At 40.7% G+C, this 144,179-nt stretch overlaps 1 protein-coding gene and 1 non-coding gene across 2 annotated transcripts; both read right to left on the reverse strand.

Annotated features, from left to right (window-relative positions):
- Window positions 1-10,170: 10,170 nt before the first annotated feature.
- LOC117253921 (uncharacterized) lies at window positions 10,171-110,957 on the reverse strand. The gene is made up of 5 exons (XR_004501440.2): window positions 110,573-110,957; window positions 64,282-64,580; window positions 27,048-27,120; window positions 13,388-13,473; window positions 10,171-10,375 (listed from the first exon to the last, which is right to left on the reverse strand). It is a non-coding gene; the product is annotated as an uncharacterized LOC117253921 (transcript).
- Window positions 58,633-60,937, reverse strand: sox2 (SRY-box transcription factor 2). Its single transcript, XM_078168997.1, has one exon. It carries the CDS (start codon window positions 60,510-60,512, stop codon window positions 59,544-59,546), a length of 969 nt encoding a protein of 322 aa, XP_078025123.1. The 5' UTR covers window positions 60,513-60,937; the 3' UTR covers window positions 58,633-59,543.
- Window positions 110,958-144,179: the final 33,222 nt, after the last annotated feature.

Below are 144,179 nucleotides of genomic sequence, written 5' to 3' on the forward strand. Positions count from 1 at the left end.
CTTCAACATATATCTTTAATGTGTGCATGTGGTCACTATTACTACACTTCTTGCCGTGCACATAAATTATAGTTTTTAAGGTGCATTCCAAGTTTGATTTCTCTATCTGTTTCACTGTTGCTCCTCTCCTTTTTCACTTCTTACCTTTCCTTTTGATACAAAAACAGATTTTCCCTATACTTTATGTCCTCAAGAATCCAAACGTTACTGGAACAAAGCACGATTGACAGTGTATTTGGTCCGTGCAGTTTAGCAAATGCTTAAAGGTGATGTAAAAAATAAAGGGGGATTTAGTGGCGTTTCATGGTGAGGATGGAAGAGTTCAACCAGCTGAAACCTCTCCCGTTTAGAGTTGCTTTACTGTTCATTGTTTAGGAGGTGTTTTTACTGGGAGCCGAATTAGCCACAGAGTTTTCTTCTTCTTGAAAACAAATGGAGCGATGATTAAAATCAGCAAAAACACAGAATAAAGCAATTTCAAGTACAAGTCAGTGTTTCTCCAAAGCTGTTTAGGATGACGGAGACAGGCAGCAGTGATGTAAACTGGTAAAAACACTGAATAAAGTAGTTTCACATTATAAATAAGCATTTTTCTGATGCTGCTTGTTGCAGATCGGATTCTAATTACAGTGCCCAACATGAAAACATGAATGGCCATATCTGCCATGTGCCAGTGTTGGTTTGTCTGTTCTGGGTTACAATAGAAACATGGCGGTGAACAAGGTGATGTCCATAAATGAGGACCTGCTCCCTGTGTAGACATAAATGCCTTTTGCTAAGGTAAGACAAGGTAACAATGATTTTTATTTTCAAGTGAACATACACTAAAGAAAATATATTTACTATATCCTATTCCATTTTGGCTAATATACCCCCTAAATCCTACATACTGGACCTTTAAGTGAGAGGACAAAGCACAAATGAGGCATATCATACACTGAAATTTCTTAAAAACCATTAAAGAAATGATAAAAATCAGTTCAAACAGAAGTGTCTGATTGAAAATGGTATCAGTGCTTTGCAGATTTAAGGATAAAACATGTGTTTCCTGTTGTGATGAGGAGGAAAGTGTCTCCCCTGCTGTTGTCTCTCGCCCTGAGACTGCATTGTGTTTCCTGTTTGTGACAATCAACGCCATCAACTCCAGTCATCGCCTGCACTTCATTAGGACTCTGTTCTAGATGAAGATGAAATGGCATGACACAGTTTGATATGAAATGAAGAGGAATTGCTTTATTTTACCTTTAAGACTGTAACAGAAGGACTGACATGAGGTTATTCAGAGGCGATGGGAAGAGATGGAACAAATGATGAAAAGGAGGGAAATGGGGTGAGATAGGATGAGATAGAAGGAGATTAAGAGATGAGAACAAATCAGATTGAAAGTGAGGAAATAAGTTCAAGGGAGAAGATGATACAACACATAGGCAATATTTAAAACATAACTGGGTCATATTTCTAACAATAAACAGTGCTGTTTACAACACACACCAGTCTTTCACTGCACAACATATGAAATGTGTTGTTTGATTTACGTTTAGGAATTATTATTTTCTGTTTCTGTGTCAAAATACATTGGTTAGTTTATTTGGATTACATTATAACAAACAAAAAAACTTTACCTTTACTACTTTACTATAATATTTTCCATTGCTTGAAAATGTATTTTTCTGTTGATTTCCTGTGACATTTTTATTGTAATATCACAGGCTTGACAAAGACAATAATGTTTTACTACTTGTATTCATGTTTGTACAACAAGAGTTAAAATAAAAAAAGATGTGTGACATCATTGTCTGCAGACACAGTCGTGTGATTTGGAGAACCGGAGGCGAGTGTGTGGCACCAATTCACTCTCTGGCTGTTGGGCTATTCAGCCTCTTTCAAAGGAGAAACTGATGACTTACACACACTCTCACACATTTATCAGCCAAGTGAGTAGGCACATTTGTCTGTTTTTATGTATGCGTGTCTGAGAGAGAGGGAGAGCCGGGGGAAGCCTATAGAGGAAATCTGGCATTTATTTGTATTTTATTGAAGCATTGTAGACACAGAAAAGTAAAGCCATTATGATTACTTGTCATGTCACATCATGTTTGAAGTTATTTCGGAAGTTACAACAAAGCCTAGAAGCCAAATATCGACTCTTAACATATTCTGCATGCATACAACAAACCCCAGGCCACATGATATGGTTGAATTATTAGTATCTTATAGTACAGTGAGACCAGCATACATAATACAGAGGTCTCGAGGATCTTGAATCGCTTAATGAACACCTGTAATCAGTGGTGCAATGGAGGGTATATGTGGGTATACAGGGTATACCAAGCTGTCCATTTACGGCATAGCCACCTACCAGCCAAAAAGCTGTACAACGTCTTCATTGTAGTACACCCATCTCATGAACTACCATGACACCACTGACAGGGATTCCCTGAACATACGAAAATGAAATCTTGGTGGGGTCTTAAAAATGAATTATTTTCTATTTACAGTGGTGGATTAGGTATTTGAATCCTTTACTTATGTAAAAGTAGCGATACATGACAGGCCTTTTTTGTCCAACATATAAAGTTCTTACATCAGCTCTTACATCTCTAAAGAAACTAACATTATATAGTTTTTGGAGATCTGCTAGTTGGCTGTTAGTCTGCAGATGGCCTCACAGTATACTTAACCAGGAAGCTTTGTGGAAATGTGTAGAAAGTGATGACCTAGCTGTTTTATCACAATTTGATGGAACCACGATGTGCAGTCATAGCTTGCGTTTGAATATTTTACATACTGTCATACAGCAGTAACTGAGTGTTGAAACAAGCAGACACATATATGACATTGCCATATGATGTTTATAATATATTTGAAGTGAACTCTTAAGACGTAAATTAGGAATTTAATTATTAAAGATACCTGGGCTCAATGCAGAGCTTCAGTGTCTTGCTTCGTCTCTCCAGAGAACAGAAAAGAGAAGAGATTGTTTCTCTGTATTACTAGTACTTTTTACACATATGTTGTGTTATAGGGCCGCTACAAAGTCCTTTATTTATGCCTCCTTCGCATTTTTACACAGCGCCTAACGACGACGGCATCTTGCTGCTCCAGTGTGTGATTATAGACTGCATTGCAGCATCCCGCAATCAAAAGACATGATGGGTGTCAGAAGTTACAACAGCATAACACCATCTCTATCATATGGCAGCTGATCTCGTCCTCTGCTCGGAGGGTAAGAAGCTCCCAAATCTCATTGTTTTCCCAATTTGTGGACATTTATGGCTGCTGTTCTTCGTTCTTGACTAAGCTGCTAACTGCTAACAGCTACTTTTTCAAAACTCCTGTGGTGGGTTGCACGCATAACACGTCTTCAGAACGTCTTCAAAACGTCACATCCATGCCGCCCATGATCCCATCCTGTCCAGCTTTCCTGTTTAATACAGACACAGTATTGGTGCTGTTACTTCCTCCTGTGGCGAGACCACTATGAACCCCCATTCCACGATCGTACAGAACGGTGAGGCGGCATAGTTGTGCGATATTCTAACCCTAAACAGGTAGTGTAAAAGGGGCTACTGTCACCTGTCCGTTTGTCTGTCAGTTTGTCTTTCTCCTACAAATCTAACAGATAATTAGCAGAAGTCTCCTTCAAGGGTGAAAATCGAATTTTTAGTTTTATGCTTTGGCAGCTAGACAGAGAGCGGAGTGAGGAGTGAGAAAGACGGATGCCTCCTCACTGACCTTGTAGCTAAACTGTAATAATGTTGAGCCATTTCTCTTTCTCGTTCTGCTCTGTGTGTGTGTGTGTGTGTGTGTGTGTATGTATGAGAGAGAGAGAGAGAGAGTGAGGTGAGATGAAGAGAGTATTCCAGAGGGCTTAAGGGCATTTCACAATGTTAAAGGGGTAGGTTTTCAATTACAGTGTGTGTGTGTGTGTGTGTGTGTGTGTGTGTGTGTGCGCGCACACACACACACACACACACATACGCCACCTACACCTCTCTGCCACTACAGCAGCTGCCTTGCATGCAGTAACATTCACTTTTTATGACACCATAACTGACAGGATAATTTACTGCACGATTTATTTTGTCTTGTGACATGAACATGAGAGTGTTGAGACGTCAGTGTGATTACAGTAAATACAGGAGATCACTTAGAAGCCTCTGATGCCTTCTAGACTTTGTTTTACATTCTATGTCACCAGGTCAGATATGTCTTAAAATCTGATGCCTGAAATGCTTAAAATGATTTATTCTCATGTTTACCTGACAAGGGTCTCTTGTGTCTGCATGTGTCCTGATGGTTATCTCTCAGGAGCCATGCTGACATGTTGTTACAGTGCTGCAAAAGCTCTAAGCGAGGAGGAGCAGAGGGGGATAGTCAGGGATACGTAGTGTTTGACATGTGAGACTGTAGTTAGCATACTGTATCCTGTCAGCAGCCAACATATATAAATACATATAACATGTGTTTATCTGCAGAGACCCTACCCTCAGCCTCTATTTTCTTATTTTCTTCTGCTGTGGTTGCGACATTTATTGGCTGCAACCTTTGGGCAGTGGTGTGTTGCCCCCAGAAATTACAGCACGCAAGTGAGGTCTGGGCTTTATAAAGAGGTAGTGACTAGGTGCCAGACTATAAGCAGCACACACATTTCTATGGATGGTATCTCTTTAGATCTCCCTTTACCTTAACCTTTAATTAATTTGAAATAAATTAATCCCAAGTATGCGTGTATTTGTATTGCCATTAATGAGCTTACCTTTGATGCTGTCTATCACCTCTTCCTCTTTTTTGCTGTGGAGTTGTCACCTGAGGTTATGCATGAATCTGCTTCATCTGTTTGTATTTTGTGCAGCCATGACTCTCGTATGCTCATTTGCCCACCTGTCCTAGCGCTGCGTCGAGGCATTCATTCCTCTTCTCTTACCCAGGGTGGTATCTGCGCCTCTATGTCTATCAGAAAATAGTTTTAATCTCTTGAATCTTACAGCATAGTTGAATAGACATTCTGGGAAATAGACATATTTGTCTTCTTGATGAAATTTAGATCAGTGAAAATTATAAATAATAAAATAAAAAATAATAAATACAGGGAGATATCCTAAACACCCACCTGTTGCCACACTCAATCATCAACAACATCCTCTTTTTCTCCTCTATTTTTGTAAGCTGACACCATTTCCCTCAGTGGAAATGAAGCTTTTATTTACTTTCATTTCACAGATAAGAAACAATAAATTGTCAAGACAATAAACCCCCAAGAAACTGGCATTATTTATCCTTCAGGAGGGATTTATCCAGGTTTCATATGAGCAGAAGAAATCTCTGCCTGTCGCTAGGCTAATTTACGCAATGTAAAATGCCATAGGCTTGTGCTAATAATGTTAGTATGTTGTGTTTGTTTGGAAAACGTGTGAAGTATGACAGTTGTTCTGTCTGTGAACCTTGTGAGTAATAATGAACCCAAATTATGTGCCGTTACCTTTGTTAAATGTTGCTGTTGTCCCTGGAAGAGGAAAAGTTTGCTAACTGCTAGGCTAATGTGTTACCTTCTTCAGCTTTGTGGTTCCTAACGGTAGTATGGAACCGCTGGTTTCTAATTCTTATTCACATTTTGCGTTAGCTTGGCTCATTGGGTGCTGGTAACTAGCAGTCCAGGCTAATCCCACACACAGAGGAGGAGTAAAGACGGAGTATTTTAACACAAGAGCCGGTGTTCTGACACTGACACTTTTCCGTGCCATCACAGGACAACTACAAGGCTACGTCACACACACTACCGATAAGGCCACCTTCTTAAAGGGGATGCTCCGGCAGGTAACAAATGTAAAATGCCAAAGGCTTGTGCTAATAACGTTAGCATGTTATATTTGTTTGGAAAATGTGTTTTGTACAAGACAGTTGTTTTGTTAGTGAACCTTGTGAGTTGTAATGGAGCCAAATTATACCCTTCCCTTTGTTAAATGTTGCTGTTGTCCCTGGATTTATATGAGAAAAAGAAAAAAATCGCTAGCTGCTAGGCTAATTTATACAATGTAAAATGCCATAGGCTTGTGCTAATAACGTTAGCGTGTTGTATTGGTGGGGAAAATGTATCCAGATAAAAGCAAGTGCTTTGTCTGTGAATACTGCGAGTTATAGTGAAGCTGTTTTGTGTATCTGTGTTTGAAATTCTCTCGATTAAGCCATGTTTAATGTGTGTTTTGGGTGTGTTTGAATCAATTAAACTTTACAGCACTTCACAGAAACCTGCAGAGTGACACAGACACACCACCACTCAAGTATAAACGCTCACAACAGCATAGGTGACGTGCGTAGGCTATGGCATGGGGTCTGCAGCACAAGAATTTAAATAGCAGTACATCCTCGTATCCAGACTAATTAAACTGAAACTGAAAGCCAATATACCTGTTTAACTGATGAATCATTTAAGCAACTGTATTCATTGAAACAACATAATGTGACTGACATATTGACTTATTGAAAATTAATGAAAAATATTGGAGTTATAGTTTGTTTACTGCAGTCTTACATTTTGTTTTTGAATGTTTCTTCACAACGAAGGTCTCATTTTCTTCTTCTGCTTCTTTATTCCCAGCAGACTTAACACTGCAACAGTGTATACTGTCATCCACACATAGTTAAACAGAGAACGTCCATTAACTTTGTGTTGAACACCTAACTGTTGCCTCAGTACATCCAGACACCTCTCTTTTAATGTTATCTTTTATGGCCATCCCTCATATATGTGTACAAACCCACATACACATGAGTGAGTAGAGTTTAAGTGTCTGTCATCACCCTGTGTAACCTGATTAATCTCTGTGTGTATTTCAAGTCATGAAAATAACACAGAACATACACAGACACTGTAAGATATCCATCATGAGAACACTTGCTGTCCTGTTTGAAGCTTTTAATATCAACATGAAAATTAAATTAAAGCGTTATTAATAATATAACATTTTATTATTATGATAACATTTCACAGTTACCAGGTCAGTCTCTGCAACAGGTGATCATGCTGCTGAATTTATCAATGTTCAAATGATTAATTATCATCATCAGCAGAGATATGTATCAATGAAGACTTTTGGACAAAAGTAGGACTGTGAGATCTTGGTTTTACTAAAATTATTATTTCTGTACTCGTGCTTTCATAATGATAATAATGTAAGCCTAAACACAACACTTTTTTTCTTGCTATTTCCTATCATGCTAAAGTACAGATTTTTGGTTTGTTTCACCAATGTTGTCTGAATGTGTTGTGTGTCTAATGAAAAAAGTCAGGTAATCCCTGTAATCCATATCAAATTCTTTTCTTAACAAAAGCACAACTTAAATAAGTTGAATTTATTTGTTTAAACAGTGATGCTCTTAAATTTGAAAGAAAAAGATGAAGATTCTGCAACAAAAGTTTCAGTTTCTTAATTTTAAGTTAGTTTTTTTTTTTTTTAAGATCACAGTGAAAATGTGAGCCATTGTCACTTGTGTGTGTGTGTCTATGCTCCTCACTTCACCGTGCTTACTGATTAATCTGTCCATCAATATCAGCTCATCTCCGCCCTGCAAACAGAGATATCAGTGATGGATCACCCTGATTTGTATCAATAGACAAGACCTAATCAATAAGGTTAAACACACTAATGTGGTCCTAGAGTGTGGGCAAACAAGTGTGTGTGTGTGTGTGTGTGTGTGTGGATGGGTGGAGGAAAAAGGCAAGCTGGGGGGTTTGACTCTGATGTAACAGAGTCAGTTTCATCACCTGAGGCATTGGGGATGAGGAGGAGAAGACGAGAAGAGACAGAAGGGAAGCGACATGAAGAGTCTAAAATGACTCTCTCTCTCTCTCTCACACACACACACACACACACACACACACACACACACAGATAGAGACATTAGGTGTCACCTTCCACCAGTAGCCTGTATGACTGTGAGTTATGACCACAGCTATGCGATCATTTACACTCACTGCTGCAGATAGCCAGGGGCTACCGTTCTCTGTGTTCATGTGTGTGTCTGTGTGCAGAGATTTTGTTTGTCAATACACAACACTTGCTCGAGTATGGTCTGTCTGAAGGACACAGCTGAAGATAAACCCAAACTGGAATTTTTATTTAATTTATTCACATCTCAGAAGACACATGTAATAACTCCAACAAGACTTTAACTGCAGGCATTAAACCTTAATTACATTTTACATAAACAGGTTACATAAAATGACAAGGTGCTTTAGTTTTACTGTCCAGCGCATTAGTAGATACACATTCAGCTTCAAATGTAGACAGAAAGAAACATGTCACAGCTTTTCAGAAAGACTCATGGGAAACTTTGTGTAAGAAAAAGGCTAATGTGCTAATGTTTTTTGTTTGTTTGTTTGCTTGCTTGTTTGTGCCACTTGGGGGCAGTCTAAAAAGACTTTAACAGAAAATCAACGTATCACATATTAAGCTGAGATAGAGAATGTGTTAGCAAACGGTTGCTGATGTGCACATCCAACAGTTACAGAGCAACATGATCACTCATATGGAGCCGTGTTTGTGTCCACCTGATGAATCCAAGTCCACTAGTGAGTCTCTTTTAGCTCTGCTTTTGGTCTCTACCAACTCTTGATGGAAATACAGTATGTGTCTCTTTAGCTGCTAAATGCCCCACTATGTTCACCAGATACAGTCATTAACCATACGGTCCATAAAGCTGAGGGGAGCTGCAGATTCAGGTTATAAATCTCTGTAGGATCATATCAATAAGCAAATCTTTTAAAATTGTCATCTAATACATTGTTATGGGAAAAAAAAAATTGATTATAACTGCTCTGATGTTCGAATGTGCACATTTGATATAAATACTCGGAACATAAATATCACAATAAACTAATAGTTTTGGAAAAGTTTGGTCTAAAATAAAAAAGTTTTGCTTCTGTTCCTTCACCTTAATTGAACTTGTAGATTGCCGTTTTTGTTTTGTTTTTTGACAGAAATGCCATGCTAGCCATGTAAAACTGACTGTCATAACACACAAAAGATACATTTAGAAGATAATGTGTGACTTCTCGAAACTTCTTTTAAAAGCAGAGCAAACCTTAGTGTTCTCCTGACCATGAGTGTGAGGAACTCAGGTTCTTAGTCAAGAAGTTCTCAGGTTAGGGCTCCAATAGCATCAGGCTACATCCACACAAATATGATTTCATTTCAAAATAGCGTTTTAAAATGAAAATGATCTCTGTACCCATGAGCATTTTAGCACCATTTTAGAAATAATTTCTGTCCATACTCACACGCCTGAAAACAAGTATCACATGACCATTCACGTACACTGGGCATGTGCATTCCAGAGGAAACAGGAAGCAAGTTGTTGGTTGATTGATTAGTTACAGAAAATACTATAGAGTAAAAGTTCTTTGCGTCATCCAACCAAGAGGTGGAACTGTTGCTGAAAGTAACACATTGGTATAAGGCAGAAAACAGATTTGTTGCAAAGCAATTACGGCGTCATTTTTGAGCAGTACCAGGAGCATTTTTGATCACCGGAGGAAGCCATTGCAATGGGAAAGAAGAACCCACACAAAAAGAATGAAATCACAAAAGGTATGTAGGCCTTGCTATAATGTTTTAGTCTGACAAATTGTGACCGATAAGACACAATCAGGAAGTGAATATGGGTGTCTGCATCAGTGTTTTTAAAAGTCTCTGTTTCTGCCTGTCCACACTAAAATTTTCAAACTAAAATAGGGTCAGAAGCATTTTCAAGTCTCAGTTTTTGGGGTTTGGAAACACCATAACAGTGTGGATGGATGCTAGGTGAAACTGTAGCAAAAGTTTTAAAACAAAACTATATTAGTGTGGATGTAGTTTCAGACTTTTACTTTAGGATGATTCCTTCAGGTGTTAAAGGGACATACCCGTTGTTATTACCAATCCTTCGCCAAAAATGTACAGTGACACTGCAGGTTTCTAATGTAAATTTTTCATTGTGTTTATGATAAAATGAAGACAAAACACACGAAAGCTGACATTGCACAGTGTCAAAATCCATACAAGTTTAATCCATGTCATACAACATAATGTAAAAGTGAAAACACAGGAAATATAGCACGGAAAATCCCCCAAAACAACAGGCAAAGAAGGTTTTCATGTGTAGTCTTTCAAGTTTTTTCTCTGCCTGAACATTTTTTTTCCCAAATCCTCAGAGAGCCGTGTGTCCTGTCCGGCTGAAGAATTCGTTTCAGTTCAGGTCAGGTCATTCCGGTTCAGATCAGTTCAGCTTGATTCAATTTAATTCAGTTTGCTTCACCTGGAAACTGCTCACACCACTGACAGCAAGCTCTCATTTACTCTCCATCTCTTGTACTCCTACTGGCTTGATGTTCCACCTACAGGGAGACAGAGACGCAGCCTTAGTGTGTGTGCTGTTGAGAAAAAGACACACGACTCAGGTGTGTGTGGATTTAATACCTCTAGTGCAATCACACTGTTGTAATATGAAAACCTCCAGGATGTCTACTTTGAGGAATAACAGGGTGGTGTTTCTTTAAAAAAGCAAACTGTGAAAAAAACATACATTTGTGGAAAATATCAAATGTGTTTTGTTTACGTCATGAGAACATAGTGAATTCTTCATTTAACCAGTGACTAAAAACATTATAAAATGATGTACATACAGCAAAAGGATGAGGTGTGTGTCAACTCAACTCAACTCAACTCTCTCTCTCTCCCTCTCCCTCTCTCTCTCTCTCTCTCTCACACACACACACACACACACACACATACAAAATTCAATCATGTCTCTGCTGCTGCCTGGGGGAAACACAGTGTGGAAGCCTCACTATAGTGGAAAATCACCTTTTCCATGTTATTTTACACAGCAGCACCTTCACTACACACGCACACACACAGAGGGTCAGCCTGCATTTACACCAGGAACCAAGAGATCTGATTTTTTTTTTTTTTTAACTCTTTGTGGTGCAGATCTCACACCGTCATGGCTGTCTCAGCCAGAAGAGTCAGTGAGGAATGTGATTTTTATACAACCGTGAAGAAACATCTGTGCCTCAAAGAGCTAATGTGATCTTGTGACAATAGCAGGTTTGGTGCTGCGAGCTTTCTAAGTAAGGTTTGTATCACATGATGCTGGACTTGACTGCCAACAGGCTATATAGCAAAAAAAATATATAGTATTATATATAGTATTGATAACTGCTAAAAAAAAAATCTCTATAGTCATTAACTTTATTTTAAAGGGTGTGACATCAGCCTTATTAATATACAAGTACCCTAAGTGTAACTCATAATTTTTTGTTATTTATATATTATATAGTAATGAATGTATTATTGATCTTCCCAAAACCAATTTCTGTTCTTTTGAGTGGAGATAAACTTTATAAGCACACTAGGGACCATATGAGCCAAATCAAATTACAAGTAGATGAGGGTAATTTTACAGGAGGCAGTCAAAATAATATAAATGCCCCACTTGCAAATGAGGCTGTGAGCTGCACTTTATTGGAGGTGCACAGCAGACTACAGGGCAGGTTGATTTTTTTTTTTTGAAATATTATGACTTTATTCTCATTAAACTACGATTCTAAGAGAGAACACAAAATTCTAAGAGAACACAGATATGTGGGAAATATTTTGAATGCACAAAAAGTTTTCAACATAAGCATCAAAATCATGTGAGCAAATCAAGTTCAGGGGTTTACAGATTAATTTAATTAATTAATGTGTCATGGATGTGAATGGGTGCCACATGCACATTTAAAAGGGTTACTTTCAGAAACAAACAAAAGAAAAATCTAAATCAGTTCTATAGGTGTGCTGACTCGGGGATAGCGTTAAATTAAAAAAAGTTGATCTACACTAGTATAAATATTTTAAAGCAATTCAGAATGCTTTACTGAGAGCTTTACTGTATTGTATTACATTATGTTTATATATTTTGAATTGTCACCTGTTACCTGAAATTTGTGTTTTCCTTTACATAAATGAAGACCTTCCCATCATAAATTGGTGCATAAAAAAATCACCAGAATGCAGGAAATTAAATGTACAATGCTTAAAATTTCTGAAAATTTCTCCTAAAACTGTGTCTCCCATGATGTTAAAATGAAGCCTATGCCCTTGGTGCAATCAAACAAGATATATGTTGTAGGCAGCTTTTGTAACCTTTGGATAAAGCCAGACAAACTGTTTCCCCATATTCCCAGTCTTTATGCTAAGCTAACCTAAGCTAACCAGCTGCTATCTACATATCTGCCATACAGACAAGAAAGTGGAGTATCAATCTTATCTAACTTTTAGCAAGAAAGAACATAGTTTGACACAAGTATCACAAAGGCAGGTCATATGAACATAATCCCACTTTAGGTTTCAAAGCAACTTGACTCAAAGAGATCCAAAGAGGCCAAATTATTTGCATCCAAAGTTGCAGAGCATTGGTCAAAATCATTGAATATGTCCGTGGGAACAGCCTGCTGGTGCAAAGAAACCAAAGTCATTAGTTAAACAGTAATCAACATGGACCCAAAGCACATACAGCTCATGTTGCAGCAGAGTGTTTTTTCCATTAAATGTTTTAATTAATTTGTCTACCCTTCATTCTGTCTACCAGAAACACAGTGTGTTATTGCTCCAAAGGAAGAGTTCACTGCTGGACAAAAATCACATAACTAAATGAGGAGATAAGCAGCACTGAGTGGGGATCTGTGGTGTTCGGCTAATGCTACAACCATTTGCGAGGCCTGTGGTGTGATTCAGAGTGTCAAAGAGGAGGGAAATAACATGTTGAGCATCTCGTCAAATCGCTCCGGCTTTAAACGGCCTCTCTCCAGAGTGTGTTTAGGAAATTAAAGGCCAGGGATTTTTTTTTTCATAATTGTCTGTTTTATCATTTTATTACAGCTAGCTTTCCTCTGATGGGCTCCCTTTATGATTTATCAAATACAATTATTGCGTGACTTATTTCAGGAGCCTCTCCATTGCTGAGGACCGTTAATGTGTGTGTGTGAGAAAGACAGTGTGTGTGTGTGTGTGTGTGTGTGTGTGTGTGTGTGTGTGTGTGTGTGTCAGCTCTGGTGTATTTAAATAGCATTAAGTAATTGGAAAAACAGGAAAAGAGACTGGAAAAGCTAAATTGTCTTTGTGGATTTATACCCCCCATCCCTCCTCTTTGGCTTTCCCTCTGTTGCTCTTTCTAAATATTCCACAAGCTTCTATTTCAAATGTAAAATAGGATAAATAATAAAAACCTACTGTTTTAACTGAAACAGAGAAACTAATATAAAATAGTTTCATGTTTTTTTGCTGCTAAGATATTTGTTCTGTCAGATAGGGAGAGACAGAGAGAAGGAAAGAAGCAGAGAAAGAGAGAGAGGTTAATTCCATACCTTCCACTCGCTGTTAATGAAGTGTAGGTTGCGTCCCGGTCAGTGTAGCTAATTGAACACTGAAGATTACAGCAGCCGCTGCTCCTCTGTGAAAGGAAGGCCGTGTTCATTAGTTGCAGCCATATAATATTCGTTCTCTGTCGAAATATGTAGATAGTAATCTATGCAAAGAGCCTCTAAAGCTCTGAACATGTACTGTGGTAGCAATAACTCATCGCTTGAAAAATGACCGGTGTTGGGCTGCAGTCCCTCCTGTGTTCATCGTATCTTTGCCTTCCTGCTTGGATATGCGTTTATCGAATAGTTTTACATATAGTGAGCTTAGTGTGTTGGCACAACTGTGACACTACCCCAGCAATGTTCGAGGACTGATCTGTATAAATACTCAGACTCTTGCATTCAAAATCTTATTGAAGTAAAAGTACATAAAGTATATACATTAAGTACCAAAAGTAATGGTACTGGTCATGCAGAAATGGCCCCTTTCAGAATAATATTATCATTAGATTGTGATGCATTAATGTGTACATTACTTTAATGTTGCAGCTGCTGATTGTGTAGTTTACTGTAAACACTTTATATACTGTTGAGTTACTTAATCCATAATAATAATAATACATCATAATTTACAAGTTGATTTGTATTTTTGTATTTATAATCAAAATCTGCAAAGTAGCTGATGTTGTCAAATAACTGTAGTGGAGTGTGTAGCTGAATAAAATGGAAATATTAGCATATTACAGGTCCCTGAAAACTGTACTTAAGTACAGTACTTGATTAAATGTACTTAATTACAGTCCACCAATGCCCCGGGTAGCTATCATGCTCCTTAAAAAAAAAAAAAAAAAAAATACAATAAAAAAGTTAAGAATACACCCCTTGTTTGTGTTCAGAAGTTGTTCTAATATTATATCAGTTTACTTATTTATGTGAAGATTATTGCTAAATGTCTGTTTAAATAATTTGATACACACTTAGTGGAAGAAATAACTGGTTTTAGAAAAGGTTAATGTCAATGTCTCGCAAAGCTTTCTACTTATTCTATGTACCATATATCATAGAAGAGTGACTGTGGAGAATGTACAGATGAAGGTGTCTACAAAGATAAGCAGTTATGTAAGCTTTCTGCATCTCTGTGAATGGGTATGAATATATATGTATGTGTACACATGTAAGTACTTGGGTATCTAAGCGCAAGGATTGGCGTCTTGTAATGTAGATTTACAAGTAAAACAACTTCCTCTAATGAATGCCATAAATAACAACGAATGACCCTGGACCCATGCTTGGGACTCTTGGTGGAAATGCTCATTGTATGGTCATAAGTGGATCCATATCTTGAAAAGGACACAAATTGATTCAATGGACAATCACATTGAAGGTGCAGAGATGGACTGGAGTGAAACAACTCCTGGACTCGGCCCCTTTCCCTTTACCAATGATACAAGAGTGACTCACTGACCTGACCTGCTGTTTTTGATTTCTTTTTTATGACTGTCTGTGCACTTTTCTGTTCTACTCTGTTCTTTGTCTTTTTTTCCTGTACTGTACATCATTTATAAATATATAAAAATAAAGTTTAAAAAAAAAAAAAAGAAGAAGAGTGACTGTGGAATAAAAATTATTCCTACTGTCGCAGTCTGCCCTACTCTATGACTCCAAGTACACCGGGTGAGTATTTTAATGAATACAGTGAGACATTATGAATCACAGGGTCTGTTTTCAGTGAAATGTTCTGCCAATTTTAAGGAAATAAGTGTGCAAGACAAGATTATGTAATTAAAAGAAGCACCAGTAACCCCAGTAAATTGTGGCGTTGTATTGCTACCTCTTGGCGTTTCCTGTTATTTTTATTCATTTAATTTCGTCTTCACACCATGTGACATTCATGTCTGCTGCTTCTGTAATTTTTTCTTTTAATGTGGTTTTGCGGTGAAGTAATGTAATAATGTCTGGGGGCAATATGCTGAAGTTTTTCACACAATAAGAGGTTGTTTCTCTGAATAAACTGCATCTATCTCCCTTAACTGCATCTTGCCTCTGTTTTTTTTTTTTTTTACTCAGCTCTAACTTAGCTATGGATGCAAAGTTTTTAATAGGCCTATACACATTTTTTCATGTACTTCCGAACAGGTGGATGGGAGCCTGGATGGGACAGTGAACAAGCAGCCGTGACGCTGAGTTTCCTGATGCTGCAGTCGCTGCAAATAGAACTCAGTAGAAACCCAGCATGTCTTTATCAGGACTAAAACAAAACCCCTCTCTGCTTCTGTCACTTTTCTAACCCCACCGAACCCTCTCCTCTCCCCTCCTACCCTCCTTCCCTTTCGGGTTGCCCGTCCAGCTCAGTGGGACCCTCTCTCTCCCTCTCCCTGTTTCTCGCTGTCTCTCTACCTCTCTCGCCCCCTCCCTCAGGGCAGAAGTAAACCACGCCTTGAGGCCCTGCTCCCATTGTGTGTCCTCTGCTACTTCTGTTTGGGGCCTTTGTGTGCCGCTAATCAGCCGTGGGGCCATGCTCAGCCCCGAGTGTGTGTCTATGAGTGTGTGTGTGTGTGTGTCTGTGTCCCTTGCCCTCATTACGTAGCCACACTGGGAGGCCAGCATGGGAAGTTTCTGCTGCACTATACACCTCCCTCCATCCCTCCATTCCCCCTTCTCTCTTTCCCTCCCTCTAGCTGTCCATCACTCCCTTCCTCCCCCTGTATCATCTCGCCACCCCAAGACTTAAAGCTACACTGGCCATGGTTTTTTATAAAGCTACACCTGTGTAGCCTAAGTCAAGCATCTGTCTTCTGTTACAAACTTGTCCTAATCCGATATATTTATTATTAGTATTATTTAGTATCAGAATGGTCGCTGGCTTGACATACTAAAAGTTTCACACGTGAATTGATAGTCGAAAAGTATTCTAAATAACCTACGTCATCACACAGTGAGAAGATAATTGGCTCACAGGATTTCTGGTATTAACATTCTCAAAAGCAAAAGTTGCTTCTTGTTGACATTAACTGGTTAAATATGAGCAGTTAATTACGTCACTTGAAATATCACAACAGATGCAGAATAATTATAAACTGTCTGTACTTTATATACTGTACTATACTGTGTAGAATGTAAAAAAAAACCAAAGCAAAACATTTTAGCCTACACTTGTGACAAACCTTGAATACAAACCACATAGCCACTACATTTTCTGTATCTATTACAATCTATATTACAGTCTGTAAACACCATGACAACTAAGCAGACTATCTGCTGATGAAGGCCACTGAATGTTGCTGAAAGCTCAGGAACATTGCCAGTTTCTGAAATCAACTATTTTTTTCCATGGTCAAAAATGATGAACCTTCAAACTCAACTTTTTATGTTCAGTAATTAGTGTAGACTCTTTGATATGACATTTCATAAAAAATGTAAATTGACAGGTTATATCAATGACAGTATGAATAGTATTTGACATTTTAATTGCGGCACACAAATAAAATAATCTGTGAGTATAGAATAAATAAGTATAGAGCTAAATAAGTGATGATGGCAAAATGTGAGCTTCTCCCCTCAGGACAGAGATTACTAAAGACTGAGTCTAGCAGGTTGAGAAACTCTTGCTATCAAGTTTTTACATGCTTTGGATGAGTCAACTGATGATGAGTAGTTTTCCATGTAATTTGCGGATGATGATATTATGCTGGCAATGAAGTGAGTTATTTTAGGTGAGCTTGTGTGATGGGTTTTAATTCATATGCTTTTTCAAGTCTGTGTGTGTTCTGTGTTTCACCTGGCTGCAAGAAAAGTTTATGATTGGGGACAATAAAGTGGAGATAAAAATGTTTCCCTCCTCTTGATATACAGTATACCAGGCTCAGTATCAACACAAAGTCAAAGGGAACAAGATCGCGGTACATGACACACTGTTTGTTTGGCAGGTGATTGTACAGTAACTAGAGCTTATTGTACAATAATGGAAAGTGTGAGAAAAGTGAAGGATTATCTCAATGAAAGTGAATTTTGTCAGTTTCATTGTTACTTAAATATGTGAATAAGCTGGACTACATGAACTGGCCGTTGCTCTCTATTGCGCCCCTCTGTCACCAGCTGGGTGCCCCCTCACCCTCCTGTTCCCCTCCTCCTCCACTTCACCTCCTTCTCATCTGTCCATCCCTTCTTTTCACTCTCTCTCTCCCCAGTTTCCCTCCTCCTTCTCACATCCATGATGTATCACCTGTCCGTGTGTGTGTGTGTGAATGTGTGTGTGTGTGTGTGTGTGTCTTAGTGCCCGATGGGGTTTTAGCCACTGGAGCTCTTTGACTTGAGGACAAGCGTTGTCTGTTCATCGCTCATCTAAACACACACACATACACACACAACCCCTCTCTCTCTTCAGTCAACAGCTACACTCCTATCTCAAATTTCAGTGTGGGACCGAGAACTTCTCTCTCCCTGTCAGTCTCGCCTCCCTCATTACTTCCTTCAAATGAGTTATCACACAGGTTGGTCATGACCCATATTTGTCATACAGCACATAATGAGGTTGTTGCTATAGCCTATTTTACACTGCCTGTTCAAGGTCGAAATTTTGCTCTGTTATTCCACCTCACCGTTCTTTATATAAGGTAGAATCGCAGAATGGGGTGACAGAGTTCTCTCGCCTTTAAGTCAGCAGTGGAGGTGGTACTATGAGCAGCACAGGTGTGATGTTTTGACAACATGTTACTTGTGTGACCCACCGTCAGGAGATTTAAAAAGCAGCTGATAGCAGTTAGCAGCTAACGCATGAAGATCAGTGGCCAAAAATGTCCAGAAATTTGGAAAACAATGAGGGCCGGGAGCTCGTTACCCTCCAAGCAGAGGACAAGATCAGCCGCCATATAATGTTGATGGTAAATGATAATTATTGCCTCATTATTTTTTAGAATGTGCTGCTCGACGCATATGTTACATGTCACACTTGAGGCTGATGCTGTTGTGTTGAACATCATGCCCATCATGCCTCTTTGGCTTCTGGGGTGCCGGCAAGCTGTCTAAAATCACACACTGGGGCGGCATGATGACACTGTTGTCTGGTTCAGTGTAAAAATACAAAGACAACTAAATGGAGGAACTTTGTCAAGGCCCTATAGTGTCCGTGTAAAAAGGGCTTATGTTTATTACCATTTCTACCGAGAGTGAGAGAATCAGGCTTTGTGTCTACTGTGATGTATGACATTATAGCAGATCATGTCAAGTCACAGGCAGTTCTATTGACTAGGAATTCCCTGTCAAATTACTAGTCCAGTTAGGTCATTAGGACAGTGCAAGTGGAGGAACAGCATCACTTTCTTGCGGTAAGATTTACTGCTGAAGTTCCTTTGATCAAGGCATCTAACCATCATCTGTCCAGGTGGTGCTTCAGAGGTCAACAAATGCCCAAGTTCAGCCCCACATGCTCTGCGAATCACACTTATTTCAGCTGCTTGAATCTGTGAACTCACAGTTTTGGTCACTTCCCCAAATTCATTAGCACTGTAGCACGGATGAAACAGTAAATCAAGAGCTTCTCCACCAGGCTCAGCTCACTCCTCAACTTAACAATCCAGTGCAACTCCTGTGTAACTGCATATATTGCACTAATCCACCTGTTGATCTCCATCTTTCCCTCAGTCGTTACCAAAGACCCAGAGATTCTTGAACTCATTCACTTGTTAGCAACGTGCTCCCCATCCTGAAGGGGGAATAACACATCATGCTTCCAGCAGAGATTGTGGCCTAAGAATCTCTTCCCAACTGGTTCACACGGATGACCCCAACAGAACTACATCATCTGCAAAATGCAGAGATACAACAGAATCAACAACAAATACCAGATGTAGTGAAGCCCTCCTACCTGGAGCATACTTTATTGACCATGAAAGGTCTGAATGACTTTTCAGGGCCTTGAGAAGACACCCTGAGGGACAACTGCATACCCTCTCCAAGGCCCAAAAGCAAATGTAAACTAGTAGGGCAACAGCACTGCAGGGACTTCCCTGGGGGACCAAGAGCCTTTTGAGGAACTTACAAATATTACCTGTGTTACAACCAGAGGAAGTAGGAACAAAAGTTTGTTCCTCTTCAAAAGTTCAAAGTGGCAGAAAAAGGTTTAATTTGCGCTGCTTGTTTTAAGTCTGAGTTTTGACAACTGGTCAGTTGTTCCAGCACCCTTGCTTAGCTTTACCAACAAGACAGAACAGTGTGATTACCAAAAAACTGCAGCAATGACTGGAACAAAATTCAAGTTCTACAAAACAAAAACAAGTTTAAACCAAATGCTTAAAATGGAAAGCCAAAATGGAGTTAAGACAAAGCAACAATAACTACCTACCTACTGCTGTGAAGGATTTCCATTGGACAAAGGTGACAAAACTGCTATGACCTGAAAACATCTATTAAACCTCTTGAGTTCGGTGCAGGGAGGGCAATACGGGAACTTTGTGTGTGGGTAAAAATAGATGATAATTAGCGGTGACTCAAGGCTTCCCTGACCATAATCCCCTGAACAATCTGCATTCATACAGGTGTTCACTAAAACCAATTACCAACAGAAGAGGAAGAGCAGAGGATACTAAATTATTATTATTAGTATCAAATAACAGTTAAACCTCTTATTTTTCCTTTTCCATTTATTAAATAATACAGTTTTCCTTTTACTGCCTTCAGTGAGCTGGATGGGTCAAAATGAATATATTCGCAGTACATCTACACTTCAATCAGACATTGAGTTTATAGTTTATAGTTTTTCTTAATTAACAACTGCTTTATATTTTGCAGAGTAAGGTATACAGCATGACCAACATGCAGCTTATGCCTAGTAATACATAACACGGTGGACTTGCTGCTCTTACATGTTTACAGAACAGAAACAGAACAGAATTATATTTCAAAGGCTGCATATTAATGTCCGGACAGCTCTTAGAGATGGTAAATGAGCTTTGGTTCAGTTCACGGCTAATTACCCCTCTAAGACTGTCTCTGCTATGTCTTTTGTATTTGTATGTGTATCGGTTTCAATATGTAAGTCCAGATATTGTGTACAGTAGATCCAGTATGTGTCACTATGGTATTGTGTACCTCATCCTCTGATCCTCTGTATGGTTAGCAGACCACAGAGCTCTGAAGGGGCTTTTGCAGCTTATTCAAATCAGCCCAGTCTTCTATGAGAGCTTCTATTAGTTTAGCTTATACTGGCTTGTAAGTGAGACTAGACAAAGGTAGAATGCTTATATTGATTCAGCTGATATGTGATTTTGCTGCCACTGGCGACAGCTAGTTAGTCCTAATGATTTTGGGGACCATGCTGAACTCAGGCTGTTCTCGTGCACTGCTCCTACATTTTCCTACGAAAAGTAATGCACCATAGTTTTTACATATCCCACTAAATGATGAGCCAGTAATTCTTGCATAACCTACATATTTTGGAAGGCTGCGATCCCTGACTGACGTCCTGACTGGAGTGAAGAAGGAAACAGTCCCATGTGGCCTAGTTAGGAGGCAGGCTGGGGAGGTGGACAGGTCACAAAACACAGGACTTTGATCTGGGACATTCCCTGGGAGACTGTCATTTGGAACTGTGTGAGTCATTTTAAGGTACGTCCACACAATCCTCAATAACTTTACTTTCCTAAACCTAAAGACACCCATCCATGCTTCTTTTCCTAAACCTAACTTAATTTGCCTGAACCTGACCTCCATTACTTTAAGTTTATCATCCTAACTTTATGGTAAGGATGTAATGTCATTCATGGGGTGATAATTTGTAAAATATTATATGAAGTGTTGTGTGTGCATTTTCGAAGGATATCACATGAACCTTTGAAAGAGGATACATTACCAAACCTTCAGCTAAATTCCAAAAACAGCTTATTGATCACATTCATGCTCCCCAGAGGATAAACTCTCCCCCTTTTGAAAACCTCATAGGTTTTCCTCTTTCAACACCCTTAAGCTAAAATATTTTGCCTCTTGCACACAAGATATTTCATGTCCTAATTTGCAGGTTGTCATTAACTTATTCTGTATCCAAGCAACCCACACACCTCCACAAATGGAACATGCACGCTGCCACTGTTTTGTTGTTGCCATGTCTATTAAGATTTCATATAAAAATTTAGTCCCCTGAAAAACAAGAACATAATGTACAGGTATATTTCTCTTTTGGTGCCCAAGGGAACAGTTTTTTTTAATGACCTTGTTGCCTTCTCTACAGTGCCAGCATTCAGACTAATTATTTATTTTTTAACCACACTATGAGGAAGGCCAACACTTTGGTGTCAGGCCGCCACCGGGGCCTTGATTGCTTTTTAGCCATGTTGGGTTCTAAACATTCAAAAATAGCATTCAATGTTTGTCATAAAAGCACATGATGCATATCAAACAACCCTGGAGAAGACACATCAAACAGAGAAAAGAGATTCCTGCTTGGAATTTATGATTTTGAGGGCCGATCTTGCATATTTTAGTGCTGCCACAATTTCCATGAACCTGTCAACCTGTCTTGTTACTTTCAGACCTGTTACTGTAAAGTGATGTCGTAGGGGCCATTGTAAAAGCCTCTGCTATAACTGAGCTGTAAATCCACAATATTCAAATCATGTTTTTTTTCAAAGATCAAAGTGTGGAATCATCATCGGAATCTGACTTTGGTATTTTTATAATTATTCAGGATATTAATGGTACTTTGTTTTTTAAACGAGTCTGGCATTACAAGTCAAGTCACTGGTAAACACTTCCTCATGTTACACACTTTTCAATGGAGTTACGATGAAGGTGGTGGAGCAGGAGTAAGGTGCAGGAGACACACTGAAGTGAGCAAAAAGAGTAAAAGAGACTCTTGCTTCATTCCCCCCCAAACTTGTAATGGAGGTTTGATTAGCAAGCATGTAATGTACTTTACCCCCACGGATGGAGACAGAGGGGGAGGAGGGTGAAAGGAGGCGAGGGATGGAGGGAGAGGTATAGCAGGAAGGAGGAGTGTATATAGGCTGCCCTCTCAGCAGGTCTCCTCATCTCCCCTCCTCCCTTCACCTCCTCCACTTTATCCCTCAACTCCCTCAGACCAGGACATAAGTTTCCCCCCTACTTGAAAACCTACTCACCTCCTCTGCCTACACACACACACACACACACTAAAGCCTAACGCCATCTCTCCACCACCTCCTTCCCCCCTATAGCTGCACCATGCTGTGTAAGCGGTGGGTGTGGGTGGGGTAGGATGGGGTTGGAGGTCAGAAGCAGGAAGAGTTTTTTTTTTTTTTTTTGGTTGCCCGCCCCCGTTAACAAGCTGCACGTCTGCATGCAGGAAGTTGTTTGTGCACAGACACAATGCAAGTTTATTTGAATCCAGCAGGGAAAAGTCAGCTGTGTTGTCACTCAGCTGGTTTTAGGGTTAAAGGCTAAAGAAAATGTCGAGGTAGCATCCATCAGTGCGTTGCTTCTACTGGCAGAAAAGATCAGGAACTAACAGTCATCAGAAAGAAAAAAAAAGCCCTTTTAAATGCACATAATTAAACTTCCATCCATGAGCCCCTGACAGTTAGCTCTTAAATGTTTTTCTTTTTCTTGCATTGTTATCTAAAAGCCTATTTCTTTTAATTTTTGCAGGGTGGGGTCGTTTTAATTGTTAATAGCAATTCACACCAGTAATGCCTCCACAGATTTTTTAAATGTACAACACTAAAAATCAAGTTTCCTTTCTGAGAAAAAGGTTTGAATCCTAGACTTGTGTTTATTTAGAGGAATATACCATTTTTGGCCATTCTAGATTGTGTTTTTTAACTCTTGAACAACTTTTTACACTCCATCATTTTGTTACAGGGCATCCTAACTTTAATGTCCTATTGTACTTTGAATTATGGAGGCAAGACACAATGAAAATGCACAAAAAATTGTTGTCAAAATTAGTCACCAGTGGATTCTTTCCTCTAAGACAAAAGAAAAAAGATACAACACTATCAACATTCACTTTACTTTGGAAAGACCACTGATAAGTCACTGAATTTGAAGGACTCATTAAAAAAACTTTATATGAACAATACAATTTCTCCTCATCCCTCTGTGCCTCCCACCACGCCAGATCAGTGTTTCTCTTTCCCCCTCCGCCTCACTGTGCTGTCGGCTCGGGGTGTGAGCAGAACAACGTTAATGTGTGGAGACACCTGACAAGCCTGCTGGCCTTTAGGGCTCAGCCTAATCACTCTGGACCCGAACCCATCGGGAATTAAACCTGCAAAACCAAACAGTCACTGTGGGAGCTGGCTGGCATTTGCTGCAGCTACTCGAATGGCTGCTGAGGGACAGGACGCTGCACGCTGCATGTTGGTGAAAATGTGGTGTTTAAAGAGAAGAAAAATTCAAGTCAAGTCAGCAGATTTATATGCAAACATGCAGTGTGAACAATGTGGTGGGATACATACATTTTTTCTAAGAAATTTCAAAGTTTTTGTGACAAATTGGAGCAATGGACAACCTGTAAATATGGAAATTTGTGCATGATTTACTTGTTCATGTCACTCACTCTGCCATATGTAAATAAGAAAAGACCAATTTATTTGCATGCTGCATGCATTGCTTATTACTTAGAAGTTTTATTGAAACAGAAAATATCAGAGGGAACTCCTACATCTTCTACTATTGCTACATCTGTCAGTAATTCTATACAGGTTTTTGACTGTGACGGTAAATCTGGCAGCAGTGAGGTCTCAGAATTGAATCCTGCACACATGCAAAAACATATTCATGTGCTATTGTATTAAAAAATGTCCAAAAATTATAATTCTGTATGACCAGGCAGAGTCTGATAAATGTGGGCTTACTCCAACATAAAGGAGGCTTGACAGCGAGAGGCCAAGAGTCAGTCTGAAGATGTCGCTGTAATGTGTTTGAACTGGCATTAAAGCTCTTTTGCCACCATCCGGAGTACAGTAGTGCGTTAACTTTAAAATTAATGGGGATTTTCCAGCGTTTAAAGTACAGTAGCTTGTTAACTCCGGTATCTGTTAAGCCACGCAGGGCCCCTCTCCACTCCCTCTCTCTCTCCAGATGCCCTCATTAATTTTAGATTGGCTCTAAATGAGTCTCCTTCATCGTGGCCGAGGTTTTCTAAATTAGATTCATTTATATTTAAATTGTGAAACAGGCGTGGTTAATGAGAGAATCATTATTTTTGGGGTTATTTCAGATGGGCTGATAGTTGGGCAGCTCAGTGCTGTGTGAAGTGAAGCCACCAGAGGAGGCACACATGATGTGAGAAGCAGCAGCATTTGGGCTTTTCATTCTCTGACTAACAGTGAAAAAAAAATCACCTTTTCACAGGATTTCAAAATAAAAGCATTGGTGGAAAAAGATCAATTGCCAGTAGCAGCACAAGCACTGTGTAAATCAGCAAAACAAGAACAAATGAGGGATTGATGATGGCTTAGTTTTGCATGTGTGAGAAACAAACAAATGAAATTAGAGATGGGGAGAGAGGGGAGTTTTTTTGCCGCTTTCGTCCAATTAATGTACTCTACATTTGTTTCCATCTGTCTAGAAAGTTGGTATGTTTTCTGCATCTTATGGTGGTAGGGAGAATATGCAAAGTGGGATACACCTGTCATACATACACCACATTGTTTGTTTCCTTTGCTAACACCTAATTTAACACTCTTAAAACTAATGTGTCGTTTTCAACACATCTGTGTAGTTTTCAGCACCACATGTGCCAAAAACGCATTACAAGACACACATGTTGACTTAACAGGTGCCTCTATCGACACACGCGGCCCTGACAAAGCAGCAGGACGCCTCTTGACCTAAACTGCTAAAATTGGAGTGTTGAAAATGTCACATCTGAGGAAAAGAGGACGTGAGGTGGAACAACAGAGCCCCCCCCCCCCGTCCCCATGAACCTATCCATCCTTCTCATAAAAAACACAAATCACACAGCGCTTTACAGCTGTACGTCTCCTTACAAGGCGTCCTATGGCAACCCCCAGCTTCTCCCCGCCAGGAATTTGACTGTTAGGAATCTAAGTGCCAGGCGTTTAAAACAAGAGGAATGCTATTGTTCTGGTCACAGCTGCACTAGCACTGGCCGGGCTACTGCTGCCACTGTGTGAGTGAGAGTGGGTAGGAGAGGGGAGGTGAAGGAAGGAGGGTGGGAGGAGGCCAAGGTGTGAAAAAGGCAACTTTACGTGTTTCCAGTGCTCTGCGGTCTCATGACAAAGCAGCACATAGTTGACAGCAAGTTGACACATTCCTCAGGCCTGGATGGTTGCACACTTCCTCTCTCTCTAAGTCTGTCTCCCTCCAGCATCATATATCCCACTTTAAGTCTGTCTCTCTTTATATTCTAAATCAGATAAATGTACACAACACTAGAATTGCAGAAAACACTATTTATAAAGAGAAAAAGCTGAGGATTAAATGTGGGTATGTTCATGGTAAATGTACTGTAGAGTGGGATGAACCTCGTTAAGTAAAATATATTTTAAAGCTTCTTAAAATACAGAACACATTTTAGTCTGTAACGGTGAATGACAAAAGAAGAATCAGCACCAGATAGTTTTGCTTGTTCAAAATATGTCATTTTTTGGGACATTGTGAGTGTTTGTTGTCGACCAAATAAGACTGTCCTATAACAGATTTGATCACATCACACCTGTTTTTGCATCTCGGCATTAGCTTGTGGTCAGTTTCACAATTGATTTCAAACATTAATTTCCTGTCTATAAATCTCAGTACCCCTCTTATCTGCTTGTCAAATGTGAAACTATTGTACACCTTAGGTCACTGAGCAATTGGCCTTCTGGTTGTTCCAAGGGTTAAATCAAATGTTGGTGAAGTCACTTTCGTTAGTTTAATGGACCTATCTGCTAAAATTGCATTAAAGGGGCTCTTTCATTACAAGCAAAATCAAAATACATTTTTTTTCCCCACACATTTGGTTTGTTTGTAATTTAACCTGTGTCTGAGTGTAAAAAACAAAAGTCTTGACCTTGGAATCAGTACTTTTACAATAAATGACATATCACAGTCTTCTTCAGTGGAGTTTGTTCAGTTGTCGTGGAGAAAGCTCAGTCATTTTGTTCACACTACTTACAGTACTTGCATAGGTCACATGATGAGAACTGGGCTTCAATGTATTTCCATGACAACTGTGGAAACATTTGCATATATATATATATATATATATATATATATATATATATATATATATATATATATATACACACACACACACATATACATATGTATACATACATATGTATATGTGTGTGTATACATATGTATATGTGTGTGTGTATATATATATATGTATACATACATACATACATACATACACACACACACATATATATGTGAACCAGGAGAGGAAGCAGAAGCAACAGTAGTGAGGTGGCAGGGCTCCCCCCCCCTCTCTCTCTCTGTCTCTCCCTCACTCTTTCTTTCTAGTAATTACCATCCAGCTGCTCAGAGGAACAATGCTTGGCTCTCTTCCAGACGGCTGACTTCATACACTCTGTGCCACGCTCAATTTGGAGCGCAGCGGAAGCTGGGCATGACTGGCACCCTCCAGGGCATTGCTGTGTCTCTCTATGGGACTCACTATGTGTATGTGTGTGTGTGTGTCTGTGTGTGTGTATGCGTGGGTGTGTTCCCCTGAACCTACCAGTTCCCAATTGCCATCCGGTTCACGCATTGTCCCGGTCTCTTGATCGTGTCTTCACTCTCCTGTTAGGTCACTGGAGAAGCAAAACAAATTGAAAAAAAGAATTAAAAGTGATGATCAGTGACAGTGTACAGAGTAGAACAGCGGAGTGTTGCAGGTTGTCATTAGGGAAATCTTCATGTTATTTGCAGTGTTTAGGTAAAGATCAGGGTCACAGCAGCCTGTGTAGTGATGGCCAAACAGAAAATTAAGATTGACACCTATAGAAAACCAGACTTCTTTGACAGGTGATCCAGCACTTCACGAAAACACTACAAAAATATTAATTGAATGTATTTAATGAAATAATTGTGACTGAATTCATAAGAGGTGGATTTCTCTCAGCCTTGGTTAAAATCGCAGAGACTAAAAGTTCACAGTGAATCCTTGCACACCTACAACATTCCACACTGCTTCCTGATACAAAGTTGTGTTACCAGGCAACAAGTACCGTTCAGCCTAGTAACTTGCTGACTTTCTTCCCCGACTGCACTGCAGTAAAGTTTAGTTGCAGAAAGTCAAAGCTGACTCTCTGGTGTTAAACTGAAGTGAAGCTCTGGCTAAAATTAATGTGGCAGCAAATCTACTAACAGCCATCTGAATATGAAGAACTCCCTCATTATATGGGTCGAAAGTGCGCGCGTGTGCGCACGCACACACACACACACACACACACACACACACACACACACACACTCCAAACTTGGCTGAATAGGGTGCAGCACGACTCGGCTCTTCCTCCTGCAGTACAATGAAGACCTGTTTGGGTCCAGTATGCCCAGTTACCCCAATCCCACTGCCCAAAAAAGCAACACAAACACACACATACACATACACACCATCAGTCCCAGTCTGTCTCTTACTGTTTTGGACAGAAGGGCATTTAAAGAGCAGAGACAAACAGCAACAGTTGCTAATTGTTGTGTAACAGTTTGACGAGGAGATAGCAGCATTAAAACAGAAGTCTTACAGTTCTTTGAGACAGTCACACCATCCTGCTGACATGGTACGATCTCACATGGCACTGTTTCAAAGAAACTATAAATCAGATTGCCAACTCTCCTGTTAGATTCCCACAACAAACTCTTCCAATGTGACCAAGCAACCCAAAAGTCACCCAAGTTGCAAGTTTTCTGTCTTGTAAATCTCTCAGGGAGACTGACTCCTTTTTTTATTTAACACTGAAGTCTATTACATAGAAATTAACATACCTATTGTAGGGAATTAAAACATTACAATTGCACCCTCATTGATCAACCCTGTCACTAGACAAAGCCTTGACTTTTGATAATTCTACAAAACCACACATGTTGCATTTAGCTGTGAAAGTTTTTGAATGTTCGTTAAGTGTGTTTCCATCCACCTGAGCATTTCTAATTTGCACATTAAAAAGTGGAGTAGGAACAGCAACAACTCGAAAGAAAAGTCAAAATTCCACTAAAAGTTTTCAGCTTTGCCTGAGGAGGAAAAAGTTAATGTTTCAATAAAGGCAAAATGTGAAAAGGTGTAATGGAAACTGTAATGGAGACCTGGCAAATAAATCATGACGTACATGAAGCATGTGAATTATTTGCAACTGAAGCTTTGGAGAAAGAGATTAAATAAGGATAGCAAAAAAAGCAGCAGACCAAAACATGAGATCCATGTGGCCTGTAACGTTCCACCAAGTAATACATGAGAAAAAAACCCCAACAACATCATATTTCCATCATGTTTTCTGCCATATAAGGATTGACTGTCGCTCTTTTAATTATGTTATCTTCTTACACCCTCTTCCTCTGCAGTGGTTTAATGGCACCCAAATCCAGTATTAGGGCTCATTTATACTCCCCTTATGTACCATTGCAAACATCGTAAACGTCATGCTCGCATACCTCCATGCGTCCTTTATGATAGCACTGATTATGCCAATAGATGGCACTAGAGGGCAGAGTCAAAGGTTTCAGTTTTGGCTTTTCAGTTAAGGCAGTTTTGTAGACGGGGATGGTCTGTGATGCCATTAAAAATATCGCGACATGTGGATGGAGAATTCTTTTCACTATATTTCTGAGTTGTTCTGTTCTGCCATTTTTTAAATGTCTTTGTCGTCTCCTACGGTTGTATCTCGCTTGAACTATGCTACACTTCCTCAACAATCTGTGGTGGTACTGCTCCATTTCATCCATATCTGTGAGCTTTGAGAAAACATGCACAAATACAGACGAAATTATCACAGAGTATGGACACAGGGTCTGTCCATGTCTGTATACATATAATGTTGAGTATAAATGAGCCCTCAGTGCCACTAGTGTCAAACTCCTGATAATCATATATCAGTGGTGGACATTAATTTGCAATTTATTTTGCTGATTATCTGGAAATTCTGTTAAAATTTGCGCTACATTTTGACAGAAACATGACTTGAATTACTTTTATAATATGTGTGCATTGCATTGACAGTATTGTTATCATTATAACTTGGGTACATTTTTGTAAAGACCATAGTTATGGTAAACATGATATAGTAATTTATTTTTAAAAAATGCTGGTCTCTCATGTTAAAGTAAGAAACAGTCTTTGTTTTTATCTCTAGATAATGGTACACTACTTTATACTTTGGCAAAAAATGTTGGCATTGTAAGTAAATTAAGCGCTGCAGAGTGTTTAACTTGAACGTGATATCTTTGGAGACTTAGCTAGTTTCGTTGTATAGTTCATGGTTTGTGTATGGCAGGTCAAACAAAAAAAATGCATTAAAAATGTATAGCTATACTGTACGATGTCCAGTGAGGGTTAGGGGTTGAATTCCCATGTAACCTAATGGGTACAGTAAGGTAGTTTTACTGCCAAGCCACTCAGCTACAACACACAACGGGTATGGTTACATAGCTACTTCAACCTAACAGTGATGGCAGCGAGGAGAATGGTAATAGAAAACCTGTAGGGAACAGTGCTGCCAGTGTAAACAAATCAAATATTGATATTTCCAAAGTGGAGGTGCAGATATTTTGCGATTGTTTTCAGCACTCTAGTCCGCCATATCAGTTTGAGCTGACATCCTGGGCCCTTCAGATAAGCATTTCCATCAAACCGCCTGAGCTATGTTATCTAAACACGTTATCATATCTATATTAACGTCTGCTTCAGTACAGTCACAGTATATTCATATGAACTCCACCGCGAATACAATAACAGTAATGTCATTCCCCATTTGCAAGGCATGCGGCTGAAGCTGTCGCACAGTGGCAGAGGGCCAGCCCAAAGCAAACAGAGGTGTGTTTCTGATTTGACTGCTCACCCACTGCTGTTACAGAGTTAATACAGAGACACAGTGCAGTGTACAAGCCATGGCTGTCTTTTTAAAGTCTGTAGATACTGACTGAATATCTAAACGTCTTGAGGGCCAGTTTTACTTTTCTATAACAGTAAAAACACTTGGTTTGAAGTATTTAACAGTTGGTTCTGCTATCGTCAAAGGTACTTAATAGTTAGTTACTTTACTTCCCCAAAAATAATCTCAGTTGGTTTCACTTGCCAAAATATACTTTGAGCGGGTTTTACTTTACCTCACTTTACATTTGGTTATGTTTCCTAAAGCTATAAACTGTGTTTTGTTTTATTTTACTTTTACTTTCCTATATGTACTTCAGAGTTGATTTTAGTTCCCTAAAAGTTAGTTAAATTTGATTTTACTTTATTAGATGCAAATTACAATTTGCCTAAATGTAATTTACACGTAGTTTTAGTTTGCTGCAGGTGCTTTACAGTTGTTTTTACTTTCTGAAATGTAACTTACAGTTAGTCTTAGTTCCCTAAAACCACTTCATACTTTCTTTCCTACATTTAATTTACAGTTTGTTTTAGCTACCAACAAGTACTTTATGGTTGGTTGTACTTTCCTAGATGTAATTTACAGTTAGTTTTAGTTCCCTAAAGGTGCTTTCTAGTTGTTTTTACTTTCCTGAATATAATTTAAAGTTTGTTTTAGTGACCAAAAGTACGTAACAGTTGTTTTTACTGTCCTACATGTACTTTACAGTTTTAGTTCCCTCAAGGTACTAAATAGTTGTTTTTACTTTCCTAAGGCGTAATTTACAGTTAGTTTTAGTTCCCTAAAACCACTTTTAGTTGGTTTTATTTCCTAAATATAATTTACAGTTTATTTTAGGCCTCTAAAGGTGCTTAATGGTTGTTTTAACTTTACTAAATGTACTTTACAGTTACTTTATTTCCCTAAAAATACTTTATAGTTAGTTTTACTTTCCTAAATATAATTTACAGTTTGTTTTTACCAAAAGTACTTTAAGGTTGGTTTTACTCTCCTGAAAAGCACTTTACAGTTGGTTTACTTTCCTAAATGGAATATTATGTATAAACAAAACAAGTCTGATGTATCCCAGTGTAAATGAACATGAGGAAGGACTTACTGCACTTACTATGCATATAGTATATATGTATGAGTAAATGACATCTATGCCCAACTTAGCACGTGTATGCATACGGTATAAGTGAGCTTGAGTTCACGCCGCCTGTTTTACAAGGAGGTATGTATATATGTAAGTATGGATGCATGTATGCATATCTGTGTGTTTACTGACCTTATGAACGCAACTGCATGTGTGCTCATTTCTGCGTAGCTGTGTGTGTGAGCTTGTGTTAACATGGGTGTGTGCGTGCATGTTAACGGCAGCGGGCCCCCAGGCAGGGCCCCCCACAGTGTCCAGGGGGATTGTGGGTAGTTGGGAGAGGGTTTGGATTCTGGCTTTGTTTGTCTCTGTGTGCTGACATCACTGTGCTGATGGCACCAAATCCCCCGTTCTACTGCACACAGCACTTTCTATACAAAACACCAACACACACATACACAGACACACACTAACACATGGTGCAAGTAATGCCAACTTGGCCAAAAAAAAAAAAAAAGCTCTTTCTCTTTTTAACACACATGCAAACATCCATGTACGCAGATATGGATGCACCACACTCACACACACCTAACACAGGATGCAGTGTGATTATCATATTTGTTGCTATATTTGGTCTCCTGTAGGAGACCAAATATAGCAACAAATATGGTCTCCTGTAGGAACTCCAAATGACAAATGTGCTCTTTTAAAAACACATTCAACATTATCTTCCACCTGTTGATAAAGTTTTATGACCCCCGCGACGCCTTGGCTTATCAACGGCAACAACAGATACTTAATAAATCACTAAATAAGATGTCATTGCAGTTTTGAAATTAGTTGCGAAAATCCCACTCCTATGTACTGTGGGCTCTGATGTTTAACGCTGATAATACATTATAACTGATGGTTCAGAGTTGCAACAAATACAGTAACATCTACATGTTAAACATGAAATAATTCAACATATTAAGTCAGAATATAGTTACATGTTTTTTTTTGCAAGTATTTCACTGCATCTTCAGTATTTTCATACATGTCAGCCATCGAATTGATAGCTGTCTCTCTCTCTCTCACACACACACACACACACACACACACAATCTATTTGCTCATAAGCTCAGCTATCTGACTCTGTCTTTACATAGCCTGGTTAAACATTAACTGGGAGCCTTTCTCTCCCTCCAGTGCTGTCTTTGGTATGTATGGGGCAGGAGGAGTTGGGTAATCGGATTGATGACACTTCCTCTCAAGCCTGAAGGAAATGGGCAGCCATTTTTCTTTATTAGTGCATTGTTTATTGGTTGCATTTGTTTGTTATGAGCAGCAAAAGTCCTCTTCCACCATTTAAGTGTTTATACGCACATACAGCATACGCACTCAATGTTAATGAATCGAGTCATGATATCTCAATGATCGTTGTGTGGAAATTGTATTTTTTTGATACAAGGTGTCAGTGTCTTGCTCAAGGACACTTCAGCTGGGCAATTGCTTGGTGACACCATTTCAACCTGCATCCTTTAGTTGAATTGCAGTCTCTAAAACCACTCAGCCTGCCTGATGCCCTGGTATGGTTTTGTGGTTTGTAGGGCATACAGTGACTTAATATGGTCATACAGACACACAGAAATCCTGAGCAACACACACAAAGAAACAGAGGTACACACAAAAGGCATGGCAACATGCACACACACATACACAAACACACAACCCACTGCTCCTAAGGACCCAGGAAAGCAGTTGGGATGGACCCAGCACTCAGAGCCACTCAAAGCCAATCAAAGCTGATGATAGCTCAGACATGTACACCATCCATCCACTGCCTCTCTCACTCGCTCACACACAGAGGGGCACACAGAGGAAAAGAATGTCTTCAGGTGATCGCCATCATCGTTACTACATCACTCACTCAAGGAGGGGAAAAGAAAAAAGACAGATGGAGCATCCAGACAGAAAAGGGTGGTATAAGACCTGCACTGAGCTCTGTAGGATTTGAACATACTATTGGTGGAGGTCAATATTTGAAGTGTGGATGAGGTGAAAGAATAATGCAGGGGAAAACATACACCTATTGTAAAGAGATTCTGGCTTGCAGGTGAAAAATATTATGTTGAAAATGTTGATTCAAAGAATTCAAAGTGTAAACACTGCATCAGGATTACACTTCTGAATGTCTTTGATTTTTTTTGCTGATGTGCAAGAGGATGCCAAATTTAAAATCAACTGAAACAAGCAACACTTTTCACAGTTTTATATTATAACGGTGAAAATATATAACAAAGCAGCTTTAATTCAGTTTTTGATTGATATTGTTTGTGGTGAACTGTATCCAAAATCTCTCTGTGAAATTGGTGTTCATTCTCATTTTGAATGTTGTCACTATTCTGTATGAACACATAAAGTCTGCTCAAATATACAGTGTATTTATTTTCATATTCTTCATTTTACACATTACTGCCTATACACGACAGTGGTCGACAAGGGCAAATGTGCTGCAACGGCCCTAAACACTTCCATTAGGAGAAACATGCTGCAGTTTCAGAAATGATGCCAATTCAAAAAAACATGAAAATCCAAAACACATACAACAACGTTAATGTGCTACAAATAAAAAAATGTACTGCAGAATATCTAAACATATACAGTAACAGCAAACAAGCTGCAAATACAGATATAATGCAAAATCAAAAACACATAAACCCATACAATAAATCTAACAGAAAACCATGGCATAATCAGTCAACTCAACAGATGTTCTCCTGGCCTCTGGGGGCAGCAATGAGTGGAACAGCTTGATCTTCAACCCGAGAGAGAGACCAGGCAAGAAAGTGTGTTTGCATTAAAAGTTTGAAGAAAATTGAAGTAAAGGGGCGACATAAAAAGTATGTGTTCTTTTTTACCTTATGTCATTTACAATGTTATATAAGAGCACCAGATTTATATAGCTAGCACTCTCGTGTGTGCCAAAAATCAAGCTGTTCTACTTAGCGCTGCCCCTAGAGGCCTGGAGAAGTCCCAGTGTGTTGACTGGAAATGCAGTGTTCGTATTTGTTTTCAGTGTTTGTGTGCTTTTAGTCTCTATACACAGACTCTACATTCAGTGAATGCAGAGTCTGTAGGCAAACCCCGGAGATCCTGCCTCCGGAAGAAGAGCGGAAGAACCCTGGTTTCCGGTTGTAGGCTGTTTGTAGTCTGCATGATATTGACCAATCACGTTTGAGCCGGCTGCAGTTGTTGCCAGGTTAAACAGTCCGTGCGGTGAACTAACGAGGCGGAACATAATTGCCGTCACTGCAAACTCTGAATCCATCGCAATGGTTCAGCATATTTACTTTTATATAAACAAAAGTTGGAAATGGAAATTCACCTCCTCCGCCCAAATCAAACCGGAATGCCAAAAAATCGGGGGTCTGTCCCCAGAGGCTGTATCGCCGTCTGCCGGAAGTCAGACGCCGAATACAGCCGATGGGTTCCGAGAATGGTGTGCTTTTGACTTTGCATTTCTGCATTTACAGAATGTTTTCAAGAACATCAAAAAATGTTGATTTCTTTTAGCACTCAACTGTTCTCTGCACTTTTGTGTTTCATCTGACACCATGCTCTGAATGATTCTGAGGCACAATGACGAACCAGTTTAGTTAAATGAGTGATATTATCAGTGTCATTAATCATCTTGACTCTAATTATCACACTCCTAAACTTAAGGAGCTGTTTTGGCTCTCCAAATAATTTCACTGTATAATTCTTAAGGAAAAATTAGTGTTTTTAAGGCCTGATGATTCAAGGTCTGTGGTTACAAGAGTGAAAACATTTGTTTATTAGAAATCACACTGTGTGTCAGGTGTCATGTAAGATAGTGTTTCAAGTTGTTTAGAATCAGAGTGCGACTGTGTCAATGTGAAATATGACTTCAGTGAAAAAGTAATTACAGTAATATCTTTGATGGTGGTATTTAGCAACAAATGGATCCAAAAGAATGGGAAGAGTATTTGTGCAACAAGGTAGAATAGTAAGGATACAAAAAAAAAAGTCTACCGACATAATACTCATTAAAGATGTATCATCTTTAGTTAACAGGTTACTCAGGGATTATTTTGTAAGTGCAATCGACTTAATTGGTGCACCTGCTTACTCTCAAAATACCTTGTCTACCATCTCACTACAGTTCCCAGAATGCCTCTCAATAACTTGCAAACAATGGGCCTAAAAACTTGCATTCATCAGCTAGACAAAGCAACAGGTGATAATGATAATGTGGTGACAGAGACAGTGTGAGTTTTTCAGAAATTTGTTAATGGATGGAAGTGACAAGTTATACGGCAGAGATGAAAAAGTCATTATGTTTCTGTGGTAAGGACGAAGATGTAGCAGAAAGCTTAGTCACACACACACTCACACAATATGCACAGTTGCCTGCATGTTCACTGGTACTCAAACACATTTTCCCAATGGTTGAAGACTTTTTAATAAACTTTTAATGACCACTCCAAGAACACACCCCGTCCTCTGAGTACTGCTTCTCTCTCTTTCTCTCTCACACACACACACACACACACACACACACAGGGTCCTGTCAGGGCTAACTAAGCGGAGTGGCGGGCAGGGCAGCGTTTGGATTGGCTGGACAGGGGTTGCCGGGGGTTACGGTGGATTTGGTGGACCACCTGCTGAGACTCAGCCGCCAACTGACTGAAAACATTTACATCAGAAACCACCCAGGATAGAGACAGAGAAAGACTCAGAAAAAAATGGAAGTGAAGAAGAGAAAGAAAGTATTTTTAATGGAATCAAGAATTCATCGCGGCTGTAAACTACACTCATAACATCAGTTTCCTTTTCCTGTTACCTGTTGAAATGGCACTGATGCAGCCTTACTGGCCTTTAAACACAAATAATGAAAGTTATGGTGCCAGAAAAACTAGAAACATCACGTATGATCTAATGCTCACATTATCCAGCCCACAGAAAATGCTAGAAATCTTTCTAAATCTTGCTGTTTTTGTAGCACAGAGGAAGGTTCTGGTGACTTCACAGACACACAGGACATGAGAGTGAGGGGACTGCACCTGCAGTGGCAGTGGGGTGGCAGTGGAGGACTTTTGTGTTTCATGGGGTAAAACTACTTCCCAATGCCCAGAGTGTTCAAGGTGTCCATGTGAGACTAAACACAGCTGGAGCTGTTTATGTGCATGGAGGGGGTCTGGCCCACATTCAAGGCAATAACAAAGTTTCATTGACAACAGCACAAAAACTTTGGTGACCGTTGAACCTCGGCTGGGCCAGAATTAATGTTTTTGTTTTTTTGGGGTGTCTGTACAGGGCCGGACCTGTACCGACTTGTGTGTCATATAATTTCTGAAAACATGACCATGCTCACTTTGACTGGTTTGAACTGTCCGCTCTTAGCCAGAGGATATGGAATAATGCTCCATCTTAAACTTTTTGTGTGTTCATGTAGTCATGTACTTTGATTAAGAACAACTTTGACATACTAGTGATTGAATAGTTTCATTTTACATTGCGTACAATATTTGTACTGCCCTACATTTTCGACCATACCACATTTATTTGACTGCCTGTAGACAGTTAGTAGTTAGTTCATAGATTAAGTTAAGTTAGTTACATATAAATACATAAGATCATCTTAGAACTAAACAAAGGGTCATAAAGTAGTGGAAAACTTAGCTTTACCTTAACCAGCTACAATATTAAATGTTGCTTCCATGTTAATGCATCATTAATAATGATCCAAAAGTCTGAAAGGATTCACTGAGTACATTTGGTAATAATACCACTGTACTTTTGCTTAAGTAAATTTTGACTTTCACTTGTACTGTCACAGTGTGTTGTTGCTACTTTTACTTGCTGAAAAGATCAAAAAACTTCTTCAATCACTGCTTTTTAGGAAAGTAAAACCAACCAATTACTTAAACTTGTAGTGGAGTATTTTACATTGTGGTATTGGTTCATTTACCTCTACTTTCTTTGGGATGCTCACCCTGGTTTTCTCCCACTTTCCAAAGATGGATTGGGTACTTTGAAACAACTATTAAGTACGAGTATGAGCATAAAGCATCATCCTACTAAAGAAATGGAAATGAACATCAGGGTAGCTGAACTGCAAAAAATCCAATTACAACAAAGATTCATTCAGAGTCAGACATTCAAACACTCATAATCAGCTTAATTTCAGTCCCAGAGATTGAAAAAGTTCTGGTACCACAAGTGTTTTAGATGCAGAGCTCTGCAGTGGCCCCTGCCCCTCCAAAAACAGCTATTCCCCCTCCTCATCCCCTCATGTATAAGGGCCAGGGCCCATATGGGGGCCTGGGCCTACTTTCTCTCTCTCAGGTCCTCTGTGTGTGCATGTGTGTGTGTGTGTGTGTGTGTGTGTGTGTGTGTGTGTGTGTGAGTGTGTGTGACCCGCAAACTGACCTCCTCAAACTTCAAACTGAATACTTCTGGCAGTTACCACGACGACAGAGCTCTCCAAGCCTTATCCTACTTACTGAGACGAGACGAGGAGCGAGGAGGAGGAGGAGGAGGAGGAGGAGAGCAGGAGCGAGAAAGTAAAGAAAGAAGAGAAAGACAGAGAACGGTGTGGACAGAGAGAGAGACACACACACACACACACACACACCGGTAAAGAGAGAGAGAGAGGGGGAGGCAGAGGGAGGGCAGCCTGGCAGAAAGCGAGACTTGCTGCTGTTGCATCTCTGTGTTTTTCATGAGTAGACAGTTTACTGGGAGATTATTCACAGTCTGGTATTTAGCCTTATTAGGCCACTGCTCCCAATACAGACATCCCCTCCCATCATCCACCGGCCACACTGAGGCTGTATTGTTTGTTTGTTTCTAGGTTTTATTTTTTACATTTTCCTTTTCTCCATATAAAACTTTTATTCAACACACAGTGTGTTCATTTCTGCTGTTAGCTCACAGTAGAGTGGGAAAAGGGATTTTAGGCATCTGAAAGTAAAAGTCCTGCTCATTTTCTACACAGGCAAAGTTGACTGATTGGCAGTCGGAACACTTAAAGCCTGGATGAACATAAAGCTCTCCATCCCTACAAAAGATTATCAAGTATCATCAAAAAATCTGTTTCTGTCAGTCAGAGGTACAACCCTGTGTCCATAAAAACTAAAAGAGAGAAGTCCACTACAACTCCCAAAAGGCATTTCAGTTAGAAACTTCAATCACAGAACTTAAGAGTAAACTAAAAACTATACAGTTTCAATCAGTTTACTGTCAGATTCTGGATCAATTTTGGACAACTAGTCTCCCAATTAGGGCTGCCACTAACGATTATTTTCATTGTCGACTAATCTGTCGATTATTTCTTCGATTAGTCGACTAATCATTTCATCGAAAAATGTGTTAAAATGTCGGTCTGTCTCGCCCAAACCCCAAAATTACGTCATCTAATGTCTTGTTTCATACTCACGCTGAAGGGTTTTAGTTCACCGTCATGGGAGAGTGTGTAAAGCTGCCAATATCTGAAGGTAAGAAGCTGCAGTAAGAGTATTTTGGGGTACTTTTGTAGTACTTTTCTATGAAAAATGACTCAAACCGATTAGTCGACTACTAAAATAGTCACCGATTATTTTAATAGTCGATTAGTCATTGATTAGTCGACTAATCGTGGCAGCCCTACTCCCAATTAGGTCCAGTTCGATGTTTGTAATTGCCCTCCGGAACAACACTATTGTACACTTTTTCTGCTGTTTACTGCAGGTGTTTACTTCTATAGGTAAGATTTAGGTACGAAAACAAACTGATAGCAAAAGCATTGTTGTTCTGCTCAAAATAGCTACTTGGTTAAGTTTGGGGAGAGGTCGTGGTCATGGTTAACAGACTTCAGTAGACAGCAAACAACAGTCTCCCGTGTTAAAATCCAGTGTTTTGTTTACCCATCCATCCAACCACTGCAATCTTTGTGGCTTATTACAACCAAATCGCCAAAATAAATGTTGGCATTGTACGGCCCTGTAAACCACGGATATGTTACATTTGTGTATTTCATATGTAGTGGACATTAGTGGTTAGGTTAAGGCACAAGAACACTTGGTTATGGTTAGGAAAAGTTCATGTTATGGCTGATATATACCGTACTGTCGCCATAAACGCTGCTGGAAAAGTCACAATGTGTCGTTAAAAGACACAGCTGGTCTCAAACATCAGTCTGCAGCGAATGCTCCCAGGTGAAAGTTAGTGTTTTTTGGACCCATCCACCACCCCTCCCAGCTGCCCTACTCGGACTTTCGCCGCCTTAACTTTCGTTGTTGTCACACAGTGTTTCCCCGTGCCGTTAAACAATGATGGTGACTGGCTGTGTATCATGCTGATGTGAAAGGATGCCATTTTTTATTGGCGTCCTCAACAACTTCAGAGTTAGACCAGGTTGTATACACATGTAAACAGAACTACGTGATTTGAGAAACGTTGATATGATACTTTGAAACATAATGTAAAATGTAAAATATCTGTGGTTTGCATGAACTTAAGTGGCAATATTTTATTTTGGCAACTGGGCTAATTTATAACTATTTCACACTTTGTTCCTGGTACAATAATCATAATATAATAATATAATCATAACTTCTAAAAGCCATAAGAGGTCTTTGTCACTTGATTGGAAAAAATATTGCTATTAGCCATTTACTGAAACAACTCATGCTGTCATTTTTCTTGGTACAACAGTCTCATTTTGGACTTATTTATTGGTGTAATTTTTGTTCACAACTGTAATGACAAATTCATGCAGCTCTGTTTCTGGCTTCCTCTCCACAGCAACCACCTCTATGGTAAATGGGTATGGTAGTATTTAGAGTTATTCAGATACCAAACTGATGAGAAAAAAATATTTCTCAGAAACAAAACTGAAATATTGACAACTGATGGCCACAGCATGATGCTACTGTATTGTTATCTTATTGTTGTCTGCTCGTGTTTCTATGTTGAGGAACACTGAGAATATCCGTAAAGTAAAGCTCTGAAATGGGAATTTACAGAGACATTTTAGTAAAAACCATTTGCCAACTCCAAAAGATCCAGCTGAGCTTTATGTCACAGATTTCCTTGAATGTGCATTTCAACATTTGTCATTGACAGAAGTAACCTTTGTTAGATCATTTACAACTCGTAATGAATTTTTGTTTTCAGGCTACACTTCTTCACGAGTTGTAAACTACTTAGCATATGACGTTTTATTGCTAATAGCTTCCTTCAAGTGCCATAGAGACCTCCCTCCATGCTGCTAAATATCCTGCAGGCCCATCAGAAAACATGGCCAGAGGGCCATTCCTGCTAACAGAGATTCACACACAGCAAGGGTCCTGACAAGACTGAAGAGATGGACAGACAGACAGAGATAAAGACACAAGCTCTGTCATCATTGTGTGTTTGTAGATATGCAATTGTAAATGTTTGACTGTGTGTGAGCCTTGAGAGGAGCAAGTCACAGAGATCTGATGGAAGGAGACTCAAAATCAATAGTGTCCATGTTTGTGTCCCCGGGCTAGCTGTCACTCACCGGCCCAGAGGCTGAAGTGAATGATCCATCTCTGCTTTAATCTGTGCTCAACAGCCTCACCTGGCTCGTTCCCAAGGCCACACACTCCACGTGCACACAGCAAGGCAAAAGTCTCAGTGCTGGGACAGTTGGCAGCAGTAAATGTCCCGTCTCTCCCAGTGCTGCCAGTGCTGTTGACTCACCACACACGTAGAGACATTATACTAAAAGACGGAAAGGAGACAGCAATGTGTCCTGTCCTCTTCAGACCTAGACTGCCTTTTTCTCCCTATATTTCCCTTTCCTGTCCTGTTTTTGTGTCCTTTTACATCCAGTCCTGTCTGTCAATTCTATACTGTCTTTTCCTATCCTACAATGTCCTGCTCTGTTTTACCCTAACATCCGATCTGTCCCATCTTGCCCTATATCCTGCCCTTTCTTGTTCTTTCACACCCTGTCCTAGTCTGCTCATTCTTTGCATGTCACCTCCATTACTGTTCTGCCCTGCTCTGTCTTGTCCTGTCCTTTTCTACCCTGTCTTATCATAACCAGTGCTCCCCTGTCCTGTAATGCACTCTGTTATGTCCTGTCTTGATCTATCACACAATATACTGTCCTGTCTTGCTCTGCTCGCTGCATTCTTGCCCTGCCCTGCCCTTCCTGGTTATGCCCTGTCCTCATCTGTCTTGTATGTACACTGCCTGGCCAAAAAAAAAAGTCACCACCAAAAAAAAAGGTCATACACTCTAATATTTCATTGGACCGCCTTTAGCTTTGATTACGGCACGCATTCGCTGTGGCATTGTTTCGATAAGCTTCTGCAGTGTCACAAGATTTATTTCCATCCAGTGTTGCATTAATTTTTCACCAAGATCTTGCATTGATGATGGTAGAGTCTGACCGCTGCGCAAAGCCTTCTCCAGCACATCCCAAAGATTCTCAATGGGGTTAAGGTCTGGACTCTGTGGTGGCCAATCCATGTGTGAAAATGGTGTCTCATGCTCCCTGAACCAGTCTTTCACAATTTGAGCCCGATGAATCCTGGCATTGTCATCTTGGAATATGCCCGTGCCATCAGGGAAGAAAAAATCCATTGATGGAATAACCTGGTCATTCAGTATATTCAGGTAGTCAGCTGACCTCATTCTTTGAGCACATACTGTTGCTGAACCTAGACCTGACCAACTGCAGCAACCCCAGATCATAACACTGCCCCCACAGGCTTGTACAGTAGGCACTAGGCATGATGGGTGCATCACTTCATCTGCCTCTCTTCTTACCCTGATGCGCCCATCACTCTGGAACAGGGTAAATCTGGACTCATCAGACCACATGACCTTCTTCCATTGCTCCAGAGTCCAATCTTTATGCTCCCTAGCAAATTGAAGCCTTTTTTTCCGGTTAGCCTCACTGATCAGTGGTTTTCTTAAGGCTACACAGCTGTTCAGTCCCAATCCCTTGAGTTCCCTTCGCATTGTGCGTGTGGAAATGCTCTTACTTTCACTATTAAACATAGCCCTGAGTTCTACTGTTGTTTTTCTTCGATTTGATCTCACCAAACGTTTAAGTGATCGCCGATCACGATCATTGAGGATTTTTTTCCAGCCACATTTCTTCCTCGAAGACGATGGGTCCCCACTATCCTTCCAGTTTTTAATAATGCGTTGGACAGTTCTTAACCCAATTTTAGTAGTTTCTGCAATCTCCTTAGATGTTTTCTCTGCTTGATGCATGCCAATGATTTGACCCTTCTCAAACAGACTAACATCTTTTCCACGACATGGTTGTTTAGGAAATGAGAAGCAACTCATTGCACCAGTTGGGGTTAAATAACTTGTTGCCAGCTGAAAGATAATCGCCCATGCAGTAATTATCCAATAGGAGGCTCGTACCTATTTGCTTAGTTAAATCCAATTTTTTGGCCAGGCAGTGTATATCCCTGTTCCTAGACCGCATATGTTTGCACTGACAATGTACAAACCAATTTACATTTAAAAAATAGATTGTGCTTTTAAGATAAAGGACCCTGACAGAATCTTCCTTCAGCAGGAAGCAAAGACCCAACGGGCTGCTAAAAAGCTTGTAATCAAACTTCCTCCTCCACATTAACCTTCTCGTCACTTCATTCAAAAAGTCTGAGTGCAGCTTTTCATATGTGGAGCTTCTCGCACACCAACAGCAAGTTCTTTGTAAAGACAATTTCTATGTGGAATTTGTTGAATAAAATCCTTCAAATAGGTTGCTATCATCAACACATCAGCCTCTAGTTTTTGCATATTTTCGTGACTACATTTGGTCTATTTTTTTTGTCCTGTACTGACCTTTCCCGTTCTCTTATATTTTGTCCTGATCTTCTGTCCTGTTTCTGTTCTTTCATATTATATATTTTTGCCACCATTTTTGCTATTCTGAACTATTCTGATCTTTTTTTCCTCTGGTCTGCTCTGACATATTCTTCACTGTTGTACACTGACATTTTGTTAAACAAAAGGTTTCTTTGAGCCTACCAAAACCTCTATGTGGGATAAACTGTAAATCAGGTTTTTAACAAGTTTACTACTGAAATATATTTTCAAGGAAATGGCTGTTTTAACAATCTGGGCCTTATTTGGTAGTTCGGCATCATTCCCAACCATTCTGACACAATTTTACTCTCATAGTTTATTGCTAAAACCAGAAATGGAGCAAAACTGACTTCAAAACATGGTTACTAACACTCCTTTCGATGTAATTTTTATCGCTAACATCTTTATTTTTACTAGACTGAGTGTCACAGTGATTTAATCTGCATTGGCACATGTATACAAGTTATTTGTATTGATTGTCTAAACACCATATATGACGTGTAGTCTCTTGTGTGTGCTGCGCAGTCAAAGTGGCATAGCGATGATGTCCTGAACATAAACTGCAGACTGCCCTGGCTAACAGTCCTGAGCTCTCCCTCGGGGCTGCGTCTCACGTTTGAGCTCCATCAGTTGGTAAATCGGTAAATGATCCTGGCTGTCATTTAATCAATATGAACAGGCAGCAGCTGTCACATATCATCGTCTCCCCTGGGGGTCGTTGTCAAGACGCAACATAAAAAAACATGAGTGTGTGTGTGAATGTGGGTGTGTGTGTGTCTTCTTTGGTGCTTTATTTGATCCATTTTTCAGAGGCCTTTATTGTGACGACCAGACTAAATGAAGAGCGTTCGCTGGTTTCCTGCAGTGTTCTGCTCAAAGCACAGGGGACCATTAGGATATTAAAAGAAGCACTTATTTTGTTTAAAGCTGAAAAGATTAGTTGATTAATCAATTAGTCCAACAATACAAAATTAGTTGCCACTTATTTTGATAAATTACTTAAATTATTAATTGTTTATCAAGCAAAGGAGCCAAAGAGTTACTGATTCCAGCCTCTCAAATGTGACTCTTGTGGCCTCTTTAAGGGTTGGGACAGCTGGTGTGACAAAACAAGCCAAAGACATGTTGGACTCTTTGGAAATTGTATAGGCATTTTATAGATTAATCGATAAATCGAAAACATAACCGAGAGATGAATCAGAGGTTCAGATCACTGTCCCTGCTCTTCAAAGATCAAAATAAATGTTCGAGATAAATTGGAGCTCCAGTATGTCGAGCACAATGTTCAAATGTCAAGAAAAACAGTAGAGTAAATAAAGTATGGCTCTGAATGGCGGTGTGTATGCATATCTGATAGCTCCACGTAATAGATTGTTTTCTTGCAATACGTCTGACAGATAACAGAGCCAGTGACAGGAGGGGTCTCAGAATGTTATAATACTGCAGGGGGTATTCCTCTCCTCTCCTCCTCTCCTTTCTTTCCTCTTCCTTTCCTCACCTCTCCTAACGTGAGACAGTGAAATCTCATCCAGCCACTCTGCCTGCCCTTATAGCCAGCAGGGAGGGACATGTCATTTCACTTGTGTGCGTGTGTGTGTGTGTGTGTCCCTTACTGCCGCAACACACAATGACGAGAGCAGAGGGAGGAGGCAGGTGGGGGGGGGGGGGGGGGGGGGGGGGGGGGGTGACAGGGCTCTGATCTCTCAGATAGGGAGATAGCCACCTGATTCAAATGGCTCGCTTGTTCCCTGCAGTCACTTGATCGGCGTGTGAACTGACTCCTCTCTTATTTACAATCAAATGCTGCTGCACTGACCTGCCCAACCCAACCCCGGCCAGACCTGTCTCTCTCCCTCTCCCTCTCCCTCTCTGCCCTATATTTTCCATGTCTCACCCACGCACACATACAGGTGTACTCAGAAACACTGTGATGGAAACTTCCACAGATGAGGCCAGTTATGATCACGCAATCTTTTGAAATATGAGCTCAAGTAAAGGTCAAGCTGATTTTGTTCATATTCATAAATGTGTGTTCTGTTACTCTTTATCAGCACTCAATATCACATAATATTAAACCTAAAGCCACTTCATCACAGCTTTAATGTTGGATTAGGTATTAGGTCTTGCCCGGTACACAGGATGCAATATATCAAGAAGCATCAAAAGCAGTGTGTTCAGAGTAAACTGAGATAAAAGTGAGTTGTACAGTGACAATAGAAATTATATTTTTAAGAAAAGGATATCTAAGATTACCATATGAACATACTGTCTCATGAAAACAACTAGTGTAAAGCTTTTTGTGAAGCAGAATTTGACTAAAAGTTACAGATCAGCTTCAGAAAATGATGTTTGCTGGTTTCCCTGAGCGGAAAAGACCTTGTAGCTTTGTGATTTATGTGGGGTTGAAGATGAAGTCCATGTCATGCATCATTAGGGTCCGGGCAGCTAAGATGCCAGGACACTATTGTAATCCTAGGTATTCTTCTTCTTTCTTCTTCTGAGGAAATCATACTTCCCATGGGTGAAAACTCACCAGACTTTGCACAAAGGTCCAGTCTCATGCCAGATATCCTCAGCTGTAAACTCAAGCCAATAGTCCTGATGATGGCGCTACAGCAAGCGTCTAAAGTTCAAAACTGAACTTGAAAATTCATAACAAATCAACCATACCTGCTACAACTTCACAACTGTCATCAAACTGTAGCCCTAATACTGAAGAAACTTTTGTACACTTAAACCTATTAAAATTATTAAGGTCATCACTCTGTTTTTTTCAAAAACTGTAAAACTTCTTAAACCTATCTCCTCCCACAATTTTTGCTCAATTGACACCAAACTTGCTACAGAGCATCTTCAGACTGTCCTACAAAAACTACCTTTCTCAGATTTTTGATTTATAAAAAATTGAGCCTACAGTGCATCAAAATGTTTGACTGTAAACGGTACTGTAAACATATACATGCAAATTCTTGCTAAATAAATCTTCAATGTTCATGAAAAAAATGACAAAATTCTAGAGTCATGGTAGATGATGTGTGGCAAATTTCAGAATTTTATCTCAAAAACTGAATTTTTGACAGCATTTTGAATTTTGCTCTAATGTGAACAATTGGAGTCAATGTAAAAATGGCAATTTTAAACATCAGTTTTTCGCTTATGGAGCAAATCAATCATTGTTACAAACAAATTACCAACATCTCCATGCTGTCTAGGTGCAATATGTGTATTTTCAGATTTTTGTCTTAATAACTGAATTTTTTTTTACAGTGGTTTGAAATCTGCCTTTCCATGCATGGATGGCTGCTTTCCTATACAACAGTGAATGACTTACTCAATTTGTGAAGCCACTGTTGAGTAGCTACTTGCCAATTAGCTCAGAGCGGTAGATGACTGTCTTAGGTTCCAGAGGTTGCTCAGAATTGCCTAAAAATGCCCGGACCCACCCATCGCTGCACAGCAACTATAATTGTTCATTTTATGATTTCTTAAAGGCTACACCTTTTTAGTAAAATGTCCTTAATTTCTGATGAGTTTTTGTGGGTGAATGATTGTGACCAACTACAGCTGTGGTTTTAGGTGTTATTTGTAAGTTTACTATTTGCAATTTCATGTAAGATGTTATGCTCATGCAAAGAAGGTGTCTTGTCAGTCCATGTGAGATGGGCACCTAAATATGTGCATGACACAATAAGTATCATAACTAACTGACAGTATATGCAGAGTAAGTTCATATCTTTCAATTTAAGATCCAAGGGTTTTTGGTGATGTTTTATTTGATCGCTATGCTTTGCTCCTATTCAACATACTGTGCTGTGACTTCCTAATGCAGAAACCAATAACGCCAACCAATGAGACGTCTTCTAATCTAATCTCATCTCATCTAATCCAGTTTAACCCAATCTAATCTGTGTTTTAATGGTTTACGCCTACGCTTAAGATGGTAGAAGATATTGTCAAGACTACCACCGGGCTACACTGATTTAAGAACAATATTACCAGGATCTAAACCATTGAATTTAAAGGGACAATTCAATGCAAAATCAAAAAGACATATTTTTCCTCTTACCTGTAGAGCAATTTACCAGCCTGGATTGTTTTGCGTGAGTTGCAGAGTGTTGGAGATATCGGCCGCAGAGATGTCTGCCTTTTCTCAATTACAATGGAACTAAATGGCACTCAGCTTGTGGTGCTCAAAGCGCAAAATAACAATTGAAAAACTCAACAGCAATGTCTCTTTCAAGAAATCATGATCCGGTTACTCAAGATAATCCACAGACCTTGTTGTGAACAGTTTCGTGTAGGAACTATTTTCTTTCTACTGAGCTTAACCTATCAACCATATCAATGCGCAGAAGGAAGCGTGCATCTACTGCTAGCTCGCCTGAATGTTTCAGCTCAGCCAAGGAGGAGATGATGAGTAGATGCACACTTCCTTCTACACAGTAATATGGTCAGTGGGTGTAGTTTGGGAGAAAGAAAAAGTTCCTACATGAAACTGCTCACAACAAGGTCTGTGGACTATCTTGAGTAACCGGTCATGATTTCTGGAAAGAGATATTGCTGTCAAGTTTTACAAATGTAATTTTGGCACTTTGAGCACCACAAGCCGAATGTCATATAGTTCCATTATATAAAAGAGAAGCCAGACATCTCTACAGCTGATATCTCCAACACTTGGCAGCTCACACCAATCTAGAGTGATAAAAAGCACTACAGGTAAGAGGAAATATGTATTTTTGATTTTGGGACTGCCCCTTTCAGCGGTGAAAAAAGGGGCAAAATTCAATAGATGACACACATTAAAAACTTAAAAGTCCTTATGATACAAATTTCAGTCTATAACTTGAGGAACATAAGAAATCCTCATCTAAAATTCTTCCAAATGGGCCTTGGTCTGAGTCAGGGAGAAACAACTTCAGGCTGCTGCATCTGTCTGTCTGCCTGTCTGTCTGTAACTGTCCTGTCTGATTATCTCTCCCAGTTGGCCCCGAGGGGACACCCACACTGAAAGAGGCCACTCTTCCATTCAACAACAGCTTCTGTCAGAGAGTCAGGGAGAGGGAGAGGGAGACCTCAGAGTCACCAGCTCCAGAATAGCCTGATAGTGACTGATGCAATCAATCGAAATCTACACTAGAGTCAACATGATCGACTGGGAACGAGGTTTTACGCTTAATAAAAGAAAACTGCTCTGCATGGGAGATGGACAATTGTAGGAAAGTGAAGATGGGGGAGTCCATGCAGCGTTCTTCCAAATTCACGGTTCATTTCTTAGCAAAAATACAGAGAAAGATTTGAGCCACACGGTGACATGAACAGCCTTTAACTGCATTTCAGAGAAGCAGCAGTTCATGTATTAAACGCTCCATTATCACCTCATGTATAACATAACTGCCTGGCTCATATCAGCCACAGCAGTCTACACCAGTCAAAACAAAGTGATGTACATACATTTAGTGTCTCAGTGAGCTTTACAGATGTGAGATACTGTATAATCTGTAGGATGACAAGATGTCTGATTATATTACAGCACTAATTGTGATATTATCATGATATTATCATTATCTTAAAGATTAACGGTGCCAGTAAATCGATCATGTCACAGCTTTTATGAGCCGGGATGTTAAATGGTTATTAATTAAGTGGAATTTCCTTCTTGACAACAACCCAGAGTGGGCACTGCTGCTTATATCACAGTCATTTTCAAAGCTTATGGTGTTTTATGAGTAGTTTTCTGTAGGAAAGTTCACTCATAAAACATTTATGCAGGATTTAATCCAATGTCTGCACAGCTGTAGTTCCACTATCTTTGTGAAGAATACATTCTGAACAAAAAGTGTAACCTGGGATTCATTTAGCCAACACGTAGAATACAATCCAAGTAAACCAGCAGAGGTCTGCAGGTCAGATGAATAATTCACCACTGAAAGAGATATGACATTTCCACATGGAGGAATGTAATCTGGGGTGATGCTCTGTGTGTCAACATCATTCGCAGTAACAGCCCAGTATCGGAGCGCTGAAGGGTCTAAATTCATCAGCATGTCACACAAAAACATTTGGCAAATGACATTTAGAGGAGGCTTTTATCTGATTCCTGAAGAGAGGAGGAAATAAGTGCAGACTGAGGGGAAAACACAAGTGGGGAGTGTTTGTCTGAAGGATGAGCTTGGCCTATATAGCCAGAGTGTGTGTGTGTGTGTGTGTGTGTGTGTGAAGCTGAGAGCGCTGTCATGTTGATGTCACCAACAAAGCCTTTAAACAACTCCAGCATCTCTGTGACACTTTGTAATGTAAGCCTACCCTTAAAAACACATTAACACCTTGTCCTGTGGGTTAACACACATTAGCAACATCAAATAATGACGTGTGGAAATGCGATCGCCTATAAAACACTTTCAATTCCAAACAAATTTTAAATAGCCTTAATTGTTTGTTTAACATATTAGCAGTATTGGCAGGCCTTAGTCTGTATGGTAAAAGCAAACGCAGCATCAACAGTGACAGTCTGCTACAAGTGTTGGGACATTTTTAAAAGCAGTTTTTAAATTTATAAAGTGACCTTAAATCATATAATGAAGGCAGTTGTATAAAAATATATTATTGGTAAACTCTCTTAAGGTTTGTAAGAGTGTTTATATTTTGGTGGCAGTGCCTTATTCCTCAAAAAGAACAACTATTAACATGTTAAGTTTCTGAGGAGACCTCTCTTTAAACAGCTCAAAAACATGCTTCACATTATTTTTTCTTTAATTTTTTCAAATCTAAAAATCTCTAATTTAATGAGAACTGCATATAAACATGATTTTTGAACTAATGATGTGTTTCAATTCTACATATATGCATCATCTCTGGTTATGTCCCAATTTTTTCATCTTTATTAAAACCTAAAGAGCTTAGGTTGTTGCAAAATGTACCACTTCAATACTTTCCTACATATTTGGTTTTTAATAGGGTTGAAAGAAAAGAAAAAAAAAAATTTGAGAAAAAAATTTGAGAAAAAAAAGAGAAAAAAGGCTGAATTATTATTATCATCATTATTATTATTATTATTATTATTATTATGGTTAACATACACCTCCTCACTGCTGTTTTCTTCAGTAACACAAATCCAGATTTTGCATAACCCCATTTAGTGCAGTGTCATTTGGATTATGGAAATTACAATATATGAAAATTCATACAGTAGTTTTAATCTTAATTCATTAAAACACCCGATGTAAAAAAAAAAAAAAGAGATTATAGATACATATGGTCAAATAAAACACACTCACTAACACATCCATACACATACACACAAACACATTCATTTTCTGCAGCATCCATTCAGAAGGCTCGCGCATGTCCCCGAGGGCTAGAAAGGCACGCGGGCTGTGGACCCCCCTATTTTCCTACTGCCCCCCCTCACACCATTTCTAAAGCTTTTATTCTGAAAAGCAACACACGCAGCACAGACGAGCAAACTGTGGCTGCCGTGTGTACATCCTGCTGTTAGTACAATATAGCACTGCTGGAATAATGAGCGCTTTTTTTATTATTTAAATGTGAAAGTAGGCCACTTTATTATCTTTGCAGAATTTTAAATCAGAGTATTTGTTTCATTTGAATCTCACTCAGGCCCTCCAACATGTGTCTCTACACCTCTTCATCCACTTTTTCTCTCAACCGTTTCTGGATGTGTGACATTCTAAAATAGGACAACCCCCCTGCCGCCCTCCCCCTCCCCGTTTAATGTGCGAGTGGAGTTGTTGGTCAACAGTTGGGTCGGGGGGCCAGGCAGAGGGAGGGGAGGGCCGGGAACAATGGACGGTGCTGTTGTGTGCTGGAGTCGGTGGAGGGAAAGAGAGGAGAGGGAGAGGGAGAGAGTCAGGCTGATGACAGAGTGAAAGAGGTTAGTGTCTATGCTGGGAAATGAGACCAGAGGAGGGGGGTTCCTGTGTCTGTTGGCTTGTTAATGATGATTCAGTCCCATCAGCTCAACAGCCTTCTCTATCAAGGAATCTCTGAATGCCTATAAAGCAAGCTCAGCGGTGCCATCACAAGAAGCACAACTGTAAAAATGTAATTATAAAAAAAGCTTTTTAAATCACCAGTCCACTCTGATGATGCACATGGAAGTAAATAAACAAACGCGCATGTGCAGAAATTAAAATAAATCGATATAAAAACAGAATATATTCCTTTTAAAAATCAGTTGTTCCATTTTTTAATACCACAGAAAAATAAAACTGCCTTAAACCATTTTATCAGTCTCAAAAAATATATAAAGTTCACAAAGAGTGAACAAAACTGATTTTTTTCTCATTTATTCTCCACATTTTAAAAATGAAGTGTTATAGCTTGTGAGTGCATGCTATATTTCGTTGACAGTTCATTGTGAAACGAAAAAAATCTTTACTCCAGAAGCCTCCGTTTAAAAAAAAAATCACCCTGATTCAACAAGTGACGGTGCCGGAAATCAAAGCTGTGCATGCATGAGCCGGACGATCAACACAGCTGCAGCACCTCAGCCAACTGGATCACAATCTGCACCCCGTGGGTGCTGCGCGTTAGCCAGTCACTGCAGTGTTGCCGTGTGTGAATCCAGCAACGATTTTGTGTCTCCTCAAGGCATCCCACCCTTCTCCCCCTTCCCACCCCCTCGCCTCTCCACCCCTCCTGGGTCTGCCAGGCTCCTTGAGCCGGCCATGGGTGGCAGTCAGCCTGGAAACCCGCTGATATTGTTCCAGACGAGCGATGTGCTGCATGGGAGCAGGGAAATGGTTGTTCTGCTTCAGATTCTGAAGACAACAACCTAGAAATGGTTAGAGGCTGTGGCTCTGGGCTGGGCCACTCTAGACAAGTGATTTAGATTGTCGTGATTACTACCACTATACCATCATTCCTCCTACTATTGTTTTATGCGCATTTTTTTAAATAGATTTTCCTGAGAAATTATATCAAGAATGAGTCGGATTTGGTCTCTTTCTTTTTGCTTACACTGAGTGTGCAAACTATCAAACCATCCCCGCCTTTGCCCTCTCCCCCGCCTCCCCAGGCCCGAGGAAGGACATCAGTAAACACAGTCTCCAAATTTCCGGACAACAAAGGACCAGCAGACCGTGCGCTACTTTCACTTGGAGCTGCGCGATGGGCCGGTCCCATACAGTCAGTCACCTGTTGCTTCAAGCTGCCCGGATCAGCTAAAGAGCTGAAAATATCCAGAAAACAATTAAAGTTAAAAAACAAAAAAACCAAACAACATGTCTGCGTTGTGGATAATTGCCTTTATTTTTTTTTATTTGATTTGGAGACTTTGTTTGAACCTAAAAGCCCCCCTTGTGCCTTTTCACACTCAATCTGTTCACATTTCCTGCTGAAAAGCCTGTGTCCTCTTCTCGCTCTCTAGTTTTTTTTTTCCCAGTGACCATATAGTTTGTGAGTGGATCTCCTGAATTGGAGCTGCATTGTGCTCTCCCCAACAGCAGCCAGCGGGCTCAGCAGCCAGCACAGCCAGCCAAGCGTTTGACGTTATTAAATAATAAAGAGATGCTGATCTGGTGGCATTGTTGTGCAGGAAAAAAGGCCAATTAGCGTGCCGTTATACTGTCATTATGGCTGTATTAACTCGAATTAGTTATAAGACAATGTGCATATTGACACTTGCATTTTGCTTTTTTTCCTATAGGGAAAATTAGTCTATACATTGAAATAATAGCCTGCGAAAATCAGCGATTCTAACAATGTAATGATCTTCCGTACAGTGGCTTAGACATAAGAATTTGAAATATTTTATAGAATACAAACCAGAAAAATATGTAAACAAAACGTTCATTAAAATAGCCTGTAAGTAGATATTTCAGACTCTAAGGTTTATTATCGTCTTTCTAAATATCAAGTTGAAATTTATTATCAAAAATGATGGAAGTTGTTGTGAAGTTAAGGAGTTTATAATTCAGAAGTAGGCTACATTAAGTGGCATACAAAAGTAATAATATTACTTAAAATGTGTAGAATAATAGCAGCTTTTGTGCAGTGAGTTCATCTGATTTATTAGTGACCCTGTTGTTTTTTATGACAGAGCTCAGATCAGTGTGAGCGCAGAGCTGCAGGCTTCCCTTGGCAGGCTACAGTACAACAGGCCTTATATTGTTGTTTGTCGGCTCCTCTCACAGAAAAATCCCCCCTCCCCTCCTCCTCCTCCTCTTCCTCCCCTCTCTTGCACTTTCTCCCGGCTAATCGCTTCAAGAAGCAAAATAGGCATATGTTATCAGAGGGGTGAAAACTGAGGCTTCATCAATAAACTGCTATTAGAACTGCAGGTGTTGACACAAGTCATCTTTAAGAGACACTGTGCAGCATCACACCAAACAGTCCATCTCTATATTACTTCATTAAACTAAAATATTTTTCATTTTGATCCGTAGTTGTCTGGGGGGAACCAAAATTGTAAAGAAGCTGAACAAATACAAGGAACATTTGAAGGCTTTATGCTGCATCATGAATGTGAAATATTAGTGTGTCCGCCATTTTTACAATATAGCCAATCAAAGCCACGACACAGATATAGTTAAGATTGGCATTTGGTGATTGTTACTGTGTAAAAAAATCAATCCAAATAAATTATAAAAAGAAAAGAAAAATCTAGATAAAAATGTTAAAAGTAAGTAAATAGCTAAAAATAGGCTAAACAGAATCAACATTTTTACTGCATGGTGTCACCAGCCTATTTGGGCCCATTGTTATCTATTAATAGATCATGTTAAGAATTTTACACGGACAATTTTTAAAGTGACACCCATAATGCTCTGATGTGCAGTGAAGCAGAGGTAAAAATAAACTTTTAAAAGTCTATACAGTTTCGCACATGCATTTAATCATACTCGTACTCTGTCCGACAAGTTACAGTTACATTAAGAAGAAAGAAAAACAAAACTGTTTGTTGTTGTTGTTGTTGTTGTTTGCAAAGAGTTGTTGATCCGCTGCAAACCGTGCATTCCTTTAATGATGGCGCTCTATAAAGCTGTCAGCATCAATGAGCAGAAATGATAAACGGAGCTCGAGCCGCTGGTGACGTGGTGGGGGGAGGCGGGGGGGTGGGGGGGGTGGGGGGGGGGGGGTAGCAGAGGCCTCGAGCCTCTGAGAATGCAGGCCCAGAGCAGCGCGAGGCTGATGGCATGCTGGTCTGTGTCAGTGTGTGGTCCTATTCAATGGAAGTGAGGGTGTGTGTGTGTGTGAGTGAGTGAGTGTGCGTGCGTGTGTGAGTGTATGTGTGTGGAGAGAGGGAGCCCTCTCTCCACACACACACACACACACACACACCGCCCGCTTCCCTTCCCTGCACCTGCGCTAGATCAGCAGGCTACTGGCTGCCATTCAGTCCCTCTACCCTCCACACACACACACACACACACACACACACACACCAAAGCTCTCTGCTCTGACAGTTTTGCTATTCACCCATTCTTACAGTCTGTCTCTGTGATGAAGGCAGAGATGTTGGGCAGTCTGCAGAAATATTCTGAGATGCAAAAAAAAAAAAGAAAAAGAAAAAAGAAAAAAAGAAAACACTGTTTTTTTTTGGGAAAGAGTTTGTTTGTTTTTAACCTTCATTCACTTATACCTCCTTTAGGAATCTAGATTCACTTGATGAACTTTCCTGTACTTTGACTTGCAGAGCCATCCTCATATGAGACAGAAGCCTATTCATCATTACAGAGTCAAAGTCTGGCTACTAGGTCCTCCTTTGCCTGTATAAATCCGACATGGCCTTTATTCACATAATGGAATCAATACTGAAAAATGTTAAGTTTTTCAACCCATCATAATTAAAACAATTCATGCCAGGTTTGTGTTTGCATGTTGTAAAAACAGATGTCCGTCTGCCTCGGGTCTTCCTTAAAACAATGTCAATCAGTCAGGGAGTAAACGCATATCCTGTGTTTTAAAACCTGAGACATTAATGCATTAATTAACTTTCTAGAAAACATACACAATTTTAATTTAGTTATTTCGTGATAACGGAGGTGAGCATATCGGCCTCCAGGCTAAACAGCGACCATCAAACAGGCCTACAAATTAATTATCGGTTTCCATGATGACAACTGGATTATTTGGCTACCACAGAAGATAAACTATATTAAAGTAAACTAACCAACGGAAACACACATTAGGACCACTGAACCGCTTCATTTGCGGGATGACGTCATGCCCCCTCCTCCTTATTATCCGCAACGTGGTGAAAAAGGAAAGTGGCTCTCGTGGGATTACAGGCCACTAAGCTCGTTTTGTTTGCGTGTGTGTGTGTGTGTGTGTGTGTGTGTGTGTGTGTGTGTGTGTGTACGTACGGATGAGGGGGGTCATTTGACCTAATTTTAAAAATCATATAATCTCAACAACAAACACAGGATTTAGAAAGCGGCCAGTATAAACTGCGGATCATCTAACTGGGCTGTGTTCTCGCATTGTGGACTAATAGCATTTTCATTTTTTAAATTCTGCTAATTTATTTTTACTTTCCCACCTTTTATCAGAGGTCTGTCTTGTCTCTACCTTGTTTTAATAGGTTCACGATCCGCTCAACCAGAATCCTACAATAAAAATGACCCTGCATGCTATTACAACATTTATAATAACTCCTACCTGCCCATAATAACTGATTATTTAAAGTGCACAGAATGTAACACGTGGATGTTGTGATAAAGGCCACCAGAAAGAGCCCGACACGCGCCAGGTTATCATAGATAACATCTGGGAGCTTTTTTTGTTTTTTAAAGCGGGGGCATAAAAAAGCAGAGGCGCGCGCTTACCACCTGTTGCAGTCCAAATATCCTCGAGCTGCGACAGCCAGACTCTGCACGCGAGCAACAGAAGGGGAGACGGATGGATGGATGAACGGACGAATGGGTACAAGGGTGGATGGAGGGTGGGTGCGTGAAAGGATGGAGGAGAACACCTTGACCGGGCCTCCCAGCTCCTACCTATATCACACAGAACACACTTGTGTTGGTCCGCGTGCTAAATGAACCATTTTTAATAACAATCTGAAGCATATTAACCGCACCTTTATTTTAACAAAGTAGGATCACGGTGGATTCAATCCACGTCCACGCATTATCCCCAGGTGTAACATTTTAGACACTTGATTCCTTGTGTCACCGTCAGCGCTGCTGTGCAGCGCCTTTATTTAATGTTTGAACAGGAGCGCCACTGAGCTCCAAGCGCCTCTGAGATTAAATCACATTTTGGAAAGCGCAGAGGCTAAATGCGGGCTAATATTTTTCTACTGAGATAGCGCGATATCAGTGTTTTCAGAGTGAACATTTATCGTTGCCCTACTTTGTGACTATTTGGCCTCTCTCACATGGGAAGGGACTATTTTATCTAAAGGCTGCAGCAAGAAAACACCAATAAAGAGTGACAGATTAAAGCATCAACTGTGGTTCTGATCGGCCAAAACTCGTCTACAATTAAAAGCCAACACCAAACCTGGAAAAAGGGGGCATCAGTATCAAATGATACAAGTGTGAAATCCTTTGCCTCTGGTTTTGTTTTCAGTTTTACAAGCAGCCTGGGCCTTAAACCCACCATCCTGACTGTGTCAACAGCCATCTTCACAGGCGTTACAAATAAGCCACAGCTTTTATGATACTCCTCAGAAAATATAAGTTAACCATCAAATACATCATGTATTCTCTCCATTCAAAGAGCTTTTCCAACACATCAAAGGTGCAGAGCTCAGCCGGGGAAAATAATCATTTCGCGGGGCCTCCGGGCCTGCAGGGGCCCGGTGTTCATGGAAAGAAAAAAAAAGAGACTTTAATGCGTCTACGCGTCCGACCTTTTAAAAACAACTTGTTTATCACCGGTGTTCTCGGCTATTACAACCAATTCAGCTGCTTGGATCAATAATTAATGGGGCAACCAACGATCCCTTGACCTCTTAAAGGTCCGGCTGAGAGGGAGGGTGAGGGGGAGAGAGGGGGAGAGAGGAGTGGACGGATAAATACCGAGGGGCCTCTTCAAATATTCATCTGCCGGTTAATGTGAGCTGCGATCCCCCGGGACCCAGCCTGCAAGACACAACGGCCCTAATCTACCTCGCTGTACACACACACACACACACACATACAGAGACACACTCCCCGCAGATTTAAAACCGTTAGTTAAATTCAGAGCGAGCAGTTAGCTCATCATAAGGATTAATATGAAAGGAGGGGGAGTAACCTGGCTGGCACAGAGACGCATGGGAACATTTTTGGAACCGGTTCCGTTTTTTTACGCAGGAGGGGTGTTGGTGGTGTGGAGTCACCGGAGAGCTTGAACCGTGAGAACCGGGGTTAACGGGAAACAGCAGGGCCCGTTTGATTAAACATTAAATTGAAATGGCCACACTCGAGACTTTATGTGGAGCCATTACATCGCGGGAGAAAAAGCAACCCGGCTGGTCCCGCTCGTCTGGCTCCTTTCAAGAGGGCTCACCTTCCATTTAGACCTAATTGAACATTTAGGCTGATAAGCTGCAGCTCTATGATTTGGAGGAAGAGGAAAAAAACAGAGCAGAGAAAGCGTCCAAAAAGTATCAGAGCCTATTAGTTAAACCAAACATCAAGAGGAACTGTTACAACATGAAATAAAAGCCTGAGCTCATGGGATTAGGTTGGTGTAAATACTCCAATATCCAGCTATGCTGTTGTCACAGTCAAGTGTCATTAGAAAATTAAAATGCACCAATGACAGAAATGCTGCTGTCACTTTACACATATAATGAATGAGGGTAATAACCCTGATTTATGCTTGTTTATGAACAACATATCTTCTCCCATTCAAAAACAGGCCCAAAATAATAACTACAAAATAATATATAAATCCAGTTGTTAAATTAATTTAAAAAGAAAAATAGGTATTTTAAAATGTAGCTTGGGCCTCAACAGAAATGCTCATTGATGTTTTTTTAATTTTTTTTTTATTTTTTTAGAACTGATGATAAAAGAGGAGAAATGACAGTCTATACCTGGGGATGTTGGGCATTTGGGTGGAAAAATCGTCCCCCTTTTGAGGAAACATGGCAACAAACTTTGGCTTGACGGGGCCATCCGCAGGCACTAGAAAATAGAAACCACGACGCACAAGCTGGATTATTTGATCAGTGGAGTTTAAAAGAAATTCTAATATTTATATTCATGAAGATGTAAAAAGTCAATGTTACATTTACAGTAAATAATTAACATCAGAAAACAGAAAGGCTCCACAGGCGGGTGACAATTTAACCTGCACATATTAAAAATAAAAATGACTGAGAAAAATAAAAATCAAAACTCAAACAATTTCAAGTATCCAAATTTCCAAAATTTATTCATTTCAAACTGCATATTGAAAAAAAATATACTCAGCTGAAATTGTAACTGTTATAAGGATGGTATTAGTTCCGGTATATATATACATGGAGTGGTTGGCTTCTGCGTACAGGCCACAATTTTTAAAATACAACTACGGGAATGAATTTTTTTGAAATAAAAACTTAAAATATCACAGTAAATATACAGAAATTGTACAAATCAATTAGAAAATAAAGAGCACAAGCGTCATACCTCTAACAGATGAAAAGTGGGAGACGGAAATATAAATTAACCTATATTTTAAGCTGTATGAGAGAAAAAAAAGTGTCTTATCTTTTTTTTAAAGAAATTAAAATGTTTAGTAATATTGACCTTAAATGAAAAAAAAAAAACAGCATTACCTGCTTCGTTTTTATGTCCCTTTTCTTTCCAAAGTTTGCAGTAATAAAGGAGCATAACTGATCGCTCCCATATAATTCCAGTTCTGCCATTTTCACTTTTAATATTTTCTGCAGAACTGGCATTGCTTTATATATAAAAACAAAAGAAAAGAAAAATGCAACCTCTTGCAGTTTAACAAACAATTTCATCTGATTGTAATGTTTCTTTGATAAATACTGTACAAAAGGTGATTGCAATAATAAAACATTTGATTGCGACTCCCACTTTCTAGTCTTCCAAACTTCATCCACCAGTGAAGAGGGGATCTCCTACCGTTCCTCTAGAGCTTCCTTAGAATAAAATGAAAGAAAAAAAGAGTCGTGTGTCCTTTTCCTGGAGACTTCTATACAACTTTTCCCACCCCGAAATTTTTCTGTACAAAAATAGTCCAACGTTAATAGTCCACAGTTTCTCTTATAAAAGTTCATTTTTTTTTCTCTCTCTCTGCTGTGTGTCTCTTACATGTGTGTTAACGGCAGCGTGCCGTTGATCGTCGTCCCGGGCACGGCGCTCTGGTAGTGCCCGGACATGTGTAGCCTGGTCTGGGCGCTCTGCTCGCTGACCTCCGCCCCGGGCAGGTACATGCTGATCATGTCCCTCAGATCTCCGCTTTGGCAGCCCGGGGCGGCCCGGTGGGACGACGAGGTGACGACGGGCGGGCTGGAGCTGCTGGACTCGGACTTCACCACCGAGGAGGGCCCCATGGAGCCCAGCGCGGTCATCCCCGGCGTGGTTTGCTGGGAATAGGACATGGAGTAAGTCGGGGAGCCGTTCATGTAGCTCTGGGAGCTGGTCATGGTGTTGTACTGCAGGGCGCTCATGTCATAGCGGTGCATGGACTGCATCTGGCTCGGGTTGTGCGCGTTCAGCCCCGGGTGCTGGTAGCTCAGCTGGTCCTGCATCATGCCGTAGCCACCGTTGGTCCAGCCGTTCATGTGCGCCGCATAGCTGTCCATCCGCTGGTTCACCCCACCGCCCAGCCCGCTGCCCACCCCTACACCGACCCCAGCTCCCATCCCGTTTCCTCCCGGAGCCAGCAGCCCACCGGGCAAGGTGTACTTGTCCTTCTTCATGAGGGTCTTGGTTTTCCGCCGGGGCCGGTATTTGTAATCCGGATGCTCCTTCATGTGCAGGGCCCGCAGCCTCTTGGCTTCGTCGATGAAAGGTCTCTTCTCGCTCTCCGACAGAAGTTTCCACTCAGCGCCCAGTCTCTTGCTTATCTCCGAGTTGTGCATTTTGGGATTTTCTTGCGCCATCTTCCTCCTCTGGCCCCGGGACCACACCATGAACGCGTTCATGGGTCTCTTGACCCGCTCCGGACTGTTTTTCTGGTTGGGGCCGGTGCCGGACGTGTTGGTGTTGCCCGAGCCCCCCGTGTTGGTCTGGGGAGCTGGGGGCTTCAGTTCAGTCTCCATCATGTTATACATCAGGAACAGCTTTTAGTTGGAGCTCCCGAGCAGAGGAAAAAAGAAAAGCCACAGAGACAAACTCCACAAGCCAGAGGCAGGACAGTGAGGAGCGCAGGGCTGCTGCTAAAAGTTACCTGGCGATTTTTCTCTGCAACTTTTTTCTCTGGACAAAAACAACAAGCACCAAGCCGCGTCTCCACACACTCTCTCTCTCTCTCTCTCTCTCTCCCTTCTCGGTGAGTGTGTGTCAAAGCGTGTGTGTGTGAGTGTGTGTGACAAAGAGCCTTCTCCCAATAGGTCCCTGCTATGTTGTGTCCACAAAACTTCTCCCGTCGCTTCTCCGAAAAAGCATCAACAAACTGTACTTTTTCGCCTCTGTCCGCCTGAGCCTTGACAACTCCAGATAGTTTTTGAACAAGTTAATAGACAACCATTCATGTGACGGGGCTGTCAGCGAATAAATGGCTTCGACCTGGCCAATCAGAGGCGGCCTGCACCCCTGACACACCAATGGGAGACATTAATTAGCATAAAGGGGCGGGGTCTGCTCTGCCCCGAGACACACGCATACACGCACACTCAGGCTGCCCATATGAGCCAAAATAAAGTACATATTTACTATTTCCAGACACATGGAGAGATTTCTCTGGGAATATATATACCGTGGCACTTTGTAAACATTTGCTATGGTGGAGAGGAAGCTGCAAAAGCTGGCTGGCTGAAATCAGAAAGTGTCATTTTGCAAAGTGTACGAGAAAAATAGGACTAAAAAGTTTCTAAATAAAAAAATATATATGTCTAACAGTTTCTACTTAATAAGGGGATTTTTTTTTAATGTTTTGGTTCACTTATTTATTCAAATGTGAAGCCTTTATTCTAACAATAAATCGGAAGTCATGCATAATAAAATAAGACTAGCTTAAAATAAATAAATAAATGTTTAATAAATTCATCACATGTTGACATTAATGGTGTCTGTATCATCTTATGTTGAGCAGCATTGTTCTCACACTGAGTCCCGGCCCGTGACACTGCTGTTGTTCAAAATCAAAAAGTCACTAATGCCCCCACTTACGGCCCCAATAACATAACAACACTTAAATAAACTTTGTTAGTTAACTCAAAGCATTGAATAGCGGTGGTGTGTGTGAATGTGTGTGTGAGGAGGAGGTGGGGGGGGGGAAGCCACGGCTGGTTTTTAGCGTTGAAAAGAGGAAAGGTAATCCAAGATGTTTCCCCCAGTCCTTTTGTTTAGTGAAGTTGAATGCCAACACACAGAAGGCAGACGGGCTCATCTCAGCACAAATAAGCGGTTTTTGTTTGGGATGTTGTCGCTACATCTGTCCGGACAAAGACCCAACTCCACTCCACTTCCACTGCCACAGTGCTGCTGTTGTTGTTGGGGCTTTGTAGTGGGGAGCTGTGGGGTGGGGTGTAAGGTGGGGGGGGGGGGATACACGGCCTACCGGGGACACGAGGGGAGGAGAAATAAAGGTGAGGAATATTTTAAGATAAAGTGTGTTTGCACAAAAGGCGCAGCTCATTCATATAAGCCTGAACAAGCGTGTCAGCCAATTAGTGTGAATGAAAAGCAGGCCTCCACCTGCTTCACTTGATTCTGGATCAAACCAACCACACTGAGATGATTATGAGATGAAAACCAGCATCATCGCATTTAAAAGCGGAATCACTCACTCATATAGTTTTAATGTCCAAAACGACTTAAGTTTTTTGGAGCTTGGAAGTGTTGCTGCCACTTGTTTTGCTTCTTTTCCTCAATCCCCATCTAAAGACAAGGCGTCCTGCTGCGTGACACCAGTGCCGCCTACTGGACAGAGGTGGGACTGCAAGCAACCCCAAACGCCAGACAGGTTTTTCCACACAGTGCAGAGCAGGAATAGAGGATGGCTGTTTTTAGAAGTTTCGTCAAAGACACAGGAAAAATATTATTTAAAATACACTTACCACCAGCAACAGTATAGAGCTAAAATATCTGACAAGAACAGGAGCTATTTAGTCACAACACAGCTTGTCTGGATCTGCAAGCCACACAATCCCAATAATTAAAGATAGATCAAGTACATACACCTGAAATAATTTAATTTAAATGCGTGTCTCGAGATTAAATCATAATTGAAAGTGAATAGATCAAGCCTTATTATTTTGTTTTAGTCATTTGATAATAAATGGAGGAGCGGAGCCCCCGTGCTCTCATTATGCCGGCCCCGGCAACCTTACATAAGATTCATCTTGTGCTTAATAGGCTGCGAGAGGCGACACATGCAGCTCGGTCCATTATAATGCAAGGTTGAAATGGGCCGCTCGGCTGCTATCTGCATCTGAGTGTGTTCCCCGCTACCTCTAATCTGCTTATGATAATAAAGGAACAGCGGGGCCCTGCAGCTCTCTGAAAGCAGGCCCCCATCCAGCCGGGAATGGCCCCGCATCCACAATCATCCTGAATTAAAGCCGTTGTTTGACAAAAACCAGGAGAAACTAGCGGGGCGGCTCCCTCGGACCACTTGTAAGCCCCCTGCTACACCAGGTTGGGATGGATACAGCAAATATAGGGAGCGGCACGCTGTGATATCAAAATACTGTTTTTGTGGTTGCACAAATTTAGGTGATGGGATCACTGCAAAAAAAAAAAAAAAACAAGCGACAAAAAAGAACAATATAACACACACAAAAAAATATATTCTATTAAAAGCCGCGCAGAAAGACGTGTCATCGTGTTTAAACTCTTAAATAAACTAACATACAAATTATAATTTATGAGTATCGCTGTTATATTGGTACATGTGAATTTACCCAAATAAAATGCAAATATCAACAAAGGGATTAATTCTGTTAAAGGGAAACAAATGGTAACTCTATATGGCAATGAGACAGACAGATTTCAGGTGAAATGGAAATAAACTTGTCTTTTCTTGCCACTAGGGGCCGTACCAGGGGCTGGGGATGTAGCCGAGAAAATACTTTATGAAAACATTAATAAGTCCCTCTTGGAAATAATTGTAGAAAACATATAGGCCTGTAGCGCTATTTTTTTCAACATGAATAAAGGAATATAATTGTTCATAATTCTGAAGATACCAATGAGTCAGATGCTCAAAATATTGTTTCTTATATGTTACAATTCTTCCTCTTTCTGAAATAAACTTGGACAAATATGTATGTAATTTAGCCCGACAATAAACAAATAAATGCGATTATGGCATAAAACATAAACGTCTATCAAGTTGTAAATTTGACAAGATCTGCGTCGACATGTTAGACTATGATGAATTCAAATATAAAGTGATAATAGTGAAATATAAAGTGAGAATATAATTTAAAAGGTGATATTCGGCAGAGTAAAATAAAATGAATCTGTATAATAATGTGATAAAAGCGCTTCAGTGTATATAAAAAAAATAATACAGAGCGTTTTGTTTGATTTGTAATTTAAACCTTACATTATTTAACATTGTTTCAATAAGTACTGAAAGAGGAAAATAAATAATTTGAATTAAATGACAAGCACAAAGCAAATATAAAATGTGATGACCATAGAGATGGTCTGTGTGTATGTTGAGGAGAAACCCACACCGGCCAACAACAACTCAGGCAGTCAGTCAAGCTCATGATGCCATGCGGTGTCATTCCACAACACTGCATGTTTTACACACACACCCCGACTCAAACACACACTAACATACCCTACACACCGACACACACACACACACACACACAAACACACACAAACACACACACGGCTTCTCCTCTCCACCGTACTCCAACTTACTGCCAGTTTGGGAGTTGTCTTCCTCTCGTCTTGATTGGCAGAAATTAAACAAGATGCCATTTCGCTCAACCTCCTCCCTATCTTCCTCTCGCTTCCCCCCGGCGAGGAAGCCTCAACTTGTCCGGGACAGAGCTCCCGACGCCGGCCGTGCAACGTCCACCCGGCACTCTCCGCGCCTTTCCCCCCATCCCCGGTAGTCCGCGCGGTTTCTATCCGGGAGCCGGCTCGCTTTGTCCGGCGTGCAGCCCCGTGGAGCCCCGCTGTCTGTCTGGAGCTCCGCTGTCTTCTTTCCGCTAGCCCTGCAACAAGAAAAGCCGTTTATGGCGACACACAATGTGAAAAGGGGGCCGATTTAAAAAGGAGAAGAATGCAAGCAAGAACAACAAAAGTCAGTTATAGCAAAGTCTATGCCTCTCCTCTCCTATCTTCCACCCCCTAGCTTAGCCCACATAATGAGCAGGAAAAAGCTTTATATTTTGTTCACTGGGTATTCACAGATAATTTGAAGCCATTGTTTCTGCCACAGATGGTTCTTTTTAATACAATAACGGTGCTCTTTGTGAATAGCGAGCCCACAATAAAAATCTAAAGCGTCCTCCTGAATAACCATTTTGTTCTCTCTTGTATAGGCCGAACAAAAGCGCCAGTGAGGTAATGGCCTGCCTTATTGAAAGCCTCAGAATGGGGATTTGATAAAGATTTTTTTCGCTCCTTTTTCCTTTTGCACAAAGTACACGGCAATGTCAAAGAGAAACTGACACGGCATGAAAAGGGAAAAAAGGCTCGAAAAAGTGCATGCTGTTGCAGGTTGCAAGCATTATTACAGTTATTATCATCATCATGATTTATATTATGACTAATATGATTGTTGTTTGTATTATTATTTACATTTCTTAACTTTGTGCAAAAGTCAGAGGTGAGAGGTTGTTTTGGGGGCTGCAGCAGAGCAGGTCAGGTGCAGGCGTGTTATGGATTTTACAATGGAGCTTAAATCCAGAATACATTAGCCTCCAAAGGTCTGCTGAGGATTTGGCACAGTCTCATAATTTTGCATAGGGTGAGTCAAGTTGTGCTTGATAGAATTAAGGATTCAGGGCGCATACCCTTGGTGTCTTGCAGAAACCTCCTGTTTCTAATTCTACCCTTTTCACTACAATGGCCCAGAAAATATTGCATGCCCTTAAAGTGTTGATAAGGCACTGTGAAATGTCATAAATGCACGGATGTTAATAGTAGGGGGGAATCAGGTAGACTAATGTAACCTGCTAAGGTTGAGATGCACGCCTGCAGGTGTGTGCAGTCAACATGTATTAGCTCCTCCAGGATGAATCCTGCAGCCATGTGCAAGCCACCTCAGTCTGCCCACGGTTGATGTAATTTGTAATTAACTCATGGCTAATCAATAAAGCGTTTAACAGAAAGCACAATGGACACACAGGGGATGATCCCAAGCCAAACATATTGGATGTCACTGATCGTTACAAGGTGAGGACACCCTGTCTATCACAGAGGTGGAGGGCGAGGGTGGAGGAGTGGGGGGGTGCAGCAGGAAAAGATAGGGGCACTAGATGGGGGAGAGGGAGATGAATGGAGGGAAGGAGAGAAGGGCAGAGAGGGGATAAAGGGGGGAATAATGGAGGACAGGAGAGGTGAGGAGAAGAGAGCAAAGAATCCCATTTCAACCGGCCTGGCGTAGTTCATAGAACTACACACACACACACACAGACAAACACACAGACTCAGTTTTCCTTTGCAAACATTATCCCTGCGTCTTATACCAACCACACGTATCAACACTTACACACACATTGGATTAAGAGCAAGGCCTTGCATCTTCCAACAGCCTGCATCACACATAAAAAAAAAAATCAGCAGCAGATACTTTGCAGGATTTTTACTGAATCAGTTCATATCAAAAGAGATATGCCTGTACACTGACAGAACACAACACGTGGCACTTCATATGACAATCAATATTAATAATAATGTTTTGTTGCATGTACAAAATGTGACAAAAAGCTCGTCAACAGCTAATTTTTCCCGTGTTATGGAGCAGCACAAACCTTTTCATATTTGTCTGAACTAAATGTGTTCTTCTCCATGTCATTGCAAAGGTAAAATCATATAAATGGATACTCCAGTTATTCAGCGTCTTGACACCATCAACAGTGACAGAAGGCTCTAAAACTGCTCTTAAAAAAGAAATAATCTGTATTACTTTCATAAATAAAGGCCTATTTTGCTGAATTTCCATCAATTCATGAAATCTCTTTCACGTGCTGCATCACCTTGCTGCATTTTTCAGGCTAAAATCCACTTGCAAACAGACTAAGTGATGCACTTAACATTTCTAGAATTTAGCGGTTTTCAGCAGCACTAGCCATGACAGCTGAACAAAAACAACAGACAATGACAGAGACATCCACGGACACTGTGTATAGGTACACAACATTCCTAATGCCTACTCATCATTGAGCTTACAAGGGAATTGCATCTACATCCAACAAGCAAAGACACAGAGTTGGTGACAGGTGATATCTGGAAGTGCAGTGCCGAACACCACAGCAGAGACCAGATAGTAGTCCGTTAGACAGGTTGAGTGAAGAAGAGGAGAGGGGAAAGCAGCCGAATCAGCGCCAGAGGAAGGTTTAAAGACTGTGACAAACACAGAGGCAGAGAAATACAGCGAGGATGTCAGAGAGAGGCAGGCACAGAGAGAGAAAGAGAGAGAGAGAGAGAGAGAGAGGGGATCAGTGCTCTTAGTGTGAATAGGCTTAGCAGTAAAGAAATATGACTATGCCTCTTTATCTGATCAATCTGTGCCATACAGTCTAAATCACAGTCGTACCACTCATATTAGAGAGCTGGAACACTTTTAATTAGAAACCCATCCGCAGAGGCTCAGTGTGAAAGCACGAGTCCAGTGGCACCACCAGAGCCTTTAGAAACACCAGCATCATCACTGAATGCTAATGCATCTCACATTGAATCTGTCTATTGACATGTGCACACACATTTACACACACACAAACACACACACACACACGCTCATGTCAGCATTTCCATATGCATGAGAGTGGACACATTTGCTGCATCTGTTTTGTGTGTTTTCTCGCACCTCGGCCTGATGGGAGATCCACAGCGGGCTCCCTTTGTGTGTCTGCATAGTATTGTGATAGTGTGTGAGTGTGTGTGTTTGTGTGTGTGTCATACAGAGGCATTGACACAGTAATCAGTGAAAAGGGGGTTGCCCTATTGAGGGAGATGTGGCCAGCCAACTGTCAATCATGTCACACGTATAAACATTACCACACACACACACCCATTCATTATCACTGCTATACTTGCTCTTATGTGGGACATTATTACGAATGGCTGTTTTAAGGGTCATGCTGGGTCACTCACTGTTAAGGCTCATAACATGATATAAAGTATGCTCAGTACTGAGTTCTGATGAAGTCTGATTTTCATGCCATGTACCCTCACCATCACACACTCCTGCCCTGAAATGTATAACCTTAAAGGCTGATCTGTATTTGTTTTTGGACGTTCCAAGTTAATCCTCAAACAAGATATTAGCAGATACTGAGTACTTAACAGTTTGAATCGAGATTTGGAGCATTAAATGCAATGCAACATGTTCTCATTTCCAGCTTATCAAATAGAGCAGCCTGGTCAAAGGCCCTACGCTTCAAACTATGACGCTCTACCTAACCCTCCCCTAGTCTCCAGTCGTTACATGTATACGGTGTCTTTTCAAAATAAACTTTTGTTTTTCTTACAGGAAACAACACATAAGAACAATATAACCAATATGGTGTGCAACAGGTGCAATTTGGTTAGGTTTAGGAAAAGATAATGGTTTGTGTTAAAATCATAGACTGGCTAAAATAATGGATGTAGCCACTGTGACGTCCCCCATTAATTTGTGGACTCCCATTATCAAACCTTGAGTTTGGCATTATGGCCGTCGCCATCCTGGATGTTTGAAGCCAGAAGTGGCCATATTTGGATGAGAGGCTGCAGCTGTGAAGGAGCGAGGGGTCGATCTGACTCATAGACTGTGGTGACGCCTCGTAGACAGACTGTAACTGAAAGCAGCCACGCCATCGATTATGCATAACTTTAAGCCTTAATAAAACGTTAACAGGTGAGTTACATACAGGTTTTCCCCCTGTACAGTTGTCATGAATGTTGAATTTAGCTATATAGACTAAAACGGTTTTATGTACCAGGTTGTAAACATGTTTATTTCTGCTGTAAAGTTGGGCATTTTAACATGCACGTCTACGAGGATTGACTAAGTTAAAATAACTTAACTTACATTATGATTTAAGTCAATTACCAAGCCGTGACCCTCTCCCCACATGGACTTTGTTGCTCAATGCTCTTCAACATCACCTGATTTCCTTTATGTTACCGTCACAATCACTATGGCCATGTAGAGCGTCACAGTTTGAAGCATAGGGCCACAGACCAAGCTGCTGAATTTATGAGTTGGGATTGAGAATGTGTTTTATAGAACCACCCCTTTAATGACTTAAAGTATGTGTAAAAGCACTGCAAGATACATTCATTGTTATATTGGTCTTTGTTTAAAAAAAAGAAAAAAGAAAAGAAAAAAAAGATATGAATTAACTTCAACTAAGAGCCTCTGGCCAAAACAAAATCAAGAGAATATAGGACCATGTTAAAAATTGCATTTTACTATCACAGCATTAATATTCATTTCATATACTTAATTTTCCAGTTTTACACACAATAATATCACCTACAAAGAATTTCAAAATGTTACTATAAATTTTTATTTCATTGTAGACACTGTGGGGCAGCTGTGGCTCAGGAGTTACAGTGGGTCGTCCACTAATCAGAAGATCGGTGGCTCGATCTCCAGCTCCTCTAGTCCACATGTCAAAGTATCCTTGGGCAAGATACTGAACCCCAAATTGCCTCTGATGATGGCGGTTCCATCGGTGTATGAGTGTGTATGAATGGTTACTGAATAGCAGGTGGCACCATGTATGGTATCCTGGGCTACCAGTGTGTGTGACTGTATGCATGAATGGGTGAATGTGACTTGTAGTGTAAAAGTGCTTCCACTGGTCGAAAGACTAGAATAGCACTATACAAGTTATACAAGTGCAGTCCATTTACCATTTAGACAGGATAAATGATCACGTATGCCTGCACAGACAAGGCAGGCAGGAAGTAACAAACTATAGGCCAACTTTCTATAATCAAACAAAATTTGTAAATGTCCACCACTAGAGAAGAGTGTGGCGATACTGAAACAGTAACTGGCCTGTCACTGTCCTACTCTACTAGATGATGTAATGCCCAGCTTTGATGTTGCTGCAAGTTTCAGCGTGGACGGACAACTTTTCAAAAGAGACTTGAAAATGCTAGAGTGGACATAAATTTCCATACTGTATGTAAACAGCATTTTCAACTTTATCAGCTGTGGTATGGACATGGTCAGACTCTGAAAAGTGCAGGACAGACACTGTAAAGTTGAGGATTAGAGCTTTAAAGATAGTAAAAATGCTGACCACCAGAGGGGAGGGTGGTTGGTCAGTCCTGCAGCTGTTTGTTCAGGAACCAAAGACACGCAGACACAGCTGTCAGATATTTACAGAACAACACACCTCACTGGCATGCCATTAATAAGGAATGCAGCATCAACAGTTTAAACAGAGCAGAAGTGTTTGTTAGAAAGGCCACCATGCTTTTCACATATGGTTCATGTTAACATGTGTTGAACAATCTGGACTTCAAGGTTGAATGTTAGGTCTTAATAGATACATAAGACTTTGATTTGACTCTAAACTTTGTATTTTTCAACCAGCTCCGTAACAGTAGCCCCTTTTAAACTGCCAGATTTTCCGCGAAAGCTGCGAGCGTTTAGTCACACAGAGCCGGATCGGCAAGTTGATCCGAGGTGCCCAATTTTCCACCGCGTAGGGTAGTCATATTTGGCGGAACCCTTTTAGTTTAAACAGACCGAGGCGGCCTTCCGCAATGGGAGGGGCTACTGAAGACTTGTGGGAGGAGCTGTTGATGACGCCGCATGTGCAACCCACTGATAGTGGACTAACAGGAAACAGCTGATAGCAGGAATTAGCGAACAGCTAGTAGCAAGAGGGAAACGCAAACCTGACAGACACTGTAAAGATGAGCAACTGGGGAGACAAGGAATTGCACGCCCTCCTTGCCCTCGCAAATGAAGAGGCCATTAGCCGTCGGATGACGGGGATAGGGAAGAACAGGCCAACTTATGAGAGAATTGCCGAAGGACTGACCAGCCACGGCTTCCCTCTCACGTCACTGTTTACGTCACAAGCTGAGCTACACTTTTTGTTACTTGTTCATTCCCCCCGTTGCCCTGAAAAAAGGCACATTCTGTATTAATAAAAGTAGGTAGGTGGCATTTTGCCGCACTCCCCAATTTTGTTTTTATACTGCCAATGCTTTCCTGCAAATTTGCACAATTTCTGTTTAAAAAGGGCTAGTGTGACTCAAAGGATGGATATTCATGGCCCTGAGAGGATAAAGCCCACTGACTTTCATAATCTATTGGCAGAAATGGTATATAATAATCATAACTATGTTTTCATAAGTGTATAATCACCTAAAAATAAGAAACACTGTGATTTTGTAACCTCAGAATGAACTGTTTATGTCTACATATGGAGCAGATCCTCTTCCATGGAGTTTACCATGTTGTTCTACAGTAACCCAGAACAGACAATCTAAACACTGACTCTAGATCGGGCCATTCACATTTTCACACGGGCCACCGTAGTTCCTCTACACATTTGGTGCACGGGAGAAGTTTCAGGTCTGCAACCTCACGGCTCGATGCCACTAAATCCTACACACTGGATCTGTGAGACATCCATGCATCAAAGATTTAATCTGTCTAATAATTTGGTTTATTTATTATATTTATTTACCAAATACCTGCAAAACTAGTTGCATTCAGGCTCAGCTGGACATTTTACTAAAGTACGGCTATGTACTTTGTGCTAATTAGCAAATGTTAGCATGCTAACACGCTAAACTATGATTAATGATAAACATATTGAACATTAGACCTGCTAAATGTCAGCATGTTAGCATCACAGACCCGCTAGTGTGGCTGTTAATCTTGTTTCTAAACTGCTTCAGTACATTTGGCCATTTTGCTCCTGTTTTGTATGGTACAAAGTCTTGACTACTGGATGAATCTTTAACTATGAAATTAACATAATGTATTTAATGAACTGATCCATTATCATCATTTATCTCAGGTTTATCACAGGCATTTCATGTACAGCTGCATCTGAAGAGTAGCGTGGTACCTAAGAGCAAAAGCACAAATGATGATCCACAAAAATTCTGCCATATAGCTGAAATTTTTATTCTTTAGTCTGATGCCGGTTTGTTTGGTGAAATGTATTAGACCCTCACAAGAGTGACGCAATTATCGCCAGGTGTGTAGGGGAGGTACTGACATACAATAACCAGTTGTATATAACAAGCACGTTTCACAGACTACATTCCACCATTAATATAAACACCATTCTAAAGATATGCATGTCATTTTCTACTTGCAGAGATCAGTTATCCTGTCAGAAAATATCCAAAACACCAATTAAAGAACCAGTAAAACATCCACACATTAAGACGACAGATGTTTAGATTTAAGATGAAACATGAAATTAGTCAGGATGAATTAATGTCACTACTGCAGACTTAGATTATCTAGATGATGATGATGATGAAAATGACATTTTTGTAGATTAGGTATTAAAGGATATATTATTCATAATTTTTAAATACTTGATTACAGGCTAACTTGCGTTTAAGGATCTCTTCATGACAACCAAACCATCGTCACTGACTGATGGTTACTAAAGGCTAATTATTTGACCGACTACGTGACTGTCATTATAAACTAACAAGTTAAAATGATGATCATCACTGGTCTGATAAAATACTGGATGAAAACACAGAAGCCTGATCATCAGATCAGCTAAATATTCCTCTGACATATTAAAATGACTATTTGTATAATAGCCAATTCAGTCCATTTGATTGACAGCTAATAATGATCAAAACCAATAATAGCCAATTACTTACAAGATTGACGAGCATCAGAGTATGTGATTGATGGCTAATGTGCCATTTGAGCATTTGGTGCCATTTCAGCGCAGAAGTAAGCCAAAAACATCTAATCGAAACATCAGATCAGCCAGATGAAGAAGCCGACATTAAAATAACTTATTCACTGAGCTGATTGATGGTTATTAATGATCGAGTCAGATTAGCAGACCGGCTGAAAGGAAAACTCTCGTCATTTGAGTGACTTTTAAAAATGTGCTGCAGAGTTACAAGCGGCTGCATCTGGCAAAATGAAAAGAGTAGAAAATGAAAATCTGGTTTACAGCCATCTGTCACATGAGAAGAGGAACCAAACGATCTGACAGACTGATGTCAGATCAGATGTGTGCTGTCTCTTGACAGCACACAGAGACACATCAACCAAAGCAGAGGCACAATGCACCACACTCAGCTACCATGTTTGTGCAGGTAAGTATAAATGTTTAAACGGTCAATGCAGATAACCGTATATTGCTTTTTTTTGTACAGGTTTTGAGACATCCATATCTTAGATTAGATTTGTGCCTTGGCTCCAGTTTCTTTTTCCAGTGAATGAAATTTTGGCTGTAGAGCTCACAACAGTAAAAACAAAAAAAAAAAAAAAAAAAAAAAAATTAAACTTAAAAAATTGAACAGCATGTCCTTTTTCACAAATGTCTACGTTTGTGAAAAAGGACATTGCTGTTCAATTTTTTCTGACGTGGATCAGAAAAAACTAAAGTTGAACAGACCTTTTTCAAAGCAGACATTTTAAACGGAACATCCTTAAAGTTATTGGTTTCTCCTTTGCCTTTTCTTTGACAAAATCCCTGCTGTGAAAAAGGTGGATTTGAATCGGATTAATGTGGAAATGCAACAATATTCAGAAAGCAAAATTTGTTCTTTAAATAATTTGTGAATTAGTTTTTTCAACTTCCAAAGAGGAGCAGGACTGAAAAAAGTTTGGGAACCACTGTTCTGGATGATCTACACATGTCACTGAAACAGTTTTCACAGGAACTACTTTTTTTTTTTTTTTTTGTAATTAATGAAAAGTCCCTATAAAAACTTTTGAGAGTGGATTGTCCAAAATAATGGGGACCTTGATTTTAGAAAGAAATTTTGCTGGTTATTTTCTAAATGTAATTTTGTGAAAGAAAAGGATGCATGCATGTACACTGTCAGCATGTTCATTAGAGTTGCAACACTTACTTCAATTTGGACTGTAGATGTGAGTTTTTATTCGCCACAGCACTGGAAGGTCGCAAAATTAGCCAAACCAAAATTAGCGTGTCTATGCAGGTTTCATTAACACGGGTAAACCTGCTTAACATAGGCTATAGACTCTTTTCCCATCGCCAGTAGCTGTAGCTGTAGCAGACAACTATGCCTTCTGTATGTGGTTTTTCTTTTTTTAGTGTGTCACGTTCTACGTCATCGACAGGCCAGAACACAAGTCAGTGAAAATGTTACAGCGGTTACTTCTTTACATATATCACTTACTTATTCAGTCACTCTTTCAAACTTGGTGCAGACTAATTTGGAACAATGTTTGACGGCTGCCTGGGTGGAGATGGATGGTATTTTGTGATGGCGCATCATTGCATCTCGCCACTGAAGGAGCTAATACTCGGTGCATTCACTCAAGTATTGTGTTCCGATCAACACTGATCAGAGCCAGAGGCGATAAATACATGTGTCTACTTTGGAGGCATTTGACCTGGGTGTGAATGCCGATTAAAGCCTTCCCCATTGCATTAAAAAGCCAGATGTAAGCGGGTGTAAGCAGGTTTTTTGTGCAGTGGGAAAGACGTTGAAGTGTCACAAAGTGATCAAATTATTGTACAATATGGGACTTTTGGCAGTATTGATCGTGCATCGCACAGAGGACAAAATATCGCACAAGTGTGATAATTATCACACATCTGGCGACACTGGCCATTGAACTTTGACAGCTATCAAAATTCACAACAAAGGACAACAACAACTTTATACTAAAGCCACAAGCTTCAACAACCAAGTTCAAGTTCAACTTTATTTATATAGCACCTTACACACAACAAGGTTGATTCAAAGTGCTTTACACCACATACCAAGGAAAAACATATAAACAAATGAACAAACAAACAAGTAAACACTATATACAGTTAAAAGCTAAAGAAAAGAAATATGTTTTAAGGTTACTCTTGAAAGTGTCTATAGTGGGGGAGAAACGGATAGGGGGAGGAAAGGAATTCCACAGCTTTGGGGCAGCTATTGAGAAGGCCCTGTCCCCATAGCACTTTGTCCTTGTTCTGTGGACAGAGAGTAGTTGTTGGTCAGAAGACCTCAGTGCTCTGGCAGTGTGATAAGGGGATAGGAGTTTGGTGATATAAGGGGGGGGCGAGACCATTTAATGCCTTAAAAACAAACAACAAAATTTTAAAATTAACCCTGTGGGTGACAGGCAACCAGTGTAGGGAGGCAAGAATAGGAGTGATGTGATCTGACTTTTTTGACCTTGTTAGTATCCTTGCTGCTGCATTTTGAACTAATTGAAGACGGGATAAGGATGACTGAGGTATACCAAGATATAGTGAGTTGCAGTTATCAATACGGGATGATATGGAGGCATGGATGACTTTCTCCAGGTAGGTGGAACTGAGAAATGATTTGAATTTGGAGATGGTGCAGAGCTGCATGAAGCTTAATTTTACTACTTGGTTGATTTGTTTATCAAATTTCAATGCTGGGTCGAATATGATTCCAAGATTTTTTGCATGTGATTTGACAGATGGGGCTAATGGACCAAGATAGGGTGAAATACTGTTTGTTAGATGCTGTGGACCAAATAAAATAACCTCAGTTTTATTTTCATTGAGCTGGAGAAAGTTTGTGGACATCCAGGACTTGATATCTGCAAGACAGTTATTGAGGTCTGTGAGTTTGTTATGGTTGTTAGGCTCTAGGTGGAGGTAGATCTGAGTATCGTCTGCGTAGCAATGGAAAGAAATATTGTGTTTTTGGATAATTTGGCCTAACGGAAGCAAGTAAATGGAGAAGAGGATTGGACCGAGAATGGAACCTTGGGGAACGCCACAGAAAATGGGAGCTGAGGAAGAAAATGAGTCACTGATGGAAACACTGAAGGATCTGTTTGATAAGTATGATGAAAACCAGTTTAAGGCAGAACCAGAGACCCCCACCCATTTGTGTAATCTGTTTATGAGAATGGAGTGATCTACTGTGTCAAAAGCTGCGGTGAGGTCCAGGAGCAGGAGGATGGAGCAGTTACCTGAATTAGCAGCTAGAAGAAGGTCATTTGTTATTTTGAGTAGAGCGGTTTCTGTACTGTGAAGAGGTCTGAAGCCAGATTGGAATTTTTCAAAAATGCAGTTTTGAGCCAGGTGATTTGAACAGTTGATTAAAGACTACTTTTTCAAGAATATTTGATAGGAAAGGAAGTTTGGAAATTGGTCTATAATTATTAAGGACTGAAGGATCAAGATTCTGTTTTTTTAAAAGAGGCTGAACTACTGCATGTTTGAAAGATTGGGGAACAATGCTGGTTTCCAGGGAGCTATTGATAATTGAAAGAATACTGGGACCAATGATTCTGATGACTTCTTTGAGAAATTTAGTTGGAATGATGTCAACAGAACAGGGGGAGGTCTTCATAGAGGAAATGATATGATGAAGTTCTGGTAGAGATATGGGGTACAAGGACTTTAGGACTGCAGTGTTCTTGGAGGAGATGGATAGGCTGTTTACGGGTGGAGTAATACTGGCTCTGATGTCGGTTACTTTTTTTGTAAAGAAATGTAGAAAATCTTCACATTTAGATACTGAAGCTTCTAACAGGAGGTGGAAATAGAGGAGGTGACAGGGTTCAGTACATTAAAAAGTACCCTGGGATTGTGAAAATTTTTGTTAATGAGGCCAGAAAAATATTGAGTCCTTGCATTTTTGACCGCCTGCTGGTATTTTTTTAACAGATCCTTCAGAATTTGAAATGAGATGTGTAATTTGTCCGGCTTCCATCTCCGCTCTGCCTTTCTGCATGCTCTCCTTATTTCTCTAATATTTCTACTGTTAATCCAAGGTGAGACAGAAGGCTTACACTTTTTGGTTTTTACTGGTGCAACAGAGTCGAGGGTGGATGAGACAGTACTACTGAATGATGACAGCAGTTCCTCTGTGCTTACAAGAGATGGTGCAGACTAGATGTTAGTGATGTTGGGGGCTTCTCTATAAGCTTCTGCAAACCTAGTGGCAGTGGAGCAATTTATTATGCGGGAGCGAACAAAGGCAGGGCGGGCAGGAGGAGCATGGGACAGAACAGAATCAAAAATTATAGACTTATGATCAGATAAAAGAAAATCTTCCATTACAAGGTTTGAGATAGTGAGACCAGAGGAGAGAACTAAATCCAGTGTGTGACCTTTAACATGAGTTGGTCCATTTACAGATTGACTGAGATTGAACGATTCAAGCAAATTCATGAAATCACGGGTCATGGCTTCAGAGGGGCAGCAGGTGTGGATATTGAAGTCTCCAACAACGAGAATATTGTCATATTTTGGAGTAATGTGGGAAAGGAGATCAGAGAATTCTGTAATAAAATTAACATTGGGTTTTGGGGGTCTGTACACTAGTAGGCAAAAAACAGGAGGGGAACCATCAATTATAAAAGATATGGATTCAAAAGATGAGAAATGGTCTACTGGCATGGTGGAGCACTTAAGGGCATTTTTGTGGATTACGGCAACTCCACCACCTCGTGCATGTAACCTAGGTTGATGAAAATGGGAGTAGCCTGTAGGAGTTGCTTCAATGAGAGGGGAGGGGTCATCGGGGGTAAGCCATGACTCAGTGATGAAAAAACAGTCCAAGTTTTGTGACAGAATAAAATCTTGACAGATAAATGATTTGTTTGACAGTGACCTTACATTGAGCAGACCAAATTTGGAGGGATGGGAAGGTGTGGATGGATTTATGGAATGTGCAATAGTAATTAGATTGTCAAAATTTACTGAAATGACTGGTTTAGAGACTGTTATGAGTCTGTTTGTAGTATGGACCGGAATAGGGAGAGGTTGAACAGTAGCATGGTCAAACCACTGGGGGGAGCTGGCGTGGGTCAGAGGAGTGGTGGACTGAGTGGGAGAAGATGGGCAATCAGGTGGACAGGTGTGTGAAGCAAATTGTCAGACCTGTGCGTATCTCACAGCATGCTGGAATTTGGAGGCAAGCATGCGACTCCCCAGCATGCTCAGGTGAAGACCGTCACGACCAAAGAAAGAGGGGCGCTCCCAGAACAGATCGAAGTTGTGAATAAAACCAATACTGTGTGCTGTGCAAGCGGATTGGAGCCAGGTGTAGAGGTAAAAAATCCTGCTAAAACAAACAGCGCCACGACTCAGTGTGGGGAGTGGACCAGAGATAAAAACAGACTTTCCACAGTTGTTAAGAGCTTTAAACAGATCAATAAAATGACTTTTTGTCCGCTCCGACTGCCGGCGGGCGGTGTTGTTCGAGCCGCAGTGAACAATTATTTTGGTAAATGTGTGGGGAGCTGATTCCAGGATGCCAGGGAGCTTTTCCAGGATGTTGGGGGCTGTGGCTCCAGGGAAGCAGTGCGTGACCGCATTTGCAAACCGGATGTGTCGGACAATTGGATCATCAACGAATAGGTCAGTGGGGGGGGAAAGGGGAGAAGGTGCCTGGTTCTCAGCGGCAGCCACAGCAGCTCCAGGTGCGGCAGTCTGAGAGACCAGGTGTGGATGGGCAGACTCGGCGGGGGAGGGTTGTGGTGAGAGAATGTGATCCAGCCCTGGAGACTGGTGCAACAGAGTCGAGGGTGGATGAGACTGCTCCTCTTGTGGCTGAGAGCGGGGGATGCTAGAGCGCCTGTTCACAGTCTTCCTCAGCAACTTGCGGCGAAAGGAGGAAGACTTTCCCAGATGTTTGCTTTTCTGCCCTACGGAGGACCGGACGGCTGACCGATCGGTACCATCAGCAGGAGGGCCGACGGCCGGCGGAGAGGAGGCAGCAGCACCAGACGCAGGCAGCGAGGAGGACAGGTTGGATGGTGGCGCCTTGGCGGGCAGAATCTTTTCGCCACAAACCACATCCGTCCAGAGCAGCGGGTGTGCAGACCGGCTTGGTGTGGAGCTAAGGACCGGGATAGGCTTGGCTCCTATTTTGGTCCACATAGCACCCGGGGGTGAGAGCACCATCCCGGCAGCCGCTGCAGGTGGAGCCAACAGGGCAGCTGGAGGTGGGGGAGTTACTGCTGCTGCAGCTGGAACACAGTCTGGTTCCACGGGAGGAGAAGGAGCAACATCAGCCAAAGGAACAGCCTTGGCCATGGGGACATCAGCAGGGTGAACTGCAACATCAGGTGGTAGCATGGCAAAGCGGTTTGTGAGATTGAGGGACGGAGGCGAAGCAGCTGGGGGATTCTTCCTCTGGCCACTGACCGTCACCACTGACCAGGGAGCCTGTGAGCTGTGGTGTGATGATGATGGGTCCCAGAGGATGGTATCTGCGACGGCAGACTTCATGTAGGATATATATTTGGACTGTTGGGCTGCGGTGTCAAGGAAGTCAGAGAGAAGAGAGTCTTTTTTCCAGAGTTCATCTGAGAGCCGTGTGATCTTCTTCCTGAGGTTAGTAATGTCTCTTTCTGTATTCCGGCAGTCCTCACAGGGGGTGGTGGATGATGAGGTGAGTGGAGCCATGGTGGAAGCAGGTAGTAGCTGGCTGTCCATGACGTCAGATGAGGGAGACGTGATGCTGCTCTGCAGGGCGCTTGAGTGTATCCTGGAGCCCTGGTGGAAGCCTGGGCCTGTTGGTATCCTGGAGGCCTGGTGGAAGCCTGGGCCTGCTGGTAGCCTGGAGGCCCGGTGGAAGCCTGGGCCTACTGGTAGCCTGGAGACCTGGTGGTAGCCTGGAGGCCTGGTGGTAGCCTGGAGGCCTGGTGGAAGCCTGGGCCTGGTGGTAGCCTGGAGACCTGGAGGTAGCCTGGGCTAGCTGGTAGCCTTGAGGCCTGGAGGTAGCCCAGCTGCAATAGCTAAGGCTAGTGTTTGGTCCAGTATCACTCTTAAATTATACTTTCAGTCCCAAATCTCACTTCCTACTTTGTACAAAAATGTTACAACATCCACCAGTTAAGTTTAAAGATGGAATTATAAAGGACTGCTAAGATATTTCACGGATTCACGTTCTCCTCTCACTTTGACTCTCACTCAAAAGGGCCACCAGTCACCTGAGACAAATAACACAACTGATCAAAAACATCCCGAAATTACAAATTCAGTTCAACTGACTTTCAGTGCAGTGGGGTGGTGTCAGAAGTCTTGCAGACTGAGACCTCAAAACCTGGTCAAATAAAACTAAACTATGTGCATGGCTACACCAGAAGGAAATGAGGAAATAAGCTGTTTTGTAATGTTACACACACCAATGGCTCAAAGTCAAACTCTATATCCATTTCTATGCGTCTCTCTCACACACTCTTTGATTCTGGAGCTTCTACCTACTCTCTGTAACATGCCCAGGCCTCAACACACACACACTGCAGCTATATTACACATGTATACATACAAGACATTTCACACTCACTCCATCATACACTCATCTCTCTCCTCTCTCATCTCACTCCCAGCCACCGCTGGTTTTGTTTACAGGCCAATTTGAATGAGAATGAATCTCTCTCGGATTTTTCTAGAAAGCGGTCTAATCCACGCAGGCTGCTGTGAGGCCCCGGCCCTTTGTTTGGGATTACTGCAGCTTAGCGCTAGCTAACAATAAGGAGATGAGCAGCTCACCTCATCGCCGCTAATGAAGTGTGGAGAGTCATTTAGCCGCTAGCTAGCTGCTACCGAGCCGAGATGATACCTTCACACACGCCTGCACACACGCAGATACATACACATATGTTTGTATTACTGTACATGTGAGGACACTGACTGATGATATTCATTTCTGAACTTCTTATCCCTCATGGATACACACTGAGCCACTTGAACTCAAGTGTTGCCTTTAAATTTCCTCTCAAGCAGCTTCAAAGTTAGAATAAGTACATTACTGCAGACTTCACAGCATCATCCCACTGACTCATTGTCTGTATCATGTTAGTCTACACGCTTAATTGAAGCTATCATGGTTGTGATGACTAAAAAAAGACACAAATTCAAGATGTCATTGTTTATCACAGCAGCATTCCTTTAGATGGAAAATGCATAGATAATTTTGATCCCATTTCTCTGCCATCTGAATCAATGGAACATTTGGCACCTGGGCTGCAATTTAAAGCAGTTATAATCATTTTTTACGGATCATATGACAACTTGTATATGAAATGTGTTGCATGTAACATCAAACCCACCTGACTCTGCAGTCCCCCTCAGCTCTACAGAGCTTCAATGCATCTTTCAGCTCATTGGTTTGGTTTTCCGGCCCGCAACTGTACTGTTTTGGATTGTTCTTCAAGCACAACATGCAATTTTTTTTTTTTTTTCAAAAGAGCTCTAAAAACTGAATGTGTGCTACCTGTCCAAGTTAGCAACTGGCTAATGAACATAGAGCATCTGAAACTACAGTTGGTGGAGCCCAAAAAGAGCTGAAAGAACAGTGGACTTACATTTATCAGATGGGGACACACAGACACACACACACACGACTGAAAAGAAATGCTAATGTTGCCCTGTGTCTGCAGTATGTGTAAATAGGCAACAGTTTGCTCATGAATTTGCTACATCAACTTTATAAAATGAGCATATGTGGGTAGTTACAACTTGTTTATGCTTCCCTCAAAGTGATCAAAAACTGTGTTGTTTTAGGTTAAATAATGTGTCAGCTCTGGCTACGATAAGGCTGTGTTTAGACGGACATCACCACATGCCCCAATCAACGTAACATGATGCTATTTTCATTTTGAATTACACTATTAGAAACCTGAAAAAAATCATTTTTAAGTGTCCGATGCTGCTGGAGACAGGCAAAAGTGATGTCCCTCTGAGTAGTAAAAATAAACACTTCCATGTTAATACTGACTGGTTTGTGTGTGTGTGTGCGTGCGCGCGTGTGGGGGGAGAATATAAGCCATGGTCACCAGGGTGAAGAGGCCCTGAGGCAACAGGAGAAGCAGGAAGATTTAAGCTTGGCAGAAACACACACACACACACACACACACACACACACACATAGCAGAGGTCCACACTGAGAGTATGTTGGCCTGTCTTCTGACAAAGTGACTGAGCCTGGCATCTGATTAGCACGGACTGAGAGGAGGAGAGGATTTTGATGTTTATCCAGGTCTAGGGATGATCATGGCAGGTTCAGACCTCTGCGCTGGACTTGGATGGTTAGCAAGGGAATGGCAGTGCTTTGGTAATGGACCAGGACATTCCCCTGGCTTTTGGACACACATACACACACACAAACACACATATAAACACACACACAAAGTACACTAACACACACGTGCATACACAAAAGGTTCGATCACTTTACTTACACGAACCTTTTTGCTGTCATCTTTACATAATACCGTTGTAGTAACATCCTCGTAGTAGCAGTAGAAAATTGATACAACTAAAGCTCCAGAAATTTGCATTATCTGTGACAAGCAAAAGAAGACTGCAGAGCACTAAACCAAATCAAAATAAAAACTTTATCTGAAGATTTACCCTCTAACATGCACTAAACACGCCACCAGCCACCTGTAAGCCTCAGCTGTTTGTTTACTGTCACAGTATGGTGTCATATTTATAGCAGGACATGACCTTGAGAAACTAACACTCCTTACATACACGTAAATATTTGAGGACTGCTCTGTTCCACCCTCTCATCGTCTATTTAGCACCTTGTCTACTAAACAAGTTAAACTTGGGAAAGGAATTACTTCAAGAATAAATCATGAGCTAGAATATCTTTAGGTTAAAAAATAAATAGCTATTTTTCACAAAATCAATAAAGACAGCAAGACACCTGCCAAGCAGTGGACTGCAGTAGACCACTGTTCAATACCAATAAATAAGTGGCCACCCAACTAGTGGGTTGCAGTCCAAAAAAGGGTCGCGCGTACTTTCTAAATGGACTGCAAGTGACTTGCAAACTTGTCAAGTTTGTAAAAAACACACTTTATTTTGAAGTACAGTGAATTTCCTGCACAGACCTTGAATTTTGAGGTGCTGTTTCCTGCTGTAGAGTGAGTAACTAACGGACAGTTACTTGACAGAGACAGCAAACTAGCTCCACAACATGGCCAAACCCCAAGTATGATGCTGAATATATTGAACTGTGTAGATTTTGAATGAATGACTAAAGAGAAATCTGGACCTCGTGGCTGGACCATTTGGGAACCACTGCAATAACAAACAAAAGCATATATTTTTAATGACACGTTGTGCCATATTTGTTGTAAAGTATTAGCCATATATTAGTATTTTAAGCCAAAGCATGATGTTTTCCGAATCCTAACTAAGTGGGTTTGCACTTAAACCTAACTACACATTAACCACAACACTGCCACAACATAAAATGGAAAACTTAAACATAAAGAAACGGAAAGTTTCAACATATCCTCTACATATGAAACAAATTTAACGTATGAAATGTAGCAGATCTGTGGTTTGCAGAAACCTACAATGCCAACATTTATTCTGGTGAATGGGCTGTATACCTTGAGATTTATCTCCTTTTACTTATTTTTGTTCTGAAGCAAGACGAGTGGTCATGATGGGGTATTAGGACAATAACTGAAAGTATTCACAGACACTGCGGCCTTATCTTAAGTGTGCTGGAAATCTGAGGTTTGAAATGGACACGAACTGTCTTAAGTTAATATTAATATTAATATTACCTCAGTCCCACAGAGCCCATTAGTCTGTCTCTTATAACAATGTAACAATGTCTGTCTCTTATAACAATGTTCTTGTAAAACTTAAGGTGTATTGGCTAGGTTACTGATTGAGTGGGAATGTTTGCTTTTTTTTCAACACCCTGCTGTGTGTGCTCTCTCACACATGCACACACAGACACACACAGTTATTTCAGTCTACAGTGTCTCCAGCAGGCCCACAAAATGTCGAACAGTCAGAATCACAGAGTCAACAAGCTGTAAAGCGAAGAAGTCATAAATGTTCAGTGTTTATCTTCAGGCTGAGAAACCTAGCACCTCGCTGATAATGTGTGTGTGTGTGTGTGTGTGTGTGTGTGTGTGTGTCTGTGTTTCAGGAAGGCCTCAAACTCTGTGGTCAGGACAAGTCGTGACTCCCCAAACACACACACACACACACACACACACACATGTCTCCATCCTATTTAAACAGCGCCTGTTGAATTTCACAACCAGCTCATAAAGGACGCAGAAATGCACTGAGGTCCACGGGAAAATAAATCAAAGCTGTTTGCGTAACTCAGTGTGTGTGTGTGGGTGAGTGAGTGTGTGTGAGTGCATTTGTGCGAAATGCAAAGAAAGTGTGACATTACAAAAACTCAATAAGAAAATTCACTCAAAGGCATAATGGCATGGCTGCATACGAAAACTGTGTGAGCAAGTGCCTTTTTGACAGAGACACCACTGACACAGCATTATAAGAGGAGGCAGGCTGTAAACATGTTTATATCCACCTGCTTGTGTGTGCATTTGGAACTTGTGCATTAAATACCTGAATATGAATGCAAGAATTTTTTTCTGAATATTGCAAAGAGTTTTTATTGGTTGCCAGAGACGGTAGCATTATAAAGAGAAGATGCAATTAAAGGTGATTTAAAAAGATTTTCTTTCTGTAAGTGATGACATTGGAGGACGCGCTTTATTCACTTTTGCCACTGTTGATATAGAATCAGTGTGTTCCCACCACCCTCCATTTAAGGCCTCCACTAGCAGGAAAACACAAAAATAAAAGATAAAGAGGGTGGCTGAAAAACATGGAGGACACATTTTAATTTATTAAATCAACATAAATACATCTTCGGGTAGAAAACAGCAATTAAATTCTGTTATTTACACAAGTTACAAGGCCTTTTCACAGCAAACATTTTGACATGTCACAGTAGGAAAAGCATAGGTACAAAATATATATATGATCTGAAATCCATTTGGCTGCGTGAGTTTCAGAGCCGTGGTGTTGTGCATGCTGGCTCACTGTCACACTGTCATAACTTACATGTACTGGGACACTGGAAACAGAACAGAGCCATTGTTAATGTTTCAGTAACATCTCTGCTTCTTCTGTGACGAGTCAAAATGTCTGCTGAGAAAGAGGCCTATTATGTTATCATGTAACACTCAGGAAAATTTGCATAGCAATATTTGATGAATTTGCTTTTTCCAGATTTTCGGATATTTTTCTTAAAATTCTGTAACATTCTGTTGGAAAGTAGATGCTTAGAGGAACAAAGTACACTATTCTCTGGATCTTAAGTATTAATGAGATAAACTGCAGTATGTACATTTTATACAATGCTGTCTATTAAAGTACTCACTAGTATATAAAATATTCAGACTCATGTTCTTGCACAAATGGCCCTACATGACTATTTCTGGCTACATCCAAGCAAAAAGTGTAATATTTTATCATATTTTATCACTCTGAAAGGGGCCACATACTTATACTTTGATTATTCAGTACATGTTGCAGTTAATACTTGCAGTTTGCAAGTTTTTAGATACTGCTTCTTTTACTTACGCAAATGATTTGAGTGTTTATTCCTCCGCTGACATGCTTTATAGCACATGCAACAGATGGCAACATCTGTCTGTGTAGTGGAAATGAGTGTGTGTGTGTGTGTGTGTGTGTAAACATGTGCATATCATCATCAGCGGATACATATCGCTAGGATATGTTCCTACTTGCTGGCGTGTTTGCTTGTATTATTTCACAAGAGCATTCCTCTGATTATCATCTTGTATGAATGTGAAACTGTGTGTTACTCTCGCTCTGTGTGTGTGTGTGTGTGTGTGTGTGTGTGTGTGGTGCTTGTATGTGTGTTTGCCCTCTACCAAAGGGCTCCAAGCTGTCATGTTTTAGCCTCCTACGGTTAACATCTGCTGCATTTACTGCTGCCATGTCGCTCTGTGATACACACACTGTCTAATAGAATCAGAATCACACGCTGCCACGGTTTATCATGTAACACACACACACACACACACACACACAGGCTCATTATTCTGTCAGCTGGTAAACCAACCAGTTGCTGGATTATAGATATATAGACACATATATATAGATATATATTTTAAGGACTTTAGACATTTTATTTTAGTATGTTGACATATTCTAATTGTATTTAATCATGAATGAATATCGATGGCAATTAATGCAAAACACATATAGACAGATATCGTGCGTGCACTGCCAATTGTGTTTTTCACGTTAATTTTTTTCTCTTATTTTCCATTAAATGTGAGTTTTATGTGAGAGTTTTGTGTGTATCCACTGGGAGACTCATTTGCCAACATTTCTGTAGCACCACAACAAACACATTCTTTCTGACTCTGATCACATCCAGTTAACAAGGCTCCCCATACAGTGAAATGGCTTTCTGGGTGACTTTTTCAGTCAATTTAAACGTTTCAGACTTCAGCCACAGCTGGACTCTCTGGGGCTGGATACTTCAATACTTTCAAAAGTACCTAAAAATCACTCTGCTCTCTTTCTCCGACACAGACGACCGTAAAAATCCAATCTTCATAACAGCTTCACACCTATTAGCTCTGATGTGGAAAACTAGATGACTCCACTGATGTTCACATCATCAGCCCTAATACCAAATATTTCTGGGCTCCCGAACCCAAACAATGCCGGCATCTGCTGCCGGACCACTTCTTTAATGGAAAACCCTCTCATCACTCTGGCTCCCTCTTTCTCTCTGTGTCTGTGTCCTTCGCTCGCCCATCCAGGCACTAATGTAAATGAAAAGCAGTGGGACGGGGTGTGTTGTTAATGTGTGGACAGGGACAAAAAGCTGAGGGTCTGGGGATATTGTATTGGCCCTGTGACACACATCCCAACCTCAACACACACACTCACCACCTCCTCCCTCCTCCTCTATTGACGGTCAAAATCAATAAAAATGATCTTGGAGTCCATCCACCATTTGGCTGCATCATCTTGGAAGTGCCTTCTTTAGGATATAGTGGCCATACTGTACAATGGGCCAGCCGAGCGTGTGTAATTTGCCATTGATTTCCACCCCTCCTCCCTCTCTCTTCCTGACTCCTTAGCCCCTAGTCACTGCACACAACACAAAAAAAACTAACTTCATCATACACCCCGTTAATGCACATGAACAATAACCCTCTTTTCTCCTGCCCTCTGGTAATTTCACTCTTTCTTTATCTTTTTTGCTTTCTCTCTCTTTCCTCCTTTATCTCCTTCGTGCTCCCCTCGCTTCGTGCTCCGGCCCTATTCCTGAAATCTCTTCACAGGTCACTGTTCTTTCACTGCAGTAATGGACGACTTGTGCAAATGCTGTTTGTGCCCAACCTGTTTTTTTTTCTCCGTCTTTCTGCCTCTATTCTTCTTCTGGAGTGAATATCTCAATATTGATGTTGTCAACCACTCATTTCTAAACACATTTTAGCTTTTCTTAGCAATATCTTTAATATTTTTACTGTATATCTGCAACTTTTATTAAGCTTCGACATGATTTTTTTTGTTGTTTGTTGTTTTTTTTCTCAATCTCAGATCTCTTGATCTTAATTCATCACTTGGTTGAAATGAACATTGACCAAATAATCAAGTGTTTCCTGTTGAATACATGTGAAAATTTGAGGTTTATATGGTATGACTGATGACGTGCACTCATTTTGTAATGTTTTCTTATCTAAAGAAGCCGACTGATGACTCTGTCACTCTCTTCTGAAACCTGGAACCATCAGATTTTTGGATTTTTTTGCTTGAAAAATGACTGGAGAAATTTCTTCTATTCAATTAGGGCTGCCCCTGAAAGTCGGAGATTTGAATCATAAATTGGAGACCCATCAGTCGACTGAGATTGTTTCAAGTTGAGAAGTCTTTTTTTTTTTTTTTTTCCCCTCCCTGCTAGTCAGTGTGCTGTGAAGTTTCTTCTGGGGACGTTTTGGTCCCCATATTTTGCTGCAGAGTGAGGGCAACATGAGGCTCCAAGATAACATTATCTTCTCTCCTCTGCTTAGAAGTGGTGAATTTACAGCAAACAGCAACTCAATACAATAGCCTCTGGCTTTTGTTTAATATCTAGTGTTGGCAAAAAATATTGTCCATTTCCGATCTGTCTGCAGTTAGCTTGTTTACTATATTATGTGAACACTGAGCTCGTTCCAACTTAAAAACTTAATATGGAAAAGAAACAAATCTTCAAATACTCATATTGAACAGCCAAATCCAATCTGACTGACATAATTCTGAGTCGGGTACAACCCTATAATCACCTTACTGATTAGTACACTAATCATTGCAGCACAAAATCCATTTGAAACCAAATAAAGACTGCAGTACTTACAGTCTCAATCGACAAAAAGTAATAAAAGAAGAAAATGTCTCAAAGAAGAAATTCATAAAAGCAGACATCTCCAAGCTCAAATTTTGTGTACTTACATTTTCCACTGTAGATTGGTTTCAATAGCAAAAGTTTCTAATCGTGTCATTACATTAACGTTTTTATCACTACTGATAGCATTTCCAATTATAGGGGTGACATTTTTGTCACAGTGATGCAACACTCAAACTATGATGCTCTGGGTGCCCCTGCAGTGTCAGTCAACTTCTTTGGTTAAAGTATGTAAGTGTATCACCGAACTTATGCAAGAAACTTAACAAGTCTGTCACATGATCTTAACAAGGTTACGTTGTTCAAAAACTGGTCTCACAATGGATATGAACAGCGGTCTCCTGGGTAAAAGTCCTGAGTGTGTTTAACCCATCCACCACCTCTCCCTCCCACCCTAACTATGTGGATTTTCTTACACTTTATGCTACATCGTTGCCATGGATAGAGTTAGTTGAAAGCCTCTCACACAAACACTAAAATGTGCCTTGTGTGTTGGTATTAAACGCCAAGGGCCACTGACCAAACTGCCGTATTTGATGCCCAGGGAAGAAGAACAGGTTGAGTGATGATGCCTCTGTTTACAGTGATGAACTTTCTAAACTTTCTGATAATATTTCTACTCACAGCGAGAACATTCCTTTACTTGGTGATGATGTCTCTAAGGTAACACTAACACCTGCAGGTTTGCTCGCCTGGTGAAGGCCTCTCTAGGTTGGTTGACGACATCTTTAACCTCAGTGATGAATGTTTCAAAGACCCAAGACATAAATCTGATTGTAAAACCTGGTGTATATCATGACAAAGATGTAAAACAACATACGTTCAACTTAGACCTGAATCTGAAGAGCTTGTTGCTCCAGAACCACATGCAACATTCATGAACACACACACACACACACACACACACACATACACACTCACACAGACAACTGTCAGTCAGTCTTTGAGAACAGTGTGTTGTTTGTTAAGTCTGACACTTTGCCTCAGCCGCTCTAAGCCTATTACTGTATTCTTTCTCTGCTGTTCACAACACACACACAAACATTCATACACACACACACGGTGGTGCTATCACTAACACCGTATTCAATAAGCCTATAGCATATCCTTCAGCCATATCGCACATCATTCTCCCTACAAACACACCCTCCGTCACACACACATACGATATCTGAATCTTTTTTTTTCCAGAGTGGTGTTGTCGTCGCTGTTTGTTGAGAGTATCATTTACAGCCAAGGTGTTTGAAGAAAGACACCTCTCCCGTGGCGTGGTCTATGTGTGTGTGTGTGTATGTGTGTCTCTTTGGAGTGGGGCTTTGCTGCTCCTGACACCGTTATCAGCTCTAGTCGAATGTATTTCTTATCGAGGTGGAGGTGGGGAGGAAGGGGGGGGACCGACGACCGACAATACAAGCTTATCAAACGTCCTCAGCCAGTATTCGGCCTGTCACTCAAGACCTACGTGCACGCTCACACAAGCACACACACACACACACACACACACACGTATACAAAAACACACACAGACAGGAGGCCCTTTTTTGATTGATAGATGGCTTTCCCAACAAATAGAAAGCTGGGATCAACATCCTCATGGCCTCTTTTTACCTTACACACACTCATGCTTGTGCATAACGTATGTGTGTCTGTGTGTGAGTGTGTGTGTGAGAGAGAGAACATTCCAGAGTAACAAAGGTGGGATTAGGGATGCATTAGTTGGCCATGGAGCGAGAGGCCTGTCAATAACAGCAGCCAGAATAAACCCTGAAACCTCGATAAGAAGACAAAGGACGAGCCAGATAGCAGCAAGCAGAGAGAGAGAGAGAGAGAGAGAAGGGGGGAGGGAGGGAAGAGGGGATCAATAGGGGGAGAGAGGAGGGGTGAGATAGATGGATGGAAGGATGGAGTGAGGGGATCAATATCAAGAGACAGGAGGAGAGAAAGTTTTCTCAAAGACAAGAGAACGGGTGAGGCTGGGTGAGGATAAAGGGAATGAGGGAGAGGAGGATAATGAAGGAGAGGATGCTGAGAGTAGGGATGTGGCTAAGAAGCAGGGTTTGACTGAGATGAGTTGATAACTTTTGGGATTAGGAGGCTTCAGTACTGATTGGCTGTATTTCGTCTCCACATCTTCCTTCACTTCAATGACACAAACAGCAAAACATGGAAACAACTAAAACTTGCTGTCTCATTGTTCTTTGTCAACTAATTATTTCATCAAAGTCCATCACGTTCATATAACTCCACATTTGAGCCTGGCTTGTCACTCCACCTCAGCTGGAGGCTATGTAATAATAACTATATATGTAATATGTAGTTTCCCTGTATTTCAAATGGAGTAACCAGGGTCTGAATTCAGTTCCTGGGTCCCCAAAATGTCTGTGTTCTGGGGGTAGTACTTTTCCATGGCTCAGAGCCTATCAGGGTGCAGTTTGGAGTTTGAATTTCACTTACTGGTCAAAGACAAGTCTTTAGACTTTTACAATAGCCCGGTCTAACTCCGAAGTTGTCAAAATGCAGTGCTTGGGCAGTTGACTTGCGGTGTCAGAAACCAACGGAAAAAAGGTTAACATCGGCATGATACGCAGCCGGTTGCTGTTATAGTTTAATGGTGCTCGGCAGCATCAGGGGGAAAAAGGGCGGGACAAGGACAAAAGTTAAGGCGGTGAAAGTCCTAGTGGGGTGGAAGGGGTGGTGGAGGAGTCCAGCAAACACCGACTGTCACCCAAGAGAGCAGTGTTTGCGTCCCGTAAGATTCTAAAGCCAAACCCTGTTCTTTTTTCGACGTAGTGCATTTATTTGAAAAGAGACTGTATGTATATGGTAAATTCCCTGTGATAACAGAAGTGTATCTTGAAACAGGCAGAACTTGACATAGTGTCCCAGAACATCAACAAACAATGCACCCAGGGTACCTTGCAAATCTATGTATATGAACGTGGAAAGTCCATTACCAAGCACGTCAATATGTGATGTGATTGAAGCGAGAATGTGTTGTTTACAGCCACCCTGTTTCCACTGCAGGAACTTTTCCATGTGGCCAGGAGGAACCAGGGTACAAATTTAGTCTTCAGTCACACAAAAAAGCACTTGTTCTGGGGGTAGTACTTTTCAGTGGCCCAGAACATATTAGGGTGGCGTTTGCAGTACTGAGCATGTGTAAGACACCATGGTTTTCTGCCCCGATTGACTGAAATGGCAAATTGAGATGCTTGTGTTAAAGCCTTGTCTCTTCATCAACCAAGCAGACATCTTTCAAGGACAGCACAGAGAAACAGCCTTCACTGTCTCATGCATACACTCTTTTTAGTGCTTTTACCAGAAACACAGTGAAAATCGAAGTGTTTGAACCAAGGTTATTATGAGAGGATCCTCAATCAAATGGTAGCCGCCTGTTTTTGCTTCATACTCGTCTTTAAATGTGGAATCCCAAATATACAATCAATGAATTCACAGCCCCCCAGAAAGACCGTTAATATCAGTGTCACCACTCGAGAGCTAAGGGTTAACATGTGCAATATTTCTTTTCCTCAAGAAATGAATCCTGGTTAAAAAAGCCTCTAAAACACCAAACAGACTGTTCAGACTAATCTGTATACATCCAAAATTAATTTTGCTCTTTTTAATGTTTTCTTTTGTTTCTTTTCTTTTCTGCTTTGTTTGTATTCTTTTTCCCCCTGTGTACTGTAAACACTTTGGATAAGCTGTGTTGTATGTGAAGTGCTATGTAAGTAAAGTTGATTGGATGCAAGTTGTGCAGGGGCAGCACAAAGAAAGATGTAATTTATCAGTGCTTATTTAGTAATAATTTAAGTAGTTGACCAACAGCACTGCAAAAATCCACACCACAGTACCATAATTATTTTAATATTCTGGCTTTGGATCTTGGAAAATTGGGATGAGATAATACCACTTAATTTAACTGCAGTTTTAGTTCAGATCAACACAGTAGTTTCAAGAACAAGTTTAAATCAAGAATTGGCTCTCACTGAAATCTGTAAGACTATGTCATGCATAGTAAGTAGCATTTTCCTTTTTTGGGGGACAAAAATCAATATTTTAAGGTATATTTCTAACTCGGTCAGACTAATATCTTTTGTCACTTCAACTGTACATAATAACACATAAACTGGTTCACAAAGGAGATCCAGCTGAGGCCTGATGAGCTACGTTTTGATGGAAAAGGAGCTAAATAACTCGCCTGTATGCTATTTATCATCCTGCCAAAGACGTGCCATCTTGAATTGGCGGTTGAAGAGCGGCGGGCTCTTAGTCACAACAATCCTACAGAGGCTTGAACCAATGACAGCAGGGCGGCGGGCAGCAGGCGGGTGGGGAGGGGGCGTGTAATTGTTTCACCGGCTCTCATTAATTGATTTCCCTCCTTCATTTATACTGGAAACACTACATAGGTCTGGGAGGTATAGGTAATGATACAGAGGGAGAGACATGAATACTGAGAGAGAGAGAGAGAGAGAGAGAGCATCCTGTTGCCGTCAGCGTGGCAGCAAGCAGCTAGCTGTCACACAAAGACACAATGAGGCCCAGCAACAAACAGCCACTTAAAAAACAGCCTGGCAACAGAGAGCAAATTCAATTAGAGAAGTAATTAGTAGATACAGGGCCAGGCAGCGGGCTGCCGCGACGCCACAACACAGGAATTAATAGGCGCGGATAGGAGGAGGATGCTGTCATAATTAAGAGGCAATCACCTATGTCAATGAATACCTAAAAAAAAACACAGCCCCCCAACGCAAAACTATTAATTCAGTGATCAAAAAATATTTCAGGAGATGATTAATACAGCAAATTCATTTTAAAAGACTAATTTCTGGAAAGATAGCAAGACAATTGCACATAATGTACTCCGCCTGGCATTTATATTGCTAATTAAATTTTTTCTTTCTGATAATTTGTGGAAGGATTGCTCTTCCCTGTCCTTCTCTCCCCCCCTTGTGTGTGTGTGTGTGTTTGCTTCTTCTTGAGTTATGAACCAATGGAGGCAGTGTTGCAGCAGTGAACGCACAACAGAGGCTGCCGAACAGAGCCGTGTCTCGAAACGCCTCCCCGCAAAAACGCCGCCACGCATGGTCGAAAAAAACAACATGAAAACAAAAAAGAAACACAAAAAACTTGCCATTTCTTTCCTTCTTCAACTCTGCAACATCCCTCCGCCCTCCCTTTATTTATCTCCCCCTCAACACCACCAGCACCACCTCCCCCACAACTCCGCAGATACAAAAGACCCAGCAATTAAATTAGACGATAAGGACGTGAAATAAATCAGCAGGTTATTGATTGATTTGTCTCTCTTGGGGTGGGGGTGGAGGGCGGTGGCAGCTATCATTTCACACCAACAGCTCCTCTATCGCTAACTAATTACTCTGTTCCTAAAATCCCTCAGATGAAACACCAAGGTTTCATATAGCAGATAGAGGGGCTTTGCAAAAACATAGGACTACAGAGAGACGGAGGGATCTGAAGGATTAGAGAATCATCAGAGAGTGTAAACAACAAGAGAAATGTTTCTTCTAGGTAGCCTTGGCGTCTAAAATGCAGTAAGTGACGGGATTGTCTTTCGGCCTGATGTTGCTGTCAGCCCCATCAGTGTAGAAGTCCTGATGCTGACGGAAAGTCATTAATCTAAACAATAACCACCGAGCTGCCCAGAGACGCAGCAGTGTGAATGTAGTCCAAGGTTTCTCGTGCGTCTCGACAACTGAAAGGAATACACTAGAACATGAACTCTTTAATGAATATATGCAAGCTTACTGGCCACACAATTGATGTACATACAGATCAAGATACAGCAACTCAACACTAAAATGCATCATTTGTAAATTCATATGTCTACATAATGAAGACAAAAATGGCAAAGCTATTTATTGGGTCCTACTTGACTTCCCCTTACTGCACTGAGTACACAAATACTTCAATATGTATAACATATACAACAACAGAGATCACCACAGAGTAAATAAATGAGAAAAACAAGACACACAAAAAAATGTATGTAAGTAAAAACATCCCACAAAATCTAGAAAGTGGACTCTGACTTTAGATATAAATGTCAATCAAGCTGTTTCAAAGTCTAGAATGAACTCCTTTGTATGGAACTTAGCAGAGCAAAAAACAGATTTTTCTATGTTCTTATTTTCATTTTAGACATCTGTAACCATAGTTCCCAACCTTAGTGGTTTGTGATTACTTATAATGAAGCAGTGTCTGCTTGTGACCCCTTGTCCCAGGTTTCATAAGTCCATGAGTTGTGGACATTGATTTTCACATCGAAGGTTAGTGTTTAAGTATTACCTAAAATTCCATGCTCCACGTGAAAAAAGCAAAAGTGGGGAAAAAATGAGTGTGAAATTAAGCAGAAAAACAATGTTTCTTTCTTTCTTTTCTGATCAGTCGACTTACCATCCTTCACATTTATCTTGTAACCAATGGAGAGTTCTGACCCCAAAGTAGAGTGTTCCAGGGATGACGTTTTTCTGTGGGCCAAGATGGACGTTAACTACGCCCTACTTCCCCGGACAAAAAGCCTATGGGATTTTTCCATTGGATATTGGATTATTGCAGAGGATAAGCTCTGTGACAAACAAACATTTATGATCATCTTCACGAATGAACACCTCTTTCATGATTATTAAAGCCCAAGTGCGATCAAAGTAAAAAGCTAACATTAGGCTAACAAATTACACCTCTGTCACATGATTTAACATCCCTACCACAACAAGGCTGTAAAGCCATGTTTGGCATGATGACGTTCTGTAGTCTCATTTAATAGCTTGTTAGCAACTTCCTTTTTTACATCAAAGTTTTAAAATTCACAAGTGGGGTATTAACTGACATGTTTTATGTTGTACAACAAAAGTCTCTAAAGCTTGTGTTAACCACAGATCTTCATTCAGGCATCGAACCAAAAACCCATTCAAAAAACCCACTGATTTTGAGACGAAGAAACCAGGAGTGCAAAAATGCTAACTCATTTATGGGATTTAGGACTCATTCCAGGGGCACATGGTTGGGTTTCTATCCAAATGTAGAGCAAATTTTAACCACATTTTCAGAACATCCGCAAAAGAAAATGCAAATGTGTGCACTTTCACATCGACTACTGTTATGGAAATATTGGGAGTTGGTTCATTGAGAGGTGACCTCCGACACAAGCATAAAACTTTGCGATATTTCGAGATTTTGTCAAACTTTTGACATTTCCTCTCAGACTCAAGAGGTGGATGGAAATGAACCTACTGTTCGATTCAAACACCAAAAAAGCGGCCAATGTTTTTTCCTATTGTTTGCTGCTGAATTTAGTCCCCAATGGCAATCTGCCTATAAATCTATTAGAGAAACCAGACTTGTATAGAGCTACAAACAATTTTGCACCAAAATTATCTGAAGGTTTTAAAATCCCTTTTCTGACCTCCTAAACTTCCATCAACCTCTAAATAGTTAAAACACATAGTTCAGAAATCACTCAGAATGCAGTTGGATCCTGGTAGATTATGGTCTATATATTTTATGCAGACCTATTAAATAAATAGGTGTAAGTGAGAGCTCTGGTATAATTTAATGTAAAGATACAATAACCCAAAACAGACTGACCTCTATTTGTGGTGTTGTAAATAAAAACAAGCATTTAACCTACTAAAAGAACTAAACTGATTAAGACACAGGGAAACTGTGGATCAGTCTCAATTTTCACACCAGAGAGAAATACCTTCACATTTTCTTTCATTTTCTATGTGGAAATGAAAAGGAAGGACCAGGTTGAAGGGGGGGCTGTGATGATGAGCTGAATTTCCACATCTTTTAAATACAGATTTAGTTTCTCTGGCTCGGTTCAAAAAACGGAGGGAGATCTCCATATGCAGAATTTACATATTCATCTGTGACAGTTGGGGGTTATTTGGAGCCCCATTTTGGAGTGATGTGAGAAAAAAAAATATCCACTTAGCCATATCATCACCTACGATCGGGACTCATAAGCCTGGCAATAGGCTGAGAGGGGAGGATAACACTAATATGGCCTCAGATTTCTATGCGGGACTAGTTAATGCTATTTACTGAGGAAGGTAGATGATCGACTGGGGAGCCGAGAGGAGAAGGGAGTGAAGGAGATGGACATTAAGTGGCCTTCGGAGTCTGTGGCCGCTGCTTTGAGAGCCAATTACCAGGCTAATGGAGTTAATGCCAGAGATGAGATGGGCTCGGGAGATGAGAGAGGATAGCGGGGATGCCTGACACTGAGACAAACTGCAGCGGAGAGAACGATTAGTGTTTGTTAATCTGATGGGCAAATCATTAAGTATCAAACATTACTGTAACACATCAGGACAGAAACCAAAACGGGCTTGAGGGGCGAGGAAACGTGCCCACAAAACACACGCACGGACGAGATCTGTCTCGGTTTCATGATCCGTCATGTTAGGCTGCAGATTAAAAGTGTGATCTCCGGGCTTATAAACGATTTAGCCAATTACAAACGTTATCTAAAAACGCTTTAATTTGCCATTCAGAACTGCAACAGGGGCCCTCGGAGCCGTCAATGAGGGTGATTAGAGCCCAGATTGCGGCTTCGAAAAGGCCCCAAACATCTGCTGTCAGAGTGACTTGGAGACATCAACGCAGGAAAAAACTCTTCTTCAGAGCCTGGCATCTGATTAGAGAGGAGAGGAGAGACGAGGAGAGGGAGGAAGAAGGAGGGAAGAGAAGAAGAGGATGAGATTAGAAAAGAGAGGAAAGAAGAGGTGGAAAGACCTGAGTTGGTCGGCTGCCAGCTAGCTCAGTGTGACAGGGAAGGCCCATCTGCGCTCCCCGACACTCAAGATGGCAGATGTAGAAGCAGATTGATTTTCATTCAGCTGTCATGATACACAAGTGGAAAAGAAAACACTTGCACGCGCACACACACACACACACACACACACACACACACACACACACACACACACACAATCATGGTGTTTGAGAGCTCTGTCAAGTGCCTGGGCTGCTGTTGGCTGTCGGTCTGCCAAGCTGTTTCTCTCCTTCCTGTAATTTCCTCATTCTCTCTCCCTCCCTCTCTCTCCCTCTCTCTTCCTCCCTCTGTCTCTCTCAACGAGCGCTAGCAGAATCTCAACGCCACATCTGGCGCTCAAATTAAATCATTTACAGTCCATAGAGAGAAGCGCGTTTAGTGACAATACAGCCGGTGGGGAATCAGTGTGTTTTCTCTAAGCTGTGACACCATCGTCTCCTCTGGCATCTGATTAGATGTCACCGCGGCGCTGTTCAGATGTGCGAGACGTGTTTTCTCGCCGCACGTTAGAAATCGGGAAGGTTGAAAATGTCATGGAGGGGAGCTGATCATCTGGTGGCGTCGCCTCTGACACCTGCACTCCTCTCTCTTTGTGTCACGGCTTCCATCTGCGGGTCGCTTAACTTAAGCAGATTTTGTTTTTGTTTGGGGATGCAAAATTGTGGGAGTGAATCAGGATCATGATGACTTTTTTTTTTTTTACTTCCACAAATGTTTACAAGGTCACTCAGGTATTGGTTGGAGATCATGTGTTGAAATGTGTGGAGTAATTCACAAGATATGATAGTGAGTCACTAATCTCTCTGACAACCTTTGAGTGAAGCACTCACAATCAAACTGCAGGTGGAGCTTCTGGCTGTACTGCTCAGCTCCCAGCTTGAATGTGTAGCAAAAGTGAAGCACTGTGGTAAGACTGAGAGGTCCTCAGTGCAAATTTTAGCCCCAGTCAAAAATGGGCCTGTGGAGAATCTGTCCACATCCACAGTGCATAACTTCTTTTTATTATATGACCAAATATTCAAAAAGGGACCCAAGGAAAGTAAGACCCTGTCTCATAGACTCAAGACCTAATTTAGATCTGACCTAAATTGCTGTCAACCCAAACAAACACTGACAGCAGCATGGTGCTCCACCAATCAACAAGCTGCCACAGTCAGATATAGCAGCAGCACTTCACACTCTTTATTTCACATCAATTTTTCTACTCTTATGATTATCATGTAGCACTTGATCACTTGCAGATCCATTCGGGTATTAGAAATATCGACACAAACAGCTAAGATGCACGGCAACATAGCAGGTCACACCAATTGGACTGGACATAATTTTGACCTGACCCGACTCAAGTTTAAAATGGTTCACCAAAGCATTCTCCATTCAAATCCAAAGCAATGACACTGACTTCACTGCCATGTGACCAGACATTTGCAACTGAAAGGTCATTTGATGTGAAAGGCTTTTCTCCCCCCGAGTCTTTCACCTTCACTGAAGGCCAAGACAGTGGTCCAGACCTGTTCGAAGCTCCAGCTAATGATAGCGAGGGTGTGGCAGAGACAACAGTCATGGAAAAAGATGTGTCTGAGTGGTGTCTCCATCTCTTTATCCCTTTTCAAATTTTCAATCCTGTCTTCCTCCTGATGAGACACTCAGCTCATGTACATATAATCTTACCTATCTCACTTCAGAAATGTCAATGTGATACCTATGATAGGTACAAATGGAATATATTTGTGGTTTGCAGAAATGTACAATGCCCACATTTCTTCTCGAGAGTTGGCTGCAGAGAGAGTTGATTTCTGTTTTTATCAGGAACTGCATCCATACTGGATGTTTCTGCAACTCACAATTTACATCCAAAGTCAACGCTCAATCTTTCTCTAACTTCAGACATACCATAGCCTTAGCTGTGTGCAGAAATTGTAGAGAGTGAAAACATGGTCAGTAAACATAATCCAAGGTTTTGCAGAATTATCCCATATCATTCTTGTAAGGCGACAGGATCAGATGTCTTATTAGAAGGCTGCCAGATCAGTTTGAACATGTTTTAGTTAGTAAGTTTAGTTTAGTTAGTTTTAGATCCTCAAGGACAGAGCTAAGAGCCATCCACATCAAGAACGATAACTTTAAGGATAATAATGTGAATCCACACTGATGAATTGTAATGTTCAGTAAACACTAGTCTCGCTCACCAGACCTTTCTCAAGAAAAGAAAAGTCTGGCTGGGCCGACTCTCACTTTAAGATTGGAGAAAAAAACGCCCCGGCTGCTTGTACTTCTTTCAACCAATCACAATTGTTCTGGGCGGTGCCACAGCAACGGGGCGCTTGCAAAAATATTGCCGGGGGGAACAGGTTTTGGTGTAACATGCCCACAAAAATATCGCCTACAGGATGCGAACCATGGCAGAAATATGGCTACATCCCCGCAAGATCAAACACCGCAAAAGTTAGTAAAGGACGTGGTGAAAACGGTTGAAACAGCTACACAACCAGAGGTGGTAGGGCGGGACTTCAGCGGGTGGCTCGTTCCGCCCAATGAGAGGCTGATCTATGCAGCGAACTTCCGCCCACTCAGACTAAGTAAACACTGGCTCCAAGTATGCGCTGCACGCTCCAGCCGGATTTTGATTGGCTGTCAATGTTTCTATCGTTCATCAAATCGCTCTGAAAATGATCACCACAATATTTTTCACCACTGTCGTAATTTTAATTGTTGTGTGGATTCCGCCCTCCATTTGAGTTTTTGAATAATATATTTATAGTTACCATTACAATTACTGAACTTGGTGTGGATGGTCCATTTCTTTTCAGGTGACAGTGTAATAAAGCGCTACTCCCAACAGTGCTTTTAAAGTTAAGTTACTCTTTATGAAAATCTTTAAAACCTGGATTAGAAATGAGAAAAATTTTTTTTTTTTTTTTTTTTTTTTACTTAGAACCCTCTAACTTTGATATGATATCTTACATAAGGGTTTGAATAGTTACCTAACTATGAAATAACTAGGGCTGTAGTCAACCAAAGAAAATCTTGGTCAACTAAAGTCGCGCATAATCTTCAACTAATCGATTAGTCGTGGGGAAAAAAATCTGCACATTATTTTTTACTTCTGCGGTGGTGCGTCTGTGTCACTCTGCAGTTACACTCCAAAACACTAGTTGGCGGTGGAGGACTGTGTTAAGTGCTGTAAAGTTTGGTTCAAATCAAACATTATTTATATAGTTGATTCAAAACTCACATTAAACACACTTTAAACATGGCTTAATAGAGACAATTTCAAACAAAAGTACACAAATTGGCTTCACTATAAATCGCAGAACTGACAGACAAACACTTGTCTTTATCTGGACACATTTCCCCCACCAATACAACATGCTAACTTTATTAGCACAAGTCTATGGCATTTTACATTGTATAAACTAGCCTAGCATCTAGCGATCTTTTCCGCTTCTCATATAAAGCCAGAGACAACAGCAACATGTAACAAAGGTAACGGTTCATAACTTGGCTCCATTATAGCTCACAACATTCACCGACAAAACAACTGTCTTATACTAAACACATTTTCCAAGCAAATACAACATGCTAACATTATTAGCGCCAGCCTATGGCATTTTACACTGTATAAATTAGCCTAGCGATGCGGGGATTTCCTATGAAACCTGGATAAATCCCAAAGTATAAAGCCCTGAAGGATAGATCACACTCACAACTTAAAATGCTATTTTAGTGGAGGCTTTACTGTTTTCAAAATTTATTTCTTATCTGTGAAATACAATACAAGCTTCGTTTTCACTGAGGGAAATGATGTCAGAAACTGACAGGAGGTCTGCGTCACCGCGGCTGGAGCTGAAGGTGGGCGAGTCCAACTTTCTGTCAACAAAGGGGGTGTTTTGAAAACACCCCCATTTTCACAGGTAACTTAGCCTGTCCCCCCGCTGCAGGAAATAATGGATTAATCCTGGAAAACTATTGATGTAGCATTTTTCTCTTTATGAAAGTAACACGGCCATTATTCGACTAATGAGAATTTGGTCAGACGAGAGCATAGCGACCAAATAATGGACTAGTCGACCAGGAGACTACAGCCCTAGAAATAACAGCTATCTTCCCAACATCCCTTGTAGTTGCCCCGGTTTTTCTAGTTTTTCTGGTTCCTTTATAGCATATATTAACATACTTTTTTGGCTTTTCTTTGTAGTAATCTAATTTTTTGTTCATTTTGTGTTTTATATTGCTTGTTTTAGAGCTGCATATTTTCTATTTTGTTCTATGTTGTCTGTAATTTTATGATGCTGCTTGTCTTTGGCCAGAACACTCTTGAAAAAGAGCTTATTAATCTCAAGACATTTTTCTGGTTAAATAAAAATAAAAAAGTAATTTGGTTTAAATACTTACAAACTACATTTAATCTAGAAAACATTTTACAGATGCAGATTTTTTTTACCTGTCATTTTTGTCTTTATTTTGATAGTGAACAGCAGAGACCTGACAGCAGATGGCTGAGGAAATGATGTGCACCAAGGGTCAAGGTCATGAGAGCACCCCAATTCAGGTTTTACCATTTTTTTATTGTCTAAAAATGACTATAATTATATCAAAACACGACAGAATAAAACAGATCACTGTTAGTATCAAGAAAAATTGCCTTTGATTTCAGAATATTTAAGAAAAAGCTTACAATAAGTTGACTTGAAATGAAGTGTAATAATACCACCCCATTAGCAGCTTGTCTTAAGAAAAACATGATTTCAGGAGTCATTAACAGATGAAATGACTTATTAAGACAGAGATTTACTATTAAAAAAGGTACCACGGGAACACAGCCCCACTAAAAGCACAAAACACACTTTCACATGATGACTGCTGAGCATAATGTGTCCACACCCTCCAAAAGTGAACAATAATGACCATTGGGGTTCTGTCAATCAGCTAAAACTGACATTAATAAAACATTCCACTCCCTGCTAATCACATTCAGCTGTCGTTAACTGCTGCTCTTTCAATGGCTAATTCAGGCCTAATAAAATCATTAAACATTTGTCTTTTTTTTGCTCCAAGATTCATACATGTCATCGTAGAGACTTTGGGAAGCCTCATAGAAGGCTATTGACTTGTAGCTCAGCCTGGGAACGAACTGACTCCTGTGAAATCCCTATAAAATATGAGACTGGTGGTCATCCATCATTATAGTCAGACAGCACAGGCCTTTGTTTGTCCGGCACTGGCCAGCACTGGACTGGTCTGGCTACTGGCGAGACTGTAATGTGTGTGTGGGAGAGGGATGGAGAGAGACAGCTGAAACAGAAACAGTGTGAAACAGACAGCAGTGTGTGTGTGTGTGTGTGTGTGAGGGAAGCAGTTGACCTTGTGTCAATTAGGAGCCCATATCGTTCCATTCCCCAGGGGTGAGGCCGACTCTGAAACATTAAATCATTTCATTCACTTCAAACCGATCCTGCTGTTTCCCCCCTTACACACTGCCTGTGTCTGCAAGCTCCCGCTGCCCGCTGCCGAGCCGACATTTTTGCTAAACTGTGCATGAAAGTAGCTCGAACCTCAGAGGCTTCGATGTTGCTGTAATGCCTTGTTTCGTAAGGGGTAAAAGATCAAAAATCCTTCAACAGATGCACGACATGTTTTATTTGATCAACTTACTGATGTTGATATGGTTCATTTGGAGGTCGGCTGGGAGGCAATGAAAAGTAAATCTACAGCAACCCAAGTTAAATACATCTGGACACATTTCTCTGCAGATTAATTTAGCCACAAAACATACTGACTCCCCTGTTTAAAAATAATAGGTTAAATTCTCATATAAAACAGAACTAGACAGATGTAAGTATATGTTTTTAAGATGAAGGCTCCATTTACTTTGTTATTCATCTGTATTCTTTTGCAAAATATCTCAAAAACTTTAATGAAATTTGGTGAAAAGTTATGTTATTATATTTAAGTCTATAACTGAACATAGTTTGAACATTTCTGCTATTTTTCATAAGTTCATGCACTTAGGTTTATGTATGTATGCATAATGTATGCTATGATCATCAGATGGAGAATATACGGCAAATTTACCATTTTTTCCACATCACTGTCAGATGGTATAAGCTACAGTATATTTAAAAAACTGCAAAAACATGATGAAAAGTCACTTAACTAAATAAATGACTTCAATAGTCTGAAACTGAAATTTGTAGCTGAGACAATCATGAATATGGGCCACCTCTGTTGGGTTAAAATCTGTGATCTGTGTAAAAAAAAAAAAAAAAAAAAAAAAAAAAAAAACCCTCAAAATAAAACCTAAAGACTAAAAAACACAAGACTCCAGACACTGATGCTTTACTGTGTGGATTCATGTGTTGAGCTTGTGTGTATCGTCCTGTTCAGCAGCTGCTTTTGACAGAAAAGTGTAATTTCCAGCATGTCCAGCGTGAGGAAAGATATGTTAATGTACTTCTAACACGAACTGAAGCAGGAAATGTTCATAACGTTGTCTGCAAACATCACATGAAGCATTCACTAACAGCAATTAATGCAAACTAGTCAGTATAGTCTCCAACATGTAAAAAATAGCAACACATTGCTCAAAGATAACTTTTACATCTCTGAAATGTTCATCTGTTGAGATGTTGATTGAGTTTGCACAAACACACACTCATTTAGAAAGTATCACACACACACTTAGGCATTGTTAAACTTCATGCAAATTCTCAAACTGATTTAGTAATAAATCCCATATTTCCGATCGTTGTTTGTTGGTGGCAGACTCCAAATCAGCTTTTCCATAAAATCCTCTCTGACAAAATGTGACAAACTATTGTTGTTCTTTGTCTCCATATCACTCTAATCCTCTTTCTCTCTGTCTCTGCCTCTCCATCCCTCCATCCGCACTCCCCAACCGCAGGGAAAGGCCTCAGTACTGACCGCTGTGAGCACACACACACACATACACACAGACACACAAACACACAGCGATGTTCGGCTCTGTGGGTCTTACTGGGGGGCTAAGCTGTGTGGTCACATTTTACATATGTGTGTGTTTTCGTGTTAAATGGGGAGTTGGCCTGAGTGTCACTGGGTTTTGGCTGTGGATGTGTGTCAACAGTAGATGGACTTGGCCGGACTTTGGAGAGGGCTAGCCGGATTTGGCTATTCTGACTGTGTGTGTAACTTGTTGGCACATGCTCAGGTTGATTGGGGTTGGTTGCCGTATGCATACATGTGCATGCCTGCAAGTGTGTGTGTGTGTTTGTGCATGTGTGCGTGTGCGTGTGTTTGGCCGTTGTCGTAGGTATGCTGCAGATCAGTTTAAGCCTTATAAACCTATTGTTGTGCAATAAAACCATCCTCTCTCATCTCTTATAACCTCTTTGTTTGTCTATCCATGCTTCTCCTAATATACACACACACACACACACACACTGAGGTCTAGTACTCTGTTATACATTGCTGCAGGCAGAACAATGCCATGCCTCCTTTTTTATTTCAAATTTAGGTACAAAATCAAAGATTCTTCTTTTCTTGTAGGCTTTACTTTGGTTTCACGGAACTGATTTGACAAATCAGTTGACAAGCTATGGGTTCAGAGACTGATCACTGATATAAAAGGAGAAAAGGTGAATGGCTTTCTGAAATCTTATTAAAGTAATGCTTTTTAAACTATTGTCACACATAAACCCAATGAATCTAATAAAAGGTATGTTTGCCAACCAAAGCGTCGATATATCATACAGCAGATGAAGTGGTTTACTTTTTTAGGATGTCTTTGTCTTTATAAGATCTGCATAAACTTGCTATCTAAAATAACACCGAGGAATTACTGTGATTAATCTTCTGCCCTGACTATGCGTGTAGGTGCACAGCTATGCCGGGAGCTAAAAGCCCACGAAGATAGGAGGTGGCCTTTGAAATTTTTACTCGAAATAATTGTGAATCTATAAAACCTGATAAAACAACAAATTCATAAGTAGTGACTGTAAGAAAATTAGATTGACAGATGTAAGGAGGAACTGTAAAATTAGCTACGTTATACCTCATGCCAAGAAGAAACAAATATGGCCTGTGATAGATCAACATTAGACCCCTATAAAGTACAAGTCCACAAAAATAAAAAAGTAAAATACATTAAAAAAGCCAGACAGTAAAATAATAGTTACCTTGAATGTTGTTCTATTAGCAAATCATTAACCCTTAGACAACTAGAGTAATGCCTAAATGAATATCATTACACTGTATATGGAAAAACTAATATCTGAAATTACAAACAGTCACAAAACAGCAGAGTTGGTGATAATTCTCTCTGGATTCACAACCTGTTCTCATTCTCTCTGGTTGTCAAATACCAATGCTCTGTCACACCCCTCGGTGTTTCACGGTGGCACACTGGGCACCCTTTAATGTCTTAATGTGCCGGTTGCTGTAACACATTGTAACATGTGGATAATGTTGTGAAACAGTAACAGTAAGATTTAGGCAAGAGAAGTGCTTAGTTAGGTTTAGAAAAAAAAAAGATCGTGTTTTGGGTTAAAATAAATAGATGAGTAACATCAGTGCACGATGACTGTACACAAATTCAGTAATGTTATATTAAGACAACATCGACTTTTGGCTTTACAAGAGACATGATCTGTGGTCTGCTCACAGCTTCAAGTTTTGCTGCAGATAGGTTTACACTGCAGTTAGCTGAATGCCCGGTGCATCTCTTAAAGACGTTAAAAGGTGTCTTTTGCATTGATATCACACATCAATGGGGCGTAACAAAGCAGCTGTATTTAACACCCTGGGAATGAGAACGGGCCAGGGTTCATTACTATGAGTGACACCTCTCATATAAGCAAGTCATGTGATCTATTGCTCATATAGAAATACTGTTTATAGCAGCTTTGGGTAACCAAACACTAACCCCATAATTATTAACTTAACAAAATGTTCATCCTTTCATACCAAAGCTGAGCACATAAATATTTGGATGTTAATCTATTCTGAGTCGCTGTGTTGTGTCTGTCTGTTTCATAATCAGACAAATCTTTACAGCTTGCTGATGACTTCAGATTTTGAGACATCATTTCTTATTTTATTTGTTTCTTTAACTCTCTATCACTGATTAATGCAACACAATAGCAGAACTTTGATTGAACAGGTGATCTCTGGGAATATTGAAACACCCAAACAATTAGAGCACCGTAGAGACTAAACAGTTAACGCGATCCTACATAGTTTTGTGTATTATACCATCAAACAGAACTAAAGGACTAATTATAATTCAGTAATAATGCACAGAACTTCATAGAGCTCTCACACTATTGTCATTTTCAAATCCAGATTACAAGATTGATCTACAAAATTGTTCTCAATGCAACTTTAGCTTCATTAAAGTTTATTAGCGCAAATACAAAAGTGCCAATAAGTCTGTGTTTATTCCCCCGACTTCTCAGAAACGTCCCTGAGCTGCGGTTGTTGTGAAGCCTTCTCTTCGGTAAACTAACGCTGCGCTGATTAAAGTGGATTTAGAGCTTGTTGCATTTGATCAAAGTCCAGCTGATATCAGAATCGTGGACCAGCTAAGCTCTCAGAGCCAAATCCATAATAATACTCTTACACCACCCACAACAAAGAGACAGCCAACACAAGTAAATAAACGTAGGCAGAAAATATCATTTGAGGACCCCTCCCATCTGAGTAAAATAATACCGCCGAATACAAACTGCTATAATTGGTGGGAGAATTAGGTTGATAAGAGATGGGAGTTGGACAGTAAATCCATTCAGCTCATCTGTTTACTATTGAAGCTTTTGAAGAAAAGTGTTGTTTGTCCTTGTCGGTGTGTCACAAAGATTAGCGTCACACAGAGTTATGGATTTGTACAATTATTTTACTTTATTTTTTATTGATCTCTTAACTGCAAGAAAAAAAACCTCAACAACGTGAAAAGCTTTAGGTTTCCGACCAAAAATATCATTACGATAACAAGTTTGATCATGTTTGCAAATGAGTGTTTTAGTGTGGTGGGTTTATTAGCTGAGCTGCGTCTTCAAAAGCAGTTTTGTAAAAACCTGTACACAGCGCTTTCAGCTCTCTTAATGTGCCGCATCCAACTTCACTGTCAATATTTTCTCCCTCAACACTAACCCGAACAGCAGCTGCACAGCAGGGATGGTGAAACACTAATGTGTAATGTCTTAATGTACAATAAAAGAGATGCAACCTCTAAAAGAAATGCACGCAAACACACTTTTCTATCCCATCCATGCGTTTGCCTCTCCTCCTCTTAGGGAGCGGTAAAGTTTTCTCCCTCAGCCTCTTAAGTGTCTGGCCTTCAGCTATATTACCCTCTTTTCCTCGTCCCTCCACCTATCCCTCCATCACATCTTAATGTGTTTGATAAAACATCAGGCATAGAGGGAAGGGCACAAGGCGGATGATGTGCTTTTTTGGCCAAAACAGGCATCAGCTAAAGGATGAGGATAAAGGGCTGAGTCTGCTCTGTCTGTCTATCCGAGTCTGTCCGTCCACTCGCTGCATTAAGAAGCCATCCAGCTTCTTTTCAAAGCCAGCCACTCTCGTCGGACCGCTGCATCTCAGGGCTTTTGTCCCCCCTCAATCTCCCCATCCCACCACCGCAGCCACCCACCCCCGCCTCTCAGCCCGCTGCTGAGTGTCTGTAATGGCCCAGACGAGGAAGGGGAGAAAAAAAACTAAGGAAGTGAGAGAAATGGAGGAATGGAGGGAGAAAAAGAGAGTGAGCAGGAGGAACTGGAGGGTGAAGGAGGGAAGGGACAAAAGGAGGAGAGGGGAAAGTGAAGGAGAGAGTGGTGGCGGAGGAGAGAGAGGAGACACAGGAGCGAGATGCATGGGGGGAAAAGGAGGCCGAGTCTTTAGGAGGAAGCCAGGCGGCACTAAGCGTCTCTGTCGCTGCGCAGTCAGGCCTGCCTTCCCCCTGGCCACGAACCCCCCCACCGCACTGCATCCCATCCTGACCACGCTGCACTCCTCTCCTCCCCTGTCCACTTCATCCTCTCATCCTCACACACTCACACTTTCATTTGAATTTGCTACACTCGTAGGGACTCTCCATTGGATTACTTTAAACCTATTGAAATCGAGGCCGTCTTATGGCATGGTCAATATATGTCTGAGCCAGCCAAGTGTTGTTATAATGAGGACGAATGAGGATGAAGTTAGGTTACTCAAGAATGCCATCATTGGGCATGTCAGTGGTACTATGCAGGTTTGTGAGTACGTTGTATGAAAAAGTATAGTTACTTTTAAGTTTTTGTCGTAGATCCTGAGGGTTGAGGTGTTAAAGGTGCTACGCATCATGTTTTAATTTTTAATTTTACTATATAACTTTTGAGAAACACAACTTCCTTGAGGGGACTTGTGGCAAAAAAGTTGCACATGACTTGACTATCCATAAACAAAAATGTGAGCACTTCGAAAAAAGGAGTAACAGCCTTTACAATGCAAAATTTGGGATTTGCTGCAAAATCTTTGTATTGCTTTACAGCACATAGCACTGAAGAGGGTGCTGTCCTTCCAGGGTATATGTAGACAAAACAAGTTTTCATAAATGAGTAAAATCCCCCTCAAATCACTAAATTTAGACTGAGACAAGGTGCGACATCTTAGAGCTGTATCTTAATGTTGACATCTTTAACACTTTTACAATAATTATGCCAAGTCAATAAAAGTAACTTATATACTGATGTTTAAAATATGTATGTATAGGATGAAAGCATCATCAGTCTTTCTTAGTTTAGCACAAAATCTTCTGTATTGCTTTACAGCACAAAAAAAGAAAGATGATTCTTCAAGTGTAAATGGAGCCAAAGTTAAAGTTTCTGATAATTGCAAAACTATTTTCCAAAATGTTCATCCTCTTCAGTAATTCCACACAGATGAAAAACATAACAGAGCAAAGTGAGAGTGCAATAAGTCGCGGCATCCTCTAAGGAGGCTAAGGATGAAAGTAGTCTTAATTTTGAGAAACACTATCAGTGGAGCGACGCAAACAATCATCTTCACTGTGGACTAATTTGTTTACAATAATCAGGAGAAGGTAAGAAAAAAAATTTAATTTGACAACAACATATCGATGTCTCAGAAACACAAAATTACTATTTGGCTGTCACAAACTTCAGTCTTCCTGTTTGGTCCTCACAAGGATTGAAACACAAAGAGCACACACACACACACACACACACACACACACACACACACAGCCAGTGGCCTCAGGACTAATTGCTAGATTGGAGCAGATTTTCTAGTTCAGTTCAGGGCTGTAATTGTGAGGAGAGCAGGGAGGAATGACAGGGCTTCAAGCTGAGAGGACAAATCACCAGGGGCCGCCGATTAGACTGCACTGATGTTCACATGTCCATGTGTGCATGCGTGTGTGTATTGGGGGTGAGGGGTTAAGCCAACCATCTCTCAATTCCAGGTTTCCGTGGCACTGACCCCAAACTGCCCCCCCCCCCACACAAACCATGATGACCCCTACAGACCCTGCGGTGCCACTGAGAACACTAACAGAAACTACTTGTGTTGTGAGAAAACTACTTCTCCGCTACCAGAGTTTATCGAATTTGAAGAATCCATAAATACCAAATTATGTTTAATATAGCCAACTAAACCAGGACACAGTATACTCTGCAAAGTGATGTAGGATGACTGAGTGGGACAAAAAGAAAGTTGTTTTTCTGATCTTTGAGTTAAAGCAAGTGCAGTTTATGATACTGCGCCACCACGCTTTGATGGTGATGGTGAGAATAGCATGTGTGACCCTATCTTTATTAGAAGAGAATTAGTGATAAATCATGAATCATACATCAATCAGCCTCATTTTATGCATGATCCATGATGATGAAGATATAGAAAAATAGAAACGCATGACAATATTTTAGACCCCTCAAAATTTCACAAATCATGTTTTTAGGAAAGCATGTGTCTTATTAGGACTGTTCCCTTGCAGTTTGCACCCTGAGGTCACCTAAGAAATCAACACGTTTGAGAAAAAGATTTATCAATTGTAACTGGCAGAGTTATTCTATAAAGTCGCAGTTTGATTGACACTCAATGGTCTGAGTATCATGTCCTACTGAATAGTATATACTGTATATAATGTAGAATTGGAACACAATAAATGACTGTCCTCTCTCAGGACCATCAGCCCTTGATCTCTCCTCTGCTCAACATCCTACTGGTCAGCTCCCTGTCTGAATGTTTGCAAGATGAATCGTTAGAGTGACTTGTTCTTGGTGGATAAACTGGTTGAAGTGCAACACTGTTTAAAACTGCTGATTTAACACGGTGTCACTCGACAATGACTCTAAAATTAACATAGGTCATCTGAAAGCAGAAGCTCATACAGAGAGAAAAAAAGAAAAAAAAAAGACCAGTATCGACTCCATCCCAGCTCTTCCTCTCTGCCTCTGTCTGCAGGAGCCTCATCAGACACAGTGGGACAGGAAGGAGAGACCACAGAGATGACAACACACACACACACACACACATACACACACACGCACACAAACACACACGCACAGAAAACTCAATGTGAGCAGCATCACGAGAATTCTGCTAAATCTGCATGTAAAAACTGGCACAGCCAGGAGAGCCTGCATAGAGACTCTTCATGGCCTCTGACAGTTACTCCTTACACTCTCTACATCTGCACCCACATCTGGACTCCATAGCTTTTTTCAAAAAAAGTGAGAGAGACAGGTGAGAGAGAGGCAGAATAAGAAGAAAAAAAAATCAGAAAGTCAAGAGAGCCAATCAAGCTATTCTATGTCACAAAGTCAGTCAATCACTCAGCCAATCTTTCAGTCAGCTTACCTTGCAGTGATGTCATGGTTGTCATTATGACAAGGCCTACGGTCCTGTTGTCTGATTGGACATCGGCCGCTGTCCAAACCAGCATTACATCCATGACAGGAAAAGGGGAAAAAAAAGACTGCGCACTCTAAAGCTGGAATACTGAATTATTGTCTGTCTGCTTATATTTTGGTCTCTAGTTGTCCTGCTACCTGTCTCACCTCCTGCTAGCTTCTAGACATCCTCCACAGCTTCAGAACTGTTGTCTCTGACACTCATGCAGCATTTCTATACAGGAAAAGTAATATATTTCTGTCTATATAGACTCCTGCCAACCTAGTCTCACTATCACTTTCTTTCCTACCTGGCCTCCTACTCCTCCACGAGACACATTCTCCCCACCTCATCCCTCATTTTTAGCCCACCTAGCCCTCCTCTCCAGCTATGGCATCTTAATCATGGCCTCTCCTCAGCCTCCCCACCTTAGCCTGGTTTCCGGGCCCACCCCGCCCTCTCACCTTCACTCTTTCCCCCTCCCAGCCTCCCCTGGCCCGTCATCCCCCTTGCCCCCAGCCTTGGAGCTCCTATCCCGGCCTCGGCTCTCCCTGTCCCTGCCTCTCCTCCAGCCTGCCTTCCCCTCTACTCTGCCTCCCTCAGCCCCAGCCTTCTGCTCAGTGTTCAAGGGGAGAGCCAGCTAGGAATGCTGTGGCTCTAGACGTTTTGTCCAAGCCCTAGGTCTCTTTCACTGAGGCAAGATTAGTTCATACAAAAACTCAACAATACACCACTGAAAGCCATTGTTGATATTCAACATTTTTCACATAGCGGAGCAGAATAGACAATGCGGCAGCCGGGAAAGCCCGAAGCGGACTAGCAGGGTTGATGGCTGATGGTATCTCAGCTGAGCGAGGGCCTTAATCCCTTTTTATACACACACACACACACACACACACACACACACACACACACACACACACACACACTCACAACAGCCTGGAGACAGCAAAATCAATACTGCTCTCTCTCTGTATGTCTGTGTGTGGATCAGTGGGTGGGTAAGTGTGATACTGAGAAAAAAAGAATAGTACTATTTGTACCTGTGTGTGTGTGTGTGTGTGTGTGTGTGTGTGTGTCTGTGAGTGTGTCTGTGAGTGTGTTGGACTGTCTTGGTACAGAAACAATAAATGTAAGTTTATGAAATGCAACAGTCTTCCTAATTAAGGAATAAATCCAGATAATTTGAGTGACCAAATAAATCAAGGTTGGCTGGTCCGATGATTAATGCTGCTGATATATGATTATATCATGTCATTATTTTACAATTACAAACCAACAAAATGAGTTGTTAAAGTTTAGAATAACATATGTGATGTTTTTTTTGTAATCTGATGTATTGCAGTGATCTTATGTTATATTAAACATAAGTTTAATCATTTTAGAGGTGATCTGACATTTTATTTGAGGCCCCAGATGTCCTGAGAGATTATATTTTTACTTCATGTACACAGGATGATGACTTTTGCACACCAGTTATAAGCTTGTGTCCATAAAACAAAACATATCACCTCTCAGGACTTCAAGGGCTCTGAGGTTGTATTATATGCAGACTGTGATATTTATTTCATCTAAATTTCAAGAGGATAATCTAAAATTACATTTGGTTTGAAGGTTCTTCAAGAAATTGACTTCTAAATATATCGAGCAGACTTTTTCGAGCGTAAGACATCACACCTAACTCAAACAGTGTTGGTCAGTTTTTACAGAAAGATTAGAAATTCTACAAAAATCACCCTCAAAGATGCGAGAACCATTAAAAATCAATGCATTTAGAATCTTAAGTAAAAGAACTTAAGTGATATCAACAAAATGTACTTTAAATATTGAAAGTAAAAGTACTGATCAAGCAGCAGAGTTGTATTGTTATATATAACATAACTGTATTACTGATGCATAAACACCTACATGTGTTTGGTGATGGTTTAGATGGAGCCATTTCTAACTACTTTATGTACTGTTGGTGTTTTATCTGTGATCTTTGAAGGGATCATATGAGTCAATCTAAATAAATGGTTACTATAGTTATTAAATGTAGTAAAAGTACATTTTCCTCTGAAATGTAATGGAGTAGAAGTGTAAAGTAACAGAAAATAGAAATGCTTAAGTACAAGTACTCAAAATTGTACCTGAGTGAATGTACTTAGTTACTTTCCACCACTGCATTTGGCTTTCAGAGTTAGTGTCCATATCTCTGACAAAACTGGGTCATCAGTCCAACAAATCGCAAATTAACTAAATTTGTTATGGACTGCAAAACTAACCTTTAAAGCAGTTGAAATCAGACACACCTCATCTCTACTATTACTATCCTGAAGGGTTTTTTCACACAGAAATACTCCATAATCTTCTAAACGTGAGAACAGAATCAGCCTTAGAGGATTTACCCTGACACATTGGAACGTGCTACAGAATGTAAATTGCATTCCTGGAAGATTAATAGCCAATGAAGCAATAAAATGAGAAGCAAATTGATGGGAGAAAAAAAAAAGTAATTTCTAAATAAACTACTCCTCAAGTTTCAGTCGTGAGAACAGAGCATGTTTGTGACTTTGGACCTGGAATCAGTCTGCAGCAGCCGTTATGATTACAGCTGGTTAATGTAATGAACGCCCTGTCATGTAAAACTCATAAATCATGTCATGCCGGCGGAAGCATTTCATAAAACATGATTAAAAGTGTCGTGTAACATTGGGAGCTACGTTGTCTGAGTGAGACATGTTAATTGTGCACTAATGATATGTAATGAATGTCATCAGCCCCGAGGCTTCGGCTAACGAGCTAAATGAACTGGCACTAATGGGCCTGTTAGCTTATCTTAGCGCTAACATTAGCTAGCATAATAAAGGGTTCGTCCTCTGCTGACAGCGGCCGACGGCTGTGAGTGGCACTGCAAGTTTCCCGAGGTGTCATATTACAATTAGATACTTCTTTTAAATGCTTTTTAACAACAACAACAACAGGAGGAAAACAGACGTTGAGTGCTTTCTGACACAACGACAGCTAATCATGAAGACACAAAAACAGAAAGCAACAGACTTATTGTCATGTGTTCTCACTTTGCTTTGAACTAAAACCTCCTGCTGCCCTCCACCTGAACTCCAGATCCAGATCCAGCTGCCAGGCTTTCCCAGGACCCCCAAGTCCGCTAGGTAGCAGAGGAGAAGAAGAAGAGGACGAGGAGGGAGGGAAGAGGGGCCTTCTCTTTCTCTCTCTCTCTCTCTCTCTCTTTTCTTTCCAATTGACCAATTGACAGCTGATTGATGGCTATCTCCTCAGCCCGACAAAGAGCAGCATTAGCATGACTAAAGCAATGTACAGTAGAGTGGGGCAAACAGTAAATTACATGTTACCCCCCGACTCCTCTCTCTCACTCTCTCTCCTCCACTCACTCACTCACTCACTGAGCCGAACGCCACGGCAGGCAAACAAAACAAAACAAAGTATGCTTTTTGTCCCTCCTGTGAGCCCTTAAACAGTACAGCTTGACAGCTTCTTTAGAAGGAGACACACAAAAGGCCTGACAGAGAGAGAGAGAGAGAGAGAGAGAGAGAGACGGAGCGAGAGGGAGAGAAACACACACACACACACACACACACACACACACACACACACACACACACACACACACACAGTACCATTTGAATAAGACACTGACCTTGGGGAGGGTTGGCGTAGTGTGATTTGGGATGGCTGTGTGTGTGTGTGTGTGTGTGTGTGTGTTTTGGGGGGCTACACCACGCCAAAGACAACAGGGATCTAGGAGGAGCAGGAGACACATGAGGGGTGTGAACTGTAAATAGAGAGAATATTGCATGAATAAGTGTGTTTTCAGATCAGGGTCTTGTTCTTCATATATTGGTGATCTAATTAAAGCAACAAGTCCTCCAAAGTACAAAATAGGTTATCTGCAATTTTCTTTCATATCAGTGGGATGACAGCATTCAATCTCTGAGGAATTTGCCTTAAAAACAACATATAGACTCCTACAAAGTTCCTCTCAATCATCACTTATGACCCACTGGAAGTGTGTGGCGGTGTATTCATCTGCAGAGACCCTGCCACTCTGCCTGTATGTTCCTTTTTTTCTTCTTATTTTCCTGTGCACAGGTGAGGTCTGGACTTTATAAAAAGGTAGCGAGCAGGTGCCAGGCCTTTGATGGCATGCATCCAATAATCTGGGGTTGGCTTTCACTGGTGACACTGTCACTGGTGACACTGTTTACAAACAGTAATCACAGTCCATGCATAGTATATCTTTACGCTTTGCGCTGTCAGTATGCTTCAAACTGAAGCGCTATCAGTGCCAATGACAGAGATAAAAATAGACTGCCCTCAGATGTGGTCATGCAACACGCTGCACAAACTGTTTTTCTTAATATGCCAAAGCCTTTAGGTATGAAAAACTAGGGAACAAGGATGCAAACAAAGTTCTCTCGTCTCCATCACTTCCCCTCATTCATTTCAATAAGGGCACTTCACCGACACAGTGGGGGTGCTACAGCATAAGTATATTTTTGCTAAACCTTTCCAGCAACATCATCTGGCAACACACCTGCATTGGCCACTGAGATATGTGCAAGCTCATCTGAAGACTGCAATACAAACCATATAATTCTTCTGTTGATCTGCTAAAATGTTCCACTATTTATTGTCTATCACACTGTGTTCACTCTACCTTGATACTTTTATTACTTAAATTTAAAAAATCCTGAGTAAGAATAATAACTGTCTGAAGGGTGAGCACATTAACAATGATACAAATTAAAGCAATGCGCAGGGCATCCCTGGACGGACAGATGGACGGATGGATGGACAGAGGGGTGACCACATACTGGCCTCGTCTCCTATCACCCTCTGTCTTTTCCCGTCTCTCCCCCACTTAGGCCAATCTGTTCTCTAATTGTTCATTCATGGTGTGAATCTTTAAATAGGAGGCCCTAGCCTGGCGCTAAGATAATGACTCGCTCTGTGTCGTTAGCTAGCGAGGCTAAATTACCGCTCAGTGCAGAGTTACCATGGAAATAGGCCACAATGAAAGTGATTAGTCTTGTGTCTTTTACACACTGAGATGCTTTGCACTTCAGCAGGAAACACGGAAACCCTCCATTCCCTTCTGCCACTGTATCTGCAGCAAATTGTATTTTCAGAGTCAGCCGCTTTTATAGCATGGCATGTATACTTTGGTTGCCTCTTGGGAATCAGTGTGAACTCATATATATTGCACAGCTGTTGTCTGTTTTTTATCTGGTCCTTATCTTTTCAGTTGGGGAAGCCTGTCCAATACATGTCAGGCAGGAAGGTATTTGTGACTTTTTACATAAAGATATCAGTATCATCTTCAATTTTGTTTTATTTGCAGAGTCAACAGACACTTTCAGATGCTTCTTACTTGCCGTGAGTTTCTATGACAACCTTTTTAAATTATCAAATCACAGTGTCCCATCCTTTGAGGAGGATTTTTTTTCACTGAGGCAAGGATTTCTAATAGATTTGTCTGAGATTTGTAGCAGCTAAATGTTGTATTTATTTTTTGTTAGATATCTCTTCTTTACTGTTTTCAACTGGCTTATTGAGCTTCATGTTTCCTTTTTTTAGCTCTCCTTTGCACTGGCTCTGTTTGCTGTTGCCCTCTATCTTTCCTTTTCTCCATGAATGATTGTCCGTTTGTTGCTCTGTTTTCTCTGACTCATGTTCCTCTCCTTCACTGTCTCTGTCGCTCAACATACAACTCTTTCTCTGTGCAGGTGTGTGTGTGTGTGTGTGTGTGTACTTGCTCATCCACATGTAAGGATCCTAGGGGTGACTGTGAGTGGCACACCACTGATACACAACGGGGAAGTATTCTGCCCACTTCCTATCTGCCTCTCTCCCAAACAAGGCAAAAGGTAGGAGAGGAGAGGAGATGAGATTATCTGTCTCAGTGTGAGGTTGCCAGTCAATGTGAACATCAGGAGGAGAAACTGAAATAGCCATCATTACCTGGTCTGCTGCTGGCACCCACTGAGAGACCTCTGTGTGTGAATGTGTGTGTCTGTGTGTGTGTCTGCCAGTCAAAGCAGTGGTCTCCAGAAGACCAGTGATCATAATATTTCTCACCAGAGGAGGATGAATGCTAATCAGTGGAGCAGTGATATGATGATTCAGCGCATGAACACACAGTCTACAGTTTTGTCTTAAAATATTTTCAAACATATCGAAGTGACTCCAGGGTACACTGAGTGGAAAAGTTTTCATCTTCCCATTGACATTACCAAATAACACATCTACATGACTCTGGTGTTTTATAAGAAAACATAATTGCTATTATGCAGTGGTAGAAGAAGTCTTCAAAGTATAAATACCACACTGGTAAAATACTACGATTAAAAGTCCTGCATTCTAAACCTAAATGTGTGTAAGTATTATTAGCAAAATGTACTTCAAGTATCAAAAGTAAAAGTACTCACTGCAGAAAAATGGTCCCTGTTAGTGTTTTACTATTGTGATGTTTTTGGATGACTACTTCTGGTGCATTAATGTGTAACATTAATGTGTCATATGCTGTTGGGTAGTTTAAGAAACAGCTATACAACATATTCTATAAGATCATCATATATTTGTTGCGTCACTGTCCTGTGAAAACACAGAAAAGAGTAAACTTTTCATGGTGTCAGCCCTGTTTTCAGCTTTATGACCAAGCATTTTCCAGCTTATCCAAAAAGCTTTAATGTAGATTATTAAGATAAGGAAGTCAGGGCTCAAGAATAAGGATTGCCCGATTGCCCGGGGCAAGTAAAACTCAAGGTCGGGTATGTAAACTAACAACTCACTTGCCCGATAGGGCAAGTTGCTAAAAATAGTAAAAGTTAATAACTAATTGATAAAATAAATGTATTTTAAAATGAGCTCCTTCGGCTCTGATGCAGCGGTCTCTCTGCCTGAAGTCACAGGCACACGTAACTGCCCACAGCCCCCATTGATATTATTTTTCGCGACAGACGCTTCATATAATAACATAACAATATACTATTTATGGTGTTATGTCATTGTGTCATTTCTGTCTCTACATGGTCACGCGTTAACAATTCTCCTCTGCTCTCTGTATCGTGCACGGCAGAGTTCCGCCACACACAGGTGAGCACGCTAGAACGGCTCGGGCCGCATTTTCCTGACCAAACCTGACCCCGAGCCCGGTGCAGTTTGTCAGCTGACAAAATTATTGTTATGGTCAGTGTGTAAATAACCATCAACAGACTGCTGTTACGCACAGACAAACAGCTGCTCGCAGAGCAGCGTAGCACGGCACTTGTGCTGAGCTTGTGTTGCGTTCAGGCGTTGTCACGTAAATAACAACTTCCAACACTTAAATAGGTCATAGCACAAAACAGCAGCATGTCATGTGACTTTTTACTTTTATTATATTCAATACAATTGTATGTTCCTAAATCTTGAGACACCTCATATGTAAGCTAGACAGACGTTTCACCTACTCATTACTGTGCACATATGTACTATATGTACTTAGTCCTAAAGAGCCCTTATGGTGCCAGTAGATACATAGAAACATCCCAGCAGGCTGAAAATTATTTTTCATGCGTGTGCTTCACCTCCGCTGCTACAACTCCATCCTAGGTGAAACACTGTTGCGTGCGTTTTGTGCAACAGGTGGATGTGGTAGTCTACTGGTAGAGTAGAGAGAGAGCTAAGTAGCGTTAAAGTACAGTAGAGCAGGGCAGAGAGATGGAAGCAAAATATATTAAACCCGGTGTTAATACAGCAGAACTGGAGAGAGGGGTGAAAAATAAATAGAGGTGGGCATGGCTCAAGTAGGGCGCAAAATTATAGAAGGAGAATGATTGACAAATTTTTCACTTTAAGCCCTTACACTGTCATATTTGTGTAGGAATTAAGCTACAATACATGACATATGTTGTTTTAATTAATAAATACAGTGTGAATAAAGATTACATAACATAAAAATAACTGCAGTCTTTGTTATTTGATAGCCGCTTAAATTAAACAATTTTTACAGGGCAAGTAAAAACTGACTCCGGGCAAGTAGATCTCTGACCAACTTCCCCAACCGGGCAAGTGAAAAAAAAAAACTTAGCGTTGAACCCTGGAAGTGAAATAATTTTCTCAACAGAAAAAGGAACACTTTATTCAGATTATCACAAACAGTCAAAATCAACACATCTGGAGGTACATGGTTTTCACTGGACAGGAAGGGGGTGACAAACTCTAATTTGACAAGAAACAAAAGCTGTCAGACAAATGTAGTGGAGTAAAAAGAACAATATTTCTCTCTGAGATGTAGTGGCGTAGACGTACCAAAGTTCCATAAGATGACAATACTCAAGTAAAGTGCCTCAAATCTGTATTTAGGTACAGTACTTGTGTAAATGTATGTAGTTACATGGCACCAGCTGTTACGTTCTGCGGCAATTTTTGTTTGAGTGAAAGAAGTGCTACATTTATTTACCACAACACAATCATAGGGAGGTAGTCGGGGTAGATTGTGGGGGTACAAAGAGCAGGACTTAGACTAGGGCTCACATCCTAAAACCTACAGCATCAATGTCACTTTGATTAAGGTAAGTGAAGGATCACAGTTTTAAGGCCTTTTTGTTGTAACATTGAATTTAAGACATTTTAAGACCGGCAGACACCCTGTGAATCATGTTTTAGTTTCTAGGAGTGAATTAACTGTAATAGTTTATTACTATGTACTGTATTTGCTGTTGCAAATTACTTGTATATAGGTGTTATTTCTAGGAGGGTTGACAGAATTATGACAATTTATTAAAAGTACAAAGAGTTACCTTAATGCCTTCACTAAATTGCATTGACTCAATACTTGTCGGAAATAAACTCTTTGTTGTTTTGATTAACTGAGCAAATATTTTGCCACTTAGCCAATATACTTCCACTTTTCCAAACAAATGGCAACTGAAAGTGCTGTAGGATACGTTTTACTATGGATTACCTTACCTTTCTGATACCCGAAAGGACACAGCACAGAGTTGTAAAAAGAGGGAGAGACACTGATTGGCTTGCAGCCTTTAACAGTGCAAACAAACCTAATATTCCCTCACGACTGTGTCTTCCTCAGAGTCAAAATGGACAAGGATAGGCAATAAGGCGAATACACACATATGTAGTGAAATTAATTTGTGAATACTCTGCTAAATTAATGCTTTCAGGTCTTCACATCACACAAAGCAGCTTGATCAGCCTTCTAGCTCAGCTGAATTTGACTCAGAATGTCAAATGTGTAAGAAAAATATTAAAATTTTCTAACCTGGTGTACACTTTCTCGGATATTTGCTTGTGACCTTTTGCTAATTACATCCTTGTATGATCTGGGAGTACAGAGTTTTAAATTCTGGGTTACACCAAATTAATTCTCCACTACTGTTCAGATTTGGTACCAATAAAATTCCACCTGCTTTTTTAGTTGAATTTTGGGTCAGAGTTGAATTTAGTGGTGGAAAAGTCAAGGTAATACACACTGTTTTCATTCACACAGCATTTTAGAGGATTGTAAAGATGGCCCTGTGTCTGTTGATAACTAAGCTAACAAGCTTTCATGTCTCTTATGTGGTGACATGACGCAGAAGATGTCCATCAGTTTATATAATCAGACTTAAAGTCACATATTATATACTTTTAGTACAGTGTGTCTACTTTTAACTTTTATTACTGTATATCTAAGCATCTGTTGAATTAAACAATTTCCTGTAAATCTCGGGGGTCACTGAGTGCATGCGAATATCATTTTTTAGCCTGATGAGACACATGTTGGCATCTACGTTTTGAAAGAAAAACAATAGTCATCAAAATCTCAGCTGAGTCTGTTAATGACTTCTGTTTCCGGGATTTTGGATAAGCTGATAAAGTCCACTTTCCTCTGCTGTTTCACTGGCTCGGACTGTAACACTCAAACATACGTGGTGTAACACACACATGTTGCTATAGGAGACAAACTTTCCTTGACACGCAAGTTTAATTTAGCAAACCTTTCTGCCATTTTGTTTGGCAGCACCAACTTTATTCAATTAAAAGACAGTTCCTGGTTATTGTCTGATACTTTCTAACAATCTATTACCCATCCAGGCCCAAGCTAATGCTCTTAGCACACATTACTAGCAGTAATCCTCATCTCCGAGCTAAAGCCGTTGTGTCTGGACAAGTGAGTGGGACTGCAGCAGTGACAGCAGGTGCTAAAGCCTCAGCTAACCCTGGCTAACACCGCCTGAGCTCCATAAGACAGGAAACGCTGCGAGGGATACTTACCTACTTACTGAATTACGTACTTACACACACATGCATCACACACACACTCACTGACTCACTCTCTCTCACACACACATGCACATAAAGGGCGGTGACTTAAAACAAAGCCGGCATGCTGAATGGAGGAGATGATCGTTAGGTCACATCTACATGACAGTGCCGCACCGCAGGAAAACGACGGGGCTTCCTAAACCCCTGGAAGGGCTAGCGTTTGTCCTCAGGCCTGTATTCTCACAGTGAGCATGTGTGTTTGTGTGTGTGTGTTAACTAAAGAATAACACATTTAAAATTCTAACTACCTTTAACGCTGCATAAATCAGTGGCATTAGCACCTGGTTAACATTGGTTGAAAAGGTGATATTGACTGCTCACAGCTGTCAAACTTCTGCCGCCAATATGTATTTGTTGATCATTTCAGATCTGAACATTTTGATTTGTTGCTGTGTAAACATGCAATAAATCCAGGTTTAAGAGCCAAGAGAGAGGAAAGTCAGTTTTTAGTTTCCGTTAAACAAGCCTCGTTGCCCAAGTCTCTCCATTGTTCTAAAAACTCCTCATAGTCACAGTAATTTAGAAATAAAAGCTGCTAGTTAGAGCACTCCTACTGTATTGATTTGCTCTGTCAGAAAAGGTGGAAAAGGTGAAATTATCTGAGTGTGGAACAAAAAACTCAAATGATAACCTGTCAACATGATGGGAAAATCCACACGACAGTAATATGGAGAGAGATGAACCCAAATAAGCAAGTGATGAAGAAACTTCAAAGCTTGAGTGGCAAAAAAAGAGTAAAAAATTATACTGCAAGCCTTGTATGACACAAACCTTCATCATGAAGAAACAATAGAGCAGCTGACAAATCTTGTTTAAGGTTAAGGAAAGACGGTCTCCCTAAAAGAGTGAAAATGGACTTGAGGCACAAGGAATAAGTTGTGTATGAATGTTATAGGAGAAAGGGTTGTGTAAAGTGTTGCTGCAAGTTTAAGACTGAACTATTATTACTATTATACTATTATATAACTATTTTCTTAACTCTGTTGATGAGATGAAGATCCTGTTCAAACTTTCCTCAGCAGATTCACTTTCTTTCTACAAAGATACTCAACACATAAGTCACATGAAAGGCTTCCAGTGACTATTTGATGTTATGCTACTCACAAATACTATGTTTAATGTGACGTCAGTGCGATCTCTACTAGGGATGCATCAATACAACTTTCAGCCCTGATACTGACACAGAGACCTCGGGTATCGGTATCTACCATGTACTGATCCAATGCCAGTATTGGATTAATAAGCTATATGCCTCACTGTGTGGAAGTGACTGGGATCATTCTTTCATGTGTGAGGCAACATCAGGCTTGACATAGAAATAGCTTACTTTTTCCTAAATTTTACTGAATTGTCATTTATTATTAAGATAAGAAACTGTGTACCAGCAACTTGGTAAAATATCTTCAGTGTCATCACAATTAAACATTGAATTGAACAGATGGGGCCAACTGACACCAATACCCAATCCAGCTTGAGCCAGAGTCAGTCTAATACGTGATATCAAAATTAGTGCATCCCTAATCTGTACTGTATGTATAAAAGGAAAATATAAAATTTCAAATGGTACTTATAATAACAGAATATATATCACAAAACTTTCACAAAATTACACTTTGTTTAAGAAAACCTGTTTTCTGTATTTAAGACTGCAGTTAATCCACAATTACTAGCACCACTTTGTATGTGGAGAAGTCACTTCACTTAAGAGATATGAAATTAAACAGACATTTAAAAAATGTCTGGCTAAGGAAAGGAACATTTTGTGAACTAAATGTAATTGGATCAAACGGGTCACTGTTGTGGAACTGCACTCTGTTTATATCGGTAAAATAGTACTTTGACTGTAGTGATATCGTTGCTGATGGAGAGTTGGAAATGCCATCAGCTGAATCAGGAGGAATATCATTACCACTGACAGAAACAACAACCACTTGTGATCTTCACTTGTCAAGCAGGAAGAAATTCGAACACTGGACAATCACAGTACCTAAAGCCAAGCAAATACCTGCTGACACCACAACACAGGAAGACTCCTGCCACGTTAGTTCATGTTTCCGCCATCGTGCAGAGAAAATGTGTTCACAAATAAACCACCTCTTCACAGGGCTTCCTTGTGAGATTACCATGACTACAGCCTGTTGAAAACATCTCCCAAAGGTTGTTTCATGGTACTCTGACTATCAGACTCTTGTAAAGAATTAAGAGAGGATGTTCTGACCTCTCCTTGTTGGAGGTCAGGAGAATTCTTTGAGGTAAAAACTATCAATCAACATATTGATTAGCACTAATTAGGATCAATCCCACTGTGTTTAGCTCAGCGGGTAAAGTCTGCTGTGTGTGTGTTTGTGGGCAGTCATGCATGTATGTGGCTCCATATGTGTGTGTGTGTGTGAGTGTGTATGTTTGCCTGTATACATTCCTCTGAGTGTGTGTGTGTTTCTTTGTCTCGGCTGTCACCCTGAAGGTTATCTCCGTAGTGGCAGCATCGTCAGGTGACAGCCGTCTCCCATGATGCCAAGCGAGACGTCAAACTGTCCTTCCAACCAGGGTTCCCTTGACGACTAAAGTAACACACACACAGGCACGCACACACAAAACTCACCCTCCTCTAGTAGTAGGTTGAAAGGTATACGTGTGTGTGTGTGTGTGTGTGTGTGTGTGCACCAGAAGGGCTGCTCAGACTTTGATAAGCTATCACATGTCCCAGGTGATGGTCTCTAACAGCACATCAGTCCAAAGGCACTGCCTGACAACCGAATCAAACGCACCCAGACCAGACATCCTGGCAACCTAAACCAAACAAACCCAAACTGACAATATATATTATACATACGTTTCCCTGAAACACGCTCGCAAAAAAGGAAAGCCTTTTATTTGAGACTGTTTACCCAAAAAGGAAACATCCCTGATAAGAAAGTGGATTTTAGGGACACGCTGGTGGTTCAGTTTACTAATGTGTTCACCATGTTGGCTGGAAGGGCCACAGGAGGGCCGTACAGTGCAGCAGGCCACACTGATGCTAAGCTTTCATTGCTGCCATGTTTCCGCACTGCACTGTCTAAAGATCACTTGTCAATCAAACAACATCATTTTGACGGTGCTCTTTTCATTGCTCCTGCTAAGCATTTTCTTCTGTTTAAATAATATTCATAGCCTTACATGACAAGCTGTTAATACAGGAAGCACAGTGGACTGTTATAGTATGAAAGCCAAATTGCCCCTTGGGGATGTTTTATCGTAATCTACAGTGGTGGGTTTTTCGTCTTTAAAAGTGGGTGCTAACAATGAAACAGTAAAACAAGAAACTTTGCAACCAGCTCTATGTCACTGAAAAAAAAAAGTCCCATGGCAATTAACAGGGTGCTCTGGTTGCTGGCGGCACAGAAGTAAGTTAAACACTGTTCATCTGCACACACTGCGATGACACAGAGCTGTTTGAAATCTGCAAAGTTTCCCTTTAATACCTCTAGAGGACAGTGCTCAAAGAAAAACTACAGTTCATTAAAACTTAGATGTTTAGTGTGGGTCATTAATTATTATGACATTCTTCTCACTAAAGTATTTGAGCTTTTGAGATGGCAACATTGGGGAAAAAAGTGGTTAACCAAAGTTATTTCAAAGAGAAAACCAACAATTAAAGTATTACCTAAACTGTGTTCTGTTCACCACAGACTGCAAGTAACCACAGCAACAACACTGATGCTTCACAAGTCACATTATCTCACGATTTAAATCTTGCCTACCCAGGGATTACTACTTTCTATAAACAAATTTTGCTATTAGTAAGAGTATAAGGACAATAATCCTATCTAAGGTGTCCTTGTAGAAAATAATGGACTTCACTTCCACTTTGATTATCATGTGTGAATCACAGTTGTTACCAAGATGACAGAGTAGCAAATATCAGTGTATTTTTAGTGTGGATTTTCCCTCTTCAGGGGAAGAAACTCCATCAGATTCAAGTAGATTTTTCGGTAGATTTATCAGACCTCTGCTGCATGTCCTCCCCCCAAAAAACAATCCAGTGAGCAATTATTATCTCTTCAACATTTACTTTGCGTTTCATTACTACATAATCAAGGGGCACTGCAGAAAATAAGTCACATCTAATACTATACGAAAACACACACAAACATCTGCGCACACACACACACACCCTCAGCATGCCTTGTACAATTACAGAATTACAGCATCTTGGAAATGAGACATGACAGAGAAAGCATGCTAGCACTGTAGAGAGCAGTTTCCTTTCTCACACTCACGCACGCACGCACGCACGCACGCACACACACACACACACAGAGCTCTCCCATAATGAAGTGTTTCTCGTGCATGTCAGTGACACAGGTTCCATTACCTGGCCTGTCACACGTCACCTTGGTGATGGCCTGTCAGATACTGTTTAGTTGCCATGGTGAGAGGCATTAAAATCCACATCATTCAATAATGCAAGCCGTTGATTGGTTTAGCTGTTGAAAATTGTTCAGCATAATGTGGCGTGTGTGTGCGTGTTCTGTTGTACTTGTATTTGCAAAAACTTTGCTGGTCAGTATTTCTCTGTCAGTTTCTTGTTCTGAGTATGATTTCTGGATTAAGATTAAGGCCAAATCTGAGCAGAAATCACAACATATCTGATTTAAACATCCAGATTTTTTCCTTCAATTAATAAGAATTTGTGCTGGATGAGATCATAGTTATTGGCGACAATGGGGAGTCCCAGATTACAATATATTCATCTCTGTATGTAGGACATTCATCACATTGTAAAAATACAGATGTCTGGGAGGTCCTCTCATCTATAGACAAACCAGAATCAAATGTCAAAGTTTGCAGCCTGCTGCTGCCAAAATTTGTGAAATTCTGATCAGCGAGAAGGTAAAGAATGGCAAAGGTGTTTTAAAGTGGAAATGTGAGCAAAGAATGTTGATTTGATAACTAGAAACTATGTTTTCAAGGTGTGTTAAATTGTTACAATGTCAGTTTAATTTCTGCTAAATTTTACAACCTAAGATATTGTTGATGTTTGTTTGCAGCAATTTTGCCATTCCATGTCCACGAAACTCTGAACAGACATTCAAGCTACCCAGAGGACGAACCCAAATGACTTTGATGATCCCATGCCTTTTCCTCTAGCTCCACTATGAGGGTGACATTTGTATTTTTCAGTGAAATGTCTCAACAATTGACGACTGGATAAATTGCTATGATATAAAATACAGACATTCATGGTCCCCTGTGGATGAATTAAAATAACTTTAGTGATCCCTCAGCTTTTCCATTCCCCGACATTCTCATCAGCCTCAGCTGTACTTTGCATTTAGTGCAAATTTTAGCATGCTAACATGCTAAGGTGGTGGCAAACATGGTAAGCAATATACCTGCTAACATCAACGCGTTAGCATTGTCATTGTGAGCAAGTATTTAGCATTTAGCTCAAAGTGGTGTGTAAAGGTCCAGTTTATAGGATTTAGCTGCATCTATTGGCAGAAATGGTTTATAATGATCATAGCTCTGTTTCCATTACTTAATGATCATCTGAAATAAGAATTGTTGTGTTTTTGTTACCTTAGAATGAGCCATTGTTACCTCAATACGGAGCAGGTCCTCTTCTGCAGGGTGTGCCATATTGTTCTACATCAAACACTAGTTCTAGACAGGGCCATTTGTGTTTTCATGTAGGCCACCATAGTTCTCCTGCATGCTTGGCACACAGGATAAGTATCAGGTTTGCAATCTTACCGCTAGATGTCACTAAATCCTACACACAGAACCTTTAAGTACAACCTCACAGAGCATCTAGCATTGCTGTAGACACTTCTTTTGACTGAGAATGTGGACTTTTGACATGATTTGATTAAGGATATTTGCTGTGCTTTATAGGTGTATTCAGTTTGACTACAGTGATGTGAAAATTGCACCTTTTCGATTGAATTTGGATGTTTCAGATTGGTCAGTGAATGGATTGGCAATGCTTGAATTATAAGAGCCACAATCCCAAACACTATTAAAAAGTAACAGAAAAAAAAGACTGAAATATGGGCCAAAATCTGCAGCCCTTGTGAGTTAGTTAAAACTCAGGGTAGCAAAACAAGCACACATGCATTTACAGTATGTTTGCATATTCATCACTTTGATTCCGACAAGTGTAATGTGGGGAAAAAACACCAGTAACAAATGTGACAAGGAAAGCTGATCACACACTCATAGTACGGAGGGTAAATGAGCTCTAGATAAGAGAGGAGAAGGAGTTTTGGTTCCATTCAGTTGAGCTCTACAGAGGCTCTTGTGTGTTCTTTCCCCACCGGAGGAGAAAATAAGAATAATTGATTTCACTGTTTTCTTCTGGTGTCAGATCTGCTGCCGTTTATCATCATCAAATCTATCGCTCTGTCCTTCTCCCTCTCTCTGTCCCTCTCTCTCTCTCTCTCTCTCACTCTCCTTGTTTGTTCTGCTAATTAACTTTATTACCCTGATAGCTCCCCACTGCCTCTGACGAAAACAATTACCATCTCCCCCCTCCACCTCTCTCTCTCTCTCTCTTCTCCCTCATCATCCCTTGCTCTTTCTCTTCTGGCAGAGAGCTGTAATTAGTCCTGAGGCTTTGCTGCTGCTACTCTTACTATCTGTCTACTTCTCTCTGCATGGCTTTCTATGTTTTCATCCAACTATCAGGAGAACTTTTGAAACTTTTGACTTGAGATTAAGTTAAAAGTGAATTTAGTTTGCTTAGTTCAACTGAACTTCTACAGAAAATACAGGGTTAATGATATTTTACAAGTCCATAAATTTCCTAATAACCTCCTAGAAAGACACAGATAGCCTGTTAATACCACGTGTAAATGAGGTCAATGTGTCACATTCATTTTTACTGCATAATATTTGAGCATCTATTTAAAAAATACATCAAAAGAACTTTTGTAAAGTTGAGGAAATTAAAAAAAAATCTATTACGGTTTCCATTAAGCTAAATCAATGCATCATCATTTGCATGAAAATAATAATTTGCATGAAACCAAACTACTTTCTGTGTCCCTCACTGTCTGTTACTCCCCCTCTCTCTTTCTCTCTCTGACATGTCCTGGCAATCTCTCTCTTTCCCTCTCTCTAGTGGCAGACAGGACAGCATTACATTGTCAGTGGTAATTTACCTCTCATCTGTCTTCACTAATTATTGTCACATTCATCAGATTCATCAAGGCAAGAGGGACTCTTGCGGGGATTGCACCATTTGCCGTTAATACAGCATCAACTGCTATTAGGCCCAAAAAGCTGAGGGGTGTGTGTGTGTGTGTGTGTGTGCGTGTGCGTGTGTGTGTGTGACAAGGGGGACAACGCATATTCATCTCTAATTAGACCAAGCTGTGTGATTAATTATACAGTCCGCCTTTTTTTACTCCAAGGGCTGAGGATGATGTTGTTGATGGGAGGTAAAATAAATATAGAAGAGGAAGAGGGTAAAAGATGAAGGGAGAGAAAATTAAGAAAGAGGGGAAGAGAAGAGACAGAGGAGAAGATGTCGAAGATGTCGGGGCAACGAAACATGGAGTGGGGAAAAGGGACGCCAGCATCAGGGGGAGGGAAGAGAGGTTGAAAAGAGAGAAAAGGAAACTGGCAAAATCCAGAGGGAGCGAGGCGAAGTGAAGGAACGAAGCAGAGGTGAAGTGTTTTGTCATGTGCTCTCAGTGTAATTCCCACCTGACAAAGAGGCCCTGAATCAGGGGGGAAATTGCAACTTGTCACCCAGCAAATAAACTGCCCTGATAACTGATTAATAACGCACACCTGGGACAGCTGACTGCACACACAGACACAGACACAGACACAGACACACACACACACACACGCAGATGTAGGCACATGCTGAGACACATGCTGAGACACACTTTTAAACAGAGAAAGAACCAACACATCTCTGCATACGATATTCGTGCATATGTCAGCACATGCTAATGAGTGCACAGATGGTCTTTAAGAACACATACACATATTTGCACATTCATATTTTCAAACAGAGAAATTCCTTGGCACATACAACTGAATGCAAAAAAAGGAAAAGCAAATTTCACAATAAAAGAAAGAAAAGATCTGAAGCTCATTGTGGCTTTCACCTTTTTCAATTCAAATCTTAATGGACACGTTCAGAAAACAAGTTTTCAGTAGTTTGGTTTGCAAAGTTGCTAGAACTATGTTGCTAATATGCTTGTACATTCAATGGCAAACCAACTTCAAGGAAGTAGAAGACTGCTGGTGTCAGGACAACAACCTACTCCTGAATGTCAGCAAGACCAAGGAGATGATAGTAGACTCTGGAAAGAGGCAGGGAAGGATCTGTGCCCCCCGTAATGTCAGCAGGTCCTCGAGGAGAGGTTGGTCAGTTTCAAGTACTTTGAGCAGTTTTCTCCTATGAACTCCGGGCAATGTCCAAATAATCAGGTCTGAACATTGTCCAGAGTGGCCTCTCACACATGTAGCAGACAAACAGGAGATTGTCCGTGAAGTGTTTGTACGTCTGGAAATACTCTGTTCTATGCTCTACAAGAGAGATGCTGGAGGCAGTGTTTTATTGATGTAATCAGTTGGCCATGAACAACCTCTTCTTCTTTTGCCATTCCTTGAATTTGTCTGATTTCAGCACTGGCCCTTACTGACTGAAGTTCCTAAATCTTGTTGTCTCTCCAGTTAGATAATTGTGTTGGTGTCATGTAAATGACCCTTCTTCTTCACCGCTGGATATTTATATTCTTTTGGTTTCACGCTAGTCGCATGATCAACATGCCCACTTGCTCACTGTTAATTCTTCACACAGTGATCTTCTTTTTGAGCTCTATCAACACACGGGCTCAGTCGACTTTGTACATAGAAGCTGGCAAGGTAAAGTCATGTCTGGTCCAACGGGTTTGTTTTCTGACATACAGCTCCTGTGGGTAATGTCTGGATAAAATCAGGGTTACAGTGGATGTGTGAAAGGGGCTTCGGTAATCCATATTACCAAGGGCCTGACCTGGGTGCTGCATAGTGACTCAGTGGTGAGAAAGGCAAGGCAGAAACTGTTTCACCTCAGGTGCTTGAAGAAATTTCAGGTATCCCCTCAAATACTGAGGAATTTCTAAACTTCCTGGTATGGAAACAGCACCGAATATACTGCAAACCCCTACAAAAAGTGGTTTGTTCAGCTGAACGTACAAGGGAACGGATGGTGTTCTACCTTGCCTATTGGATGTTTACACAAGAACCTGCAAAAATAATGCCAGAAGAATTACTAAATATCCCAACCTTTCGGACGACTGCTTTTTCTCACTGGTGAGGTCAGGAAGAAGGTAAAGGACACACCAGGCCACCACCAAGTGGCTCGGTAAGGCCATGAGGATCCTAAATGAGGTCACTGCCTAAGACTAAGGAAACACTATCCAGACTTCATCCTTAAAACTCTAGGGCTGTATCTAACTCAGAATTCTGTCAGTCGAATCAGATTTGGCTGTTCAATATGAATCTGAATAATATGAATGGATCTGACTATTCATTCAGAGGAATCAGTGCATCAGCATGGAGCATTGGATTTTTCAGGTCACTTGACTTTGCACCAGTCTCTCATAAAAATAGTCGAATGAACAAAATGGCATTAAGCAATTTTTATAATGCATCTGTAAGGTTTGAACATTGAAGCTGTAATACAACACCACCTGAGAAAAAAAAATCTGACCATCCAGTCCCCAGAGACAAAGACAACAACAATGGAAGAGGGAGAGAATTCAATTACAGGCAGATAGAGCTCCTGATAGACTGAGAGGATCAGCTCTGTTCCTTCTTTTCCTTTTTCCTCTCCTGAGATGATACACAGGCTTACACACACACACACACACACACACACAGATGTCAGTCAGTATTGGCACATACTGACCCACCCAGGAAAAGCCATTTAGGGTGACATCTACTCTTGGTGTTTATTATAGCCTTACACCTCTCTCTCTCTGCTGCCATACCCCCAGCTGTATTTCTAAATGCCCCCACGTTCCTGGCCTCTGATCCTCGCTGTGATTGGACAACAACAGTGGGACCAGGACGAGGCCAGGCCAGGCCACGCTGGGTGCCCCCAAACTCTCACACTTCCTTCAGCACACACACATACAGCAGGGCCATCTCCTCCAAACAAAACCTCTTCATCTGCAGCACAATGGAGGCTCTCCTGAAAGCCTATCATTTTCACTGGCGCTGGGTCGAACGGTGACGGAGAAGAGGAGGAGGAGGGAGGGAGGGAGTAAAGGGACAGTGTCGAAAATTGGATCAGAGCCGAGTGTTGTCGTCGTGAGTTTTATCAGCAGGGCCCGATGCCCAAAAGGTCATCTGACATAATGGCTGATGAATTTAAAAACAGCGGATTTTCATTTGCAATTTTCAATTTAGCCAGGCGGAGCCTCTCACGACAGCCCTCTCTGATAACCGTCTCCAGCCTGTCAGCACTATCGCACCGCCTGTCACAAACATCAAGCAGCTGTTGCAACCAGAGAAGGAGCAGTGATATAGACAGAAAGAGAGAGACAGGTAAAAAGGAAAGAGAGACAGCCAAAGCAAGACAGAGATAAAGAGTGAAATAACAAATGTGTTATTTTAATGGTAAAATACAGGGACAGAGAGGTTGGCGAGGTCGGAAAGGTCAGGTCAGGGGTCTTATCACATCCTTACCAATCCTCCTCACACTCTAATAAGACTTGTTAAATTATTGTACTTTGAAACATCACTCATTTATTCTTTATTTCATGGCTTTATTTTTATGCAACAACCCCACACTGGGCTGGAGCAGTGGCACCCACAAAAGAGCATTTAAGGGGTAAGTTTTGATATGTTTTAACTGCCCTGTCACTAATACTAATAATGCGTAATGATTAATTTTTGTCAAATCTGCGGCAGAGGGAACTACAGAGTATTTGGAGGTGCAGCTTGTGGTTGTTTTGTACTAAATTTCCTTTTTACCAGAAGATGTTACTCTCATCTGGCTTGGCACAATCTGAAGCAATAGGACAGAACGACAACCAATCAGAGCAACCAAACGTGTGACATAGCGCTGAGCGATGGACAAATGTAAACAGGTAATAGTGTGAAGAGATGAGCTGTGACGGTGATGCATCAATGTCTTTGAATGAGTGTTTACAATCAGCCATTTTGGTTGCTTTTGAAAATGTCTTACCGTTGCTTCTCTAAGCTATTCCCATCATACTTTTCCCATCATACTTTTCAGCAAAAAGCAACTTAAAATTTTGAAGTCATCCATACATTAATGATCTTAACCATTTACAGATGTGCCTGCACACCTAGCACTTTAAAATGGACCTGTTGCGCCTTAAACCTGATCCAGTAAGTGACAGACGTGAGGATTTGCTGTCCGGATGTGTTTTACATTATCAGGCCATAATGTGGTTAATTATACACAGCTAAACACTTACATAGCCAAAAACTGAAAACAAAATTACTGCTGTCTATAGGCGAAATAATCCTGTTTTCTTTTTTTTTATTCACTTCGTAGGCTTTGATAGATAACATAAATCTGGTGTTACTGAAGAGGAGGATATTACTGAGTTTCTTTAAATTCCTGGATGACGTTATCGCTCTCTACAATTTTGACCAGTATCTGAAACTAATAGGAGAAAATACAAGTAGCACAGGCTATACAATATTTGTTTTTGATCAGGATATGATATATACAAGAGCTTACTGAAAAAAAAAATAAAAAAAAAATCCTTGAAAGTAAGTTGCTCTTAGTGATTCCAGGACAGTATTTCAAGATTATGAATGATCTTACAAAAACAAAAGCATCAGTAGAATGAGCAGTGGCAGTCATTTTGAGTGAGAGGGCAAAAAATTTAAATAAAATTGTAAACTGCAGAAACTCATCAGGGGACACACTGAAAAAAGAAGGGGAAATTCTGTTTGAAGTGTTGTCAAAATATTACAGCAATGAGCAATCAGAAAAGACAAAGTCAAGGACAGCAACTTCTATCTTGAATTCTTTTCGAACTTACGCAGATGTACCCATTGGCTTTGTCTTTCTTGTGCTCTCTGTCAACCACAGTCATTGTTATTGTATGGCAGCCATTTTGGAGCGCTGGAGATAACCGTGATCTTCCCAGACATTGAGCTTGTCTTCATTCAGGATGGAGGATAAAATCATGGCTCTTCAGTGGGCTTGCTTTGCAGAGAAGCGGGGCCCAGAGCCAAGGTTTCCAGCGCAAACAGCCTCGCATAGCTGCTCCCCATCACTGCCTATTCATCCCTCTACATCCCACCTGACAGAAAGAGAGAGACACACAGACCAGAAGAGAGAGGAAGGCTCTTGGCAGTGAATCCAGGCCTTGCTGGGTTCAGTTGAACAGCTGTGTCTAATAAAGTGTCTCGCCTCGAAAAAAAAAGGAAGAGGGGGATGAATGATGGAGAGATTTAGTTGAAAAGCTTAAATGACAGGGGCCAATTTCTCCTAACCAGGAGGAAAAGGTACAATGAGTCTACTGATTGGTGGATACTCAGGTTTAAAAGCTGACTGATTGGCTTGAAGAGGATCCTCCTGTGCATGTTTAGATCTATAGCATGTCGAAATTCCTTCTATCCTGCATGTGGCCTACGTTGGGACAGCAGGATATAGAGGTAAAAACGGAGACAATGCTGTTGCATCCTGGAAATCAGGTGGAAAGACAAATTATTGTCAAACCTGCTGCAAGATACTAACACAATGTAATGTGCTTTTCAAAATGGTTCCTTTCACATCAGAAAATTATACTTCTAAAGGAAGGAATATAAAAGTGAGCTAAAAAAAAAGTGGACAGATGATTAATTGAGATTTCCTCACAACATATAATCAATATTTGGAAAATTTAACAACTGTATTACTCCTTAGATGTTACTTGATTTTTCCAGGTTTTAATTACCTGCCATGGTCTCCTATTGTAGAAGGGTTTGCAAGATATTCTTGATGGGCACAACATTTCTTGCATTCTGTCGGCCATCTTGGTTTTGAAAGATTTGTGTTGCACTAACAAGACCTGGCCAGTGGGTGGCAGTGTATGGCACGACGCACTAGGGTGCACTGTGGTGACTTAAACACAACTATGGCATCAAAACCCATGCATACACAAGAAAATTACTTTTACATAGCTGTCCACTGTAGTGACCACTTTACGTGAAAGGGCTAGACAGGGCCATTCATGTATTCACGTTTTTGTGTCGGTCACCATAGTTGTCCTATGCGTTTGGTACACAGGAGAAGTTTCAGTTGGTTGCAGTCTGCAACCTCACTGCTAGATGCCACTGAATCCTACACACTAGACTTTAAAGGCAGGAATTTATTCAGTGTGTTTGTTTTCGGTAAATAGCATAGTTTTCAATATTAGTGATGGGGTCTGTTTTTTGCGTGTAGGATTCAAATTGTGTTCCCAAACACAAGAAATTCATAGGAAACTGCAAATTGGATATGATGTGGAAGACAAAAGACAGAGGACATTTGATCTATGGTTCAGTGGTTACACTTTGAACAACATAAAATGTGATGCAATTAATCATCTTAGCCCCCAGTTTGTTGAGTGTGATGTAAACACAAACAAACTTCGCTCCTCTATTTCGTTCAGTCTGCCCCCTGTGATTGATCCATGTGTCATAAGGAGCACAGTTTTGTTGAATTTTAAGATGAAATCCATTATTTAACTGTGGAAAGAGATGTATTTAGTCTTACTTATTTCATTTTCAGTTTCAAACTTTGTATTTAATTATTTTGGCTACAAGGACACAGCACTGCAGTAATGAGTTTTTCCTTTTAACCCTCTACACTGCTGCCATCGTGACAATTTCTCAATCTGAGGTCTTTTTTGTGTGTATGCACTCCGATAAAAACTATTGGAAACCGAATTATCTGTATACATGGCCGAGGTTAAGGTTAGACCAGGTCTGTCTAAATGGAATACATCACCTCCAAATTACCACTTTTATGTCAATTACTCATCCCACGTTACTTTGAATTTTGAAGAAAACTTTGCTGCTCACATGCCTGCACAGTGAACGAAGACTCAAAAAACTTGTTTTGGAGGAACTGAAATCAAAGGGAATCACATTTAACAACATGACAAGTTAACAAGTACATTCCAAGTCTCATTTATCCAGCCATATGCTCAGTACATCCTTAAGAGACAGTGTTTTAAAGGGTTAGTTTGGATTCACCAAGGCCACACAATAACACAATTAATTGACTAAGACAGTGGAGGACCAGCAGCTCCTGTGTTCAGCAAGGTAAAGTTACTGTTTTTGTCAGTGGAGTCTGGCTTTAAGGAGAGCATAAATAAGTTTCACTTTTAGTTCAGTTCCCCATTGGAAAGGGCCATCTGTTTGGGAAGCACTGAGCATCTGACTGGATAAGTGGGACTTATTATTATACTGTAAGAGTTGTGCGAGTTTGTAAAAAGATGTTTTTATGTGGTTTTGCTGTTGTAAAATGTTGTTGCTTGTGGCTTCATCAAGAATTTTCTCAGTTTTTGGATTCTTTGTTCACTGGAGGCATGTGACAAAAACAAAGTTTTCATCACAAATTCAACATAAAACGGCGTAATTGTTAAGACAAATGATCATTTGGGGGGGAGAAGTTCCTTTATCCGAATTACAGAAACCAATTTTCTTGTATGGCATTTAACAAACGCATTTACTGCAGAAACCCTACATGGAGGTTATTTAGGTACATGCAAGTATAGTCACACCTTGCAGAATCGAGATCAGAGTGAGGAGGCTAACATTATTACACAGCAGACAAATTTCACAGCGCTCCACCATTTATTTTATAGTGGAAAACCAAGGAAAAAAATACCTGCTGAATTCACAAAGGTAGGCAGGAAATTTTCTAACTTCCTGACCTGATATGTCCAAACATCCAACAAAAGATCAGCATTAAGCAACCGCTGAAATCAAGCACACCATAGCAGACATGTTTTTCCATTTCAGGTTGATAAACTAAGGAAAAACCCATTTCATTTTAAGGCAGAACAGGGGGGCAGGACCAGGAGAGAGAAAAACAGCACGATGGCCTTGAGAATATGGATCCTTGCTTCCCAACACCTTTGTTTGTCTCGGAGTGCCACAAGAGAGCCATGCATGTGTGTGTGTGTGTGTGTGTGTGTGTGTGTGTTTGGGGGGATGAGGGGTGAGGGATGGGGGGGATGCTGGGCTGTGTGACAGAGTCTCTCTCTGCATTAATTGCTTAAATTGAAGCGCTGCCATGTCTCTGTGAGAGACGCTTTGATATGATAATGGCAGCCTTCTCAGCACAGGAGAGGCCTGCTTTGTGTGTGTGTGTGTGTGTGTGTGTGTGTGTGTGTGTGTGTGTGAGTGTGTGTGTGTGTACATGTGTGGATGGTAATTTGGTGGCATGCACCTGCCAGCACGCCACTGTCTCCTGTCGACATCAACACGGCCACGGAGACAGTCAGAGACAGACAAACAGTCTCAGAAAGAGAAGGCTCAGCTTCGTTGATCAGGTTTTGGTGAAGATGGTAAAATGAAGGTGATGAAGATGAAAGTGAGGATGATGTGACCACTCCCTGTGGTGCATATGTTATCTATGTAAACTCCTAAAATCCATTTTTCAGAATGTTTTTAATGAACTAATGCAACTCCAACACATTGTCAAAGCGTCTGCTGTCCCTGAATTAATGCTATTTAAAAATAACAATGTTTAGATTCAGTTCTTTCAGCTGAACTTACTGACTGACACAGGGGGCATTCAAGACCTCTCCATGTAATGTTCAGAGTGTTAAACTATCATCGCCGACACTAATTTTAACAGACCCAAAATATCAGTTGCCAGCTGTTGCAGTGATCAAACAGAATAAATTCAGGGGGCTTGTGATGCATGTAAACAGCCTAGTCATAAAGCTACTGGGTATTTAAAACCTCTCCACAACAGCTCATCATTGTCCAGAACACGCTGCATTATTCAGCATCGTTCAGGACTTTTCCATTTCTAGAAACCTATATCGAAGGTTTTCCTGAATGGTGCTTACAGGAAGTCACAGTCTCGTTTTATCTCAGCTCTGACCTTCTCACAGCTGTCCAAAAATATTAAACCACACTCAAGGTGCATCTTGGCTCAGTATCCTCTCGCACAAAGTGTAAATTTCTATCTAACTTATTACCTCAAACATCACTTGAGTGCCAAAGACACCTTCAGGATAACTGAAAGAAGACTGATTTAGGCTAATTTAGCTGACCAGTTCAAACACAGTCCTCTACTGCAGCTCCACTGAAGCAGGAAGAAGCTTCAGTGCAACAAAATCCAGGACTGGTTTGAAGAAATGTGTAGACAATAATTAACAATTAAAAAAAGGGAGGGCAGGTATCAATCAAACTGTTACAAAATGTATTCATCAATGGGTTTATTGGATATTATCCAGAGTGCTTGAGAGGAACATACTTATGAGATATATTTATGAAGCTGTTGTAACACCTAAACTATGACCACTGATACTACCAATAAAACCATCCACACAGTAACCTAATGTCTATATCATTTAGCAACCACTTTGTTTAGCTACTACTCAAGACCTGTAATGCTTAGTGTATTAACGTTTGACTATTTATCTAATTAGCACAGTGCTTTTAGAACCACTGAAATGGTTTAAACGTATTATTATTAATTATGGTTTATGTTGTAAATTAATTCTAATATTTCTGATTTTTAACAAGCAGAAGGCTGTTCCTGACTTTAGCTTCATCAATTTCCAGTCATTCCAGTTTACTTTGTCACTCCCACCATTGCAGACCCAGTCTTCCCCCTACTAGTTAATGGCATCTCTGCTTCATCGTGCGTCATGGTTACCAGAGCACCAATCGACTTCACTTCCCCTGATGATGTCACAGGTCAGCGGGGCTGCCATTAAAACACAGAAGAATCGCCATGGTAACGCTGAATGTTCTGCCATGGTGGTGGCCGTGGTAGTTGTGGGAGAAGGTTTACTGGAAGGGAAGTGTGCGTGTGTGTGTGTGTATTATTCAGCGGTGTCTGGGACACCGAGTTGAGTCAGCCATTACCCAGAAACCTCTGCAGCTTCAGGAGGAGAAAGGAAGCACTGTGTCCCGAGGTCTGACACATGCACATGTACACACACAGAGAATGGTCTGATCAAACACACACACAGACACACATACGGACCTCCTGGTTGCTTGCTAAGCCAGCTGACCTTTACTCAGGCCACCCACAGCTGACCTGTCCTCAACCATGTGACGAGGTGGGAGGCCAAAACTACTACACTGTCCCATGGCCACACACACACACACACACACACACACCGATACCCTAACTCTATCCTGTATTGCCTTGACAGCTTTTTTCAGATGGTGACACAATGCACCAGGTGAGCTGAGCTTACGGTTGTGATTTGGTTTGTAGTACGGTATCCTAATTATACTGTGCCCCAAAAATCTGTACAGCACCTTAAACTATGTTTTGTGCCCTCATAAGATGGTGATATCCACAGCAACACTGCACCTGTCAGGGACATGTTGATATTTCGTAATTTCAAATAACTATTTAACATTAAGTAACCTATGGAGTGATTATTTTGTAAGGGGAGTCTTAATACACACCCAAAATACTGACTTTCATTTAATTTCTTTATTAAAAAAAAAAGAACAAAAATAAAAGACCAAAGCCCTTGCATCATCGATCTCTCTTGAGTGTTCTAGGCATTTCCAATTTTTGATGACATGTTGCTTTTGTTCTGCTTGAGATTAAAATGGACTTATTATAAATTGCTTTGTACAAATGTGTCTGCCAAATGTATGTAAATAAATATGTCTGTGGACAGATTCTGTCACACCTTAGTGTTACACCAGTGCAAAGTGTAGCTGCGATAACAATCAAGGCTGAGTTTGAAGATGGGTGTAGCCTGAGCAAGAGCATTGAAAATAGGGCTGGCTAACTAAGCCTTGACGATATTAGTTTTTAAGTTGTGGATTTTTGTAGTATTGTGGCTGGAGTGATCCCAGTTCATGAAGTTGATCAAGTTCATTTTTATTTTGTTCCCTTAAAAGTTGAGATTTATAGCTCATTCTTGACAAGTTTTCTCAACTGCTGTTTTTCAAGGTCAAGGATGAACCATGGCTCACTGTGGAATGTTTGATAACTCCTATGATGTAAAACAGCTTAAGTCCTTTCTGCATTGTTCCATCACAAAAAAGGAAAAACATAGAACAAACAGATTAATGAGGAGTGTGTCTGAAGTATATATTATGTATTTAATTTGATGCACCGAGGCTAACTGGGGGACTATGTGTTGTAATGTGTTTATTTTTATTTCGGTAATAATATATTGATTGTATATATGTGTATGCTGACCCCTAGCTCCAAGACAAATTTCTCTAAGGAGACCAAAAAATGAACTGAACTGAACTGAACTGAACTGAACTGAACAGTGGATCAGATTCTGTTTCTTTAACTGCTATGGCACTAATGTCAAATGACTAAGTATAGAACTTGCTTTGGTTATGACAACTACAATCTATGGCATTCTCTAAATTACATTTTATTTTTTCTCCCAATATGCAAACAAAGGTTTTATTTTTACACCTTTTTGTTCAAATATATACATCATATCATATTTTGATCAATTCTGGATTATGATTGAAAATGTATCTGTAATGTTCAATTGACAATCTATCAAGTGAAGATGTATTGTGATCTTGGACTAAGTAACTGACTGTCACAACTTTCCCTCATCTCCTCCATATTGCCTGAGTCATAGCAGAGATGGAAGGGGGATGAGAGAAGGAAAGGAGGAGAGGAGGGAAGCTTTGGGATCCACCCAAGTGCTCTTGAGCCATAACACATTTACAGTTTTAGCAGACTGTGGAGCGGAGAATGTGTGAGTCAGAAAATATGTGTTTTCTACAAACACTGGTGCTGACGGGCTTGTCACACACTATTAATAGATGCTGGATTGTATCATGATGAGTTGCTCCTATTGTTCATACTGTATATGTGTGTGTCTTTAGAGTGTGTGTTCGTCTTTCCCCTGCTGCCAAAGGCCCCATTCCCATCCCTTGATCTGGAACAATGTGCTTCAGTCAGAGGGAAAGACAGAGCTCCCTTAGAAACTGGGCCCCCCCACCCCAACACACACACACACACACACACACACACACACACACACACACACACACATATGAACACACACACACACACTCCCTGCCAGTTTCAACACACTCAAAAAACAGCTGAGTGGCACTCTTGCATCCAAGCCTCAATAAACCTAAACATGAATACATGATTCCAGTCTGTCGTACACTTAATGCAGCATTACGACAGGATTTTCACTCCGAGTATACAACACTCACACATCTTCACAAACAGGGGCCCGTCCCATGAATAATAAGTGTCCAACTATGCCAGAGGTCACATCCACGCTCCACTCCCCACAGCTTTCCCAACCGACCCCCTCATTAGGGAAATGTTTGTCCCAGTTGGGAGGGTGGGATGGGTGAGAAACAGCGAAGAAAAACAGGGAGGGAGGGGACGGAGCAGTTGTTAAAGAAAGTTAGGATGTCTGAGAGACTTCAGTGACTAATTGCAGTCGACTACTTTGTTGCCAGATTTTGTCACTTAAAGCTTCCACAAAAGGTTGCAGACTTTTAAGTATGTGAGAGAAATTCTCCTGAAAAAGCGAGTCCCCTCCAATTGAAAACTATTATTGCCGTTAACAAGTCTTATTTCTGTGGGAGACCGTGTTTGTGCTCAGTCATATTCATCACAACACACAAACAAACTGACAGTCAGCAGTTTGCACTGTGTCCACAAAATTGGGCACGTTGGCAAAAAAAAAATGTTTTACCTTTCAGGAGACAGCAGAGCTGCAAATGCAGGTAATGAAAACACTCACTTGAAAAGAGAAGAGCTTGCATGGATGTGCCAAACATTTACATTTGGCAAAGTAAGAGTGGGAAATTAAATGAAAGTGTTATTCTCAAGTGTTCATTTGTATGGGGACAGTAGTAGTTCAGGTGTTTGTTGATGTAATGAAATAGAAATGCAGGTCAGCACATGCTCTGCTCTTCGTAGAGAGCAAAAGAGAAGAGATGAGGAAAGAAAGACAGAAAGAAACAAAGAAAGAAAGAAAGAAAGGATGAAAGGACAAAAGAAAGAAATTACTTAGAGTTTACGTCATCCTTCCATACTCAGCTCTTCAGTTACATTAGCATATTGTTGTTTACTCCTTTTCATTCATTTTTTAAACTTTATTTAGGGCATTTTTTATGCTTTATTGATAGTGACAGAGAGTTATGGAAGGGGGGAGAAGGGAGGACCTGCAGCAAAGAGCTCTAGGCCGGACTCAAATCCGCATTGGCAGCAGGGATTCAGCCATAACCTCTGACCTGACCTGCCTGGTATGCATTTTTAATTTCTCCTAGCTATTTGGGATCAGTATGACCAGATAAGTTTAAAAAAATAAACACTGTCAATAATAAATAAGTCCCAATGTCCTAAAATGAGATGATAATAAAGTCCCAATGTCTTCGAATAAGCACTTCCTAATTAACAGTGTCTTAGCTTGTTACTGTTGCTAAAAAACTAAAAACATTATTATTCATAAATAAACAGGTTTCAACCATAAAATGTGATCAGATTTTGGACCTTGTCCACTTTTGTGTCAGGATCAGCTGCAGCCTGACTTGGCAAAGATGGCTACCATCTTGTTTTTACATGGATTAGTGTATTGTATTCTAACTACCACTAGATGGCACAAAAAAGTGTCCACAAATGAGGACAACAGGTCTAAGTTAAGCAAAATAAAGGATAAGGTCAATTAAACCCAAAATGCAATGTCCTCATATGAGGACACAGGGTCTCAGGAGGATAAAGATGCCTTCTACCTATAGAGCTATCACAGCATCCCTTCATTCATTTTTTTTAATAACAATTACTATAAAATACTTTATGCTGAGTCTTGAAGGCATTTCACTCCCTGAATGAGCCCAGAAACCCACAATGTTTGGATCCAATATTGATCAAAAAAATTAAAATGCACATTAATTATGGAGATTCATTGGAATCGTACAGAGGTTTCCATCTTTGCTCAGAGATTACTCACTTTAACAAATAGCTTCATTTTGTTTGTAGAGGAAACATTTCAGTTTCTAGTCTGTCATACATAATATTGCCAAAGGTACACAGTCTAGCATTGATAAGAGCCTTGGGTATGTATTACCATGAATGTACAGTGGATATCTGAGCTGCTGGGGGAGAAAGGTGCCTTGCTTGACCTTGCCTGACCAGGTTTAGTCTAGTAACTTCAGCGCAACTGAGACAGTTAGTCAATTTATTAATTAGTTGATCGAAGGAAAATAAAAAAATTTGTAGGGCTGTCAAGCGATTGAAAAAATAATCTAATTTATTACATGCTCTGTGATTAATTAATCTCAGTTAATTGCATACATAACATTTTGCTGTGAAAGTATTTGAAATATTTCAATTCAAATGGATTTTGGCAGATGTGTCTTAAGAGATTTTGGACGCAATTGTGCTTCTCAATAGTGGCTTCTAAGTTGTGTCAGAAGATGCTATCTCTAAAGCCTCTGTTAACCCCCTGTCCTCTACCACTGAAACTGGTCTGCAGTCCACTGCAATCCATTTTGCAAGGGAATTAGTTAGTCGGTTACTTACTCAGTTTGCGTCTGAAGGCCTGGTCGAGTGTGGCTTGGCAAGGCTGGCTGCTAGCACTAGCATCAGAGGCTGTGCTAAATGATTTGCATTGAGGCGATGTTTCAGGCTTGAAATATTTCAATGGCACAAAAAGTCAAAAAAAGTCTGCAGCAATTGTAGAGAACGGTGCTCTTATCAACAGTTCCATCGGCACGTTTTTTTAAATGTAAATGTTACATTTACAGGGCCAAGCAGCATCGCCTCATCTGTCTCCATCATGTTACAAAGCTACTGTGGCCTTCAATGACGCACCGGGTCAAAGGGCACCATGGAATAGTGCATTTCAGAAGTTCCTTTCACCAAGAAAGCCCTTTCTGGGCTTCAGGAAACTGATGGACTTTTATTACTATTTTCTGGCAGTTTATAGACAAAACAACTGATCCACTAATCTATGAAAATAACAGTCAAATTAAAAAAAAGGTCCGTTGCAGCTTTTAACCCCAGGCATTACAACAATTGGTTGAATGACTAACAACTGACTGATATGAGTGATGAAGATGTACAGGAAGATAGCTTTATCTCTAGTGGACACACACACACACACACACACACACACACACACACTCCTCTGTTAGTGGCTCCTGCTTCCACTGAATGAATGAAAGCCTCTGTTGTCTCTGGCTCTCGGCCCTCTTCATGCCCCGCTGCTGACTGGCAGATTGGAAGTAACAAATTGCTGCGTCCTCAGAATGATAATTAGCAAAGCCATGAAGGCGGTTTTGTTTAAAGGGAGCATAATGTGAGCCAAACTTTCTGGTCTTTCTCGTCACCTGACTGACTTCTTCTATACCCTGAAACTTTACAAACACACACGGGATTCAAACCTTTTGAGTTTAGCTTTCAAATTCAGTTATTTTTTACCACTGTCTCAGAGCCTCCAATAAGTCACCAACAGCATAAGCTAATTCTGAGCCATGGGGCAAAGGTCCAGGATTGTTTTAAGTCCAAAGAAACCTTCCATTGATGTCTCTTAGAGCAATCTCTCTGGCATGTATATATGTATTATCTTAGGTGTGATGAAAACAGAACTTGGTGGCCTTTTAATAATCAAGTCTCTACAGTGAAGAGAGAGTCTCCTCCCCTCGCTCCGCTGCCTTTAGCACAGCTCCAGCATCTCCATCAACAAGTCAATAGAGGCTCTGGCTCGCTGAGACATTAGCTAGGAAGCTATGGAGGTGAGCAGGGCTTATTATAAGCCTCTTAGTGATTCTGCAGGAGGTGAAGAAATGGTCTCTGTTAGGGGAATCAATCCCCGGGTAATTACCTAGCCACACTGCAGGCTGCTGAGGAGGACTAGGACCCGGCTGAGGCTGCGGAGGCTAGTGAGCTCCAGTTCAATAAGAGCCTTTTAGGAGAGCCCATTGTCTCAGACTTAAGAGAGGGGAGCAGACTGATAATGATGATGACGATGATGATGATGATAAATACACAGCCAGTAATCAAGTGGTGTTTGACAGACACAAGTGCACAGCAGGGCTCATCAGAGTTTAGCCGCACACGGACGGCCAATCTATAATCCACCCATCG

This window comes from Epinephelus lanceolatus, chromosome 6 (genome assembly GCF_041903045.1).
Source record: "Epinephelus lanceolatus isolate andai-2023 chromosome 6, ASM4190304v1, whole genome shotgun sequence".
NCBI classification, from domain to species: Eukaryota; Metazoa; Chordata; class Actinopteri; order Perciformes; family Serranidae; genus Epinephelus; species Epinephelus lanceolatus.

Bases quoted from the DNA above. Each gene is read 5' to 3' on its own strand.
- sox2 (XM_078168997.1), bottom strand. From the start codon at position 60,512: ATGTATAACATGATGGAGACTGAACTGAAGCCCCCAGCTCCCCAGACC.